Source organism: Lytechinus variegatus, chromosome 4 (genome assembly GCF_018143015.1).
Source record: "Lytechinus variegatus isolate NC3 chromosome 4, Lvar_3.0, whole genome shotgun sequence".
NCBI lineage: Eukaryota > Metazoa > Echinodermata > Echinoidea > Temnopleuroida > Toxopneustidae > Lytechinus > Lytechinus variegatus.
This window is the reverse complement of record NC_054743.1, coordinates 22,242,253-22,386,431: the sequence shown is the minus strand read 5'-3', so window position 1 is coordinate 22,386,431 and position 144,179 is coordinate 22,242,253. Positions and strand designations below refer to the sequence as shown.

Genomic DNA, 144,179 nt, shown 5'->3' with positions numbered 1-144,179 from the left:
CGAGAGATAAGTGGAATCCAATATGCATTACTTAATAATACAACCCATTCATCACAGCTTTCTGCCCGGTTGGATTACTTAATTATATTTTTCTTGGAAATGACCACCTTATACAAATGACTTAAAAATGTCATGCAATCCGGTTAATAACATGGTGATTGATCCGAGGCTGCATCATAATTATTGCATTATAATGATTTAACAAGTGGAATGCCTCTGGCCGTCTCACCTGCATCACGCAGTTCAATATAGCAGCAGTGCTGACTTTGAAAACTACTCTAACTCGCACAAGATGTTCAGTGATACATGGTTACTATTATGTCCACTTTTTATGAACTAGACCAATAAACTTACAGAGATATGATGGTTATTCAACAAAAAACCCCAACATGGCCAAAGTTCATTGACCTTACATGACCTTTGACCTTGATCATGTGACCTGAAACTCGCACAGGATGTTCAGTGATACTTGATTACTCTTATGTCCAAGTTTCATGAATCAGATCCATAAACTTTCAAAGTTATGATGGTAATTCAACAGATACACCCAATTCGGCCAATGTTCATTGACCTTTGACCTTGGTCATGTGACCTGAAACTCGCACAGGATGTTCAGTGATACTTGATTACTCTAATGTCCAAGTTTCATGAATCAGATCCATAAACTTTCAAAGTTATGATGGTAATTCAACAGATACCCCCAATTCAGCCAAAGTTCATTGACCCTAAATGACCTTTGACCTTAATCATGAGACCTGAAACTTGCACAAAATGTTCAGTGATGCTTGATTACTATTATGTCCAGTTTCATGAATCAGATCCATAAACTTTCAAAGTTATGATGGGAATTCAACAGATACCCCCAATTCGGCCAAAGTTCATTGACCCTAAATGACCTTTGACCTTGGTCATGTGACATAAAACTCATGCAGGATATTCAGTGATACTTGATTAACCTTATATCCAAGTTTCATGAACTAGGTCCATATACTTTCTAAGTTATGACGTCATTTCAAAAACTTAACCTCAGGTTAAGATTTTGATGTTGATTCCTCGAACATGGTCTAAGTTCATTGACCCTAAATGACCTTTGACCTTGGTCATGTGACATAAAACTCTAATAGGATGTTCAGTAATACTTGATTAACCTTATGGCCAAGTTTCATGAACTAGGTCCATATACTTTCTAAGTTATGATGTCATTTCAAAAACTTAACCTCAGGTTAAGATTTGATGTTGACGCCGCCGCCGCCGCCGTCGGAAAAGCGGCGCCTATAGTCTCACTCTGCTATGCAGGTGAGACAAAAATGATAAAACCCATACATGATTTCATACTTTAATAACACTGTCTTGGTTTTCTAAAGTGATCGACAGATATGCATATTATCATATCGCTATAAATTAATTGTGATTGCTCTTTGAAAATATCATTATTGATCAAAATAACAAAGTACGACCAAAAGAAAGAAATCCTAGTTCGTTGATAATAATAAATTAAGTATTTTACATTCTTTTGGCAGGACACCATTTACCACCCCAACATTGTTTATGTGAACCAGTTATCTTTTTTAAAGAGAGAGAGAGAGAGAGAGATAAGAAAGAGAGAGAGCATAATTATAATTCTACCCCTATAGGGGTAGAAAGGGACCCACTTAAGAAAAAAATGACTTGCATAAAAGGGCAATATTCGTAAACTAACAATGAACAATCATCGTGCCTGGGCTATTACGGAACCGAATTAGGCTGCTGTTGCCCCAGCCCCCGCACTTTATTCAGTATATTTTTACAATTATAAGGTGAAGATAACAATTAAAATAATTATGACTATGTCAGCCCCCACTTTGAAACTTGTTCCGTGGCCCCCATTAAATGCAATTTGTGATCTTGTCATTTGAAAAATGCAATCGACGATTAAGCGTTCCGATCCGCCCTTGACAGGACATGCCAGCATCTATATGCAAGGATCCTCTTGTCGGCGCCGGAAAAATCAATTCCACTTTCATGTGTTTTAATATTTGTGTTATAATTATCAACTTGTTATTCTGAAGGACAATGATTGATTTGAGAAAATATGAAAAATATGGTGAGTGAAGAAAAAAATGCCGATTTATCGCCCTTTACGGAGAAACATATGCTGACAAAACTTTACCGTTTTTTGGGCTGTACAAACCGTCTCAAACAGAGAGAAAGAGAAAAAAAAGTGAGAGAGGTAGAGGGGGATCCAGATTGGGAGTAGTTTATGTGTTTTGTTTGATTTTTCACTAAAATTAATATTTGAAATCATTTGAAATTTGAGATTAATTCATTTTTTCGCTCACAAAATAATTATAAATAACGAAATTTTATCAAAGTATACAGTCAGTTGTCAGTCGAAGGTTACACAGCTCAATGTCAGCCTTCAAAGGTCAAGTCCACCCCAAAGAAAAGTTGATTTGAATAAATAGAGAAAAATCAAACTAGCATAACGCTGAAAATTTCATCAAAATCGGATGTAAAATAAGAAAGTTATGGCATTTTAAAGTTTCGCTTATTTTCACAAAACAGTGATATACACAACTCAGAGTCATGCAAATGAGACTGGTGCTGTCGATGATGCCCCTCACTCACTATTTGTTTTGTTTTTTATTGTTTGAATTATACAATATTTCATTTTTTTTTACAGATATGACAATGAGGACCAAAACCATATAGTATTAAAAAAATGCTAATTCCATATGTTCAGGGAGGAATTAGTCTTCGTTTCACTTGTCAATGAGGAAAAAAATAGAATATTTCATATAATACAATACAAAATAAATAGTGAATGGATGACGTCATCGGTCTCCTCATTATATACCGACCAGGATGTGCATATAACTGTTTTGTGAAATTAAACAAAACTTTAAAATGTCATAACTTTCTTATTTTACAACCGATTTGATGAATTTTTCAGTGTTATGCTTTTTTATTCTATCTTTATTCAAATCAACTTTTTTGTTGGGATGGACTTGTCTGGAAAGAACGGTCCGATGAAAATTAATTTGACTTATGAGTCGGATGGGATTTGTGTTATTAATTTATGCTAAGCTATTTGGAGCCAGCCGTATATTCATCTTTTATTCATAAATCATTAAGCAATTACACATAATATAATGATATTATGTTTTATACAGGTATTGATAAATAATTCATTTGGTACTTTCAAATAAAAAGGGAAGTCTTATTTTCTATAACATTGTCAGTTCCTGGCATGTATCCAAGCTCGCTTGTTATAAAATTATAATACTTGTCATTTGCCCTGTTCTTATTTGTGGCATGTATAGGCCTGTCTATATTCTAAATGTTTTTTTTTCATACATTATTAATTACTCCTTTTTTCTGAAAGAGGTCTGTTCATCACGTCGGTCAATCCCCGCACAGAACATGCAGAATGAATTATCTTGAATAACATATTTTTATATAAGCCAGTTCGATAACTTGTGAAGTTTTCCATGGCGAGGAAGAATATAGTAGGTATCACGGTACACCATGTATTTTTCTTGTGCAAGATAGATGGTGTACCGTGGAACCTACTACACTATAGTTTCTTAAGAATTGAAATACTTGATTTTTAAACAGAAAATTGATTGAAGTCGGACAGTGCATGAGTTTTCTCCTTTTCATGAATAGCAAATCGTACAATATATAAAATAAAACATATATTCCAATCTGGAACGAGGAACTATAGCGCGCCTTACGACAGTCTGCCATTGCGAATTGCAGGGGTGGAGGATGACTGCACCCTTTCGAGAGTAAGAGGGACGGGGGGGGGGGTGGCTCTCGAATGGGTGTGGGTCGAGGGCACTGATCTCTCCAGTGGTTGAGCATGATAGGTCCATGGGTTGAGGGAAGCATGGGTATCAGAGCAGAGGATTATCGTTCGTGGGGGGCATCTATTGTTGTTTTCCTCTTCAAAAGATAGATCATCATCTGCGCTGATCGACGCCCCTGCATGGAGGGAGGGGAGTCAGTCACCATGCACCTTTGCACGTTAAAGGACAAGTCCATCCCAACAAAAACTTGATTTGAATAAAAAGAGAAAAATTAAAAAAGCATAACACTGAAAATTACATCAAAATCGGATGTAAAAATAAGAAAGTTATGGCATTTCAAAGTTTTGCTTATATGAACGAGCCAGTTACATGCAAATCAGAGAGTTGATGACATCACTCACTCACTATTTCTTTTGTATTTTATTATATGAAATATTGTTATTTTCTCGTCATTGTCATGTGAAATGAAGTTTCATTCCTCCCTGAACACGTGGAATTCCATTATTTTAACATTTTGTGCTTCAGGCAAGGAGGTCCTAATCGTCAAATTCGTAAAAATTGAAATATTGTATAATTCAAACAATAAAAAACAAAAGAAATAGTGAGTGAGTGACATCATCGACTCTCTCATTTGGATGTAACTGGCTCGTTCATCCATTTTGTTGAAAATAAGCGAAACTTTGAAATGTCATAACTTTCTTATTTTACATCCGATTTTGATGAAATTTTCAGCATTGTGCTTGTCTGATTTTTCTCTATTGATTCAAATCAACATTTTTCTGAGGTGGACTTGACCTTTAAGAACCCAAGAGTAGGGGAAAACCCCGGTGTAGTGGTCCACCAGTCCTGCATTCCCCTAATCAGTTATATCGGGAGGAGAGACCTGCCGGTCACAGTGATTCAGTTCGCTATGCGCCTAGCTCCCAGGCACAGGTGACGCCAAACAAAATAATAATGATGATAATAATAATAATAATCATCATCATCATCATCATAATAATAATAATAATAATAATAATAATGGTGATGATGGTGATGATAATGATGATAATAATAATAGGCGGGAGGGGGAGAAGAAAAGCTGTGTTGAGTATTTTTTTCTAAATCAGTCTTTTCCATATGTATAGGGGAAGGCGGGGTAAGTTGAGCATAGGGGCAAGTTGAGCCACCAGCCCCAGGCCAATAATGAATGAGTCAGACAATGTGGTGGTGTTATGTATTGATGACCCATAGCATAACCCCCAACCCCACCACATTGTTTTCCACTTTGAAACAAAAAGTAGTTTTTTTAGAGGGGAAATTATGAATTTCAGCCAAGAAAAGTAAAAAAGAGTGAGAAATAGATAAGTGCTTTATACACACACACACACACGTCTTTAAATATAATAAAGACATGATAACAACATTGTTAGTCTAGGCATGGATCTTCATTCTTGTCATAGTCTTTTATGATGGATGCATAATAAATGTGTGGATACAAAATTATTGCACTAAGTTCGGACCGGGTAAGTTGAGCCAAACAGCATGGGGCAAGTTGAGCCATGGTAATTCTTATGGTAATGTATCTTAAAAAACAAACAAACCATAAAAATCGATTGAAATGCAGGCTGAAAGGAGCAAATTTACATGACTGCCCTTTTCCTTTTAGAGGACGTTAGTATTTATAGAGAATTAGCAAGTGAAAAGACTTTAAACAAAAAAATTGACATGCTGGTTCTCCCCCATACATTTTGTACGTAGTTTTTGTGGCTCAACTTACCCCAGACGGTGGCACAACTTACCCCATATATGGGGCAAGTTGAGCCATTTGACATCGTTTTTTTCAAAGGTCACGATGACTTTCAGTGTGGGGGTAGAAAGTTATATGTAGGTGAAAAACATTTCACAAGAATCAAATTTAAAGGCAAGGTACTTATTTCTACAATAGTACTAGTCATATCAATAAATTCTAACATGTAAAATGCAAAAAGTGTCACAACTTACCCCGCCTTCCCCTACTGTATAATAACATTAATGATTGATTTGATAGCAGAAAGGGAAAGAGCTTGCAACTGATTTGACTTTGAATAACCTTGCATAATTGATGAAGTTCATCATTCTAGACCCCAACACACCCACACTTACAGAGACGCACAATCCCTAGGTTGTCTCAAAAGGTTGTTGGGTTGATTTTACTCCCCTCCCTGAACTCCTTCTTTCGAGAAAGCCACCCCTCGAACCCCCCCCCCCCCTCCGCGAAAGTATGCATGAAACTTTCGAAGCCATTCAGAAATATTAATCTGATAATTTCTTTCGTTTGTATGATTATTTCAAATGCCGTATTGTCCTAGATTCGTAGAATTAGCGTCTGTAACACATCTGTTCATTATTTTATCGCGGCATTTCAACAAGTTCCTGTCTTCACCAGATGTTCGTCACACTTAAAGTGTGAGATTCGAAGCCTTGTAACCTGATGGCGTCACAATCATTATCGAACCTCAATCTTCACTGATTTCTCGCTGTGGTATTTTTCATCATACCAGGGACGTGACATAAAAAAGGGCAAGGACGAGGTGGATGATATGGGTAATACAGAGAGAGGGGGAGAGAGAGAGAGAGAGAGAGGAGAGAAAGACAGAAAGAGACAGTGAGAGGAGGGGCTCATTGGAGACATACATGTGTACATGCATGCCCCCCCCCCCAAAAAAAAATATATATATATTTAATATATATATATCCAAACCCACTGCAGACAGAAACATGCCCATTATAATGGCATAGAAAAAGACTATATTTATCGCAGGATGGGTATGGGTCATTATTATTTAGGCATTGAATGTCATCACGTGTATTTATCGGGCGGTATATCATTTACACCTTAACTTGCATTTCCGTATAGCATGGATATGTGAATAAAATAATGCCACAAACTTTGATTTAAAGATATTATTTCTTCAGACAATGCACTTTGAAATCGTCACGAACTTAATTTAAAATCAAACAAACAAAAAGCGTGTCTTTGCTCATTAGAGCGACTATAATTATTTTCCTTGAATACGAGTAATGTTTGTGCCCTCCTATGAATAAAAATTTAGGTAAATCCCAAAATAATGAAATCAGCATTTATTTTTCCTTCGTTAAATATGAAACAATGCAAAGGAAATGAAAACTTACATCTTTTTTTGAAAATAAAGATGTGATTTTTCTTTGTCATTTTATAGCACGTTTTAATGGGAGTTTCAACTTTTCCTTGGTATCACATTGAGACCAAAATAAAATCTAATTTTATGAAAAAAATTGATCAACCCCCTTTTGCAAATGAGATCTTCAGGATAGTTCAGTTGCAAAAGGGGTGACATCCACTTTACACCAATCCAAGATAATCACTTTTTTTAATTTCCCCATAGGGCCTATATTGCAATATTATGCGAAAATAAGTTGTCATGATACTCTACCATGCATATGAACATAAAATTGGGCATAAAATAACTCTGTCTGTCTTCACATTTGTTTTAATTTTTTCTTCAAAATTACCTTTGTGGATCTAGCCCCTTATGCAAACAAACCATGGGCGAAAATCCCAGGGGGACAGGGGGGACGTGTCCCCCCTACTCAAAATAGTAGGGGAACACAATATCAAATGTCCCCCCTACTATTTTGGGTCTTTGGTGATGCTAACAAATATATAACTCAAACTGGGAATAAAACGTGCGTTCTGGGACGAGATGACCTTTTTTTTTTGCTTGTCAAATATATTTTCGTCGAAATGACCTTAAACTTTAGGTAATAGCCTTTCATTTTTTTTTGCTTGTCAAATTTTCCAGACCCTTGTCCCCCCTACCTTTTGGAAGAGATTTCCGCCCCTGAAACAAACTGAAATGGGATCTAACCCTTTTGAAAAGAGGTGATTTTCTTTGCCATTTTTGTTCACTTCTAAATGTGAATTTTAACTTTTCTTTGGTATCATCTTATAGAGCTACAAAAAATCTATACATTGAGACAAAAAAAATCAGATTTGATAAAAAACGGATCTAACCCCTTTTGCAATTGAGCTCTTCATATTATGTGTTGCATTCATTGCTCCAAGATGCGAAAGTATTAATTCGTGATTAGCCGTGTTCTTGTAGCTTTTAATTAATGTTTGTTTTCAGGATTTGTATACAATGTACTCATGAACATCTTCGCAAGCTAGTCAGTGCATTTAACAGTGCGATATTTTCAGAGTAGCAAGGCATATTATGGATATACCGGGGGATATACATACATACAAATATTTTCCCAATCTATTTTATATGTTGGAAAAGCGACCATGCAGGAATATGTGTGTGCCGAAACATGAAACCATGATTAAAATACATAATTATAAAAATGAACAATAACGAAAAAAACCTAATAAATATCTCACACAAAAATAATATCTTTCTCTGGAGCAGCAAATTGCGTCTAAATGTGTGGCTTGCGATTGTTAAATAGCTTAAATGTATTATGTATTACATTTCAAATACAGAAAGGCAAGAAAATAAATTAGTTAAACCAATTGCGTCGAAATGTGGTTTCTCCAATTGAGGCCCGAAATAAAGAAAACCCCAACTACAATTTTCTTTCCGTATTTCCACTCACCACGCTTTTTTTTCTTTTTTTTTTTGTACAAACCGCCTAATTTTTGAAAGATGCAATATGATGATTTTTTTCCATTATGAATGGAATTATTGCACCACGATTCTATGAATGAACGTTCTTTCAACGTGGGCGAGGCACCTGCCTTCTGATTGCCATGGGATACACACTAATCAGCCAATCAGCGCGAAGACTTTCGAAGGGGGAGGGGTGCAAAGCTGACAGTGCCGAAGCACTACTCTCGAGATAACTGGATAGTGTGGAAATCTATGCGCATCGTCGAAATATAGATCGGATAGGGTTCTTTTTACTTCTGACAAAACCAATGTTATTTACATTATTCTAGTATCTTATGACATTATCATATAGTAGAATTACTTCTTTTTCGAAAAAATGTGAAATTATGTCAAAATAATCTCCAGTTTATCGTTGCTTTTATGCGGAGGGATATTATGCTGTCACAACTGGAGAATTACGTACATGTCGCAACATCGCACCAAATACGTACAGCAGCAGTCGACGCATTCTGAACAGCTGTTTTCCAAAACCAATCTCTCTCCATTCCTCTTATGTTGCAGCTGTGAACAAGTCGAAAACCTAAACTTCGTCAAGCATATGGACTTTTTTCTCTTGAAACATACTTTAAACAGTGATTTCTAATATTCTTCGTCGCACGACCACTTCGATTCGCACAATTATCCTCAGGAAATTGTGTTTTTTTCCAGTTTATTATGGCATCCACCGAGTCTGGCGCACGATTTCAGGTGCTTAGCTACCCGCAGGTTGTGCGGTTGGACGAGGTGCTCACCACCCCGGTTGACGTGCATGGCAGGGGCAACTTCCCAACCTTGGATGTTACTCTCTTGGATTTAGTGGAAAATGTTCGTGAAAAACTTGTTGACAGCAACATTGATGTCCGATGTATTCGATTGAATGGGGGTGCAGCTAGCTATATCTTGAGTACGGATGAGAATCAATCGTACAACGACTTGGATTTGATTTTTGGAGTAGACCTGTCAAAGTTGGAAAACACAGGAATTATCCGTGATGCTGTGTTCGAATGCCTGCTCAACTTTCTCCCCAAGGAAGTTAATAAGGAACGTATGTCATCGTGCACCATGCAGGAAGCTTACACGGAGAAAATGGTGAAAATCTACAATGATAATGACCGCTGGAGCTTGATAAGTCTCCTGAACATGGCTGGCAAGAATATCGAGTTGAAGTTTGTTGATCGAATGAGAAGACAGTTTGAGTTCAGTGTGGATTCCTTCCAGATTGTTCTGGATTCTCTTCTCTTCTTCCGGAAGATATCTGAAGTGCCCATGACCAGGCATTTCTATCCTTCTGTTGTGGGAGAGAGTGTCTTTGGAAACTTTGAGGAAGCCTTGTACCACCTTCACAATAAGTTGATTGCGACGAGAAATCCGGAAGAGATCCGGGGCGGTGGGTTGCTCAAGTACTGCAACCTCTTGTCGCGGGACTACAGCCCTGCCTGCGAGGATGAGATAAAAAAGATGGAGAGGTACATGTGTTCTCGATTCTTCATCGACTTCTCAGATGTTCTTCAGCAGCATCAGAAACTTGAAAGCTATCTGAGCACGCACTTTGCGGAAGATGTGGATAAGTACGAATATTTGATCATCCTTCGGAGAGTCATAGATTCCAGCACAGTGTGCCTGATGAGCCATGAGCGTCGGCAGACTCTAAAGCTGATCACGGACTTTGCCCAGAGTGTTCAGTGGTCACTCGCGTTCCAGTCGACCTCGATGAAACCGGTCAATCTCTACTCGCAGCTTCCAGTCACATTCGCGGTGCCGCCACCACCAACATCTCCTACCACCGCCACCACCAATCACAGCAACAGCTGGCATTCTGTTGCCGTCCCTTCCCATCATCAACAGTACCACCAACCACACCATCAGCAGCAACACTACAACAGCAACAGAGGTCAAGGAAGACATCGCAACAACATTCCCTTCAAGTCCCGACAGGGAAAGAACAATGCCTACAACTCCAGCTACAATGGGAAGCCAAGATTCATTCCTCACATGAATAGCTACAGACATGACCCTAATAATAATAATAATAATTATAAAAATGGGTTGAGGAATAACAACGTTGATTGTAGGTGGACTAGTTGTTACTAATGAGTGTCCACTAGACTGACTGAAAACAGATACTGTTGTGTTTTCCTCATCACTTTTTAAGACTGTGTTGTCTCAAATATTTGGAACAGAAAGCTTTAAAAAGGTACTATGGATATTTTTATGTAAAATATCCAATGCTGTTTATTCTTGGTTATGACTCAGACTTGCCAATTTATGTTCAGACACGTTAGACAATTTTTTGTAAAAGGACAATATGAAATGTGTATTATTCTTGTGCAAACTTCGGTTCCATTCAAATGTTATTTTCCCCTCCCTGCCAACTGATATGTTTGTGGCATATCTTGGTCAGGAGAAGTATTACATTTACATCTGGATATCTTTGCTACAACATTGAAATGTGTGTGTCTCGGAGAAGAATGTTGTAATATGGAATGTGATGTCTGATAGTTGCATAGTATGTTCATGTTTATGTACACTTGTTCGAACCCCAGGTACAGACAGACAGTGCCATGATTCCTCGAAATACATGTAATGGGGGTCCAAATTTGCATTTTGACATTGGCTAAGTTTCAGGTTGATTTTGCATGAATAATGTGCAGTAAATCTTGAAATAGCGGTATTTCAAACTTTGCTGAAAGTTTACATCAGTCAAGGTGCACAAGACATTTGTGCACTTAATTGATGTCTGGCAATTGCATTAGTATTATGAACTTCTCTGTTCACAGAACTTACAATTCTGTTACCTGTAGTACATCAGTCCATTGAATGTACAAAATCTCAAAATGTAGGTACTGAACTGTCATATTTTTCAGAAAGGAAATTTGTAATTTTTGGGGACCACGAATTATATAAATAGAATATTTAGATCAGAAAAGTATCTTCAGTACATATTTGATAGTTTTGAATAGCACAGCGAGCTGTCAAAATTTTTAACAGTGACATTGCAATTTCATAGTGTGTAAGGCTTTATGGAAATTACCTTTGCACTTGTTTACATGTATGCCTGTAGGTGAAGACCCATGGAAATTCCAACAACCTTTCTTCCTCTAAAATGGGGAATTTTCTCTTCAGGTCTTGTGCAGTCTTGTTTCAACATGCATTACATGTGTCAATATCGGGATAACCATGATGATTGCAAAACAGGTCATATTGACTGACTGAGTATTTAGAAGCAGAAGGTCATTCATCAACTGCTGTGAAACAATAGGTATTCCTTCCCTTTTAATTCTGAACTGACAGTTGGTATGATTGCACAAGCCCCCCTTACACAAGCAATCCAGGAAGCTTATGTACATAATGAATGGGTTTAAAGGTCTGGATTGTGCAATGCTCCTCTTGTGCGTTCATATTGCTTTGGTTGTTGAATGGACCTTGGCCTGTGAGGGGCTTCAGACAGCCACAAACAGAACTCGGTATAGTAGACCCTCCCTTAGCCCTTGTCAAGCAAACAATAGGTACTTCTCACTCGTCCATTATGGTCTGTGATACAAAAGTGCGTGGGTGAACTGGGGACTGAAGACTGATTATTAGTGGTTTTAAGTGCCTTGTAATGTTTCTCAGAATTAGCCAAGATCTTTTGCTGTATAAGCTTCAAATCCTATTGGGCTTAATCCTGGACAGTTTTTTTTTTAATCATAAAATCCACCTCATAATTTTACATACAGTACTGATGAATGAAGTAATCATTTATTACATGTAGACCCAAATCTTCATATCTGTTGCAAACTTATGTGTTCTTTGCAAAAATAATCAGAACATTGTTGTCCTAAATTCTAAAATACAATCAGGAATGTTATCAAACTGTTTATGCATGATATATTAACATTTTACAACCATGGTATTGGAATTAAGTGGTATTCACATGTCACGAATATAGGCTTCATGTCGACCTACAGCTCTAATTAGGTTTAGAGCCCACTTTTCAAAAGATGATGGAAATGAAACATTAAGGTTTAAAAGGATTTCAAGCATTCCCTTGTAAAATTAGGCTTCTGCTGCAATGGAGGTAATTGTGTATGGCTCCAATCTAAATTTCCTAGATTCTTTTTATTTTCAAATTCATCAAACATTTTAAACGGTTATCCTATACATGTAGGCTTAGAAATAAAGAAAATCTACTTTTAGATTTTACATCCTAATGCTGCTTGTAAACAGAGCATCTTATTACAGTTTGATGGTTGATTGGATGTTGACCAATGTACCATGGACAATAAGAGGTATTAAGAGATTGACAATCAAAGGAAGAAAAGAAAATGCAGTTTCAGACATTGACAAGCAGCTTACCTTTTGATGCACTCCCAACCGTACAATACACAAACAGATAGGTTTAAGGATGGAGCTACTATGGTTTAATAGCTCCATGGTTTAAGGTATTAAGGGGTTTTGGGTTCACTCTAGTGTAAAACCAGGGGAGTTGAGAGTCCCTGGGAAAACATTTTTTTTACACCAATCAGGTTTCAAAATATCAATGACCAGTTTGCAGCTTTAATTTTAAGAGATGGGTTTTGGCTTTGAATAGTTTGTTTTCCTTGAAGAAGCTTGAACTTTCCGACAGACTTGAGGTTGACAGATGAACTCCCAGCTTTTTTTAAATGTATCACGTCACAATGTGACAGTTTCAAACAGGTGGCTTGTTGTAAACACGGCTTGCAGAATTGCAGGGGATTGAAGCATACATGAACAAGGAGTTGGAAGTAGATGAGCCAAGGTACTTACCAAGGAATGGGGGGGGGGGGGTATTAAGACCTGAACTACATTCTCTGGCTTTATACATGTAGGACATTGCTCAATGGCTTAAAGGTCAAGTCCACCTCAGTTATGCTTAACTCTGTTTCCATACAATATACTGTAGCAAATATTGTTCCCCTAAATGTATGGGCTATTTAAGACTAATCTGTGCAGTTTAGCAAGGATGATTAATTTGAAGTCTTAAAGAAGAAGCAACATATACAACTTGCAAAATGAGAATCCAGATTTTGATGTCGGTGTCACAGAAATTAGGATTCTTTTAAAAGCAATATCACTGAAACAGAGACCAATTTTATGTGCAACTGTGAAAGTTAGGTACTCGTTTGCATCTATTTAATTGCAAGGTAGTTGTTATCTTTGTATGTAGTTTTGTAGGTGGTTTTTGTAGCCTTTTTTGTGGAAAGGTTGTCTGATCAGTTAATGTTCTTGATTCACAATTTCAATTCTCCCGGAGCAGCTGTGTTTGTACATATATAAGAAAATATTGAAAATGCAGATTTGCCCTCAAAATGCCCAATCCTAGAATATGAAGTTCAGCTTCAAATTTCCATCTTATGCTTTTCATTCGAGGTCAGATCAGATTTTATATTCAGTATTTGAAAATAGATTTTCCCAGATTTTCAATTCTCTTGAAGTATGAAATTGCACATGTGGTTGGTATTTAAATCGATCATGATCAATTTTTTTGGGAAAAACCCATTTATCATTAACCTCAACCTCATTAATAATATTAGAGCACCTTTATTCTTTGCTTGTGAAATTATACAGGTGTTGTCTGGTTTTGTTATGTATATTGGTCATGGAATGATGGATATTGATAGCATTTTTCATGAATGTAAATAATTTGTCTTGGGTGTGTGATGAAAGTTTGAAAATACTTCAGGAAGGAAGGAATATGCACTGATAAAGAGGGTTACTCAAGTAGACTATTTTTCTTTCACAAATTCTGTTTATTTTTCTGATTCCACCTACTTTATTGAAAATATAGTTGTACATGTACATGCATGTCTTTGTCAGATCATTTTATAAGTTATGATATGCCCTTTTTCACCCTCTCCGTGCATTTTATTGTATTTGCTTAGCTATTTTTTAAAGAGAATTTGAAAGTATTAGTGATAGAAAAATGGTCTACATATAAAATTTGTACATTGAAAACTAATATGAGCTTCACTACTGTGAGGGCACATAGATTGTTGATATGCAAAGAGAAAGGATGTTGATACAGATTGCATTGTACATTATGGATTTTTTTCTTTCTTTTTTTTTGGTACAAGTTACCTGTCATCTTTATTTAGGATTTGCAAGAGTAAGTATTTCGATGATTTCTGGAAAGTTGCCAGTTGTGGGCAAATTTTGTATGCAAGAACATAGGGCCTACAGATATCAAGTGCTAGAATTTTACTCCAAGTGTAGCACTTTGACATTATGAGCAGTAACTGTAAATTATTTTTAATGACGGCATCTTTTTCTTTCTGGGCTTAGATATCCATCTTACAAAAAGTAGCGAGTGATCCGATCAAACGCAACTATGGACGGCCAGCAAAATCAACTTATAAAATGCATATTTGTTAAAAAATGTCTAGATATGAATGTTCATCCATAAATTCATTAATTTCTCGACAATTTGGGGAGTTCCTTGTTTTACAAAAGACATTTGCAAATCTGCAGTTGAAAAAAAATCATCTGAGGATTTCCATAGAGTTACGATTGATTGGATCAATTGTAACTCTTTGTAAGATGGGGGCCTTGAGCTTCCAAATGTTGTCTGTGTGAAGAGATGATGGTTGATGCAAGTAGGCCACCAGACAAAGATGACTTTCAGCATTTTTTTGTGTTCATGCTCCAATATTATGGGGAGAAGCCCTGGTTTCAAAAACTTGAAATCACAAAGCTATCATTATCTTTCGACAAAGAAGTTGATACTTGTGAAGTGCCCTGTACTCAGATACACATCACAGTGGCGGGTTGAGAATCAGAAATGCTCCTTTATCTAGATGATGGGAAGGACGGTCAGACTAATGATTTATTTTTGCAAACCTGAATGTTGATTTTTTTTTGTTCTGTCTTATTCATATTCTTATCAAACTACCTCAGCAATCCTACTGGATACCTATCTGCAGAACTAGGTTCTTCTCAAAGTACTTGACTCAGAAAAAGTCTGTAAATGACAGACTCTGTCACTCTGATGTACCGAAATTAATGTTTAACGACAGCATGCAAGAAAATAATAAAATATCCCACCCCTCCCCTATGACCAAAACAGGAGAGAGAAAATAAAATCAATGTATGCAGTTCTGAAGTGGCAAAGGGGGAGGGGGTTAATATTAGTCTAGTAGGTATCTACAGAGACAATCATTGTAAATTGATGAAAATTGTGTGTATTAATTGCTGTATCGGTATGCCTGAAGCAAATACATTGTACCTGACTTATTGATGGTCTAATAAATGAATAACATTTACTTGATTTTCAGAATTTTGTACGAATTGTACATGTATTTGAAAATAAAGGAAAATCAAAAAGATACATGTGTATAAAGTTACGGAGTAAGCTGGCATGTTGTGTAAGCAGTTTAATACACATGCTGTACATACACAATATACAATTTACTTTTTGTAATATACATGTAGTTTGTGGACAGGCAAAAGCTGCTTTAGAACATGAAAGTACACAAAGGTGTTTTTTCTATAATATTTTTTTTTTTGTTTTTAGAACTATAGGTACCTTTTTGGCTCTCAACACTTGAAACTTGTTGGGTTATTATGCTTTTTGCATTCCCTTTTCAGTACTATACTTTCGTGTTGCATTTTAATACTGTTTCATGTTGAAATTATAATGTGACAATTTTTAATTTTAACTGGTGTTCTCTTGATATGCAGTTATAGTGGAAACGTCAGGAATATTCTGCTTCTTTTTTGAACAGTGTAAAAGGATACAAAATGGATGATTTAAAAAAAGGATTTACAGGGCGTTGTGTTATCCCTGTGTGCTAAATATGCCTGATATCAATGGTGACTACCAGGCAACAGTAGTCAAAATCAAAGGAAATCATTACCATGCAAGTTGCTCTTGACTGCAACCTTTAATATCAATGGGAAGTTTAAATGCAACAGTCCCCGCCCTTTGATAACACGTACGAAACAATGATGTCATGATTATGGCATGATATAAGTTTGTGATTTGATTCTACTGTGAGTCATCAAAGCGGAATAATTTTTAAAGTGGAGTTCATAGTAAAGAGAACGAATAGGCAATTATGAAAAGTGTTAAACTAGTGATTCTTACATAATGGCTTTCCTTTAATGGTATGAGCACTAACATTATGTGAATGTGGAAAAGGTGTGTCAGAAATACTTGACAACAGTGCAAACAAAGCGAATCCTTGAAGGAGGCTTGAAAAACGGTGTAACACTGGGAAAAAAGGATTTAAAAAATTATTTGTTTCTAGTATAATTTTTCTCGCACTTTTGTTTCATTTGCTTTGTCATGCGGATATAAATACCCTTTTCAATTTCTTCCCATATTGTTATATACATGTAGGCCTAGTTTGTTCGTTTTAATTATGATCTACGTTTTCCATGGAACATTTTACGCTTTATCGAGTCTCTTGTATATATGGAATGTTCCTCGTGATATTCAATAATTAAGTATCATTGTTTGAAGTTCCACCCGATTGAGCGATAAGGGAGGTTGTTAACATGACAATACCGAATATAAACTATGGTGCCTTGAATTTGTTCAGAGAAAAGGAAGTGTGTCAAAAAGTCAGTGTAATAATTATGATGTATCCTTATATTGTCATGTGGGTTTGTCCATATGTGTATCATAAGCCTATAGGCCCTAAATACCAACATGAAGTATGATAACTAAATGCAGTTGAATATTTATTTCAAGATTCAAAGACAACTCTGACTTCATTGGAAGTAAGATGTTAACATCCACTTTAAAATTCGATTAAAATTGATTTAGCAGATCACATTTTGTTTCATCTAAAAAAAAACAACCTTCAGTCTGTATAAAGTATTACATTCTTTGCGAGATAATCTGTTTATATATGCCTTGTACATGATTTTTTTCTGTTTCTGTAAAGCTGTATAGTTACTGATATTCTATATTTTTGTGCATTATTTTGAACTTTACCTGTTCTCATACATGATACCTATCCAGGTTATATTTTTATTTCTGGAGAAGAAAAAAAGTTATTTTATGTTAAACTTAAAGGAGGGAGTCAATGTGGTTTCAATTCTAATTATGCTCTACATTCATTCTTCCTTGGAGAAGTTATAGAAAATAAACTAAAATGTCGAAAAAAATAATAAAAACTCCAAAAAACTTACAGATAAAAACATTGCGTCTGCATTTTTCATTTCTTGCATGTCTTGGTGGATTCTGAAAGGGGATAGAGAAAGACAGGTGGGAGAGAGGGGGAAGGAGAGAAAGAGACGGGGACGGGGGCTCGACTGCCATGCTTTGAATGAAAGTGAGAAGAGCATGAATGAGAGGCGGTATCCATGTTACATGTACATATTTTGCTGGGGATCACATAATAGTCTCCCTCAGACCTATTGAGAGGCCTATTATGCTATGTATTTATTTTTGTTTTTGGTGAAATGCAGGGTGATGATACATGTGAATCAAATTCAAACATTTTGATATTTTATTTATTTTCCACTCGTGGGCTGGATGACCCTCTTCAGCCACAGGCTTTTCTTCTGAGGGGTCTGTTTCGCATACTGTAATCGTCTGCATACTAGGTACTGGCCTGTCTACCTTGATGCATCAATAGAAATTTTGAATTTGATCACGGTAGTGTCCGTCGGATGCAGCCGGGCGGTGGGGGGGGGAGTGATGATTAGAGTGGAAAGCGGATTGTGTGTTGAAGTAGGGTCCATAATTATGTTTGTTGGAAGAATGTGCATAATGGAAAGAATTTGATCCAGCTATATGACGCCCTAACTTCTCGCACATTCTAATGATGCACCAAGTACATACCTATCCAATGTGTAAATAGAACCCACTGTACAAAGTAAATCTGTCAGGGGGCACGTCAGCAATGCACTACACGTATTTAGTTGCTCAACCCCCCACCCTAATATTTTTATCCTCGGCCCCTCGCCATCAACATACATGCATCTCTATTTACAAAACCTGATCATAGGTAGGGCAAGGAAGAAGCATGGGGGTCGATGGTTTGAATCACATGGAGAGACGCGGGGGGGGGGCAAGGCTCAATCCGGGCGACCCAAAACAGCAAGATCTGTGGGGCCACATCGCAAGATATTATATATCTGATATAATGTTGATCAATGGAGGGGGCTTCTCGCCCTTATCCTGATGATACAAAGTTACAGATCGACAGACCGGAACGGATGTGCTACCTGTTGTATGATGTGTGGGCGTGAGGATGAGGGTGTGTGTGTGTGTGTGTGAGGTGCCGTGGCCGAGTGGTCTAAAGCGCCTGGCTATACATGAAAGAGTCCGGGGTTCGATCCCCGGCCGCGGCACCTGTGCCTGCGAGCAAGTCATTTAATCTGCAATGCTCTTTTATCCTGTTTTCAAATAAATGGAAATGCTATATGCATTATTGGTAACAAGGTTTGTGTGTGTGCGTGTGTATGCGATACTTTGTTTGTGAATATCTTGTTTTGTGATTTTTGAAATTGTAAAATCATATTAAGAGGAAGAAATAAAATATTATTTAAAACAAAAAAATCTTAAGTTACTTGCCGGAGTACTCGAGAATATCATGTCCTAATTAGTTTCTTTTACGGACACCCCCCCCCCCCGACCCTGATTGAAACTTTGATCAATAAATTGGTCTTCACGAAAAAAAAAAAAGAATAGCAGTAAACTTTGTGTTTCCCTTTCCTTACAGTATACACACAGGTTGCGCATTCTGACCCACTCGAGTGAAGGATTAATTTGTACAGCAGACCTAACCCCCCCGTATGAGTCCTTTCTACTCCATAATTCCACATAAATCTGATTTCTGGACCCCCCTCACACTTTCCATGATCTTCATTGAATACTTCCATGGAAAACAAGAGATTACACCTCTCTCCAATTAAGGGGTCAGGTGGGTGAAGGATTGGCCGGGGAGGGAGGGGTCACTAGCGTACCTAGGTGGGGGGGGGGCAGACTGCCCCCCTGACGAGTCACAACTTATGCAAGGGACGTACCCCTGCCCCCCCCCCAACGAGTCATAACTGATCCCTGACGAGCCGCAAGTGGCCCCCTCTTTTGAACTTGAAGACCTTTTTTTTTGCTTGTCAATTTTTTTTTCTGGTGCGAAATGTCCTCTATTTGCGATTGAAGACCCTTTTTTGTGCTTGTCGATTTTTTTGGCGGACGAATCCCCCCCCCCAATATCGAAAGCCATTGCTAAAAAAAACCCTCCAAATAGAGCCCATGGGCCTCCTGCCCCACTGTCGCCCCCTGTCTGTCTAGAATAATTATCCTCCCTTTGGTAGTTTGTTTTATCTACCTTGAGCTTAGTATAATTTACAAATTTAAAAATCGTGCAAAGAAACTTTTAAAAGAAAAAAGGAAAAATATATAATTTTACCTATGCTATATGAGGCCAATTATGGATTTGAATTTTTATTGATTCATTATGTTTTAGGGTTAAACATGGAAAATTGTTAAGCATAATCTGTCAACTATTATTCGTAAGGGCCTCGATATTTCTATATATCTCTCAGGGGCCGCGGAAGCGGGGGGGGGGGGCTTCAGCCCCCACTTATTTTTTCCAAAACCATGTACAAAACGTAAATATGACCATATGATCATGATTTTTGCATGGTCAGCCCCCCTACTTTGAAAACCGTTCCGCGGCCCCTGTCTCTCTCTGTATGTCATATATGTATTTATTTATGTAATTGATTTGTAACATTGTGTTTCAATATAATTGTCCATAAAAGTGTTTATTTGTATTATTGAGAATGATCCAATATGTGTGGATTTTAATCAATAAATTTTGAAACTTACCAGCAAGTACAGTATAGGGAGCCGCGGAACCGGGGCGGGGGCTTTAGCCACTATACCCTTTTTCACGAAACGTGTGCAAAACCATTTCGCGACCCTTGGAGAGTACCACACGTTATTTTGCTGACGTAAAAACGCTCCAGTATTGTACCAGTTCAAGGGCAGATTAGCAACTGAGCGCATATCCCATTTTCAAATAATACAATACATTCAATAACTGATGTACGTCAACTATATATATAGCCTATATAATTCTAAGGAATAGGCCTACGTGATGTGTTACTGGGGACTCCTTTCAAGTAGGCCATATATTGTATTGGTTTATACTGTGCATTATGTCAACCAAACAACGCCACCCATGGAAATATTAAAAATTAATGTAAAAAAAGCTTATCAAAACAATATTAAATATGAAAATATGGACATAATTGAGAGGGAGAGAGAGAGAGAGATGGGGGGTATAGAGAGGGTACGGGGGAGGTAGTCTATAGTTATGAACAGAGAGGAATGGAGAGAACGAGAGAGTGGGGCAGAAAGGGGGCTAACCCGTAAATAGAGGGATGAGAGTGAAGAAAAATAACTGGGGAAGAATAGCAGTATCATGTCATTAAAAGTTGTATGAAGAGGGAGAATTACTTTCCTACGGGCTACTCTCCCCCGTTTCACATACGATTATGAAGGTAATTAAAAACTGACAGAAATATTAATATCCCATATCCCCTTGAGTGCCTTATTCTTGAACCTTTTTTCTTATCAGTCTCAGCAATACGCTCGACCTTCGCAATGTAATACTCGATGGACCTTTTTAACAGGAAGTAGAATCTTATTTAAACCCTCTTAATACGGCGGTGTACACAATTGCCCTTCTACTTCTGAAAAAAAAATAGTCAACAATTCTAGAATCTCTGTTTCAACATCCTTCTCTTATATAACTTCAGCCTGAAAGGAAAACACAACAATCAATTCTGTTCATGTTGAACATTATACAATGAAGGAGGGGGGGGGGGTGCGCTCGACCATCGATAAATGCTAAAAAGGTATCATGCGGATAATAGGAAATTGTTTTATTATGAAAGGGTATGTTTATGGTATAATGTGGCAGACAGTTTTTTACAAATCCTGATTTTCAAAGAATTATTTTTTCAAGATTTCAGTGAAAATGTATATTTGGATAGGGAAATACTTTTATGTTTAGATGGGCAACATCTCTCAGAAGTGCATTTTTTTTCTTTGCTCATTCAAAAATGTATTTTCAAATTCATTAATTTCTTTATTTGTTTTGCCTATTTTGCAACCAACTGACCAATATGTAGATTTTGGTAGCGGATTGCCAAAGCAAGTGGGTCCTATTTCAGTTTTGTCCCCAATATTTAGAACACCATATAATTCAAGGGACTGTGTGGTATTACGACCAACCGGAGACATGGGGAATACGAAAGTGGGGAGGGTGCAGAGAAGTAGGGAGGGGGGGGGGTCTGGAGGAGATTGTGTAAAACAACTTTAGGTTTCATATTACCAATTATAGAGTATTATTCATATTTCTTGAGAGTTTATTAGTGGCGACTTTAAAGGGGGAAAAAGAAAAGACTATATACCCGCTACATTTTTTCAAGTAGTGAAAAAATACGGGCAGAAAAGGAAAGAAAGAAGATTTATAAAAAAAAGAAGAAAAAAGTCCCAGTCGTGTAACTAGAGTATACCCTATTTTTTAAATTAAAAAAACATTTTGGTCGTCACCCCTCCTCTTCTCCCCTGGCACAGCCACTGGAACTGGATAATATCATTATTTTGTTCTCTATTGTAAAGCGCAAAGAGAATAATCCTGTTTAATATGCGCTATAATTATAAGGGATGTATATTTATTACCATTGCATTATTGAAAGGCGGTAAATTCCACATGAAAGGAACAAACATGAAATATGATTTAGGCGGGAAGAAAGGAGTGGCCTTTTTTTAAGTTTTCGATATGGAGGAATCCTGCTTTTTATATTTTTATTGAAAATATTAATAATGAAATAATTATTTCAGTTCTATATATATATATATATATATATATATATATATACATCTATAAATAAGGATGGTGGTTATCGTACTTTTTATACCTGAATTTGCAAATGATACAATATTCTATTTTAATCACCGAAACCATGCATGGAAACGCGGTAGAGTTTTTTTTTTTAAAACATGTAATGTGAATTTCCCTTTATTTACCATATTTAGCAATATGTCTTATCCTCCCCATTTGTTTATTATTCTTTATTATAAAATGAGTAATAAGGCAATTTATGCTTAATCATATACATCCGTAAATATTCAAATCACAAAAGATATATGTATAAAATATGAATAAATTGTCACTTCTTTTCGACTTTATCTTTATCCAAGTTCATGAAGTTCCAACAGAATGACTGCATCCTACATTATATTATTACATGAGTACATTCGATGGGGGGGGGGTATTTAAATGACCCGTATGCATGACCGCATTTTCAGTAGATAGTAGCCATGGTAGCAATAGGGCGGAAGTTACGAATATGACAATTTCGGAAAAGACCATCGACTGTCCATTATGCTAATAGTCGTGTATGATACTTCATCTTAGCAGGTTTAATATTGCATGCATTACAATTTGGCTCAGAAGAAACTTTTGTTTGGTATGTCACAAGCTATCATATGCAGTGGCGTAATGAGCAAAAAAAAATGAGGGCTAGATTTGGCATATCGGGCAAATTTTATGTATTTAAAAAAAGTTACGAGCGAGCAAAACTTAGACATTTTTATTAAAAAATCACCAAAAATTTTGTGATAATTTTTTAACATAACATTCAGAAAATAATATCACATTTCACCCTTCTCTCTATTCCTTTCTTTCCATTTCTTTCTTTTCTCGTTGGTCATGAAAAATTGTGGTGGGAGGGGCAAACCCCCAATCTGTCTGTACGCCTCTTGCCACTGAAAGCCACACGGCCATATGGTCACCTTGGCCGCTGTGTCTGTAATATCGGACCTCCTCAACCATATACCAATATCTATTATCATATGAAACTATGGTCAGAAAATAGTATTATTGTGATGAGTGATGATATTTCTCTATACGTTCTAGGTAATACTTTATCATCGTAATCGATTTTATGTTGGGAATGGGGAAAAGAAGAATTAAATTGAATAGATTTAATTTAGATGTAGACCAAAATATTATTATGATTTTCCAACAATTTTCGATTGGTCTAACTGGACTATCATTCTGGCCTACGACAAATTTAAGTGAGAAACCAGAGGACCATTGGCTTAGCCCCTTACCAAAATGGCACTATTCAAACCACACACCAAATGGGTTTCGAACCGAGGGCTCCAATCATCAAGGCGACGAGACGACTCTATCAACTGAGTCTTGAATCCCTTGTTTGTATGATGTCATCTCTGAACTCTCGCAGTTGATTTTCTTCCATTAAACCTGTTCCATCTGCCCAAGCCCTTCTTCCCAGACCATGACATTGAACACGACATTCTACACAGTAACGGATCCACCCCCCCCCCACCCTGGATGACCAACCATTGGTGCATTCATTATACCAGGGATAACACTTCCCCGATTACACCATGGACGGGCCCATTGAGTTGACCTACTACAGTGAGAGTCCCGCCGGGGTAGGGAAGGGGGTGTTTGATGACGTTTTAGTTCTTTTTGCCATTTTATTCGTGTTTACAGAACATATGGATTCAAAACTTTTCAATTGATTTTCTCACAGTTTCTTATACAATAACCTCAACGCCACCATGATAGCGTAATATTTTCATACCCCTTTACGGCGGTACAAGGATCTTTATTATTATTTCATAAATTTGGCCTTGAGGAAAAGGTTGTTTGCGTGATTCAAAATAATCCCCCCAAACATTGCAACATCGGGTTTTTTAAATATCAATAAAGCCCTATACCCTTCCTCATTCCTGACTGTATAATTATTATCATTTCCGGTGAATTTCCCTGAAAATTCCCCCTTTCCTCCTTGCGACGTACAACTTTCCATGACAACTTCAACAAATTATGATATTCATTGTTGACCTCAGACAATTTTTATCACATTATCCAGCAACGGGTATGACAGGGGGCGAACCTTTTTTCTGATAAATTCTAAATTTAACCCAGCTTCCTTTAAATTCAATAAATCAATTAGGAAAAGGAATAGTCTGGGTAAAACTTGACCTTTGTAGCGTCTGTAGTAAAAATACCCCTTCTCCAATCCTGGTTAAAAGTTATTAGAAATTGTAGATGCTATTGGAATGTGTGCAAAATTTTGTTTGGTTATAATCTTTTATTCCCTGATAATCGAAAAGGAAAAACTAAACCCTGTTCATGGAATAATGATTTTTATTTACAACCTATCGAGCCCCATGCACCAGTCTGCATTCATGACAACAATGATGATGATTAAGGTAATAATGATGGCGATGATGACGACGACGATGTTAATGATTTGACGATGATGATGATGGTGATGAAGATGATGATGATCATCATCATGAAGATAATGGCGACGACGGAGATGATGATGGTAATAATGATGACGATGATCACGACGACGACGACGATGATGATAATGACGATGATGATTACGATGACAATGATGATTACGATGACAATGATGATTACGATGACGATGATGATGATGATTATGATTATACTATTATAACAAATGATGATAACGAATATCACCAACATGCATATGATTAGGCTTTGACCACCACCTTTTTGCATATAGGCCCTTGACATAATTGAAGACTTTAAAATGGTCTTCCTTAAAATTAATTAAGGTTATGTTATCAGTTACCAGTAAGACTACTTCCTCAGGGATTGGGTGCAAGCCAACTGCCTTACTTGTAAACATAGCTGTAATCATGATGATCACACCCCCTTTTTTTCTCGAAATTTCAGTCTTTAGATAAAGAATCAGTGGCTTCATTTTTGTGGAGCAATGGACCTCAAAAAATGTCCGCGACCAAGAATTAAAAAAAAGAAAAAAAAGGGAGAAAGGTAAAGAAGAGGAAAGGGAAAGGGTGAAAGATAAAAAGATATTTTGAATATTAAAGTAAAAGGTTATTACGAGATGAGATATTTAGTTTAGAAAATGCATATATAATCGCTCGCAAGTGATTTAGTTTCTTCCATATTTTTTTATTTATTTATTTAGTTTGCTCAGTACATCACTGCATAATAATGAACACAGGCCTATCACTGGGTAGGTGGTATTTCTAATAATATATAACTAATTACTCCTAAATGAATCATTGACTTAAAATAATTAATTGTTTGCCGTTGAACAATATGCAATATACAGCATGTACAGTATGACACGATATTATATGTTGTATTTTGGAAAACCATTTCTCATGCTTTGGACTGGAGGCGGGGGAGGGGTGGGAGGAATAATATACTGCTGTTCGTATTTCCCTTTTTTTTGGGGGGGGGGGGGGGGGGTGGTGGTAACCTTTTGATCAATAGGTAGATAATGACCTTGTATTCACGAAAAAGAGACTGTATTATGCCCGCATATTTTCAATGCTGTACTTGGAATAAATCTTGTCAAGCCCCGGATTCAATAATGCTTGAATTACAGTTCTTTTTTTTTGCATGGGTGATATCTAATGCCATATTCCTTTACGATCCGCAGAGTGACACTGACATTTCGTATCACGTGTCTGTCACGCCCCTGTCACGCCCCTGGAAGACGTAAATCTACCAGTCAGTGACACCGGTGTACTACGGGGAGGTATAGGCCTAGGTGATGGGGGTGGTATATGAGAGTTGAGACACAGAATTTCAAAGGGGAGTTCTATTTCTGAAATATTTGTGTTATCATTATTTTCTTCATCGAATGTTCTATAATGTGCGAAATTGAAACTCTTCTTGTAGGCCTTCTATACACATTTTAATAACAAAAGCAATCTTGAAAATGTCGATTTTCGTACGACTCGATCCCTTCAGCCCATCGTAATAGGTTGTCAACCCCCCACAATTTTGATCAGGCTTCTTTATCTTTGTTTTAATCATTTTTTTCGGGGAGGGACCGGTCATGGGAGTCAGTGAAATGGCGGGAATATATATAAACATAACCTTTAATTAATTCATTAAAGCCACTTGACAGACACGATTGCTTGTTTGTTTGCATTTATTTCCATATAACAAGAATAAAATATATTCATGATCAAATTCAACAAATCGTCAAATCAAATGTGGAGAAAGGTGAATTTTAGCGGTATTAACAGAATACCACTGTTCTTCCATGGGGTCATTATCATATTATTCAAATCAAGTTTTTGTTGGGGTGGACTTGCCCTTTTAGCTTCCATATATTATAGCTCCATTATATGATCATGAATACCTGACAGTTTAATGGTCTATCAAACCCCGTATCATTTCCACCGATTCCACAGCCAATTTCGATGGGTTTAGGATAATGTTAACATGTGTACGTAATTAATAAGATAAGTCCTTCGTGTGATAATGGGTTAATAGCTTTCATCCCACCTGTTAACTGTTTACATTCGATTAGAAAATAGGTCATAGGAAGTTACAATTGTCTACAGTCCACAATGATTACGTTTAACGAATTATACTGTCACTGGTATAGGATTCGGAGTGGGCGGGGAGGGTTTGCGGTGGTGAGGGAGGAGGGGGGGGGGGTAATATTCGAAAATAACTGCCGCTGCTGATGTTATCATTATTTTTTTTAAATTCCTATCATCATCATCATCATCATCACCACCACCGCCGCCACCACCACCACCATCATTATCATCAGTATTCGTAGTAGTAGTAGTAGTAGTAGTAGTAGTAGAAGTAGTAGTAGTAGTAGTTAACAGTATTAGTATTAGTAATAGTAGTATATTAGTAGTACTAGTAGTAGTAGTAGTAGTAGTAGTAGTAGTAGTGGTAGTAGTACTAGTAGTAGTAGTGGTAGTAGTAGCAGCAGTAGTAGCAGTAGTAGTAGTAGTAGTAGTAGTAGTAGTAGTAGTAGTAGTAGTAGTAGTAGTAGTAGTAGTAGTAGTAGTAGTAGTAGAGTAGAAGTATACTAGTAGTATAGTAGTAGGAGTATTAGTAGTAGTTCTAGTAGTAGTGGTAGAAGTAGTAGTAGTAGTAGTAGTAGAAGTAGTAGTAGTAGTAGCAGCAGCAGCAGTGGTACTAGTAGTAATATCATTATTATATTGTTGTTTCTTTTTTTTACTGCTGTTGATAATGATAGAAATCATAATAAAATGATAGTAATGAAAATTATAATGTTGATAATGACAGTAACAATAAGACAACAATAATATTGATGGTGACAATAATGATGATAATGATAGTAAACATATTTGTGTTTAATGGACCACTTGGTTGATGAAGGGATACTTGTTGACGGTTCCTTGTCTGGCTAACTTTATCGTCACCATCATTTTACTCTTTCATTTCAATTTGAAATAAATGTCGAAAAGCATTTACACTGATATTCATTGGCGATACATGCATTTTATGTATGTTAACTGTCTAATGTATTACAAAAATACCAAACACCAGGCGGACACTAACACCTCCCACGCCATTACAATAATAGTCATGAGGCAAATGGCCAATGAAATTGGTCAACGAGGAGGGGGGGGGGGGGGGTGGGGGTGGCTATCCAATGATGGGAGGGGCAGCTACAGTTGCATTGGGGCAGGGAATTAGATTGATGTATTCTGGAAACCGTATTCAACACATTGTATTTTTTTCATGGGGGAGGGGCGACTCTATATGAAGAGCTTGATTGCAAAAGGGGCTAAATTCACTTTTGACCAAATTCTTTATATATATATATATAAATTTATGTATCTTAGAAAATGGAATCAAATGCACCATATCCCATTAAAAAATAGGAAGGTTGGTAAAAATTGGTTTGGAATTTGAGTTTTATTCAAAAAGGAGCTAAATCCACTACCGGGTCATTTAAAATTTGTTAATTTTACTACTTTTCATAAAAGTTATGCATTCAGTTTCTTTTTCAAGTTCACACCATCAGTGCAAATTTTTTTTGGGGGGAAGGGGGATTTAGCTGCTTTTTAGAATAAAACATCGGACAGTCACCGTCCGAAGAAAAAAGGATGAAAAAATATCATTTTTTTTTAAACTTCAATGGATAAACACCAGAAATGGTGTAAAATATACTCCGCTAACAATATTTATGTGTTTCGTGTTCAATTTCCAAAGATAATGTTTAAATTGGCAAAATAAGGTTTTATTCCAAAAGGAGTTAAATCCATGAAAAATAGATTTAGCTATATCTTACAAATTGATATTTATAAAAACATGATTTAATTAATCTAAGATGATAGCATATCGAAATAAAACAGTGGTAGATGATAAGGGAGCGTTGTGAATTTACAGAAAAACTCCCAAAGTGGATTTAGTTCATTTTGAAATAAAACTCTTCATATGGCATGTATGGGAGGATGGTACCAGTACTTTACATGCATGCGTAATATCACAAAATATACTCTAGTTGTGTTCAAAATTAGTGCACTTTCACTTTTCGTATAATTAACGCCTTCGTATATTTTGATTAGTTGTGAAATGTGATCTGATACAAATATAGACTACAATGTAGTTTATATAGAGCCTATATGTCACTTGCTTCTGCAGGCTTTGTGACCATAAAAGGACATCGAGTTCATTAATCAGTTTAACACCGTATCGCTTTAAGTCCTTAAGTAGTGTCATAACTGTCATTTAACCTTGATTCTGTTGGCGTGTGGGCCAAAATCAGATTAGGGCCTTAGTTCACATTAATGGTTATAACTTATATACACTGTGGTACGGGGGAGGGGGGCTTGGGGCAATGTTCCTACCCCAACAGTTTCACGACAAAGAAAAAAAAAAGAAAGGGAAAGCAAAACGGTAAGATAATATTCTAGATACTATGGCCCGTATTCAGGTTTAACTTAGACCATGCACGGTCTAACTCTATGATAAAATCATAAAGGGGAGCCAAAATAGAAAAAAAATGTTTATATTGTATATTTCTTATGATTACTATTTCGTTTAATTTTGCTTTCATAACGGAGAAAAATACGTCAGTTATCATTCCTGCACCCCCTGCACCCCTGCTTCCCAGTGCCATGAATAAAAGAAAATACTACCTCCCCACGATATCTGCCAGTTTATTTATATGTTACACTCTTAAAAATATTTGTCACTAATATTCAAATCTGTTTATGCATGTTGTGAATATGTGCATGAGTCAGACCAAAATTAAAGGTAAAAATTGTCCAACATTTTAATAAACTCTCGCCAATAACTTGGTTCACCAGTTGGAGGGATACACAGGTTATTCTGACCAAAATAATTTGTAAGAGTGGACAGGCCATAGTAAGTAGACATGCTACAGGCATAACTACTACCGATACTCGTCGACGTCTCGGACTGTTATCTGTCAAAGGCAAACTGTCTCACTTACATTCATTGCTACTGCAGTGGCGGCACCAGGGGTTTTAAAGTTGGGGGAGGGGGTTGGGTCAAGTCGAGGGAAAAAAAAGAAAATGTTGTGGTGGGGGGGGGGGGGGAAGGCAAGAACGGATTACCCAACAAAGCCCAACAAAGCTTTTCTCAATTTCACTTTTTTTAATGGGGGGGGGGCGCCCCTTCTCCCCTTGTGCATTAACTGCCCGCGCCCCGGGACTCTTTACAGGTTAATGTGTTGAGAAGGTGACCCGACCACAGGAACACACAAACCTCCCGCAGGGACAAACGTTGGTACAGAACTTTTCCGTATTAACATATGTTACTACTCCATCATAATATCATGAACCTAATACTAGTACTCGATCAAACGCGGATGACGGTTAACTGGGAGTATAGTCTGTGCAATCAGACCGTTAGACACGATTGATGTGGTGCTATGTCAGTAGATTTGACTGATAGATCGACCTGCGTGCGGAGCCTGGCTTGTGTGCATATAGTCTCGCTTATCATCTGAACATTTAAATTTAGCATATTATGAGCAGGTGATAAGAGAACCAAACAGAAAAAAATTATAACAGTCTAAAAATGAACATCTACATAAAGATGGGGGCGGGGCGGGCTCGAGTTTTATTTTAGGTTGAGTTGCATAGAAAAACAGTTTATACCCAATAGTACGGGGTTAAGGAAATTTTAGCCTGTCTAAATTAGAGTCATGAGAGTAGATTCAAAGGGAGAAAAGCAAAGATGACTGTAGTGTAAGGAAAATGAATAGATGAGGGAAGAAATAAGGAAATAAACAAATAAATAAATAATTGAATAAATGAATAAAATAATTAAACAACAAGAAAGAAAGGGTAGCTAAGCTCAGGGGCAAAGAACCACCACAAATAACAACTATAAATAAGCAATTGCATTGACCCAATGAAAAACCACTGCATAGGCGGATCCAGGGGGTCGAGGGGCCTGGGCCCTCTATTGGCGGAGAAAAAAATGAAAAAAAAGGGGAAAGAAAGAGAAAAAGAAGGGGAAATAAAGGAGGAAAACCCTTCAAACAAACAAACAAAAACTGAACAACTTTGAGCAGCCGATCTGGGAAAATATGGGTTAAAAAATCCACCCCCCCCCCTATTGGCGGAAGCTGGATCCGCCCCTGCCTGCATTGGCAGACAGACTGGCAGTCAAAATAAGGGATAAACAGATAAACGAATAAAAACAAATGAGAGAGACGGCATCAATAATGAAGTATTTGAGATAATTAACACCAGCCTTTGCTTTGGACCTCTCCTGAAATTGGAGACTATAATCTTTATCGTATACACTCCACGGTATGCTTGTATATTTTTACGTTTCATTTTACCGCCAGTCAGGTGAGAACATGCGTTCTCAATTTCATATCCAAATAGCATATCCCGTATGAATGGAAAGTATAATATTCATTGTACATGGATCCAAAACACCCTTCATCTATAACCTAACTATATCCTGTATATTTGTATCGTATGAAAAACACTATAAGGTGTTTTCCGATAATATATATATATATTTAATTATCCATCTGATGGATTTAAAATCCATTTTTTTTGGTACAAACAACACAGCAAAAACTGTGGTGTTAACCGGTGTACATAGAGGACCACACCAGTTATTTTACACCGGTGTTAAATTGGTGGTGTAAGTTTTGCACATATAGGTGTTATTACAACACCTCTGGTTGTTACATTTACACTCTTTGATGTTATGTTCAATCTCTAGGGTGTTATCTTAACACCTCATGGTGTGGTCCTCTATTAACACCAATTGGTGTCAGTTTTAACACCACAGTTTTTACAGTGAACGATTAAGTTTTCATACAGCGATCCGGAAATCTAGTTGGTGCGACAAATGTGAATATTTGTTGGAGTTGTTATTAGTTATTATCTTCATTTATTCAGTTTGAAACATTGAATTTTATTTACTAAAATCACCGTTGTCGTTACATCATTATTGCTTAATAAATATAAGCGTAATGTATAATTCATAGAAAATAGCCATAACGCATGAAACATATTTGTGAATCGGGACTTCCAACATTTTACCATTAAATCACGAACACATTTCCTATTTACTTTTGCATGCGTCGGTAGAATATAGAAATTGTTTTATTAGAAACTTATAATGAGGATTATTGGAAATATAATGCCTGTGATACAATAATATGCGAGCCAGCTGAGTCAATAGACAAATGGACCTAACCGAGGTATTATTATTGGAATTAAAGAAAAAGACAAGGAAAATACCACTGGGTTAGATAATGTATTCCCAACCTTTGAAGGGCGGCGTCAGAGTATTTTATCTGAGGGGGGGGGGGGGGATCAAAAGGTTACGTCGTACTTTTCTGAACATGGGCAAGGCCCTGGAAACGATTTTTAAAAAATAATTGAAACAGGGGGTGCCGATGTTGATTTGACAAGAAATCCAATTTGGACCCGAGAAATCTGACGAACCCCCCCCCCCCCGAAAAAAAGTTCACTACAAAATGGAGGTCATTTTGCTGCCTATGGAGAATAACACACGCATCGCCCCAGGAAAATCTGGGGGGGGGGGGTGGTGCTTCAGCACTCCAGCTTCCCAGGACCATGGACATGGGTATACCTACTATTATATAGGGATACGCAATCCAGACCTCTCTTTAAAGAAATCTGTTATATTCTTCTTCCATTAACTTCCTCCTTTCTCCCAATCACGTTTCCCCTTAATACGAGTTTAAAAGGGTAGCTCGAGTGTATTTCGATGGGGATAAGGCAGCCCAAATTTGCCATTTTCTCCTCCCTTTGTCACCCCCACAACCTATAAAATTCTTAAATTGCCCCTACCCTCCTTGTAGAGTCCCAGACTGCATAAATTCAAGGACGCGTATACAAAACTCAATTGAAAGGGTTATTTTTTAACTTCTACCCATTACATCATTAGTGCCCAGCAATGCGGCGTAACTGTAAACAGGTATCTCCATAATCGTGTCCTATGGTCAACGAATCACAAATGGTTGTGCTCTAACAGAATTACGTAATTTTCTAGCGGAGGACTGGTTTACTAACACCCAAACAAACAGGACGCGCAATAGCGGAGGTTTCGGATTCCGGTGACCCGGGTTCGATTCCCACTTGGTGCGCTATAGTGCCCTTTGGTAAGGCATTCATCCTTATTACCAAGTCCCTCGGACAGGGCCTTAAGCCATCGGTCCTCTGGTTGCCTGCTTGCAAGCATTAATTTCAGCAACCAGGTAAAAACTCGCCAACACTAACCCCGAGAAATTAATCTTTTAAACTTTTTAGTAGACCTATAAGGACCTTTTCATACGTAAATCTTGAATCATTTAATAAATGATTGTAATTCGTCTTTAGAATCATCAGACCTTTCACACGATCACTCGAAAACTGTGATTTCAATTCGAATTCCCGAGCGAAGGCGGTATGTGTCCTTGGTGACTTGTTAATCAAAGAACTGCACCACAGATACAAACTATGATGAGTACATGACAATTGTATTACATAATTACGCAATTCTGTAAATTTTTTCGCGATTAGTATTCTCACCTTTCAATCATGTGGTATGATGCGAACAAAGTTCTTGGAATTCCAAAGATTTGTCACTTCTCCAATCAACCTTTCTTTGCGTCGGTCAAGACAAGGAGACATCCCATGCGATTATACAAGGGAATTAAAAATGGGTAAAAAGAAAGATTTTTGTGGAAACTTAAAATAAGTCAAATAAATAGGACAATGGATAAGAAAGTTACATGTTCCTATAGTGCGCACACTACATTTATATCTAAGCCTGTAATATCTTGAATACAGGGGCGGCCAAGAGCTATACAGGGACGATTCTTTTTTTTTGGATAAGTTACAGACCTCTGTAATTGTATATATAAAATTTATTTCTCTTGTCATATTTTGAGGAGCCCACAATATACAAGCTTTGCTTTTTAGTGGGATCCTCTATTTTCACAAATTATAAATCACAAATCCTTTACACATGATTATTTTGTATGTAACTTTCTTATAACATGTCCTTCTCAAGTTGATTTTATGACATTGGTTTATTTTTTTTTCTATGATGTTGACTTGTTATGATTGTATTTATTTTATTTATATTTTGTTGAAAATGAAATGAAAAATGAAATGGAATGATAGTCTTACATTGTTCTATTACATTTCCTCCTCTTAAATTATCATTTTCTAAATTAACTCCTCAAATCATATTTTTTTCCTCTCCAAATCCTTTAAATGCCATAAAATTGATATAGCAATTATTACAAAAAGATAAACACACAAAATAGATAAATAAAAGCGGGGACGCACAATTTTGTATCCATCATAATTTATTCCCAAATAATTAAAAATACAGGGTAGACAGTATAGGCCTATATATTTACTCTGGCAAAATGTGAATGATGTAACAAGAATACTTATTCTGACTGCATAATAATATTAATACATTAAAATGTCTTTCAGTGGTATGACCAACACATATAATATAAATTTCTGAAACCATGTACATATTTCAACAAATTCATTGGTCAACATACATTTACCCTTTCACATGATAATGAAAATATTGAATTGAATTTGATTTCCACAATCAAAATAAAAAGTGTACAAAGTCAGCATAATATATTACAGTGGAGGGAAAACAAAAGTCAAATTACTTATCTAAGTTATCCCCTTATAAACAACAAGTACACATGCACATATAGATTTAAACATTTCAAGACCACCAAGCATTTTGTGCGTTTTTAAAATATTATATGATTATTAATATTTTAATATCCCATTCAAATCATAGTTCGAAAGGAAGATATAGAGCCACCTGAGTACAGGAAAAAAAAACAAATAACAAGAGGGTGTGTGTGTGTGGGGGGGCATGAACCCTGGTGCAGGTTTTGCAGGTGCATACATGCATATTAAAAACACTGTTTAAGATTTTATACAACGCTGTTTGCTATATGAACCTTACAGTATTTGTTTAACCGTTTAAACAATCATGTTTAATCTATTCAAGATTAGATATTGAAAATTAAACTTTGTTGCTTAAGATTTAAAACCTTGTTTAAAGGGGAATGAAACCTTTGGAACAAATAGGCTTGTGTAGAAACAGAAAAATCAAAGAATAAGAATAAAGAAAGTTTGAGAAAAATCGGACAAATAATGAGAAAGTTATGAGCATTTGAATATTGCAATCACTAATGCTATGGAGATCCTCCCATTGGCAATGCGACAAGGATGCATGATGTCACTGATGAACAACTTTCCCTTTGGTGGAATATAAAATACCCTCAAAATGTCTCTTTTTGCTTTTTCTTACGATGATACAAACTCTTTATCCATTATGTATTCTTAAAAAATATGTATTACATGCCCTCATGTAGAAAGAACACATGATCTATGGATAGATGTGATAAAAGAGGCAATTCAAGAGAAATATATACTAAAGTAATGGGGAGAGTTGTTCATCAGTGACATCACACATCTTTGTCGCATTGCCAATTTGCTATCTCCATAGCAATAGTGATCGCAATATTCAAATGCTCATAACTTTCTCATTATTTGACCGATTTTTCTCAAACTTTTGTTGATCTGTTTCTTTGATTTTTCTGTTATCACACAAGCTATCTTGTTCCAATGGTTTCATTCTCCTTTAAACTGTTCAACAATTACTGTAAGGTTCATATAGTAAACAGCATTGTATAATTTTTTTTACTGTGTGGTAGTTTAGTCATGGATGTCTTCATACAAATCAATAACAGAGGGGGGAAAACGCCTCATGTAATCACAATTTTCTTGTGAAAGCATGTAAATATCCCATTTTCCCAAATTTGTAGATTTTAAAGTAATCTTTGTCAAATTAATGGAAGCACTTCCATATATATTTCCTTGACCAATAAGCAATGTAACAAAACCATCTTTTGTTACCAGTCCAAAATTAGACCAAGAAAATGCACTTGATCATCATGATCATACTTGCACCAAGCTAAATTTGCCAACATCCTACGTCATAGTGCACTCTTACCAAACAAACCACAAATTTAAGCGTATGCATACAAACATAACAAGCCAGCTCTGGTGCCCCTGTAAGTAAATTGACATAAATCAGAATACAGTTGTATTGCAAACATATATCCTTTTCAATTCCTGTCATCTACAAGCAAACATACCTCAAGTGAATATTCATTATTATGATCGATTGACAAATGGGACTCCAACTTAAAACAAAGAAAGAAAAAACAACGAGTCAAAAACATTTCCCACTTTTAATACCCCCTCCAACATTTATTAGAGTAATTGGTTCTCATTAATCAATAATCATGTCCAGTGAATGTATCCAAGAGAGTGTTGTGATATTATATACAAAACAAGTTCACACATGATGTTATCATGGTGTGTGTGTGGGAGGGGGAACTGGGCTCAACCCCGAGATATTGAACGTTTGAACAGATTAATAATTGACGACATTGACCTTCAGGACTAGCTCACTGAAAAACATGAATACAAAAATATTATTGTCATACATGTACTCATGCAGATCATATTGACTTAAAGGCCCATAATCTGAAGTCCAATTCAACCTTCATAGACTATGGTCTAACTTTGTGCTTAAAATTACATGAAGCTGTAAATGTCAAAATTGTGTGTACAATGTATATTTCACATGTTTACAGGAATTGCAGCACTCTTTCATTATGGTTTGTGGTAAAGAAATCAATTTTTACCATTCCCTGTCAATTGTGATTATTTGATTGTCAAATGAACTGATAAGTTAATTCTACTTATGGAGATTAGTGTCAGTTGATCAGAGTTAAACACAATTCTAGAGGGTTTCAAGGAAAGATCCATGACATTTGCCCCGGCGACAATTGCTCCGCTGTAATTGCCACACACCGATCGAATGACCAACTTCAACCCTGGATTTAACACTATACCCTACGCCCAAACCTAACACGAAACCCTATAGCAACCCTAACCCTACCCCTACACCTTTGGAGAAATTAGGCCCGGAGCTATTGTCCCTGGAGCAAATGTCATGTCACCTACAGGAATTGTAGGGTTTTCAAACTAAACAGACCTCTGTTTCCCCATCAGTTGTTTAAAATTCTTTTTGAAAGTCCTGTCATAGATGAAAGGGTCACAATGTGTCAAAATTGTTTAAATGGATCTCAACCACAAAATAATTGCTTTTCATATGCTGTAAAATTACATTTGATTCCTACTAGTATGAGAAATTAGCTGTAGTTACTGAACTCGAAAATGATAACCCTTTACCAAGGCCAGAGGGCTATCAATACCAGGTTTCAATGAAATGAGAAATTGTCACTAATGATCCTATGCATAAAAGTGCAGAACCATGACAAGCTTCGTCAATCTCAGTCATTTTTGTGCCTAGATTATGGAAATGATACTTGGATATCATTCCATCGTTTTATGGTAGAGACATCTCGGTCTAGTGGAGCATATAATGTATGATTATAAACTTTACACATTAATGATTATATTATTTGTGTTGAGTTTTACCCTCACAAAATGATATTCATCAATGCATCATGAGGTTCCTATAAAAATATATATGGTATATGAAAAATTTCAAGAAAACACAAAAAGCACACAAATGCTGTAAAGAATTTGTTATTAACAACAAATGATAAAAATTTACAATAAGTTTGCCCTTAGCCAATCAAATTGAAGGATTTCAGTAGCTTATAACAATACTTATCATTCATCTTTGATGAAAAAACATGAGCAGGTTGGAATTCAGTAATTAATTCACCTAGTGAATCTCGTAAGTCATGATAAAAGATTGCTCAAATAAGTGTCTTCACACTAATTTCAGTGGAGTCAAATTTGACTAAGAATGGGATTAGCTGGGACTCCCTGGGAGTCTATTCTTCTGACTCATAATGGAGTAGAAACTAAGAATCAGGTGACTGGAAGTCAGAGTATTTGGAAAACAAGTACTCATATTCAGCTGACTACCTGCGGACACTCCATCCAAGTTTGATAAGATTGCTCAAATAAGTATCTACACACTAATTTCACTAAGAATGTGATTAGCTGGGACTCCCTGGGAGTCTATTCTTCTGACACATAATGGAGTAGAAACTAAGAATCAGGTGACTGGAAGTCAGAGTAACTGGGAAACAAGTACTCATATTCAGCTGACTACCTGCTGACACGACATCCAAGTTGACTTTGACTACTACGAAATATGACAGTAGTCCGATCTATTAAACAAGAATATCTTTGATTTCCAGCAGATCCCATTTTCAAGGTTGAACTTGGATTCAGAGGGTAGTCAGACCTGACTTGACTCTGTTAACAGAGTGTTGAGAATACAAAGAAAATATATCTTATTTACATATCAGCAGAAATAGAATGGATGCGATCCACACAAGCAGCGGTGGCACGGGCACACATCTCAGATCTGTAAATAAAGAAGAAAGAAAAGAACGTACAATCATAAGCTAAGCATGACTTGCGTACCAATGAGCTTCTTGATACTTAGAAAAATAAAATATCATGTTATCATAAATCGAAGTTGAATTTTACTTCCTCAGAAAAATTAGTGAGAAAATTACTTGCTGTACTTCAAGTTTCCATTTTTTAGGGAAGGGGGGGGGGGATGGGATGGGGAGTGTATGTATTGAAAATTGAAATGTTCCCCTTCCCCTCCCTGTCAGATACCCTCAACCCAGGAAAAAAATCAGTAAATCTTATTTCATAACATTGAAGAGAAAAAAATCAAAGAACCTGTTCACATTCATTTTCCGAACCAGTTCCCACTAAACCAATTCTGAGTGACTGTGAATGAACCATCTGCATAAGAACTAATAATCTTAATATAAATGTCATCAAATCAGTTATGAAATAAAAAAAATGAACGTAGGGGATATATAACTGTACTAAATACCCTTCTCCCACATGTTTTATTATCAGAAAAGTAAACTTAAAGTTGATTACAATAAACAACTATGGAATTATACATACATGATAGTAAAGTAGGATCTGAAGAGAGTATGAGAGGAATGATTATTATTCCTTTAGTATTAAAAGTAAAAGAATGTCGCTTCAGCAAATTTTCACTAGAAAATCTTTAAAAATCAAGGTTAATTGTTACCATAGTTTCATCTATCTAGATCTGGTACATTAATATAAATTTAATATCATTGTGAAATAACAAAATGGAGAGTTGTCCACAAAATCTGCCATTCTAAAATATGTTGGCCGATTTCAGGATCCCCATAGAAAATACAAGACATTTTAAATGTCCATAACTTGCTTAATTCATAACTGGTTTTAAAGAAATTTGTTTTAAATTTTTCCTTTCATTTTACTCTTTCCAATAAGATTGTTTCTCTTCTTGGGTGGTGGTTTCCTTTGATTCTGCACACAAGGGGCCTGTTGCATAAAACTTCTTACCTGAGAAAACTCTGGTAAAAACTGAAAACTAAGGATAGTCTGATATCTGCCATTTGATTTTAACACAGGGCAAAAACTCCAGTAAAAACAACCTGAGTTTTCTCAGGTTAAAAGTTTTATGCAATGGGCCCAAGGAGGTAATAAATTGTAACCCTCGGACTGATGGTAAAAAAAGCCAACAAATGCCTTTAAACAAAAGAGCAATTACAAAGAACAGCCAATAACAGATCAAGAAACAGTCATAACAATCAATAGAAACTGTAAAGGAGCCTTTGGCCAAAATGATTTTGATATCACATGCATATTGAAGTTGGAAATACATGGAAATGTGGTAAAAAAACCTTGTGATCAGAAAGAGATATGAACTTTGTTCTGTTAATAAAACACTCAAGTTATTGCGTCAAATAAACAAAACTATCATAATATTTGCTCTTCTTCATGTGATGTACTGCGAATTGAATAACAGATAACAGAAAGGTTACCATTTGTATCATTTAATTGAAACATTTGATATTGATGAACATGGATCAATTTTCAAGTAACTAAATACTTATTGTAATAATAAGATGCGCCCAGGCTGCCAGGCAATTCCTTGTACCATTTGAGCACTTTCACTCTATAAGAATTTTTCGTTGTTGTTGTTGACCTCTTGAAGTCAAAATAATGAAAAGAAATCATGCAAAAATACTCAGAATTGCAAAGAGTTTGGAAGGGGATATCTTTCATTTCCTTTCCATTTCTAAAAGTACAATTATCTTTCACAATATCATATTATTTACACTTCATTCTTGAAAAATAAAATAAAAACAAAGTGTTCTCTTTCCCTTGTATCCTGTACTTGCGGTTTGTAACAAGATTACTTTGAACAACAAGATATGATTCCAATTGAACACTTTATTTAATGTTCATCATTGAAGGCATCACATAAATTTTGTTTTATTTATCAAACGTGGAAAAACTTAAATATCATTTTACATGGGAGGGGGTGGGGGTTTATTACAAGAAAAGGGAAGTTAAAATGACAAGAACAAAACAAGAAGAGTTATATGGGTTTATTAGAACACGCATCTATTTTCTATTACCAATTATGCAGTTTTATTACAAAAAAGCCAGTGTGAAAGGAAATTAATCATATATCCCCAAAAGAAAATACTTGCTAGGTAATTGTCAAAATTGTGGGAGCTTTTGCTGGATTTTCCAAGGTTGTGGGTGCTCTTACAGCGTGAAAGCAAGCAAATAGGGAGAAATTTCCAGCTCAGTGTGGCTACTTCGCAGTTTGCATGCAAATAACAGTTTATTTTCAATTGGTCTAGTATAATGCCAATTCATCCAATTACCAACTCGTCTACCATCATTCCACTATCTACATGGTCTAATCGTCATTTTGGCCACTCACAATTTCATCTAACCAGTTGGTCCAATAGCCATTTTAGTCCATATACCATTTAGTATAATTGGACTAAGTGTTAATTGGACGAAATGAATGAAAATAAAATGGACATCATACCAACAGGTTACAAGACGAAATGGTCATAGACAAACAGGTGATTAGACAAAGTGATGATTGGACCAAATGGTTGTTAAACAAAATGTTGATGGACCAAATGGCATTAGACTATGAAGGTAGACTATGTGGTAAGTGGACGAGCTGGGGATGGATGAACTGGCACTTTCCCCTAATAACTTTCAGAACTTACATCGAAAGGGTCTGGTTCAGCTGGGTATCAATGCAGGGCAATAATTCTCAGAAATTCTGAGGCCTGACAAAGTTCTCATTTATGTAAAGGTATTTTGGTGATTGAGTCGGTCTGAAGACACCCACTGGTATCATCTGAGTGAAGCAAGTTGCCTACATGGTAACAAACTTTTGTTTTTTACACCACACACAGGCACTGACAATTACTAAACATACCAAATGGTATAAATGGGTCATAATCAAGCACAGTTCAAGCAACCTGCCCAAATTAAGTTTGACGTCAAAATGCAAGTGGACGGAACCAGCATGAAGGGGACGATGCAGGCAACTCATATCTGGCTGCCGTCACGGTTACGATGAGATCTGGTGGAGCGCGGTGGTATGAAGCCATCGTCTCATCTAGAGCGAACCACATCATAACACCATCTGGTCCTGGCCTGTTTGAGACTCTGTCCAGACCAGAGGAAATTCATAGGGATACAGACAAGAAATGTACTTGTCTATTGCAAAATCACTTTATACAACCTAGTTGAAGACACTAATTGATCGCTTATTACTTCAATTTCAAACAAAAATGTAAAAAAATTATACTGCAACATTTTTCTAATATTTACAGGTCATAAGTAAAACGTTGTTTTAATTTTTTTTTTAATTGTTTACTCTCAAACAATAACTGAAAGCTTATATAGAAAACCAGGTTTTAATGAAATTTATTCTTACTGAGTATGATGAAACTACACGTTTAGGTCAAGACAACTCGCCAATTAGAATCTCACAATTTTAAGCTCCAAGCTACTGACTATCATCACATCAAAGGAAGTTAAGAAGGCAACTGAAGAATATTTCTTCAATGAAAATTCTAATTTCATCCTACCAGATGAAAGGATTGAAGACACCATTTTTAGTTTTCACTGAAAACTAAAGAGAGGCATCACCAAATAGCATGATTATCTATGGCTTTGGCACTCTTGTTTCAGACCAATTTTCATGGTTAGATATTAAACAAGGACCTAATTCAACTGTAAATATTCACTTGATTTCTTCAATCAAGTTTCTTTTAGGCTTAAGCAATCAATTGCAGTCCGCACCAAACGATTTACATTTAATTGGATATTGTTGAAACTCGGTCAAATTTCTTATAAGAACTTCATCATGCTACGCAAGACCAATATGGTCCACTATATGATGAATCTGTCAGTCTGAATGGGGGTATACAGATGATACCGAGGAAGGAGATATCTGCATTAATGCACAGCAGTTCAACGTCACCTTTAATGAAGCATACGTTTTGTTTAGACCCGAAATGCAATGAATAACTAACAGATGACCCAAAAAATAAAATAAATACCCCCAAACTGGGGCCTCAGCATGTTACTGCTTTATACAGTATCGTTAATTTAGAAAACTGAAATTGCTATTATTGCGGTTAATATCTTGTCCTTTTATGATGACCTTGTGTGCGGAAAAATAAACCAACCAAATCCCAATGCCATCACCACAACCATGGCGACAACAAAATATTCCATCACCATGGTATCACAGTTTCATATTAATGACCCAAAATGACAGTTGTCTCCGTCCCCTCCACACTCCCAAAAAGTTACTTTTTCATACAGTTATAAAAATTAGAAATTATATACATGAAATATAATTCGCAAATAGGAAAGGGACTAGGGACAACTCACAGAAATTAATATTTCTTTTCAAGTTTCTCTCAAATTATGATAAATGTAGTAAGATATTGTCTGTGTAATATTTGTATACCGTCTAGAGAGAAAGCCCTGCATCCCTTATGTACAAGTACATGTGAGAATTGTCTCTACCACTAGCAAACTTCATAATAAAGTACAGGTTTACATGATCGTTTTCGCCGAAACAGCCATTATTTTCTTGTTCCTCATCAGGTTTCTTTAAAACTTCCCCAATTCAGTTTTTATTTCTTTCTGGTAGACTAGATATTTCGTTCGGGAGACCCCTACAGTACACTCACTCAACTCGTTGCACTTCATACACCGATATGCCTATTCCTTTGAATTTTTTCAAGAGGCATATTGCCGAGTGTAGAGTGCAACCAAGGAGAGGTGATGTCTCCTTGGTGCAACGAGTCGGTGCACAGGTTTTCCGAACAAAAAAAAAAAAACATTCGGATTTAGATTACTGGAGGATCACAGCTGTTTAACTTTGTGGCCCACTTAAGAGGAAAGGGTTCATCGCGTCTGTCAACGTCCAATTTCTTCTTCAAAACAACTTGTGATTTTTCAGCTTGAACTTCTTCAGAAGTTGAGTGAAAGTAACCGATGCAGAGTTGCATCTTTGACCTTTCATTCCCTTCCTCCTCTTTCACCTTCTCCTCCTCTTCTTCTTCTCAAACCTCTCCTCCTTCTCCAACCTCTCCTCCTTCTCCCTCCCTCTCTCCTCCCTCCTCCTTCTTCTTCTTCTTCTCCTTCTCCTCCTCCTCCTCCTTCTTCTTCTCCTCCTCCTTCTTCTCCTCCTTTTCCTTCTCCATCTCCTTCTCTTCCTATTCATCTAATTCCTCTTCTTCTTCCTCAACATCTTCCCCCCTTCTTCAAAGTGTAAAATGGATGAACAACAGGCTGAGAAGTTCTGTTTATTTCCATGCATTACTAGAAAGTTTCCTTCTTCTTCTCCTCCTCCTCCTTCTTCTCCTTCTTTTCCTTCTCCTTCTCTTCCTCTTCCTATTCATCTAATTCCTCTTCTTCTTCCTCATCATCTTCCCCCCTTCTTCAAAGTGTTGGAGATAATATTTGAAAGAGCAAGGACGAAAGGAAAAGACAGAGAGCGGTCCTATACGAAAACCCAGAGACACTAGTATAAAATGGAGACCCCCCCAGTAAAATGGATGAACAACAGCCTGAGAAGTTCTGTTTATTTCCATGCATTACTAGAAAGTTTCCTTATTACCAAGGCAGATGTGGATATTACTTCCAATCTCATCAAAGAATACCAAAACATATTCCTTCAAAATAGAAAATATACTTTGAAATAATGCTTGCGATGCAGCTGTCTGGGTTTAAAAATGAATGCGTTCAAATACGTTTGTCAGCTTGTCACGTAGTAGGCTTTGTTTACAAAAACATGCAGACTGCAGAGTCAACATAACAACAGTCATGAGATTCTTCAGTAAAAACTAGGTTTGGACATGTTATATCTCCTCAAGCTCAAGAATAGTGTGTATTGAAAAAAAAAAACCTCAAGAGGATGGTTAATGTTGCCTTTCCTAAAGTTTGTTGTGATTTTCAAGTGTTCATGAATATTCATTGCAAAATTACCAACACAAATCATAACAACACTGACATGTATAGTATGCTAAGACAAGAAAAGTAGAGAGTATTTTTTTTAAAAAGAATATCGTAAGTCAAGTTTTTGCATGAATTTACAAAAGATTCCAAATGACCAATTTATAAGTTAATGTTATATCAAAAAAGCCAAATGATTATGGTATATTGCTTAATAGTAAAATGAGAAAATGAGCACAAAAGGCCCATTTCCGAGTTAATTATGCCTATTTGTGTCAAAAATTTTCAGCATACATTATTTCACAAGAAAGTACCATCTAGATCTATGATAATAATGAGGAATTCACCTATACGTTCTTCCAATACGTTCTTCCAACACAGGCGCTATCCATGTTGTATTGTGCATTAATTCTACCATATCTTAATTATGGAATTCTGGCATGGGGTAATGCCTCTCTAACGAGACTAAATAAAGTCTTGCTACTTCAGAAAAAAGTACTGAGAATAATATGCAATATGTCCTTTAGAGCTCATACGGATGAATTGTTTCGTCAGAAACGTATCCTTAAAATCAATGACCTGTACCGCTTGCAACTATTCCAATTCATGTATCAGCTAGATAGAAATAGTGTACCTAATGTCCTACAAAAGAAATTTATGAGAAACAATAGTTTACATTCATATAATACGAGACAATCAAATGACTATCACTTACCTAAAAGTAAAACAGTATTTTCTAGCAAAACTGTATTTTTCACAGGACCAAAACTCTGGAATTCTCTGGACAGAGAAATGAAAGAGACAGCTAATCTTATACGATTTAAATTACTCATCAAAAAATTTCTCCTGAATTCTTATTGATTCAATCAAATATTTGTGAACTTCATACTTATCCACGGTAGTATTGATTATTTTTTTGAAGTCAATATTTAATTTTGTATATAGTGTAAATACATTTGTGTTACAGTGTTTATATCTATATAATTTTATAGAATTTTGCTGATTATTTTACTCTATTTGTGTTTTGATAGGGGGTCTACATTTTACAAGCTCTGCTTTTTAGTAGGCCCCTCCACTTTTTTTTCATTTCATTGCTACGTTTCAATCCTGCTTATTTTATGCATTTTTTTCATTGTAAACATGATTACGAAATGTACTTTGATGATTGTGGAATATGAACATATCAATATCACTAAATAAATACCCTTTTTACACAGGATTTTCTTAACCCCGGACTATCGCTAACCCCGTACTATTTTTTTTCCTTTTCACACATGCCAAATTGTTATTGCTAACCCCGGATAAGGAATGCTTGCTTTTTACACACGAAACTCGCTAACCCCGGACTAGTGGTTTTGTCGATCATTCATAGTACAAGTACTTCACTCGTACACTTTTTACACACGCTAAAATTTCCTTAACCCCGTACTATAGGTGGGGCTAAATTGCTATTTATCCCCACCTATAATACGGGGTTAAGCTTAGCCCACTTTCGTTTTACACTAGCGATCTTAACCCCGTACTATCGCTCTTAGCACCGCAATTGGTGGGATAACCCTGCTTTTTTGCAGGGCCAAATAATCCCGTACTACAGGTGGGGTTAGCCCACTTTGCAAAAATGCTGTGTAAAAAGAAAGTGGGCTAAGCTTAACCCCATACTATAGGTGGGGCTAAATAGCATTTAGCCCCACCTATAGTACGGGGTTAAGGAAATTTTAGCCTGTGTAAAAAGGGTACTAGAGACTTTCTCTCAAAATGATTGCTTACCATCAAGTACTCTAGTCTGCTTCTAGTGTTTTGTTCACAGGGCCCTGTCTACCAAAAAGTAGTGATTGACTTGATCTGATCGATCGTTACTACAGATAGCCAACAACCCTAACATCTAGAATGCATATTGCCATTCAAAAAGCACTCTAAATAGGATGTACATATAAACTCCTGCATGCATCTTCATCTGGGCAATCAGAGTGCTGCTCCTTATTTCAAAAGACCCATATGAAGAATTAATAACCTTGACAGATATCCACAATTGCCATTGATCAGATCGGTCAAAACTCCTCTTTGTGTGGAAGGCAACAGGAATCTGTCTCGGACTTCTCAGTGCATCATTTGTAAATTATAAAACCAAACTTTGAACTGGACAGTATTGGTAATTATAATAGCAAAGTGAGAAAATGGAAGAACAAAGTCAACGGCCTCTTTGCAATGGTTCCTCTTCATCATCCCAAATCACAAGCTATATCCCCTATGACCTTCGAAACGAAAATCGTTTCCCCATGCCCCTTATGGACCAAAGTAACGCACAGGGTGCATGATTAATACACAGTAAGCATGGACTATCAACTAGAAGTAATCATCACTTTTTCAGCAATGGAAATTTATGGCACTATTTGAGTTCATACCTACCAGATCACAAGAAATACATGTACCTTGAGGATATATTGCCAATACAAAAGTAAACTGCTTGTACATGTAGTATCCCAAATAAATATATAGGTACTTTTCAGAGTTCCTTAATGGTCACAGGAACAGTGTGAAAGTAAATTATGAGAAATATTAAATATAAGGAAAGAGTAATAGGTCTGAATCCTTCCTACATACAGGAATGAGAGAATTGTATTCCGAACTTGGGGTTTAATTCAAAGAGCAATGTTTTCCTGGCTTTTTTGCCCGTAACACAAAGGTCAGTGATTAATCACGAAATGAAATGGCCTATCAATTTTTAAAAAAGTATAATGAGAATGGTGTCAAAGACCACGGTCCGAGTTAAACTGAATGTCAAAATATGGTCAAGAGAGTCTCATTGCAGGCTTATAACCTTGAGAAGTTTACCACCCTTTCACACGGTAAAAAAATCGTAATTTGAATGATTATTCCAGTGAAAAATAAGGCTAATGAGGAATATATAGCACATGTGAAACCAAACAAGAACATGATTAGAATCATGAGCGCTAATCACAATCACTAAATCAAATTCAACTCTGGAGATGATTATGGTATGAATTTTGCGTGTGAGAGACTTGACCTCCAAACATTTTTTTTTTTTTTGGGGGGGAGCTTACCTGACCTTTCAAGCACTTCCGTAGATAATACAATTGTAATGCACTGATCGTAGTTTGTATTCGCGATGCAGTGCTTTGATTGACAAGTCACCAAGGACATGTAACGCCTTCGCTCGGAATTCGAGTTCAAATCACAGTTATCAAGTGAGCTTATGAAAGGGTTGATGATTCTAAAGACAAATTGCAATCATTATTATAATGATTCAAGATTCACGTGTGGAAAGGCCCTAGATCTGCTTTTGACAGGTGTGAATGCACAAAATTTAAAGAGCAGAACAATTTCTTCTAATCGAGAGGTATTCTTCATAAGTGGGCGAGTGTGAATATGCCTGCCAAGAGAAAAACTGTAATGGCCATTCCACACTGGTCCCTCTTGGAACATCTGGAAATTGCGAGAGCAAAGATGGCAGTCTGGACTGAGTGACACCTTCTTGACCTAGTCTATGCTTCTGATAACTGTAAGTTTGTTGCAAGAAAAAAGGTTGATTTCCTTTAGAATTTTCCCAATATTTTGGTGCTTTGTGGTATCCCCCCACAAATGGGGAAGAAAGGTTTTTGTACCATACAAACTCTATGGCCCGTATTCTGAAGTCAGGTTTAACTTAAACTCAGGTTTAAAGTTTTGATTTAAGTATGGATAGCCAATTGGTACATAAATTACTAACGGTAGAGATATCATATTTCAGCTCATTTGGCTCTCAAATTATTTATAATTGTCTAGGAAGTACAAATATTGTCTTCACCATCGATGAATCAGGAAAGAGCACAGTAAACATAATAAACATACAACTTCATAAAAATTTTGACACTTTTGGCTTCCCATAATTTTAGCAGAGTTAGACCAAGGTCTAAGTTAAACCTGACTTCAGAATACGGGCCTATGCGATTCTTTTAAAAGAATTTGTCCCGCCCATTCTTTTAGAGCAAATATGAACCAGCAACACAAAACACTGTCTGAAGCCTAAATCTCAACAGGATGAATTCTAAACCAAGACAAATACTCAGATGTACAGCAGAGGATTGGCCATTGTATAAACTTGGAAATGAAATGCAGAATCAGCTATACTTCCATCACAAAATATTACATGTACACTTCTACAATGAATATAGAGACGGTCAAATCACTTAAAGCCCCTCCCCCAAATATCATTACAAAAATATTAATTAAATGAAAACACCATTGTAATTGATCAATAAAAATAAGGAAAATAAAAACAAAGGTCAGTAATTTGCAGCTGTTGTGCTTGTTTGATTGATTTAAATTGTTTCTCTTGCCTTTGGCTGTAGTGCATAATCACATCATATTTAATATCCGCTAGTAATAACACCCCCCCCCCCTCTAAAATGTCTGGACTGTCTTGTGAAGTAAACTATCAGGCTTATGGCATTTATGCATTTTGGTGAACTTAAACCAAAACTGGGGAGGGGAGGGGGCTGTGATCTTTCCCACACCATTAAGACGACCCTGATTTTTCTTCAAGAATGTCTAAATATGAATACATCTGAGGATTAAAATTCATTTTTTATTATTCTCAAGGCAATTTGTCCATGAAAAAAAAGAGTCATCTGTGACATAAAAAGAAGACTCTTTTACAAGGACTGGAATTGGCCTACATTAAAAATGGCTACTTCTTGAAAAATATAACATAATAATAATAATAATAGCTGGATTTATATAGCGCTTTTTGCCTGAGGATACAAAGCGCTTACTATTATTAACCCGGCTTTAGCTCGAGCTATGATCACTGGTGCAAAGAGCATACAAGGAATTAATCCTGCCGGGTACCCATTCACCTCACCTGGGTCGAGTGCAGCACACTGTGGATAAATTTCTAGCTGAAGAAAAACACGCCATGGCAAGGATTCGAACCCATGACCCTCTGTTTGAAAGGCGAGTCAGATCCACTAGACCATGATTTGCCCACATTAATTAAACATACATTGGATCTCTTATTGCAAAATTGAATCATTTATTAAAGAAATATATACAGTGTAACAAATAATTTTCTCTTTACATGTAAATGGAGCATGCAACAACATTTCTTGTAAAAAGTAAAATACGTGTAAATATGAAATCCATACTTTCAATAAATTATTGTAATAAATCCATGCCCATTAAATAAATATTCACTTAACCTAAAAAAAGCTGTTATTCAATGAAAATGAAATTGAAGGAAGAAATATGAACTATCAAAATAGGAAGTGTGTGTACGTGCATACTAGTCACTACTTATACAAATGAAGTACTCAAAATGATATCAACTTACTTAACAAGAGTGTTAAGTATTTCCTAGAGCAACAAATACTGAAAATTCTGTTAACCCAATAGAGACTGAGCCTGCATATATGCGGGCTGGAGATTAAAGAAAATACATGTATGCATTATAGCAAGATCATAAAGATATAAAGTGACCTTGCAGACCATGAAAGCATGTTATGATATCAAAAGTATACTTTCTTCAAAAAAGGCAAATAACCCAATAAAACAATAACGAGAATTATTTTCCTCTCATAAAATACAGTGTTAATTACAAATAGTTGATAATTTAAGCTTCCACTAAATTTCCAAAAACTCTTCTATTCTACGTTCTGTTGCAATGAAGTCTTCTTGAAACAAGGAAATAATGCTGTAATTCTAGAAATATACCGGAAGAGATTCCATCTTCATCTCTTAAAATATCGCAATAGAATGATACATTTATGCCACAAACAGGATGCTTAGAGCTAATATGTGGTGACAATTCCTAGTATTTGTGTACCCAATTATAAAATAATTTCCCTCTTTTTGAAGTGTTAAAGTAGTCTGTTTTGATACTGTTTTACATTGAATACATTTCACTTTGACAAATTTGGGTTCATTTTGTATAGTGAGACTGAGAGGCATCATACTTGAGGATTGTGAACCTAATGCACTATTTGGAAACAGAATCAATGCACCAACAAGAAAAAATACAAAAATCTTTGAAAATAATAAAAAATATATATTTCTATGCAGCGTTCTCGCCAGTGTATAATACGCATGGTTCAAACACCATCCGTGCGGAAATGGAAATTTCAGCGACATGCGTGGAAAAATTAAATGGAAATATTCAGAAAAAAATAATACACTCCATGAAGTAATCTTAGTGATATCAACTTCATTTATCGGGTTGCGCCGAAGTCCCACCAACTTAAGACCACTTACAGGCCTACTACGGCTAGGAAAGTGGCAAGGCGCCCAGCTAGCTCGCGGCTGCTATTGCGGGCATATGATAATATGACGGCACGGTACGGTCATTTTGTTCCGAAGTTGAATGCATTTCGTGATTTCCCTTTTCTCGAAAATATTTACAATTCATAAGCTGGAAAGCTGCGCTTCTCTTTCTTTGGACTGAACGGCAAGTATCTGTGCATTTATGTGCATTTGTGTGGGCTTAAAAATACGCCACAATGGGGCTTCCTTAGCGTCTCTATTTGATGAAAAGGCCGTCGCTTCCGCGCTCTGCGATGGAAGGGGTGAACCCCCCTCCCGCACCCACCCCCCAGGAGTGGCAGCACAAGTCCCCGACATGGGTGAATTTTTTTCTGGCGAGAACGCTGTTTCTATGGTATTTGATTGAATTCAAATTATCGATAAAAAATCATATTTTCTATTTGCTAAATGCAGAGATATGGCAATGGATGAAGATTTTGAATTTTTCATTCCCTGACTCTTAATGCGGCCGGGGAAAAAGAAAATCAGGCAAAATGTCACATGGGTGCAAGAGGTAATTGGCCAGTGGAATGTTCAAATACATATACATGTACGTAGCCCTCATATATGGAAGTTGCAATTGAGCACCTGTAAATTTGTTACTGGATTTACATGTAACACAACATGTAGTTTGGTGCAAATTGAAGTGGGTAAAATAACCCCCACTCATTTTTTTTTTCTCTGATGAAAATACATGATCAGTAGAAGATCTAGATAAGAAACTGACTGCATTCAAAAGTGGCCTATCCATTTACATGTGCATCTAGGCAAGGATGTAGTCTGCTAGTACAGACTCACTAGGTGGTTTCAGACCGCCTCGAAGTTCGCCAGTTCCAGGTATTCTCTGATCGGGAAATTTACCCCGATCAGAAAATACCAGGTATTTTGGTAATGTGAAAGCAAACTACGCGTAATCTCCCCGAAAGAAAATACCCGCTAAATAGTAGGTACTTGGCGAAATTACGAGAACTTTCGTGGGGATTTTTCCAAGGTCGCAGGTATTTTGGCGATGTGAAAGCAAATTACGGGAACTTTTATCCCAGCGTGTCGTTGGGCGCGGCGGCGTGGGTGGCTGCTGGGCTAGAGATTTTGAATCTCCCGCCTTGCCTGCTTATCAGACCACACTGCGCATGCTCGTAACTTTGGGAACTTATCCCGAAGGATGTGTTTCGGGGCGGTGTGAATGCAGGAATAATTAACGGGTATTTTTTAGCCTTAAAAAGTTCTCGTAATTTAACGGGGATTCTTGTGATCGAGGCGGTTTGAAACCGCCTATATTTGACACTTCAACCAGTAAACAGGCCCAGAGTGAAGACCAATACATGTACTCCAAAGTCTGTGTGTGTGTAAAAACAGTGTATAGTGAATCTAGTCTCACTACTTCAGACACTCCATTATGCAGTATGCGAATGGTGAGAATCAAGGGTATGTGCCTAAAGACTAGCAAGGATGCCCCTGCCATTTCCAGCAAAGCCAACGTATGTGCTCACTGAATAATTCTTTAGTTTTTACAGTTGTCAGCATTTTGTTCGAAATCACTCAATGAATTGCTGCCCTTATTAACTGATCCTTGTTTAGGGTTTGAATATCAAAAAGTCTATGACTTTAAGTACATGTACATACATGTACTTGTACATGTGTGAATTTTCATTTTTTTTATCTGTTGGAAATGTCAAAATTAATATTTTCTATATAAAAATAGCATTCTACTGGCTACTTAAAGTGTCTTAATAAGGAAAAATAAAAAAATCAATACTGTACATTTAATAATTGCATAATTAATTACTTTAGAATATCTTTTAAAACAACTTTAAAAAGTCTTTTAGTTTACATCCAGATGTACACCAGTGCATATTTTTGTGGTGATCAGCAGCCAAGATCTAAAAGGAGGGTCAAACTGACCGCCCCCATTGAAATCCTGGTCTGATATAGCCCAGCTAAAGTAGGGTTAAAAGGGAAATTCACACTAACTTAAAGTTTGTTCTGATAAAAGCTGAATCACAAAAGAAACCTGAAGGTTGGTGAAAACCCATCAAAGAATGAACAGAGTGATGGTTTTTTATTGTGTGATTTTGTGACGTCACAAGCAAGCAGCTCTCCATTCCACAAAATGCCATTTCATTAGAAAAAATGAAAGTGATTTTATTTTTGCATTCAATTTATCAACAGATACATGATTTCTTTCCTAAGCTATATTAAAGGAACAAAATTGAAATGGAGGAAATTTATGGAATTTATATTGCATGACATATGGGACAGCTGCTCACAAATGATGTCACAAATTCAATTTTTTTTAAATGTCAAAACTCTCTTTATATGTTTTGAGGGATTTTCCGTCATCTTCACCAAAATATTCTGTTCTGCTATCATTAAAACCAACTTCCCTTTACAATATTGATTTAAAATGAGGTTGCATACTCAAATTAATTTCAGTCCATTTGACAACCAGCTGGATTGTGTCATAATCCCCCTTATAATAGGTCGGGTAATACTAGATTTGCGTTCTTCGGTCCTTGAAAATACCGTACTACTTTTGTGAGCCTATGCACAAAACCTGTTGAACATTTCTGCATATTATCACACATGCAAAAAAAAATAATTGATTACGAATATTGATTTCATTCTTCATATAATCAAATGTAGATTAAACAAGGTTATGAAATCACCTTGCAAGGATTCATATTATTGCAGTGCAGAGTTCAGAATAATGTGAAATTCTAAAGCCTGGTTTCAAGTTTTAGTAAATCCCCTCAAAGATAACTATATATCTGTAAAGCACTTTAGAGACGTCGTTCCAATGCAAGCGCTATATTAATGCAGGATATTATTTATTAAAGATGTATGTCACTATTTCAATTAAGATCATGTTGATCTTGTGACAGATACAATGCAGAATGAAAATTTGCTTTGAGTTTTATTTTACATTTAAAAATAAAATAAAATATCTGCATATTTTATTTCCTCTTTGATATAAAACCTCTTCCCATGCATTAGATGGGCTGAAAATTCCAAGATATAACCTTTGTAGTTTTCTGATATCAAATCGATGAATTGGTATTCATAAGAGCTCAAAAGTCCCTTGTTTTAATGAAGAATAAAACCATCATCAAGAGAGTGTTTGGAGAAATTTCAAATTAAATTCTGAATAAGATGAGACTAAATGGGCATAAATAATGTGTTTTACCAAGCTTCCTACCTCGCTGGATACTTTAGCATCCATAGCATATAATTTTCCAAATACTTTTAGGAGGCAGTAATACTCACCATAAATATTGCAATGTTTGTTTTTCAGTAGTTAAGCATCTTTTTGATAGAATCTAGACATCTCCATTTATCCGGGAGGTAGAAGGGTTCAAAGACGTGCGGGAACGGTGAGTCCCAGCCGCACACCCTCTGGATAGGAGCTTCAAGGTGTAGGAAACACTCCTCCTGGAAGAACAAGATATAAGAAAACTGTGAGACCAGGTGGCAAAAACCTTACGGGATTGCATTCTACATGTACAAGTACTGGGAGGGAGAATGTGAGTGGGTTGAGTCTCGGTCGCAGACCCTCTGGATAGGAGCTTCGAGGTGTAGGAAACACTTTTCCTGGATGAACAAGATAAAAGAAAATCATGAGTTCAGGATGAAACAAAACTTGAAGAGAATGAACTCTACATGTACAAGTACTGGGAGGGAGAATGGTAGTGGGGCGAGTCTCAGTCACAGACCCCCTGGATAGGAGCTTCGAGTTGTAGGAAACACTCCTCCTGGATGAACAAGATAAAAGAAAACTGTGAGTCCTGGTGGCAACAAAACTTGAAGAGAATGAACTCTACATGTACAAGTACTGGGAGGGAGAATGGTAGTGGGGTGAGTCTCATTCACAGACCCTCTGGATAGGAGCTTCCAGGTGTAGGAAGCACTCCTCCTGGATGAACAAGATAAAAGAAAACCGTGAGTCCTGGTGGCAACAAACCTTGAAATGACTGAACTCTACATAAACATGGATATCAGGAGAAATATTATAATGCACAAAAGAGCCCTGGAAACTCAAAATGAAGCCCTAGAGAACCTCCATCCATTGCAAGGTTAAAGATTATCCAATGATGCAGATTTAGGCAGTAAGTTGTCAAAAGTAGCCCCTGGAAGTAAAAAAAAAGATGTTCTTTTGTCTGATTATAAATCTTGGAGGAACAATGTGATTGAGGGTGAGTACCAGCAGCTTCTAGTGTTAGGAAAATGAGATAAAGAAAATGGTGAGTTTCACAAGATAAAAAGGACTTGCTGGATGCATCATCTGACAAAGTCTATTTCATCCAACAGATACTATAGTAGAAATCAGATACCTCTGCTTCTCAGCCAATCAAAATCAAGGAAAGTTGTCAGAATTTGATGAAACAGTCACCTGGTAATGACAAGAACTTGAAGGAAATGTACACGTCTGGGAAGACAAGAATGTGAAAAAGAATGGCAAGTCCCAGCCAATCATCACTTGGATTTGAGCGTCTTTCTACAATAGAAAGACCTACAAGAAAATAAAGTGAACATGACTTGGTGAGTTACATGAAGGGTCATGACAATAAAAGTGTATATTAGGGATATGAACCCTAATTGTATTTCTTTGGAAGAGAGAAGAGTTTGAGGGTGTAGAAGGGAAAATAGGCATGTGTGCAGGGAATATTGTTCTAGCCTGAATGAAAGTAGTACAGAAAGCAGCAAGCATGTTTCAAGGCTACTGTTGTTAACTTGTTGCAACTTCAAGCAGTTTATCCCACTAAATTGTAAGTGGGTATATAACAAAGCTTTCACTGGCTAAAGCTTCACTGGTTAACAAAAGTGCAAATAGTGATTAATAGCAGTTTTCCCCTGGATATTGATAGCCTTACTAGATGCAATAAAATGTCTATTCTATACAGGCATGTAGTCAGGCAATTTATAATTCTTTCTATTGCTAATTATGCTGTTACAGTAGAAACCCTGTGGATGTAGCCTAGTCTTCATTTCAAATTCTCATCATAATCATAATTTTTCACTCTTTCTTTTAAAAAATATGTTTTTATTCTAACATTGATATTGTACACTTTATTATACTTAAAAATGTAGCTGCTAGAGAGAAGTTTTCTCAATTACGTGTAGTTTTATTTAAGTGCCACATTTTATATTGGAAAAATTTATCTACACTACCCCACTATCAACATGCGTAACAAATGGAACTAGCGAATCATCATAGCATGGGGTCTATAGGCCTGCTCCTGGCAGAGCCTCCCTCTATCTATCCGATGCAAATGTAGTTTATTACTCTTATTACAGTATTCAGAGGTGACACCTGCCATGAAATGGTGCCCAGGCCAATGGTATTCTTTAAAGGTCAAGTCCACCTCAGAAAAATGTTGATTTGAATCAATAGAGAAAAATCAGACAGGCACAATGCTGAAAATTTCATCAAAATCGGATGTAAAATAAGAAAGTTATGAAATTTCAAAGTTTCGCTTATTTTTCATAAAATAGTTATATGCACAATTTAGTCACAAGCAAATGAGAGAAGTGATGTCCCTCACTCACTTTTTCTTTTGTTTTTTATTGTTTGAATTATACAATATTTCAATATTTACAGATTTGATAATAAAGAACAACTTGACTGATTTATGAAATGTTAAACAATGGTCATCCCACATGTTCAGGGCCAAATAAAACTTTGTTTCACATGACAATGAGGAGAAAATTAGAATACTTCATATTTCATATGATAAAAAGAAAGAGTGAGTGAGTGATGTCATCAGTTCCCTCATTTGCATACTGACCAGAATGTGAATATAACTATTTTGTGAAATTAAGCGAAACTTTCAAATGTCATAACTTTCTTATTCATCATTCATTACTTTCTCAAGGATTCCTTGGAGGTTGTTGCTACTGGATTTTAATGATTACATGGTAACCACAAGTACAGTGTGTAACATGGTGACACGACATTTGCTCTGGCGACAATTGCTCTGGGCTTTATTTCATCTCAGATACAGGGTTAGAGTTGCAATAGGTTTTTATGTTAGGTTTAGGATAGGGTATACAAGTAGTATTATGGGTAATTTGAAGTTGGTTATTCCATTAGTGTGTGGAATTTGCAGCTGAGCAATTGTCGCCAGAGCAAATGTCATGGAAGTATAACATTACCAAATTATACATGTATGCTAAAGTCGGCAAATATGCATTATCAAACATCATTATACAATACAAACATCATCTTCATCAAGTTATGAAACCAAGCTGCCACACTAACACCAAATTTGATGATAATGAGCATGGAAGCTCATTAAATTTGATAACAAGGTGTGCTCGTGACACTGATATGCTATTATACTGTACAACAGCCGCATCTGTACACAAAGAACAAAAAAAGTATATATAAACTTCACCCAATGTCAACCTGCTTAGCCCTCCTATGTAACATTAGCGGTATGCAAGATAGGGTATACAAATATATTTAGTATGTTTCCCTGACAAACAGATGCAATGTTGGGTAGGTGACCCCCAAAATATGATAACATTGTGTTCAATTCCAGATTAAACGGGTATGACGCAGTTCAACCAAGTGATCGATAGGGTATTTCATGTACCGTATCAATTTTATCATGCATTTGTTTTGGATTATAAGTACAGAGTAAATGGAGGTGAACTTTGTATGGAGTTCCTAGTAAGACAAATACAGAGAAAATGAGAAGGAAAAGTGGAAAAGAAAGGTCCAAGGCAAGTAAAGATGAGACCCAAACATGAAGTACAATGAGTGGAGACTGCAAATAAATCTTCAAACGAAAATGCAATATCATAAAAAATAATTTCTTTCCATAGAAAAAGCATTTACCGTAATTCATAATTTTAATTGTCAGAACCTATTCAGTAGTCCACCACAGAACATACATGTGGTAGACTTTCCTAGAACCAGCCCTGATGTGAAAAAAAAAACTCCAGTAATTTTATTGATTTGACCTACATGTAATATGCAGTCCTCACTCTTCATAAAATTGTACAAAGATGAAAAAAAAGATCAAGCAAGCATTCAAATATGGCTCTAATTCCATTCAGGTACAGGGTTGCTTAAGTGATGCACAGGTGTTGTGGCCTAGTGGATATGTTATTGGACTTTAAAGGGGAATGAAACCTTTGGAACAAATAGGCTTGTGAAGAAACAGAAAAATCAAAGAATAAGAATAAAGAAAGTTTGAGAAAAATCGGACTATAAATGAGAAAGTTATGAGCATTTAAATATTGCAATCACTAATGCTATGGAGATCCTCCCATTGGCAATGCGACAAGAATGTGTGATGTCACTGATGAACAACTTTCCCTTTGGTGGACTATAAAATACCCTTAAAATGTCTCTTTTTGCTTTTTCTTATGATGATACAAACTCTTTATCCATGATGTATTGTTAAAAAATATGTATTATATGTACATGCCCTCATGTAGAAAGAACACATGATCTATGGATAGATGTGATAAAAGAGGCAATTCAAGTGAAATATATACTAAAGTAATGGGGAGAGTTGTTCATCAGTGACATCACACATCCTTGTCGCATTGCCAATGGGAGGATCTCCATAGCATTAGTGATTGCAATATTTAAATGCTCATAACTTTCTCATTTATTGTCCGATATTTCTCAAACTTTTGTTGATCTGTTTCTTTGATTTTTCCGTTTTCACACAAGCTATATTGTTCCAATGGTTTCATTCTCCTTTAAGATATAATGCTCGAGTTCAAATAACTTTGCTATTTGTTGTCCGATTTTGACGAAATTTTCGGCATTTTGCTCAGTGAATTCTACTCTATTTATTAAGCTATAAGTATTTTCAGCCTGGACCACCCCTTAAAAAATTTCCAAATTCTGTGTAGAAGTCTTGAATGCCCCACCTAGTGCTATCATAAAGCAAACAGAATTGAAATTGGACTTGAAATGGCGAAGTAGTAGCATTTTGAAATTGTGGACGGACGACAGACGACGGACGCCACGCCACGGCATAAGCTCATCTTGCCCTTCGGGCCAGATGAGCTAAAAATGCACGAATTTCATTTTTTCAATGGTTCCTGGCGATTTATTTTTGTTTTCTTTTCATGATTGGGTGTGAAATGATTTGTATATTGATATACAAAAGGTACAGAAAAAACATTTTCAATTTTCAGAGAAAGTGGCATTTCACTGATTTTTTTTACTATTTGCTATGTACATGTAGGAATGCTGCTCGCATATGACATCACAAATCAAATAATTTAGGCCTATATTCTAGTAACTTTTTAATTCTTGGATGGATTTTTCTCAACCTTCGGCAACATTTTTTATTACTTTCTCTGCTACTTTTCAAATTAACTTTTGTCAGTGTGATCTTCCCCTTTAATTCCTGGCAAAAAAAAACAATTGGGATTTAAATTCATCAAGAAAACAATTTCTAAAATGTCAGAAGCCCTTCCGCTTCTACATGTATGTTTGCAAACTTCTGAAAAGTGCAATACACTTTGTCATTCTACTGCTTATTTCGCTTCAACTTACAAGGAAACATTCAAGTACTGGAATACGTGACAAGGGAACTGACCACTCTACTAAAGATAATTGTCAGAGCTAGATAAGCATTGGATGGTAGCCATTAATTAGTCTGAGGGCACATAACTTCTTTTTTTGCACAATGCATAATACAGAGTCTGAAGCAGAAGACTAAATTCACTCATACTGTTGCTTTGATCTTATTAGACCCAGACAGAGGGTTTGGAATCTAGTCTCCATCTTAGACCTTTTTTTCAGAGTCAAACTTGGGTCTGTGCTTACAGACTAGTCATCGATGCCTTGTTAACATCCTTGTGTCTCTCAGAAGTTCATTTCATCCAAGTGTTTGCAGGGGGAAACATTGCACAACATCAAGTGTGATCATGAGTGTTGATGCTGAAAGGGGGAAAAAACAGTTTCCTTCTTTTTAAAGAGCACTTTAAATACTGTAGGATGCATGAAAAGGAAATATACACTTCTTTAGCTAAATATTGTTCATTTTGATCTGCCAAACAGCTCAAAACAAAAACCTACTATTTTCTGGAATAATACATGTGTAGATTTCTGACAGTTTGAAGAACAGTAATTTCTGAAAATGACCTCAATGTTACGATACAGGGGTGGATATCCAATTTTTTTAAAAAATAGGAATAACTTGGATAAGATGACAAAGAAAACCAAAGAATGTAATTCTTTGAGACTTCAAAATTAAATTTCATGTACATGGACGATTCAAGAGCATCAATATCACTATTATTGATATTGAATTTATGTATGCTTTTTGGCTCCTTTTCTTGATGCAGGTCAATGAACTTTTGCCCTTCCAACAATTCCCTATGAATCAGGGGTATGAGAGCAGAGCTACAAACCTTAACAAGAACATTTCAGTATTTTTCAAGCTGAAAATCAGTATTTTGGTGAGGAAATCAGTATTTTCAAAGAAACACCATAGGACAACACATAAAAATGAAACTTGAGAAATCAGCATTTTAGAAGAAACCATCAGTATTCTTCTCATTTTTCAGTACTAAATACGGAAAATCCATACTACTTGGCAGCTCTGTGAGAGTCAGGGTTGAAAACAGATGGTAGTGACGAGCAATTACGCCCTAGTGTGCTTTGGAATCTCTCTCGCAACTGCCTAAAACTGCCAAGTACTGAGTGACTCCCAACATGAAAATCGCTCCTGTAGTCAGACAGCCAGGCCAGCACAGCTATAGTTTTTACTACTTTTTTTTGGAGGGGTGGGGGTAGATTTCAAGCTTAATTTTAGTTTATCTCAATAGTTTTCCTCTGTACAAACAAAAGTATGGGAGCTCTTTCAATTTGTTTCAACCCTTCAGCTTTTTTTTAATCACTCACAGCCCTGTTGAATCCAACTCAGACCTCATCAAAAAAGAAATATAAAATAGTCCAATCCTTCTGGCTTACAGAAGAAAACAACTTCCTCCAATGCATACATGTAGAGATGCTGACAATGTAGCTTGAGTGTAAGTTCATAAAGTACTGTCAAACTTTGGATGGATTTCAGGAGTAGGTAGAGATACTTATGTACATAAAGTTTTTTTTCGTTCACACATTTAGCAAAAAGAATCTTTGCTGATTTAGACTAAAGTGACAATTTACTATTGCCACCTTTATCTTAATAAATTAAAAACATTTGGGGGAATTTAACTCTTGGTTGTTGCACTATCATATCATCCCAACCATTTTATGATTATTGTAATCACACACAGTGGGAGAGAAGAGAGAGAAAGAGGAAGAAAGACAGAGGGACACAGAGAAGGGGGATAGATAATTAAGGAATTACTAGGGATGAAGGGGGCATTTTGGAGGGGGAGGAGAATCAAAACCTCTCGCAACAAACACTGTACAAAAGCAACCCTTGAACTTGCTACTCTTTTCAAACAATGTTATCAGTCCTCTGCGGTGGCTTCAAATATTACAAAATGAGAGACAAAAAATAAAACAAACTGAAGCACTTATTATTGAAGGGTTATCTTGTTAAAGTGACCTTCCAATAATATTTGTTCAAGAGTGGTTCATTACCAAACAATGATCTGGTAGCTACCAGCAATTCCCAAATATCAATCATAGACATACCGGCAAAACCAATCTGGTATGTTATATATCTTGTAATGATAGGTGTGAATGTGTTTTTTATTACCAAGGTCAGTGGCAGTGAACGGAGCATGAATACATATGGTATGGAAAAAAATGAATACATTTTGACACAAACGGAAATACGTTTCAAAATATGAAAGTGATTATCTTTAACGATGACAGCGGCACTGAACTCTTTTCTATCTAATGCTAGCATTCCTATCAGACCATAAAATATTCACATAAATTTGCTATTCTGGACCAATGTAAGGGGGGGTTAAGTGGATTGACATGCATAGGCATGACCAGAAACTTGTCGAAATGGGTAGCCTTTTCTAATAAAGAACTAAGATGCGAAATGGGTGTTATGCATTAACTTCTTACAATATTAAAGCACAGAATACATGTACGTTGAGTGAACCTAATCTATTGTTCTGTGCTTTTTATATAGTGTAATATTGGCTTTAAATAGTGTGAAGGGTAGTGTAGCGTTTAAACTTTCAGAGAACTTTAGTACTTTAAAGAACTTAAGTCACTCTATCATGGGCGTAAATCCATGACATTAAAAGTGGGGGGGGGGGGGGAGGGACAGAACTTTAGTCTCTCTTTCATGGGCATAAATCCATGACATCATAAGGGGGGGGGGGTGAAAGAAACAATAGTTCATCCCCCTTCCCTTGAACAATAGGTTCACCACTTGGAGTTACGCCATGGCTCCTTTTCCTCAACATCTCTTTTTTTTGTATTTCTTCTTTCTGACATTCCACTTACTTTTGTACCATTTTGTACTACAACTGTACCATTCATTCACTTTCCGTATTTCCCTATTTCTCTATGTGAGTATTAATCATCATCATTGCCATCATTACTTGGATGTGTATTGAAAGTTTACTCTGTACAAGTCATGTAATTCAGCCTTTGACTGCTAATTGCATCTAGATACCCTACACCTCTCTATCTAAGGGGTATTTTTGCGCTCTAAAATTTCTTACACTTACAGAATTAGATTTTACAGGGTCTACATCTATTGGAAGTACTGTAGGGAAAGTGTTTCTTAAATGTTTGTTCAATTCAATGTTTGAACTATGTAGCATGTTTAGAAGATAATTAGATTGTGATCATTTCTCACCTGTACGCTGGAAGAAATCTCTGATGCAAATCCACCTGTGATGGGTGCTTCATGGGCTACCAGTAATCTACCAGTCTTCTGTACTGACTGTAATGCAAGATAAAGGATGAATTATTCAATGATTTGTAGCGTTTATGATAAGGAGTTCACTTAAAAAGGTTCCAACACCTCCCCACCCCAACCCCAACTCCCCCCCAAAAAATGAATTAATTATTGAAAAAAAATATAAAACAAATAAACAAACAAAGAAGTAAAAAAAAATAATAAAAAAGGAATAAAAATATAAATATATAAATAAACAAATACATACATACATAAATAAATAAACAAATGAATAAATAAAAATAAAAGAAATAAATATTACTTAGAAGAAAAGTTAAAGATGAATCTGAAATAGGATGGGGCACTTTTACCTCTGGATTGCCAAGATACCATCCCATTTCTCTTACATATTAATAAACAAGCCTCAAATGTACACAGATCTACAAATAACACAAAATGACACTGCATTTGCTGGAATAAATTTTTCTTACATCACTCATCAGAATTCATGGCTGATATCCTGGTGGGGCTTGGTGCCCTCCTGCTTGCTGGTTCATTCACCAACAAGACAAGGGACAAGCCCTGTCAGCTCAGTACACACAGGAACTCTAGCAATGAGAACATCGGTCCCCACAGGAAGCCAATCAGTGACAACAACCAAAATTAAAATGTGCCCTATGTACAAAAATATCTTTATTTCTACATGTAATAATCACATTTAATATAATTTCAATCCATTGAGAACATATTGCTACATACAGACATGGCTGTTTTTCCTTGAAAAACATCTTAGATCTACGTAATTGTGTTTCAACACTTTTCTGGGTCAACAGCGTGTGATATACAGTTTCAAAATCACTGGGGTCTTTTGTTTCGGTAAATAGAGCATACACCTTCATGTACATGGGGATATCTACTACAGGGCCCTGTTTACATGTGCGTTGGCTTTGAAGCTGGCCAGATTTGGAGCTGCCTTTAAGCCTGACATCTGAAGTGCCTCAAGATCATCATACCCCTGTTACACATGGTCTTGGGCCTGCAGTTGCATGTCTACACTTATGCCAGCTTCACATCCCCTATTGGTGACATTAGTCACCTGACATTTCGGGAAAACATCATGCATTGTTTTTGCATGGTTCGTAGCTATGACCTTTATCCTTTAAGCCAGCCCATGTCCAATTTGGTGCTATATATACACCAAATGTGCGACTGAGGCCGGACTCATGCCTGGTTGAAACCACATCCAGAGGGGACTCAGTCCGAGCTGGCATCAGTCCGACTTTTTAAAAAAGGGGGGGGGGAGTACATGTGATGAGCCGCCTTGGGGGCCGGCCTCAATCCACTTTTGAGGCATGTGCAACAGGGGTCTACATATATGTATACAGGTTGGATTGTAATAAGGTCGCATAGAGGTCTTCAGCTGGCAATCAATAACATTTCTGACAATCATTTGTTTGAGAAGAAATCAATAAAATTCAATTAATCTTGGAAGGATGGAGACACATGTGATTATAAAATTGATATGTTATGATAGGAAGGATAGCTGCTCAGATACTTATGTAAAGAGTGTCACAGTGTCAAGGATTTCTTTTACTGAAGGATTATTTCTCATTTAGAGAAATAATACTTTTACTGTTCATTTCTTAATTTCTATATAAATATGAATAAACGTATTACTCATATTTTTTACCTTTTCATCCATCCATACATTCATCATTCATTCATTCAACTATATCTTTACTATATTTATTACATTCCTTCTGCAATTCATACAGCTTTCATCTTATTCATTCACTCAACTTTATTGGTGAGTTACAAAACTTTCCATTTCAAATCATATCTGTATCTATACTACAAAATAATATCAATTATCAGATGAAATCAGACATATAATAACTCCCAATTCCTGCAAATAAATTTGAAATCCAATGCACATCATCACAGAAGTTCAGTAATTGTAGAATAATTCTGGCCATGAGCTATCTTGTCTTCCAAACTTTTCTAAAGATTTGACAATTGACAGAATTGAGTCAAGTTTGCCTGTTCCCATAGACACATAATAAAAAAGTATATAAAAAAAATCATATTGCATTCGGAAGAATACTGATGGTTCCTTTAGTACCATACTAAAGGCCAGTCTTTTCCCATGTACATGTAGGCTTCATATTAAACTAAAATCCTGCAAGATTTGTGAATGAAGGCCAGCATAATAATAGTGATGATATGTATCCAAACACTCCACACTTATATGAGAGCTTTGTTTATGTGGGTGTCTGAATGTAGACTAACTGTATATTTTGTTTTTTTATCATATTTTACATTTTTTTGTATAATAAAAAAGACCCATCCCCCCCTAACGTGCGAGGCGAGGTCATATTTTATATGATCTGGGCTTCATAACAAAGCTTTGAGATCAATCGCTAAATTCATGCCAATGACCAATCAAAATCATTGTTGCATGCGCACTTTGATCAAGACAAATGACCAATCAGAGTGGTTCTTCATATTTGTAAATTCTTGCTAACCAATATGTTCATAATTGGACCTGTGGATGAAGGCGAAAAAGGACTGTAATAAACAGTTTTACTTGAACTTTTCTAATTGCTAAAGATTTGTGTCTGAATGCTCCACAGGGCACAGAATATGCAAATAATATTTTACACAAAACTAAGTTCAAGTATCTGTATGACTTTGCCTGAATAGGGGATTGTCCTAAATGTTGATCCTTCACATTCTTGGGCTCGATGCCAAGTACATGATATGTTCACCTTTATAAAACAATTATCTATTTAATACTGTTATCCAGAGATTAGACCCACATTGTTTTGTAATACTTGTTTATAGACTTGAAAGGCCCTACAAACTCCTGTGAATGGTTGACATGAATATTGCTTATCGGTCAAAAATTTACAATCTATAATTATAAAGAAAGAACACACTATCTGTTACGATATATATATTTGTACATATTTATGGACAAAAGAATAATCAAGTTTTTAGATGTTTTGATTCTAAATTGATTCTGAACAAAAGGAATCAAATAATACATGATCTGCTGATATTTAAAGTGGCAGTAACTAAATATGGATCACAGACAGTGCAATGCACAATATGAATTTGACCAGTACAGGACAGGGACTTTTTGTAACATACAGTGTGGGGTGTTGTGGTCTAGTGGTCCTCACTCTCGTCTTTCAATAAGAGGGTCGTGGGTTCCAATCTCAGCCATAGCGGGTTTTCCTTCCCTTCAGTGAGAAATTTACCAACACTGTGCTGCACTCAACCAAGTTGAGGTGAATGGGTACACGACAGGATTAATTCCTTGAATGCACTAAGCGCTGGAAGATGGCTTGAGCTAAAGCCGAGATTACTCTTCGGAATAGATTATTTCAAGATAGATGTAATCATGTAGCTTTGTGTACAAAGCTGATGGACTGAAGCACTGCAAGAAAAAAGTGACCAAACTATCATACATGTATGCCTATCACATGAACTGAGAATAAAAAAAGTGGATTTCTCCAAATATCTTCCACTAGATGGACGAGCAGTGTTCTGGCAATACATGTAGGTGCTTGCGCACGTTTTGTGCATTGCAGTGCTTCACTCCTCCTTTCATTTATGTAAGACATGTTCAAAATGCAGGTACACTAGTCAATGAACAATGAAAGAACTCAAACAAAAATCAAACAATCAATTTCCATTCCCTAAAAACCCCCCCACAATTATACGAATAAAAACAAGGAAACCTGGGGCAACCACAAAAGACAATAGAGAATCTACTTTGAGAAACGTAAACAATGTCAAAATCACATTGAGGAATGCCGTAAGGATATCACCTGACCTGACCTCAATCTGATCTCATTATATGAGTCATGTTCACATGACTCCCTGGATATGGTATACCTTGTAGATTATCACTGAATAATTAGGGTTATCTTTGTGGAAAGACAGCCTTAATTTAATTGAACTCGTGCTAGTTATTGAAAAAGTCAATTAGGGTAATTTGAAATCTTGTATGTGGTAAGGACAATGTCATGACATTTGTTCAGGTTCCTTACAAGCTTGCTAGGATTGGGTGACAGATACATGTACATGTAGATGAGAGCGGTGTTGGCTCAGTCGGTAATGCGTCTGCCCGTCGAACCAAAGATCGTGAGTTCGAGTCCACCCCGGGCAGATGACTGAAGCCAGTGCGTTGTGTGTGAACGTCTCTCCCATGTTTCATAGATGCAGGCTATGTTACAATGGAAAACACTCCGTCCCTCGGATAGGACATTAAATGGAGGCCCCGTGTAGAGAAGAGTCACCACCTTTGCACGTTAAGAATCCACTGCACTATTCGTATAAGAGTAGGGGAAACCCTGGTGTAGTGGCCCACCTGTATTCCCCCCAATCAGTTATATCGGGAGGAGAGACCCACGGGTCATAGTGATTCAGTTCGCTTTTCGCCTCCCAGGCACAGGTGACGCCAAACAAATAAAAATAATAATGAATATGGTAGAGACTCAAACCTTTTAAGCAAGACACTGCCACGGATACCCCAAGCATATGGGAGACTGTGGCAAAAAGATCAGATAATGTTTTATCTGTATTGACTCATGGTAGTCACTTCATTTAGAAAACGGCTCTGCCAGGAGGCCCTGCATAAAATATCACTCTTCTCCAATCTGAATGCTGAGCGATAATCAAGAAGGCAGAAGGTCGCATTTCATACTGTAAAAGTGGAAATTTTTGCAGATTTCACAAGATCTACGAGCGTAAATATAAAAACATGTGAATCTATGACCATCTATTTTAATGCAAGATTTGAAATGCGGTTCAATTGCTTGTATCGTTTGGGCAAAGAAATTGGATAATTTGACCTATAGAGGGCGACATTTAAGTAAGCAAGCTTGAGCTCCAAAATCATATGCATCGCAAGAATTTGGTCTAAAGCAATGCGATCATTTTTTTAGTGGCAGATCAGTATTTAAATTATGATTTTGGTTGAAACATAAATTGCTTTTGCTGTTTCATTGGTGAGTGTTAAGATCTGTTTGGTTTTTAAGAAGACATTGGGTTGATTGCCAAGGTTTGTTGATCGATCCCATGCATTTTGACAGAGATTCCCAGGTCCTTACCCGGTGCTCGGCCGTCAATACCAGACCAGTTGGAGCGCCTCCGTTCTGCCTTCCCAGATGTCTGCCCGCAAAGATAAGTTGCTCTTAATGTCAAAAAAGCTCATGATTGGATCAAAACAATGCTGAATTACACCACTTAAGAGTTGAATTTTGATCAGAAAATGCAATTTCGTCACTGAAATGTTAATTAAAACCATTTACAGATTGGGAAGAAGGAAGTGACTTTGTGATTATGGAGTGTGCAGCACGAATTCAAGAACCCGCGAATATGTTTTGAAGCCGCCAAATGCGAAACATTAATCCCGCGAAAATAACAGCATTTACAGTAAAGTCTTTAGTATAACTCGGTCAGGAATTGAACCCATGACCTTCTGTTCATGAGGCGAGCGTTCTACCATTAAAGTCACCATGCCCGGTTGGAGAGAACACATCGGAAAGACAACATCACCAGCACAAACCACAACAATGCTTGTGACCTGACCAGAGACTACTCTCAGGGTTATAAGAGCTATCTTTGAACATTAGTTACAATTAATCAGGTGAAATCAGCTGATGCAGATACAGTTTTGAAAGGGTACTGTAGGATAAGAGAGGAGAAACAGCTAGAGTTGGAGAAATTCAAAGTCAAGCAGGAAAATTGAAGCCTCTTGGATGGATTTGGAAGAAGGGAGCGAGACGAAACAAATTCATATTGGAAACGGGAAGGCCATATTCACCTTAAATATAGTTTCCCTGTCCCATGGTAAGATGGTAACCAGGTCAATAAGCTCACAGCTGACTCCTAGCTTCTCTTGGGCTAGTTGGGCAACCTCCCTCAGAACGTGGATTTGGGTTCCCCATCCTACCAGTGTCACATCACTGCCTGCAAATACAAATAAAAAATAAAAATAAAATAAACTGCAAACTAAAGAATTAAGACTAAAGATAGATAAATGAAATCTTAACAGGAGAGCATTTCATGAATAGACTTGGTGGATGCTTCTCTTAGGCTCGTTGGGCAACATCCCCTACAAAAACTAAAGTGGGACACGCTGAAAGCCTTCAGAAGTAAGGCTAGACTGACAACCTTGTACCAATAGACACATGGATTTGTACCCTCCAACATATCAGCCCACCTTCAATCTCAAAACCCAACTAGTTGTAGATATCGAACTAGACAAAAGGGGACTCTCAAATACATTATAAGATCAAATAAAGACTGCTACCAACACTCCCTGTATCCCAAGACCATCCAAATATGGAACCTTCTTGGTGAGGATGTCAGAAATTCCAAAGACATGGGAGTACTCAAACTAAAACTTGAAAGTTTGGATATCAACACCCTTGTCTCAAAAGCACATTACCAAAATTAACTGTGTTTAGTGCTTGACCCCTATACCCAAATGTACGCGACAACCAGATGCCAGTGATTGTACGTCAACGGACAGATACAGATCTTTGTTTGTACCACTCCCTACCAGTGTTTTTCAGGGGTTTTATCCAGTTTTTGTTTTCAGGACCTTAATCTAGGCATTGTACCAAATTGGACTGACATGTAACTGACACGATACATATCTACATGTAGTTTGCTGTTTATGGGAGAATCATTGCTTGAAGTCATTGCAATGAATGATAGAATAAGATGATGACTTGAGCTATTGATCAGTAATTCAAATCTTTATGTAATAAAAACAAAACATTCAAAAGCATACATTTATGTAACTTCCGCCTACAGTACAGGAAAAAAAAAATCATTTAAAAAATAGATGTGATCCAAATGGCTAGTTAAATGAAAGGCACTTGTGATATATAGTTAAGCAGTACAACGATTTTTTTTTTGTATACAAAAAAACAAATTTAACAATTTGGGGACTGGCAAATGTATGTTGAGCATTTGCCATGAGGTTTCATTTTTTTTCAAACTGTTTCTAACTCTTCCTAAAATTTCCTTAAAAAAACACAGTATTTTTGGTGGGAATAATATGAAAAAACAGAAAGTATAGAGGTCTACTGTAAAAGTGTCAAAAACATTGAAAACCAATCACTTTTTGTAAACATATGCCATATGCATTTATTAAAATTCCTACCAGCTGACTATAGTTTAATGAAATAAATGTGTAACTAATCCATAAGGTAAATGTCATGTGAAACAGCCATATGTCTAGCACATGTATAATCTATACTGAATGACAGGATGTTGTCTTAGCTATATCTATTTTGAAATCTCCTTCACATACAAATTAAGATAATACTACATGTAGTTCCTGAATCAACTATAATTAACTGAACCTACTTCATTAAAATTTTCCAACTATTTGCATGTAATGAAATTCCAGATTCATCTACAGTATATTCATGTATAAATCTGTGCAGTTGAAATGTGGTTTCAGTCAGTAGTTTAGAATTAATAAGAAACTGTTTGATTAACCCTAAAAGGACTGGGGTGTTTGAGAGGTATCGAGGACTAAGTGGGGGGGGGGGGCATGATGGCTTCCCTTATGATCTCGGCTGCTGTTTGCACGATCGCGCCAAAATTTGGCAGGCACATTCTTTATCACATAAACTACAAGCCAGTATAAAAGAAAACTTATGAAAATAATCATTCTTTTATCTACATGTATTATAAACAAAATATGCAAATTAATTCATGAAAAACACTGGGGTGTTGGCTCAGCTAGTAGAGCATCTGTTTCCCAACCAGGAGGTTGGGGGTTCACCATGGCCCTCTATCCTTTTAGCGTTAAAGAATCACATATCCACGAAAAATGAATAAACATTTTGTACCACCTGAAAGTTAGACAATTCAATACTACATGTGTAGTGTTTAACATTTCAGAAGACACCAGTGGTGGATGAATGTAATATATATTCAATTGTAATGAAAAGTGATCATTATATCATTGTCGAAAATGTAATATCTTCAAGAAAATGTGATTTCTGCCCTCCCCTCAAAATAATCAATTAATTAGACAAATACATGTATATAAGCCGTGGCTTAGTGGTTCTGACTCTCGCCTTGTAAACAGAGGGTCGTGTGTTCGAATCCCACCGCGGTCTAGCGTCCTTTGGCAAGGCGTTAATCCACACTTTGCCACTCTCGACCCAGGTGCTAAATGGGTACCCGGTAGGATGCGAAAGATATTGTATGTTTGATTTTGCCAGCGCCATAATGTGGCTGCGATGAATGCAAGGAATGCTCCCCAGGGAGTGGAAATTGTGCACTTTTCCTGCTTGATTGAAATGAATCCAATGACCGGGGTAATAATATGCTGTAACGCGCTTTGGGCCATTCTGGGAAAAGCGCTTTATAAAAATTGGCTATTATTATTATTATTATTATTAAAGGAAAATATAAGATTGGGTTTCAATAATCCTTTTGATTATTAAAGTGTGTGATTAATACATGTTATTCACATGCACCATGCCATGTGAACGGAATCATGCTAATTTTGTTATGTTGTTTCTTGAGCATAGATATCAAATTCATTTCCATGTCATTCCTACAACCCACCCTCACCCCTCAATAAGACAGTATTTGGCATTTACATGTATGTAGTGCCATCTATCTAGAATTTTTTTTTAATTCCGAGGCATGGTGTTATTAATATTATCCCGGCTATAGCTTCAGCTGCCTTTCAGCGCTCAGGAATTAATCCTGCCAGGTAGCCATTCACTTCACCTGGGTTGAGTGCAGCACAATGTGGATAAATATAGCATATATGCAGCTCTTGCTGGAATATTTCACTGCGAGTAAATAAAAGCATATATTAGATAGCCAAGACAGATAGCCAAGCGCGATTGGTCAATTGCACATCACGTGATATGATCGAAATCCGTGTATTTTCCCAGCCGGTCCACCTTCGATGAATATATTGACCAACCGGTCCGTGAATATATTTTTCTACGTGTATGGCGCCCTCTTGTGGATTAGATGTTACCAACTACACGGAAATAAAATATGTGGGACTAAAGTATCTGGACTGGACTCTAACTTAGATTTATGGCTAGGCCTAAAACAAACTTGATTTGATTAGAAAAGGGCCATTCACTGCATTAGAGTAGTAGTAGACTAAAGTTACATCTAGATCTATACCAGTTCCATCAATCACTGTGACTATCGTAAACAACAGGCTGCACGCATCGTTGGGCCATTTTTATCTACATCATTAAAGGCTATCTAATATAACAGATATTGACTGATGGGATGTGCAAAAAAAAAATTCTTTGGACCGCCTAAAGGATTAATATTTTCCCTCGTGATCATATTTTCCCTCAGCGCTGCGCGCTTCGGGAAAATATAAATCCGACGGTCCAAAGAATGTTTATATTACACACCCCATTAGTCAATATCTGTATATTATCATTCCGCTGAGTGAAAAAGCCCAATGAATTTGGCAACATTATTGTGCATTAAAGGCATACAAAAGTGAAACATTATCATTGCTATTATAATCATACGATCAAACCGGCATGACGCCTACACAAAACACAGCTTTGGAACCACAGAGATAAACATGTACTGTGTATTCAATATCATTTTCTGTACAATATGTAAACAACTATCCTATTTTGAACAGCTGGTAAAATATTAGAGGTAATTGATATAACCGTTATAAAAATGATAATGATGGTTTAATTTACAATACATTTTCTTTTGCCTTTTTGCTTCATGTATCTTGATTATGTTTATAAATAAACAAAGTAATGAGATGTAGATATGTATTTTCTATCAAAGGAAAATATCAATGTGCCATTAGCATCTGTAAAGGGGTAACATGTAGCATACAGGGTAGCATTAAAAAAACTGTGATACCTACATGTATGAAAAGATGAGGATTGGTTTTTGATATTCAAAATTCCATGATGTTCAAACTTTCAAGAAGTGATAGTCATAATAAAGCTTCCATAACTTACCTTCTTGCAGTACTTCTGCTTTTGACAAGGGAATCATATAATCTTTGACTGGCACTTGCTCAACTGTAGCAGAATAATAAACAGGAAGACAGAGAGGAAAGAAGAAGAAAGAAAAGGGAGAAGAAGACATTTCAATGAATCAAAATATATCAACATTACATGACGTAAAATAGAATACCACAGCATGACAGAGCTATGTTTAAAAAGCTACCAGCATAGCAAATACATGATGATGACGGGCGCTTTTTGCCCTCATGATAGCCCAAATAGCCCCTAAAATTCCCCCAAAGGGCATGCTTTTGGGCAACCATTGTTTCTAGAATCGCCCCCAAGATCTGTCACAAAAAATATTCAAGATTGATAAAAATCAATATTCTAATTACGGCAGAATAATCATATTTGCTTTTGTTGTATAATTGCTTGTTACCCTTAAAATGAAAGAAATAGCCCCCAAAATTCCACAAGCCTCCAATGTGGAGTGGAAAAAAAAAATTTATTACCCTAAAAGCTACGTATACCACAAGCACTTTCTGTAATTGTTTGTTCACACATATATTCAACTCCTTGAATTACATATAAGTGACAAACACCCCCAAAAACACGACTTTCAATATATCTGCTTCAAATATAAAGCCCAGAGTGACATGTGATCTGTACTCCGTACAGTCCCAAAATGTCCCCTATAATCATCAATCATCATTGGTCCAGGCATTTTAATCAATCATCCCTTAAATACTATTACTTTGTCATCAAATACATGTGAGGAGATTAATAGCTTGCCTTTTCAGCTTTTATTCACAATAGTAAATATGTAATTGCTGGTATACTCATTATATTTACTGAGCATCTTTGTTCATGATTTCCTTGGCATATGAATGATGCAAACTTCCACACTTTCACTATGCAATTAGAATTCAAAAACGGTATAATTAATTTCTTTCACTTTTGTACAGAAAATAAAAATACCAGTGAAAGTTATTTAATGAACATCTATCTTGGATAATCACCTGCATTGATTGTGCAATGAGAAGGGTAGAAAATATCAAATGAAAACTAGCATATAATTTTCTCATATAAATTCAATACACAAATGAATACTGGTTGAGAATACATTTCAATTTCCTTTCCCACACAGTTTGATAGCTTGGAACCCCCCCCAAAAAAAAAAAATAGAAAAGCTGATGAAATTATTCACTGCTGTTTCCAATTTGGCTCCTCTAACAGTTGAATTTGAATTCAGACCCTTGTAGGAATTGATTAACATTAATTTGTCTTTACAAATCTGAGCAGCACGAAAGGGGTCCCTTTGTCACCTATGTCTGCAATTTATTATAAAAATAAAGCCCTGAAATAATTACTCTTGTAAATCATAATTCAGTGCTTCAAAAAAGTGAAATTTAAAGTATCATAGGAACACTGTCCCCATTTTATTCCATATACAACCTGTGTTACAATCAGAGTCCCTAGGAGATAAATTCACTCCTGATTTTTCATTCACAGTAATCTGGAAAGTGTCTGCATATTTTTGTTTCTTCCCGTATGTTTTCAGATCCATATAAACAATATTTAATAAAAGAGCATGAGAGTTCTAGAATTCTAAGATAAGGTCTTTGTACTGTTATAGCCTTTTTACACAGGATTTTCTTAGCCCCGGACTATCGCTAACCCCGTACTATCCTTAACCCCGTACTATTTTTTTTCCTTTTCACACATGCCAAATTGTTATTGCTAACCCCGGATAAGGAATGCTTGCTTTTCACACACGAAACTCGCTAACCCCGGACTAATGTTTTTTTTTTATCATTCGTAGTACAAGTACTTCACTCGTACACTTTTTACACACGCTAAAATTTCCTTAACCCCGTACTATAGGTGGGGCTAAATTGCCATTTAGCCCCACCTATAGTACAGGGTTAAGCTTAGCCCACTTTCGTTTTACACGAGCGATCTTAACCCCGTACTATCGCTCTTAGCACCGCAATTGCTGGGATAACCCTGCTTTTTTGCAGGGACAAATAATCCCGTACTAAAGGTGGGTTAGCCCACTTTGCAAAAATGCTGCTAAAAAAGAAAGTGGGCTAAGCTTAACCCTGTACTATAGGTGGGGCTAAATGGCAATTTAGCCCCACCTATAGTACGGGGTTAAGGAAATTTTAGTCTGTGTAAAAAGGGTATTAGCCTATTTGTTTTTAACTTGCATACAACCTTGAGTATTCAAAGTAAATATCTTTACTCCCTGATTTAATTAAAATCTTATAAATAGCTCTTTAAGTATAACTTCTCAGCTTCCCTATTGAAACCTGACCAAATAAAGAACAGGATATGCTGAATTGAAAGGAGGATTGAAACCAATATGACCCCCTTTCCAAGAATTCTATAGAAATATAACTATTGTTATATTGCAGATTATGAAAGGATAATCCCCAAACATATACTTGCATGTCATCTTTTAATCCTCTTTAATGTCTGACATGAAAAGACACTAATAACCTTAGAGATTACAATCTCTGTTTGACTTTATAAGGCTTTTTTTGTCCATTTAATTCTTTTAGGGCACGAACATTGTTACCTTTTTTGATTGGGATTATAGCAAAGTCTAATTACTTTTGTTCATCTTTTTATATCTAATGCAGAACATTTTTATTTCAGAAAATTTTTGGCAACTTTAGGTTTACTTCAAGTTAGGGCTGCTATTAATAACGTCTTTATCGCTAGTCTTGTCGATAATCACTTGTTTTTGGCCACATAGCGACATCAATAACCTTTCTCTTGTTGTTGATAATACCTGTTATTATGTAGGGACACAGTGATTGATTTTCTGCGATTTCATGGAATTCACAGAAACAGCCTTTTGAAAGTGACTTTTCAAATGGAAAATCATGGAAAACGTATTTCTCCCTCAAACTGCACAACATGCAAGAGAAATTACTCCAAAATCTGAACAAAATGCGAATACTTCAAAGCCACAAAACACGATTTCACCCAAACTTTGCTAAATCTAAAACAATCCAAACATGATTGACTGCACTTTACTCCATTCGATAGAATAAAAAACATCACAAGCGCGAGCTCAATTTTAGCGAAATACAAACTATCGTAGAAGGCAGCACAGGGCCGTGTGTTGCTGCCCTCTACATTAGAAGATGTTCAGCACGATATCAAAATGGCGGATAGGCGAAAGACACGACTGCTCAGAACGATGTCCAAAAAGCCCTAAAATTATTGATAAAACTTCATCCAACTCTAAAATAATGCTAACATGAAAGATGAGGATATAACCATGCTAAATGTTTTTGTTAAAACACGTTATGTAATCATTTACATCCGATTGAACACAGATTTTAAAGCGTTCTTGGTACAGTGGCAGATACAAATTTTGACCAACGTGACATTGCTATAATAAAAAATGTGTATTGTTTATGTTCTTTTGTTGATAGTTTTTTTGTGATATATCGATAGAGAATTTTCCTAATGATAACAGTCCTACTTCAAGTATATTTTTATTACAACATACATTTTATCAATGGTGACTGTAATGTGCAGTGGCGGACCGTGACCAGAGGAGACAAAGCATTGGAGGGGCACAGCATTGTTCACTATAACAATACAGTGCCCCTCCAATCAACTGTCTCCTCCGGTCATAGTCTGTCACTGGTAATGTGGAAATCCTGTTGGTAGGAAGTTAAATTTGCTTTTCAAGAATTTCAGTAGCTAGCTTCTCTCATGCAAAATTGCCCAAGATAATGTGTAAGATACACACGGTTTTACACACAGTTTAATGCATTTGTGATCTTTTCTTGCGATAAATGAGATACTCCCATTCTTTTTCCATTGGAGTGAATTCTCTAAAAATCTCATCTGATTTTGTATATGTTACACTTAGAAACAAGAAAATTAAATCTTTGCATGCTGAATTAATTTTAAAGGGATTAATAAAATCTAATGTTCTTTTGAGTAATTCCATTGGTTATCTCAAAAGTTGCCCGAGACTTAAAATTAAAAATATTCAGAGAGCAACGCGGTCAAAAAATTTTGCAAGGTGGATTTTACGTGAAATATATCGAAGGGGGCTGATTCAGTCTCATTAGGGTTAAGCTTTCAACTTAAAGGTACATTGTGCAACCAGTGGCGGACCGTGACCCCGAGGAGACAAAGCATTGTTCACAAACAATGCAGTGCCCCCCCCAATGCTTTGTCTCCTCCGGGTCACTGTCCGCTACTGTGTGCAACATCCGAGTGCAAAAGGTTAACTGTCATTCATTTGACTTTAATTTTGCTGATGGCATTACAATGAGTCACCAGTCATGGGCATATAGATGTCTTTATGAACAGCTTCATGAATTGGCTCCAAGGGCCCTATAACATACAGCTTAATAGTTGATCATAGAGCTGATTTTTATAATCGATCAAATACAATATCCAATGCAATCGATCAAATAAATTAGCCATATTATCAATCGCTATACTTTATGAAGTAGTTCTTAGGTCTTGTTTACATATAGCTCAAGGCCCTGTCACATTGCAAGCCTTGCGGGCGAGTTGCGGGCAATCATCCGCAACAAATTTCTCAGCACGTTCAAAACCTTTCTGTGTGAAAACTCAGACTTGCATGCACTTCTGAGGGCAACTGCGTGTGAGATACTGTCAATGCGGGCGACCTGCGGGTAGCAATAATGGTCATCTGCAAGTCGCACGCAGGGCTTTCGCGGAACGATATGACAGGGCCTATAGTGATTGATCGCGGAGCTGATTTTTGCGATTGATCATACATAATGATCACTGCGATTAATCATAGAAATCAGCCCAAGGATCAATTGCTAAGCTTTATGAAGTAGATCCCAGGGCCCCGTCTTACAAAGAGTTACAACTGATCTGATCGATCGTAACTCTATGGAAATCCATCAGTGTCATAATTTTTTTTTTCTAAGAAAAATTTGCACAATGTCCTTTGTATGCAAAGAGAAGCGCAGTGAATTTTCAAGAAAACAATGAATGCATGAATATACATCACAGCTAGAAAATATTTTGAACAAGCATGCATAATAGATGTTGACGTTGCTGGCCGTCCATAGTTGCGATCGATCGGATCTTTGCAACTCTTTGTAAGCAGATCCCAGGGCCCTGTTGTACAAAGAGTTATGATTGATCCAATCAATCGCAACTATGGAAAGTCAGCAAAGTCAACATATGAAATGCATGTTTGTTCAAAAAAATTCTAGATATGAATCCATATCCATAAATTCATTGATTTCTTGACAATTTGAAGTGTTCTCCTTTGATTACAAAGGACATTTTGCAAATTTCCTGTAGAAAAAAATATGACACTGATGGATTTCTATAGAGTTGGATCACTTGGATCAATCGTAACTCTTTGTACAACAGGGCCCAGGTCTAATATACTTACCAGCTGCACGGTAGAGTACCTTGGGTTCAAAGAAGACACACGGGTTGGGATCTCGTATACAGGATAATAATAGACCCTTGGCTTGGATGGGACTACGTGGAACTACAACCTGAATGAAAGAATTATACAGAGAGATAGGATGGCATAAGGGAGAGAAAGATGAATATGGAACAGGAGGTAAGGGAAAGAGAAGAGATAAGAGGGAGTGAAAGGACAAAACGGAATTAAATTTATAGGAGTAAAAGCAAAAAAAAATCGAGAAAAAGAAGTGAAAAAGAGAGCAATACAGTAAGAGATGGAGAGAGAAGATATATGGTGAAATATATACATGTATCAGACCTTCATTTTTGAAGAGCACAATTGCGCCGGCGCTACCACGCTCCTAGAGAAAAATAAGGAGAACAAAAATCACGCTCCTAAAAAAAAAAATTACTAAATTTTCACATTTTACATCTTTAAATCCATGAAATGGCCATTTATTTTCCATAATTCCTTGAAATTATTTTGATTTTGTTGAAAACTATCAGAAAAATGAAGAATATTCACCTCTTTCCCAACACTGTTTGAATTTGAACTCGGTAAATATTGTAGTCCCATATGTAGATTTTCATAGCAACACGAGTTACGATTGATCTGATCAACCTCAAGTATATATGGAAATCCATAAGTGTCTTATTTTTTTCATTAGGAAATTTGCGAGAAGTCCTTTGACAACAGAGAAGCATATACTGAATTGTCAAGAAAACAATGCATAAATTTCTTGAAAATATTTTGAACAAACATGTATGTTAGATGTTGACATTGCTGGGTTTCCATAGTTGTGGTTGATTGGATCAAACGTAACTCTTTGTAAGACAGGGGCCCTGATTTGCATTCACGAAAGGAGTATCAGTAGCAAAGTCCATGCTTACTTTGATTCCTGGAATATGTGCAAAGAAGGCTTCTGGACTCTGTGAGTGATAGAGGGCGCCGTGACCAACCGCTCCCCATGGTGCTCGGATGGTGAGAGCACCGACGTCAAACATATTGCCTGACCTATACCGGAACTTTGCAGCTTCGTTAACAATCTGAACAAAAATGTCAATGAGTTTGGAAAGTATTAGAAAAGTTTGTTTAATGACTGAGGCACAAGTGCAAGTTGAGTTTTAGTATTGCAAACACTGACATCAACTATATTTTGCCTGGGGTAATATTCTGAGGTCATTTCATCTTCAAAATATTTTATTTTATCTCTTAAAATGAAATTGGTATTCTGAGATGACATTTTATCTCCGAGATAAAATTTGAAATTTTATATGCGATAAATTTTATCTTGCATATCTTAAGATGATACGCGACAGAGTAGTGCCTGCGTAGACATCCATTGCGTATCTAATGATTGCAATGCGATGATGTGTTTGCGCTCATGTTTACTTTGAAGAAAATCAAAATAAACTTAAAATAGAGTTGGGGTTATTTAATCTCTGAGACTTTCATTTCAGCAATGTTGCTAGGAGAATAAGCTCTAAATAGTGAAATGATAAGTAAATTTGTATAGTTATTGCCACACTTCTTGGCAAAATAGATTTCCTTTGGTTGAATAAGATGAGAGATCTATAAAATAGCAATTCTCATTGGATATTGCTTCAAATATAGGAGTGTCTTATAATGAAGATAAAATGGTTCTCAGAACATCATTTCGGAGAGATTTTCAAGGTATTTCATCTCAATTTAACAGAGATAAATATTTTATTTCATCTGAGATAGAATGGATCTCAGAATACCACCCCAGACCTTCTTCAGAACTTTAGTGCTTTTCTTACAATTTCACATAAATAAGTAAACAATGAATATTACAATGAAACTCGGTGCCGTTTTCATAAATCTTGTCTCAATAGAAAATGACTGAATAATAGAAATATGATTGGATAAGAGCTAAATTGCCATTTACTTTTATAACAAGTCTTACGAAACAGGCCCCAGTAGGTAATAACAAGCCAAAACCTACACGGAGACAAGGTGATCAAGTTACTTTCAACAGCATAAAAGAAACAGAAAATAAACCTATGATGATTTGATAAACACTTTGAATGCAATAATGCATTTGAATTACAGGTGATGAAAATGGAACATAAAAAATGAAAGTTTTAAGTGTTACTTCAAAGGATTTACTAGGTGTTTTGTTTGATTAATTCCAACATTCATAAAAACTTTCTTCTATTTGAAGCCAGATTTTTCTAGACCATTCATAGCAATCACATTCGGAAAATTGTAGTTGTTTATCTCTGGAATCATCAAATTGTTCAGAAGTTTCCATGTCAAACGATAAATAAGACTTTGTAGTCTATGCTTTGGTCACATTTCTATGCTTCATTGCTTTTTTTTATAAACAGAGAATAGATGTCATGGGTTGAATTTGCCTGGCAGCTGTCAGTTGGATAAATTCACTTACTTGATCAAAGGCTGGGAAGATATAATCAGCAAACTGTATTTCAGCGATAGCGGTTGCTCCCACCGAGGCCATACCAATGCCAAAACCGACAATACCTTGTTCACAGAGCGGTGTGTTGAATACCCTGTCTTTACCTGTTAGAATTTAGAAATGGCATGTAAAAATAAATCCACATTCATTAACAGGGTAAGAATATTGTTCCATAGGGTTTTCTGAATTTTCCTTGTTTTCTGTTAAAATGCAAAAGCAGACATATTATTTATATATTACTTGTGAGAATTGGCAATTGCTGTAAATGAAAAGAATATATCATTAAAAGTGTATATATATAGATTTGAATTAGTCACTGGTAAAAAAAATCGAGTAGTTCTATTAAAGCACACAATTGTGTATACACATTTTGTTTGCATGATGTACATGTTAGCTATGTTTTCTATCAAAGGTAAAAGAAAGAAGTTGCATCAAACAATTATTTCAATTGAAAGTCTTTAAAATCAAGTTTAATTTCCACCATATCATCATAGATCTAGATCTGGTACAATGAAATAAACTTATCTTTGTGAAATTAGAAATCTAAACTCAAACCAATAATTCTGATGATCACTAACACAAATAGGCATATGTGGTAGTGTCTTAATATCGCTTGGAAAATACCTGACACTTTGCAAAATTATTTTGTGAATTTCTCAGCAATTACACAGTATTTCCCAGAGCCATTTGGCACATATTTCATACATACAAACGCTTGGGTGGTCATTTTATTGGAGTCTGTTCTAACTCATTTTGAGATCGCTACCACAAATAGCATTTATTTCTAACACATGAAAATGCATCACAGCTACAGCAAGCAATGCAAGTTTATCTTTTTAATAGGAGAGCTAAATGACCCACACTTGTACGGTCTCTCATCGACTCATGTAAGGTTGTGCTATTAAAGTTGCTGGTTCGTTTACCCTTTCATGCACAGCAGACCTGTGGTGGCGATTATACATATACTGCAAAATGCATAAATGGATTTGCCTTTCTGTTTAATACATAAATGTGACATTTCATCTCCTCTATGAAGCTATTATTTTCCCTCCAGACTATATTTTCCATTAAAGAGAAATTCTAGTACATGTAGTTGCAGTTAACACTGATTTCATGAGAAAGTCTGTAAAACAAGGCTTAATTGTCAGTATATCATCGAGGATCTAGATATGGTACAGTTAAATTAACTAAAATTTGTGAAATCTTGAAATCTACGCTGAAAAATGTTCACAACGAAGATCCCCAACACAGATAAGCGCACGTGGGACAATGTATAATTATTGCTTAGGGCGTAGGGCCCGACGCTCTACCCAAATCCTGTGCTTATTTGCTGATTTCTCAGCAATTACGCAATTTCTTCCAGACTCCTTTGGCACATGCGTTTTATTTATACAAACAGACACTTTGGTGGTCATTTCTTTGGATTCTGTACAAACTCATTTTGATATCGTTACCAAAACTAGCATTTACCTTTAACACTATGCAGTTCTGGCAAAATATAATCTCTATGGAAAAAAAAATTATATAACTTAATTGAGGGAAACAAAATGTTGCATTCAACCTCTTGGTAGGCAATAATATGGGAAATAATATCTCTATAATATCTACATCTAAAAATCTCAATCAATATTATATCCTTTGAAAACTGACATGATACTCACCATGTTTATCTGCCAACCCAACAGTACATCTGAAAACACCACCAAAAGCAACATCTTCACCAAATACAACTGGATAAAAAGAACAGAAATATGCAATTTGTTTGTCAAGTAAAGCTCATTTCCCCCAATACAAAATCTTTAATACACAAGAATCCTTCTTGAATACTAAATAATTGCAAAAACATTGACAATAGCATGTCTAATTGTTTGTTTGTTTTTCAGAGAAAATGACTTACATTGTGAAAATTAAGAGGGTGATTTTTAGTATGGTGCCATTCAAAGGCATTGGCTCCTAAATATTAGTGCTTAAATACCTGGGGAAATAAAAAAAAAGTTTACAGTTAGTGGAAGATGTTTGAAAGGCAGTCTTGAATATTAGCTGTAGTATTTCATGTAACTAATTAATTAATCTTTGAAGGAATGCTACTATCTCTTAATATTCTCGAAAATATATGAAAGCAAAATCTCTCTTTTTTTAATGGGTGGAAAATACACTGAAAATGTAAAAAAAAAAAACAATGTAGTACACATAGGTACAGATAAATTGAGGGGGGGGGGGGGGAGTGCGGCAAAATGAAGAGATATGGTCAATTTAAATATAAACTCACCTGCAGTAGGGTCTGTTGCCAAGGCTACATCCATAGCATTATTGAGAGCCTGAAATAGATTCATCTTTGTGGTTTCCCCTGCAATTAAAAGAGAATAAACAGATATAAAAGAACAAGAAGTGACTGCAAACCACAAAGGCAAGATAAAGCATTCTCAAAGGCATAGTCTTCTGCGTGGTTGTTTCTCCAATGAAAATGTAATATTCTGTCTTACTGGTAGTTTCTACATTTTTGTCACTCATAATCTGGCATTGTAAAATGATTGAATGAAATAGGACATGATGTCTGTAAAGATTATTCTATGAACTGAAACATACTTTTGAAAACATTTGTATTCTTTGAATGTTGTATTGTAACATTTGTTTAATGCTTTCAAACAGGGTTGGCGGATTTAAATCACGTTGATTTAAATCGTGATTTAAATCGCGATTTAAATCACCATGATTTTTTTTAAAAAATCATTGATTTAAATCACTTCCATTGAAACATGTACAAATCATGGACAAAGTATTTGTTCAAAGCAGTTTTAATTCTTCAAGTCAACTGAAAAACTTTGAATTAACTTTATAGCAACAAAAGATCAACAAAGTCTTCATATCTACTTAAAACAAATTAAAATCAAATTAATAAAATCAGGTAATTCCTTAACAAGTGGAATGCCTCTGGCCGTCTCACCTGCATCACGCGGTTCAATATAGCAGCAGTGCTGACTTTGAATACTACTCTAACTCGCACAAGATGTTCAGTGATACATGGTTACTCTTATGTCCACTTTTTATGAACTAGACCAATAAACTTACAGAGATATGATGGTTATTCAACAAAAAACCCCAACATGGCCAAAGTTCATTGACCTTACATGACCTTTGACCTTGATCATGTGACCTGAAACTCGCACAGGATGTTCAGTGATACTTGATTACTCTTATGTACAAGTTTCATGAATCAGATCCATAAACTTTCAAAGTTTTGATGGTAATTCAACTAATACACCCACTTCGGCCAAAGTTCATTGACCTTTGACCTTGGTCATGTGACCTGAAACGCGCACAGGATGTTCAGTGATATTTGATTACTCATATGTCCAAGTTTAATGAACTAGACTAATAAACTTTCAAAGTTATGATGGTAATTCAACAGAAACCCCCGATTTGGCCAAAGTTCATTGACCCTAAATGACCTTTGACCTTAATCATGAGACCTGAAACTTGCACAAAATATTCAGTGATGCTTGATTACTATTATGTTCAAGTTTCATGAATCAGATCCATAAACTTTCAAAGTTATGATGGGAATTCAACAGATATCCCCAATTCGGCCAAAGTTCATTGACCCTAAATGACCTTTGACCTTGGTCATGTGATGCGAAACTCATGCAGGATGTTCAGTGATACTTGATTAACCTTATGTCCAAGTTTCATGAACTAGGTCCATATATTTTCTAAGTTATGATGACATTTCTAAAACTTAACCTCAGGTTAAGATTTCAATGTTGATTCCTCCAACATGGTCTAAGTTCATTGACCCTAAATGACCTTTGACCTTGGTCATGTGACATGAAACTTTAATAGGATGTTCAGTAATACTTGATTAACCTTATGGCCAAGTTTCATGAACTAGGTCCATATACTTTCTAAGTTATGATGTCATTTCAAAAACTTAACCTCAGGTTAAGATTTGATGTTGACGCCGCCGCCGCCGTCGGAAAAGCGGCGCCTATTAGCCCAGTCATTTTAGCCCAAATTTTGACCAAACTTGGAACAAATTGCAACAGAATTTTTTTTATCACAATGCATTTCTGTAAGGTCCCTAGTACAACATACTAAAAGTCCCAAACTTTCCGAATAGGGGAAAGGCATCTAATTTGCATAAATCCAAGATGGCTGCCAAAATTAATTGATATGCCTTATCCTTAATATTTTTTGTACAGATAATGGAAAAATCTTGAAATGAATACGCAATTCACTATGATTAAGATATCATAAATCGGTTGCAATCGTTTCCGGGACTGTCCGGTTCATATTTTTCGAAAAATGTGAGAAATTATGCCAAAATTTTTGTGTTTTCGGTCAAAAATTTGCATGTGCATTGAAATCTTTCTGTTTTAACAATAGCATCAACAACTAATGTAAAATATCAGCATTCGACAAGAAAGGGGATATATCAACGAAAAAATTGATATGCTTCATAACAGTATTAATGTCTTAACTTGCTTAGATTAAGGGCAAATACATTCGAATGTATTATGCGATATTGCGATAAAGTGACACCAAAAACCAACCTCCGTGTCCAGTCACTCTTTTATATCGACTACAACGCGATCGCTTGGATGCCTTTGAAGATAGTACAATATACTAAATCGGTCTTGCTTCGCCTTTGCTGGTGTGACTAACACGCGTAAATACAATGACGTCTAGCGATACAAAGGTGTATATTACTTAAATTGATATGTGGGCAAAGGGCTTTTTCTTCATTTGAAAGTAACTTTTATGTTAATGAAATTTCTTAGAAAAAGTTAGAGGATGCATAATTGATCTGCATGCTGTATGCAATTACGTTCAAGAACATCACAGCATAGTCCCGCAATAGCTTGTCAAAGTTACCCCCTTATCCGTAGCTCAACTATTAAAAATATCGTGCTTTTTGGAGCCCCCAATGTGACAACGCGGTGTTTTGCTACAAAGAAAAAAACTTTTATTGTCTAGAAATCACTTGGAGGCAAAAGAGCAGGCTTTTCTCTTTGAGTTACATATAAAGAAGTAATGGCACATCAAAGCCTACCCTTTCAGGGGTCTTCTGAAGTCACCAACCCCTTTTTGTATTTTGCTCATTTCTTGAAAAATTCGCACAATTTTTAGCTCCATTGAGGCAATAGGCGTTTCCCCTTTGCAGTAAACCGATTTAATTGTTTTGTAAGCACTTGGGGATGAAAAAATAGATTTTCTTCTATCAGCTAAATTTAAAGAAGTGCTGGCACAGCAAAGTCTATCCCCTACGGGGTTCGCTAAAGTCAATCGCCCCTTTTCCATATTTTGCCAATTTATGGAAAAATCTATAAATCCGGAGCCCTCATTGAGGTCAAAAGATGTTTCTGCTACAGTATAAGCCACTTTTATTGTTTTAAAACCACTTGGAAACAAAAGAGTAGACTTTCGTCTATGTGCTACGTATAAAGAAGTGCTGTCACATCAAAGCCTACATCCTTTAAGGAGCTGCTGAAATCACCCCACCCCTTAAGCGTATTTTACCCATTTCTTGTAAAATTTTGGAGCCCCAATGAGGTAAAAGGCGTTTCCCCCTTTGCAGTAGACCACTTTTATTCTTTGGATCCACTTGGAGATAACAAAATTAGATTTTCCTCCATCAGCTACATACGAAGAAGTGCTGGCACAGCAAACCCTACCTCTCAGGGGTTTGCCAAAGTCAACCATCCCTTTTCCATATTTTGCATATTTATGGAAAAATCTATCAATTCGGAGCCCTCATTGATGCAAAATTGTTTTTTATATTTATATATAGCAAACCACTTTCATTATTTCGTAACCACTTGGAGATAAAAAAGTAGATTTTCCTCTATCAACTACAATAAAGAAGTGCTGGCTCAGCAAAGCCTACCTCCCTTAGGGGTTCCCGAAGTCTCAAAATTGCAGTTTTTGACCCCCCCCCCATTCGGGCAAAAGGCATTTCTGCTATATGGTTAAGTCACTTTTATTATTTGAAACTTAAAGATGAGTAGGTTTAGTCTATCAGCGCATCGACCCTTCCCTCTTCAGGGACTCCAAATTGACAGATTTTCCCATGGCAAAATACGGCGCATCGACCCCTTCCCTCTTCAGGGGCTCCAAATTGACAGATTTTTCCCATAAATTGGCAAAATACGGAAAAAGTGCTACTTTGGTATACAGTTAAATAGCAGTATAATAGGATGTGGCAGGTCTAATAGCTACATCTTATTTTTCTCTTGAACTTTGAGATCGAGCAAGCAGAAACTGTCATTATTTTGGTGTACAATGTCACGTGACTAGCATATGATAGTTTCCGTGCCTAGACCCTTTCATGTTAAACAATTAATACAGTCCAAACAGAATCGAATTTATGTATTTAATGTTAATAGTAACAATGTTCTTGTAGTATAAATCTTTGCTTACTGATATTTATGATACAGCGATAGTTTGAGGAAGTCAATGTTTATAGTATATCGAGGCCGGAATTGATATGATTTGTAATCGGGTCTGAGTACATAGTATACACTGGCGTCGTCTTCTACGTAAACTTAATGAGCGAATATGACCGAAATTAACCATTATGTTTATGCAAATTAGAACACTTTCCCCTATTCGGATTTTCTGGGACTTTTAGTATGGTCTTCTATGGACCTCAAAGAAACGTTCTGCATTGGAATAAATTCTGTTGCAATTTGTTCCAAGTGAAAATTTAAAATGACTGGACTATATAGTCTCACTCTGCTTCGCAGGTGAGACAAAAAACTACAGATGCATGTTGTCAATAGGTACTAATTTTTTGTAAATTATGTCGAGTTTTTCTTCTGAAATTTTACATTCTTTGTCAGTTATTATTAGTCAATTTCTTTCTTAACATAAAGTTTTCACATAATCCAAAGACTTTTCAGAGAGCAGTTTGTAAAAAAATATATTTAAAAGTCAATGAGAAAAGGTTTGTTGGCAGTTTTCCAATTTTGATCCTTCGCCTACACATAACTACTTCTGTCATGTAAAATAAAAACATGATACCTGCATGTAATCAACATATTTAACATGCCTCTTATTTCGTATTGTTACATTTATCATACATTTGATGTTTTAAATAACATAATTATAAAAATCACATTAACATAATGTAGTACAGTCATAATTTGACTGTTGAGAAAAGCTTTCTCTTATAAACCTTTTAAGTCACTGCAGCCCATTTTATGTTCAGTGCCTCAAATAATGGAAGTTTTGTATCTGCATGTAATAATGGAAAGAGCTCTATAACAACGATTTGCAAAACTCAGAATAAACATTTAACACTGCATTTAAATGTTAAGATGCAGGTACATGTACTTCAGTTACAATCATTGGCAGTTGTAAGCTGTGTCTCATTTAAAATAAAATACTTCTTTTTGTAATACATATGTTGTAATTTAAGCAGTTTTGCAGTTTTTATCCTTTAAGTTAAAAGTAAGTAGATTTTTTTTCATACTTCATGGATCAAACAGATTTTTTTGTAGAGAATATGGGAATAAAAATTGTACATTAATGTAAAAAATCACCCATTTGACTAAGCTATCTCTTATATTGTTCTCCAAAACTGAGAGTTTTGCATCTATATCTGTAGCAAAAGAAGAGCTTTTTACAAACTAAAAAGATCCTAAACATATACAGTTGTAGTCTCTCTTTAGCTATTGTAAAGCTGTGACTAATTGAAAAAAAAATCATTGATTTGAATTATTTCTCTTACAATATCCATGAATACTAAGCCTGAGTCGAATCGATTTTAAAATCGGTGTTCGATCGATGTCATCGAACACCGGTGCAGATTTTGCAAAATCGGTGCATCGAAAAAAAAAAAAAATACGTCGGCCGGCCGATTTGTTTGGTTTACACAATCAATCATCAAAATATCAGTAATGTCCAACTTTACTACTACTTACTTGATTTCTATTGCCCCCAAAATGAAACCGAATGAGTAATTATGATGCTATTCACCATTAATTTGAAGTTTATTTCGATCATAGTTCGAGTCTTACTCGTCTGCTCGTGCCGAGATAATTTATGCACGATGAATTCATGAATGGAAGTCATGGCCATCGATCGTGCATGCGCAGTACTGTTCTTTAATCAAACCAGAAAATGGCCGGAAATTTGACGCGATCAACGTAAAATAAATCTTGCTTTCATGAACAATATTAAAATCATGACCATAGAACATTATTTAATCGTAATATTTAACAATAATTTGCATATGATAATCATTAATATGAATTTAGAGCTTGATGTGAAACGTTTGTATTTCGTTTCAATTTTCAATGGCGGACATCTCATGACGATCGACTTGACTTGAGTCGAGCTAGTGCACTTGTCTAAAAAAAATAATCATCACGTCAGGATTGATTCTCGAACATTGTCTACATGCAAAAACTCTGTTCAAGTTCGTAATATCACCATATAATAACATTTAACATGACGAAACAGAGAAAATTGCGTTTGATATTTTTTCCAATCAATTTGAAGCTAGTTTGTGCCCAACTTTGGGCTCTGATTTCATGAATGGGAAAATATGTCATACGTCATCAAACACGCATGCGCATTGTGCTTATTTTCTCGGAGCTTGGAGGAGACGTCCAGAGATGGAATAACAATAGAAATAATCCCAGTATTATTTCTTCCATATGAACATAACATACTTTGCTGACATCGTCAATATTCTTAGTATGACCATAAAATCTTGTTAAATCGTAATAATTTAGATGAATTTAGGGCTCGATTCGAACCATTCGTATTTATTTTGATCGCATGCTCAATTGCGTCTAAAAAACTGGATTGTCATTATCAGGATTAATTCTCGAACATCGTCATAACTCATATTCCACAATCTTTCCTCACAATCGTTATATCAGCATTGAATAGCAATTCAAATGACTATCTAGTGAAAATTACGTATTTATTCCCATAAATTTATTTGGAGCTCATTTTGGATCCAACTACACAATCTCAGGCAAGTTACAGCACTCTCCGTTGATTGCACTTGTTTGCTGGCGCTGACGCCAAGCACGCCTGTCGTTTCGGGAGAGTGAGTGTACGGAGCTAGCTGCGGACGGGGCTGGTGAATGGACTGCGAATGCTAGTCGACCGAAAATCATTCGGATCGACTCTGCGTGATTCATGTCTTTATTGTTTCATTTTGAACTTATATGTTGTCATCTGCAAATATCATTGTTGAAGATATTTTGGGAAGAATTCTGCTTTGGTCCCCGGCCTTTTTTGTGTGTTTTGTGATCATGGAAAATACAAACGAACTTTGCTCTGTCATCTGCTTGTGCAACGCTCACCCGGCCAACGCCAGCGCATACCGTCAGTGCGTAGTGCATATGCAAAGCGCATCGACGCAAAAACAAAAGACTAAATTTTCCCCGCCTTCAATATTCGATGCATCGATGTTCGATCGAATTAGAGCTGTCGAACACCGGTTTTCAAAATAATCGATATGACTCAGGCTTAATGAGTACTAGTAATTGGCAAAGGGTTTGTTGGCAGTTTTGATAAGGGATTTTTTCTCTTGGATTTTTTTAAATATTTGAATGAAAAATCCCAGAGGGGAATTTTCTCTACTCACTGGGAATTCCCTATGGAATATTCCTTCATAGGCCTATGTATGATAGAATTAAGTTCAGATACATGATTCCTCAAATTTATTTTTAATTGTCCATTTTTACTGAATTTTAATTACAAAATATGTGGTTAAGAACAATATTAGGGTGAAATGTATAACATCAATATTGATGTCATTGTAAGAGTAAGGGGGGGGGGATAATTACCCTTTTTTTCGAAGGAACTTTTAAAAAATAAAAAAAATCTGATTTAAATAAAAAAAATCAGATTTTTTTTATTTTAAAAAAAAAATCAAAAAAATCGCCAACCCTGCTTTCAAATTGTGTTGTATAATTGTAACAAGATAAGTAACAGCCACATTTCATGTATCTAAATTGCATTTAAACGGGAAGTTAACCCTGATAAAAAGTTTGTTGCAAACATACAAAAAAAAATATTTTTAAAAATTAGAAAAGATTTGAAAAAAATCCACCATAGATTAAGTTATTAGAATCTCGATTTTTTAATTAGTGACAGCACATAAGAGCAGCTGTCCCATTTGTTATGTCATATAAAATGCATTTATATATACACAACAAAAAAGTCCCCCCTTAAACAAACATCAATAATTTCCAAACCAGAGCGAGTTTTTAGTATATTTTTACATGAACGTGTACATGTAGGTAATTTTATAGGCAATCCTCTGAGTAAATATCATGGATATATTTTACGTCATGCTTCAGTGAGCACCGTCAGAAGGCAAAAATGTCACTTTTCAATAGTCACAAGCCAAATATCATGACTTTGATTCCATTTTATTGGAACTAATTCCATATTCTCATCGTAAAAAAAATAGTCAGAAGGCTTGTAAAAGATTTTTTTGGCTAAATTTCACAGTTGAATAAACACAAGTCCAAATTTGCTATAATTACACATTTCTATCAATAAAAATGATAGAATATGATGACAGTTATTTTTGGGAAGAGTTTCTTCAACAGTATTCATCGTTTCACGCTTCAATGAACATTTATTTAAAACAAAAATTACAATTTTCAAATATCATAGGCAAGTATTGTTTCATTTTGGGAACTGAAAATGATATTTTCTCAACTTTTTCGTTGTGTTCATGACCAATTAACATGTTTCAATGATTCAAAGGCGTTTAATGAAACATTGACGCTTGAATGAACATGTGGAATGTGATTAGCTCTTTTTTTTACGTTATTGGAAAAAATGCAAATTGTAACTATAGATAACTGTCACAAACCACCTTGCATAGTTCATTTGATTTGATTTTTGTGAAAATCCCGATGTTTAATGCATCAGTGAGCACACAATACTAAAAAATTATGCAAATGAGAAGAAAGTTCAAGGCCTTGGCCCCACTTTGTGCCGTATCGAATGGTTATTTTGGTGTGTGCGCCTTTTAGATAGTGCTACTCTGAAGTCATGTGCGAAGTTTCATGAAATAACTACTAGCAGAAGTAACAAAAAACGTCCATGAAACAAACCCTAATTTCATATTTGTTAAAACTTTGACTTCCTCTCTCATAGACTTGTGTTCATTATGGGTGCATATGTTTAAGAATAATTATCGCCTTATTCAATATGGTGGAACTTTTTTCAAGGCTGTCTTTGGCAATGTCGTTTGGCAGTAATGTTAATCAATCTATGGGCAAAATTCTGTGCAAAAATGAAATCGATTTGTTTATTTATGGATGAGTGAACACGCATCAAAGTGGGAAAATTGGTATTTTCAATGCCAGAGACGCATTTTAAAGGGTAATAAAGTGAATATTGGGGGCAAATTCGGCTTCAAATGTGACTTTAAATGCTGTTGTTTTTATCATCCATCATTTCTATCACCACACACTTTCCGAACTTTAAAAATTTTCATGGTTGAGCGAGCACATTCAAAAACTTAGGAATGAATACTCTATACTTCATAAATGTATTCTTTTCCTAACAATTTCTCAGGATCAGTTGAATTTATGGACAAATCAGTGGTGGATCCAGAATTTTAAAATGGGGGAGGGGCCTATAATGGGGGGAGCCACCTACATTTTCAAATTTTTAACATGATCTAAGTTGTAGAGGATACTACCATAAACCCCTATGATGATATGTCACAATTCAGGGGCCACGGAACAGTTTTCAAAGTGGGCGTGGAGAGGACTGAGCCAAAAGTGAGGGGGGCTGACCATGCAAAAAAAAAAATCAAAATTGTATGGTCATTTTTACATTTTTTTTACATGCTTTTTGAAAAAAGAGGGAGGCTGAAGCAACCCCCCCCCCCTCGCTTCTGCAGTCCCTGCAATACATTGTGCTCACTCAACCATGAACATACGATATCAAAATCTGGTCTGAAGTGGTTGAATGATGGATAGTAAAACAGCATAACACCATAAAATTCACCTACATACAACTTTTGCCCAACTTTGTATTTGAACAAACTGAAAGAACGACTCTTGCAACTTTTAAAAATGGTCATTTTTAATTCAATCTTTAATCACTCATGCATGACTCAACTGATCGATCTCATTTTCCCCAGGGGTTGCTTGATGAGTGTAGGAAACCACCTTTGAAATATCATATCTCAAACTAATTCGGTTCAAAAGTTACAGCAATTTGATTTAGGGGGACTTACTTTTTTGTGTATATATATAATGACTAAAAACTTGTTTCTTCCTGGAGAGAGTGTAACATGATTTGTCTGAGTTTTTTTTTAAGGATTGTTATAATTTATAAACCATTTTCATTTTTTTTTAGAAACCGACACTTGATTTGATTTTCTTTACTTCATAATATATAGGAAGCTGCTCACATATGATGTCAGTCATGTCACTAATAAAAAATTCTTCTTTGATAGATTTTCCTCAATCTTCAATGATGATATTTTAGTCCTATCATTTTTCTGCCATTTTTACAATATATTTTTGATCAGGGCAAACTTCCCCTCTGACTACATGAACTTTAACTCACAGAATTTTTGCCACTTGTCCACGGGGTAAATTTTTTCAGCATGTGAATACTTCCTGCCTTCAAGGACGCTTTTTCTTCACAATTTGTCCGTACAAATTTCTATACCATATTGTCATATCTGCAGAACCTTCTTTTTGTACAATTGTAGAATAACAGAAAAAAATGAAATTACGAATGACTCGTGCAAGCAGCCGAAATGTGCAAAGCTCACAGAAAAGTGTAGTGTATCGTATCGTATTATTGTATTCGTATATTGCCTTGTAGGAGTGCTGATGGAATGCAATATCGATATCACATTCGTAAATTGTTGACGCCCTCGCCGTTCGTTTGTAAATATTTCATAGTTTGGCTGCCATTTTGATCGATTTTGCTGTGTTCTTCCCAACTAAACATCGGTAAAGTATAATTTTCATGCATTTTCATCTATATCGTTTAAAGTATTTTAAAATTGAATAATTAAATATTTTTAGTTTGTAGTTTATATATCCTTAGAGTGGATGTGAAATATTACACCAAAGTTTGGACTCTGGATTGACAAAAGTGCGGGTGTTATAACAAATGCGAGCCCACACGGACACTTTACCGTCGGTGAATGGGGATTACAGTAAAATGTCAGAAATTGTTGAATAAATCCCCATACAGGACGGTTATTCGAGGAGAAATTTTTTTTTAAAAAGTTTAAAAACTCCTCGAAACAGACGGCTGCCAGCTGTCTAGATTAGATGGTCAGCCGCTGTGATGTGAAGCTGCATTACCATGACGTTTGCAGGCATCAAGCAAATTTTTCCGCCAGTGGTGGCCATGGTGGCAGTCATGGCAGTAGTACTGATGGAAAAATTTGCTAGATGTCAGCCGGTGCGAAACTGCATTAGCGCCGATCTATTTAGCTTCGCCTTCGCGATCACATCATCGGCCCCGTCCGCGCGTTTCCGTTTTACACCCTGGCGAAGGCATTTTCCGGAAAAGTAGCCAAAAAGCGACTAGTGAAGAGTCTACGTCTACGTCTGTTTACATTATCAGCTGGGCGCGCGATCCAAAGTCCGCACCGAAGTTATGATACCGTACTTGTGAAGCTGAGCTTATACTTTCCAGGTTCAATACGAATGTTTGCCTTGATCATTTGCCTTGCCGATTTGCTGATGTCTGTCTTTCTCTCTATCTGTCTATATATCTATCTCTGAAATTCTATCACTATCTATCTATCTATGTAACTGCAGTATCTATCTACCTAATAATCTTCTCTGTCTCTCTCATTCTTTATCTAACATCTATCTATCTCAAATTCTCTATCTCTCTCTGATCTATCTATCCAACTGTGACGGTCTTTCTCTTATTCTCACTATTTATCTATCTATTTTTTTAACTTATCTATCTGTTAATTTGTTAATATTCTTTGTCTCTCTCCCTCTTTATTTATCTAACATCTATCCGGCTCTCATCTATCTATCTCATCCATCTGTCTGTCTTTCTCTATTTTCTCTATCTATCTTTCTATCTATCTGTTAATTTGTCTATCTTCTCTGTCTCTCTCATTCTTTATCTTTCTATCTATCTAACATCTATCTATCTGTCTCTCAAATTCTCTATCTCTCTCCTTCTCTAGCATCTGTCTGTCTTTTTCTCTTTGTCCGTCCATATTTCTATCTACAACATCTCTCTCTCTCCCTCTATCTATCTATCTATCCTTCTCTCTCTCTCTCCCCCCTCCCTCTATATATCGACCTCTCTGTCTCTCTCTCTCTATTTATCTATCTATCCATCCATCTCTCCCTCTTTCTCTCTCTTTCTATCTATCTATCCACCTCTCTCTCTCTCTCTATTTCTATCTATCTATCTGTCTAACTTGTCTCTATCTATTTATCAGTCTTCTATATCTATCTTTCGGCAGCTTCTAAGTGTATCAATCCATCAAACTTCAATTTGTCTTTCTATTATAAGTATCTGTTTATTTTGATTTTGTCTGTCATTCTATTCATTTAGTTAATAATTTACTTTTAGAAAAAAACAACTATCATAAACAACGCGACTGTAAAAGCATGTTCGGATTTCGCTCCTGACTGCCGCTCTCTCTGTACATGAAGTGCCGAGGAACTTTGTGCTCTGATCAGTAACCTGAGAGATTGTAGGTATGTGACAAAAAAAATGAAAATCCTCAAATCTCAATGAATTTGGTATCATTTGAAAGCCCTTAAAAAGACCTTTCAAATGATACCAAGAACTCAAATTTTCATCAAGAAATTATAAAGTTATTCCAGTTTAAGTCGCGCATATTTATCCAAATTTGTGGTCATTGTCTTAATGTAAAGTCAATGGAGTGCATAACCGATTTTTGTGACCATTTTGAACCCAAGTCTTCAACGGGCTCTAACTTCTTTGTTTTTGAGCCCTTTGAAGTAATTTAGGTATCAATGGAAAGGTGAAAGAAAACTCAATTGATGTGTAATCATTTCACTTGGTAATTTTTCTTCTTATTATGTGTAAAATAATTTCTTTTAATTAATTCTAATTAATTATGCAAATTACAATTACTCGCCTCTTTTTTTTGCCAAATGAAGGTGATAATGAGAGATAATTTGTATATAATTTAGTTGGCATCAAAACAGCATCATGTAGATAATTTCCTAAATGAATTTGTTTAAAGTATTGTTTTTGTAATTTCTAATGTATTTCTTTGTTTTTCTGATATAAATTACAATTAGCTCTTTTTCAACTTTAGTATTGTGTACATGTATGTATGGGGTCTTTTTTTTACAAATGAAAAATATCATTCCTTTTGTACATGTACTTTGTATGCTATAAAAATACAAGTGTGCTTTTCTGATGTATTTGATTGTTTCACCAATTCTTTATGTATTTTATTGTTTCAACAATTTGTTTATAGATGGATAATGTAGCTTTCATTTTGGAGACCGTGGGCATTCGATTACAATTTTTTTTAGGAAGGATGAGCAGCAGAGTCTGAGGGTGTAAAGATGTAGCATTGCATGTAATTCAAGTATCAAGAAGGAAACATAAAAATTAAGCTTTACTATATGCATTTCTTGGATATGTATGATTACAACAAAGGCCATGTTCGAGCACTCCTTTTTTAATGAAAAATAAGTTCATATTCTAGCGTGAAATCACTGCACATAAATAAAGCTCTGAACAGCAACAAAAACAGGCATCAAAGCTCCAACACTCAAAACAAGAGAACAAAAGTGACACAAAAACTTATACAAATCCCATCCCCATTTCAACTTATGAACACAACCCTCCCCCCCTGCACCCTTCTTGAAAAAAAAATAATTATAATAAAATAGAAAAAAAATGAATAACATAGAAAAAAAATAGACAATTTAGAGCCATGTGGAAGTGAAATATTTCCTCTGAGAGTGAAAAATTAAACAACAAATTTTTTGCATTTTAATCATGGGCAGAAATTGGCCCTAAAGGTAGGGGGACGCTGGCATCGGCGGCGAAAGCCAACAGTTTTAGGGGGGACCACCAAATTATTTTGATAATCAAAAAAATACACCAAAGGTTATCAACCAAAAATTATAGGGGGACGCAGAAAACTAAATTTAACAAGCAAAAAAAAAAGAAAAGAAAAAAAAAGGTTATCAAAAAAAAAAATTGAGGTGGGGGGGATCGTCCCCCACGTCAAATTAAGGGCGGGGGGGGGGGGGGTACACCTCCCCCAGCTTTCGCCGCCTATGGATGCTGGCAACTCTGACAAGTTAAAAAAAAAAGTTTATCCCCTAACTGTTGTAAGGTCATTTTCACCCCAAAAAGTTTGACCAAAAAACTGAAAAAAAGAAAGAAAAAAAAATGTATTGTTACATGTCCCCCTATTATTTTGGGTAGGGGGACGTGTCCCCCTGGGATTTCCACCCATGAATTTAATTTTAGAAAAGTCAACATTGATATTCCACTGTCAAAAGCAAATCCAGTTTCCAAATGAAACGATAATCAACCACCTAGACTCTTGAGTCACATAACCTTGGGATGATAAAATCTTTCTGTGACAAATGTATGTATTAAAATCAATATCAGAATAATTATCTACGGTATAATGACAGAGATTTCCCAAAAAAGGCACAACATAATCATCAGGTAAGCAATTTACGATCTAGTTCAATCCAGCATGAACGACTCACTATCGACCGCTCCCATCACCCTGCAAACCGCAGGCACATCGGGCAGCTCGCCTGCGAGAGACCGGCTGTGACAAGGGTAGCATCGCCCTGCCAACCGCAGGCGCATCGGGCAGCTCGACTGCCGAGAGACCGGCTGTGACAAGGGTAGCTGGCATCTCTTATATCTGGACTGCGCAACGTCAGAATCGCGTAAGTTTGGATTTTTTGATAATTCAAATATATTTCCAGTCAAATTGTATACCTAATCGGATTCTTGTTTTACTTACCATAAAAAAATTTCGAACATTTCCGCGTCCAAAAATTTGATGAACTTTCAAGCTCCGATATTCACACTTTAAAGGCGAGTATCCACATTGAAACTTATATGTACAGAAAGAGCACATCTTCAGCTGTCTGTTAAAAGGCACGAGATTGCACCTACTATGCGCGCATGCGCATTAAACCCCATTTTCAATGAGCCGCCCAGACAGAGGCGATGCCACTCGTAGCAAAACCCGCGCGAAAACCGTGCCACCAAAACCAGCGCTCGCGATGCGCCGTATTCGCACATAGCTAGTAACTGTGCAAATTGCATGCGGTGGTGGACTCGCCTGTGTCGCACGCTGCATGCAACTAGCGTAGACTTTTCACTAGTCGCTTTTTGGCTACTTTTCCGGAAAATGCCTTCGCCAGGGTGTAAAACGGAAACGCGCGCCCCGTCCAACGGCCAACGTCCAGCACCAGAGGCAGAGCGGCGCGGGAGCTATGCTAGTAGCCTATGCCCAGTGCCTGCTGTGACGTTCATCTCGGTCCCACCTATTGAAAACAATGACAAGTTTGTTACTTATAGATCGAGACTGTTCCTTCCAGTTCCCTTACAATTCCCTTACCATCCGATGGAGAGGCTGCATCAGGGACAAATGTAAATGCAGAAGCCAACCTTCTCGATCCATTAGTTATTACAGGTGTTTTCTTGGCAGACAATTCCTGCATTGACTTGGAAGTCACCCTTCCGAAAATTTGCCTGAGTAGCGCCATCGTGAACACCTACACAAGTCGGCCCAATTATGTGAAACGCGCTCGCTCTGCTTTGGTATTTCGAGTTCGCCCAGACACATCCAGCCACTCGACTCGTCTAGTCGTTCTGGATGTTATCGACTCGGTGCCCCGGGGGGGGGGGGGGGGGGGGGGGGGGGCACTCAGTATATAATGCATAGTGGGTATGTGCCGCGGAGGGGACCCCCATTTTCACACTCAAATTTCCGTTCCAAGGCATAGCATTTTTGCCTTGTTGAGAAAAAGAACAAAGAAAGCCGCTCCAAGGCATAGCATTTTCTTCTTATCGAGAAAAAAGAAGAGAGAAATCCGCTCCAAAGCTTCGCATATTTTTCGTTACGCCGCTCAGATCGCATTGAACGAGCCGCAGTTTTGGTGAAAAGCGGCCGCAGAGCTCCCCCGGCGGAGGCCGCGCTAGCTGCATCATGCACACATGACCGTTCCATAGGGATGCATACGCACTCACACGCTGGCGATCCGTTCCAAGGACCCCCGTTTTCACAAACATTTGTCGTTCCAAAGCCCGTTCCGAGGACCCTCCTTTTTACAATAAGCCCGCTCCAAGGCCCCCGTTTTTTGTCTCGCCCGCGGCACACCCCCACCACTTTTTTGGTCGAGTGCCCCCCCCCCCCCGGGCTCGGTGCTCTCTCTGACTGCATGCTCATGATTTTTCAAGCGAAAAAAATAAAGAAAATGTTTGAAGAAAATAAAAAGAGACACATTATGAAAGATTTCTGCCTAAATGAGACAGAAAATCGTGTACAACTCTTGAACGCACACACAGGTCACGGAGTGACCCTGAGTGCAAACAGCTGACTGTGTTACAACGTAGGGGTGATACATTTTCACAATAGGGGTGATCAAACTCACTGGAGGGACTTTAATTCACTTATAACAAAGAAATGTGTACTACAGTACTCCTGTTGAATGCTCTGATGAAAATTATATGAGTTTCACATTCATTTGAACGGGAGGACAAGATTATTGTATATATCGAGTGCATTATGCATAAATCATATACCATTGCGACCCCTGCCCGGCCGATGGTTCAGGCATGACGATCCTGAGTGACGTCACCGATAGAGACCTCAAATGCCAGGAGAGCCTATTCGACAACTAACTTCATCTAAAAAACACGTATTAAAGATAACATCCAATGGGGAAATGGCTTTCATTTTCATGAAATATACATTCCGTTCCTCAATAAATCTTTAACCCCGTCGTTAACTGCCCATTCATTCTCGAGCAATGGGGGAATGAATACAGAGTGTCTCAAAGTTTGTGTGAAAAAAGGTGCATTTTCCATAGAACTTCTGCCAAAAAGCAATGCGTAAGGGAAAGATTAGCCCCAAACACGAATAGATGAGTTAATCAAATGGAATGAATCATGAAAATCAGTGAAATATACTTTCTCCTGTACTCATTACTGAATACCCCGACTTGATACGATTAATTTTTCCCCCTCTCCATCAACTTTTAAGAAAAAGGGTGCATATTTTCATAAAAATATCATGTGTTATATCGACGGACGCCCGTGCGTACGAGCAGGAGGAAGCCAAATGTCTCGTATTTTTCATAATGATCACGGTGTGTAACTAATACCCAGGCTTCCTAATCTATCACAAAAAACCCACTTTAAATCAAGGTGTCCGATGCCCCGTCCCTGCATAGTGATGGAAAGTGACAGAGTATGTGAAAAAAAAGAGAGGGAAAATGAGAAGAAAGAATGGGAAATATAAGTAAGAAATAAAAGTGACAGGAAGAATTAAAGTACCGTTTAGCCGAAATTTGAACAAAGTTTTAAAAAGTTGTCGAATTGCTTAAAGTGATGCCCCCCCCGGGGGGGGGGGCACCGTTCATTCACGAGTGGATACCATGCGCGACCATGGGGTCTCGAAAAGCACCCTATATTCTATTAGCGTGTGAAACCCTTCTCTTAACAAGTATTGGAAACAAAACGATACTCTTGGCAAATATTCACTGAAATGAACCCTAAACAAGCAGGAATGTTATATTGTTACGGGTCCTTCGGTCGTCGGCTTTACCTTAAGTTTGGTTTAGTACACCACCGTCTACACCCCGCGCAAATCGGACTCTAAACACGAAGTGTTGGGGCGAAAAGGACATCCTTTATAAATCATTTTAATTTTGTTATATCATCCCCGCAAATTCGACCCTAAACAGATAATTTTCCTAGCGAAATAGATACCCTTTTTTCATTATTTTTGTGTTTTTGACACCGTTATCACGTTACGTACGTAACGTGCCCTATCGTGAAAAAGACATCCTTTTTACGTGTTTTGGGGGTCGCGCATGGTATCCACTTGTCAATGTAAGTGCCCCCCCCCCCCGGGAGTGATGCATTGTTGCCTGAAGTTGTCAGGGAAACTTACAGATGATGAAATAATAATTTTCAAGTTTAAAAAGTCACTTTCAATCAGGGGCAGGGGAATTTTGATTGGGGCAGGACAATGGGAAGTGGTGTACTGTACAGTTATACAACTCAAATGTATCTCTTTTATATGATCTCATTTCTCCTCTTTTCTTCTTTTTCTCTTTCACCACTTGGAAAATTATGCAAGGGTCACCTCCCATTCCCTGATGCACCAGCTGTGCTGTAAAAACTATCAAGATGTAAAAATTATCCAGTTTAAAAAGAAGCAAAATAATAAACACAGTAAATTCTAAAAGAAACAGTAAATTAAAAGTATGCATGTACCATGTTTCATTGTAAAAGTAATTTATTCATACAGGCATGTGTAATACAAGCGACGTTTTATCAATTTAATACATGATCGATTAGAGGAAGAATCCATTTTACATTGCAAGAAAATCTATCTTTTATTGCAATATCTGCATGTCCCTTGGTGTCAATTTACACAATTATAGTGATTAAAAAATGAAAAAACGTTGTTCATCTATTTCATTCATGAAGCTCCATATATTGCATATATATGTGACAAAATTATTCAAATTATCAATGCCGATTCGTAAGCAATGAGTGCTAAGTTATGAGAATTATTTCACTGACTTCATCCATTGGTATATTGTTATGACAGATAAAAATGACATGATTTCTTATAAAGGAAATCCTATTTATACAAACACCCTGTTCTAAATTCAGCCATAAAAAATAAAAGACCATTTTGACTTGGTTTATCATTGGGTGATTTCAAGTTCAGTGTTGACCTCTAGGGTGTTGGTGTTAGGTCAATTTTTAACACCAAACATAACATGAAGATGGTCCTGAAAAGTCACCTATGTGCTGAGCTGTCAATATTGTGATCTGGATTATTTGTTTTAACTAAAAATAGGTTTTAGAACTAGGAAACACAATCCAAAATGTGCCTCCAATACCAACACCAAACACCAACACTGAACTTGAAACCACCCACTGTGAATCATATAAACACTTATATTAAAGATTGAGGAATTACTCTCTTTCCTTCACCCATCCTCAGTACAGAACCTAGAAGTTAACAGAAAACATTCCACGTAGAACATGAATGATTAATTCACAACATGACAAACAAAATACAGAATCTATCTTAGAAAAATCAACACAAACATTTTCATAATACAAATTGTGATGCCCATTTACATTAATCACAAAACAATGTACTAGTTTTCAATGTTTCAATTTTTGCTTTGATACCCCAACAAATGATTATTAAATTCATATACTTGAAAAGTCAAAAGTAACTGTCATATTTAAATTTGAGAGAGAAAAGAAAATGTGTATCTTTTTATTTACATAATTACTCAATTCTGTGCAGCATTTTGATCACAACAAAAGTGATTACACATCAATTTCCCAAAATGTGATTCTCTTATTGCAAATAAAAAAAAATTAAATCAAGTAAATTTGAAAATTACAATGATTCACTTCCTTATATAATAATTTTTACATTATCCTCATGATTGAAAACAAAGCTAAGCATTCATTTCAATATTGCATATCAAAAGTATAGTTTTCTGTCAACAATGATATCCTACATGTGCTCTATAATTTATCTACATGTATGTTCATTTGCATTCTAACACAGTTGCCAGAGTAATTAACATTTGATTCTTGAGCACAGTTACATATACTGTATAAGCTCCCATGTTATTAAATAAAGCAACCATTGGGGATACTTGAAATAATAATAAAAAAGGCCTAGTATAAATACAAAAATATTGTATAGATTTGATGTGGAAAATCAATAATACAATTCATTAATTTCTGGCATATCACATAGCTATCTATTCCTAAAACTTAATACAGTTATGACATCAATATCATTAAAAATCATACAAGGATATAAATAGTTGATTACTTATTGCATAGAATGATTAATACAATTGTAATAAATATTTGCTTTTGATGACAAAATAATATCTTGGAAGATATTTCAAAACATGATTACAACATGTACTTGTTCAATTTATCTCAAAATCAAAGCAACAGCAAAGAATATTTGTTGGCATTGTTTACACAGAGAGAGAGATATCATTCATCTTCAAATTGTTCATAAGCATTATGTATCATCATTGAGCTACGTGTATTAATTAAATAATATTTAAACATGATTATATTTATCCAATGATCCTGAGGCAATTTAAAATAAAAACTGCATATTTAGCATGTTAAAAAAATAATTTGTGTGAAAAAGTCTACAAAAATGAATGCATGTATTGATATTAATCTTTACAAATAGAAACTGGAAAACAGCGTATCAGATACATATTTTAGTCAGAGCAATACTAAAAGATCTTTTTTTTATATTGCTGTAAACAACATTAATATCTCATCCTCATTTTCATGTGATCCTACAAGCAAATATCAATGTTTATTATTTACATTACTTTGGACTAGATTGTTTCATGTCTATTATCTTAAGAAACTTCAGTCTATAATATTCATTAGATATTGTAAAACATGGTATAAAAAAATAATTGCATAATTTTAGCTCTCTAAAATAGCCACAAAACCAAATCTTGAAGTATTCTCTCCAGGGTTGGCGGATTTAAATCACGTTGATTTAAATCGTGATTTAAATCGCGATTTAAATCACCATGATTTTTTAAAAAAAATCATTGATTTAAATCACTTCCATTGAAAAATGTACAAATCATGGACAAAGTATTTGTTCAATGCAGTTTTAATTCTTCAAGTCAACTGAAAAACTTTGAATTAACTTTATATCAATAAAAGATCAACAAAGTCTTCATATCTACTTAAAACAAATTAAAATCAAATTAATAAAATCAGGTAATTCCTTAAAAACTACAGATGTATGTTGTCAATAGGTACTCATTTTTTGTAAATTATGTCGAGTTTTTCTTCTGAAATTTTACATTCTTTGTCAGTTATTATTAGTCAATTTCTTTCTTAACGTAAAGTTTTCACATAATCCAAAGACTTTTCAGAGAGCAGTTTGTAAAAAAAAAAAATAATATATAAAAGTCGATGAGAAAAGGTTTGTTGGCAGTTTTCCAGTTTTGATCCTTCGCCTACACATAACTACTTCTGTCATGTAAAATAAACAAGTGGAATGCCTCTGGCCGTCTCACCTGCATCACGCAGTTCAATATAGCAGCAGTGCTGACTTTGAAAACTACTCTAACTCGCACAAGATGTTTAGTGATACATGGTTACTCTTATGTCCACTTTTTATGAACTAGACCAATAAACTTACAGAGATATGATGGTTATTCAACAAAAAAACCCAACATGGCCAAAGTTCATTGACCTTTGACCTTGATCATGTGACCTGAAACTCGCACAGGATGTTCGGTGATACTTGATTACTCTTATGTACAAGTTTCATGAATCAGATCCATAAACTTTCAAAGTTATGATGGTAATTCAACAGATAACCCAATTCGGCCAAAGTTCATTGACCTTTGACCTTGGTCATGTGACCTAAAACGTGCACAGGATGTTCAGTGATACTTGATTACTTTAATGTCCAAGTTTAATGAACTAGATCAATAAACTTTCAAAGTTATGATGGTAATTCAACAGATACCCACAATTCGGCCAAAGTTCATTGACCCTAAATGACCTTTGACCTTAATCATGAGACCTGAAACTTGCACAAAATGTTCAGTGATGCTTGGTTACTATTATGTCCAAGTTTCATGAATCAGATCCATAAACTTTCAAAGTTATGATGGGAATTCAACAGATATCCCCAATTCGGCCAAAGTTCATTGACCCTAAATGACCTTTGACCTTGGTCATGTGATGTGAAACTCATGCAGGATGTTCAGTGATACTTGATTAACCTTATGTCCAAGTTTCATGAACTAGGTCCATATATTTTCTAAGTTATGATGACATTTCAAAAACTTAACCTCAGGTTAAGATTTCGATGTTGATTCCTCCAACATGGTCTAAGTTCATTGACCCTAAATGACCTTTGACCTTGGTCATGTGACATGAAACTCTAATAGGATGTTCAGTAATACTTGATTAACCTTATGGCCAAGTTTCATGAACTAGGTCCATATACTTTCTAAGTTATGATGTCATTTCAAAAACTTAACCTCAGGTTAAGATTTGATGTTGACGCCGCCGCCGTCGCCGTCGGAAAAGCGGCGCCTATAGTCTCACTCTGCTACGCAGGTGAGACAAAAATGATACCTGCATGTAATCAACATATTTAACATGCCTCTTATTTCGTATTGTTACATTTATCATACATTTGATGTTTTGAATAACATAATTATAAAAATCACATTAACATAATGTAGTACAGTCATAATTTGACTGTTGAGAAAAGCTTTCTCTTATAAACCGTTTAAGTCACTGCAGCCCATTTTATGTTCAGTGCTACAAATAATGGAAGTTTTGTATCTGCATGTAATAATGGAAAGAGCTCTATAACAACAATTTGCAAAACTCAGAATAAACATTTAACACTGTATTTTAACGTTAAGATGCAGGTACTTCAGTTACAATCATTGGCAGTTGTAAGCTGTGTCTCATTTAAAATAAAATACTTATGTTGTAATTTAAGCAGTTTTGCAGTTTTTATCCTTTAAGTTAAAAGTAAGTAGATTTTTTTTCATACTTCATGGATCAAACAGATTTTTTTGTAGAGAATATGGGAATAAAAATTGTAGATTAATGTAAAAAAATCACAGTAACAGAATGTAGTATAGTCACCCTTTGACTAAGCTATCTCCTATATTGTTCTCCAAAACTGAGAGTTTTGCATCTATATCTGTAGCAAGACGGAGAAGAGCTTTTTATCAAAAAGATCCTTAACATATACAGTTGTAGTCTCTCTTTGACTATTGTAAAGCTGTGACTAATTGAAAAAAATCATTGATGAGAAATATTTCTCTTACAATATACATGAATACTAGTAATTGGCAAAGGGTTTGTTGGCAGTTTTGATAAGGGATTTTTTCTCTTGGATTTTTTTTAATATTTGAATGAAAAATCCCAGAGGGGAATTTTCTCTACTCACTGGGAATTCCCTATGGAATATTCCTTCATAGGCCTATGTATGATAGAATTAAGTTCAGATACATGATTCCTCAAATTTATTTTTAATTGTCCTTTTTTACTGGATTTTAATTACAAAATATGTGGTTAAGAACAATATCAGGGGTGAAATGTATAACATCAATATTGATGTCATTGTAAGAGTAAGGGGGGGGGGGATAATTACCCTTTTTTTCGAAGGAACTTTAAAAAAATAAAAAAAATCTGATTTAAATCAAATAAATCCGATTTTTTTGATTTTTTAAAAAAAATCAAAAAAATCGCCAACCCTGATCCTCAGTACAATCTTGTTCTTGCACTCTTATGACAATTCTTGAAACAGCAACAATTTTTACTGCTTGTTATCAACTTAACATAGCCATTATAATAACAAATAGACAATGTGCTCATGGCTTACAAAAACATGACAAATCACTAATACATTGCCCTTGTTTGGCAATGTCTGTCAATAAATTTGTCAAATAAAATATGTTTGGTCCTGCAATACCAAGGAAATATTTCGACATGAAGGCCTATGTATAAAACACACATTTCATATAACATTGGAAGGCATGGTAAGATTCATATAAAACAAAATTTCAAGGTGTTGATCACTGCAAAATTGTATTTGTGATTAATAGAAAAGCGTTAAAAAATGTTCATTGGTCTACACGCAGCAAATTTTGTTCATTTTTTTTACAATAGTATTGAAAGAAAGCAGAAAGCTAAAGCTAGATAAAATATCTTAGAAATAGAAGCCAAGATACATAAGCACATTTCTGTACATTCTGTTACTCCATATTATGGTAAGTAAGTACATTTTATTTTGCAAAGTTTTATATTCAGCATAAACCCTGTTGCTTGGAAACAAAGTACAAAGAAAACTGGCTTAATGATAAGTTTTTATACAAACAGACTCTTATGATGCACTCTTTAACTTAGCACATGTTTTTAAATTGGGATACATGTAAAAAGTCTGTTCAGAGGAACTATCACATAAGGTGACAACAACAACTTTCCTTTAAACAAAATTTGATGGAAAAGAAACATGAAATTATTGGACACTACAACCCTTTCTTGCATCTAGTTACAAAAAAAACAAACAAAAAAGGAACTTTCTTCACACAGCAGTTGCTGTCTTCCCCCTGTGGTATTGTTGGAGAAAAATGAATTTATTACTTCTCTTTATCTCCCAACAAATTAATTATTCATTTGAAAGGAACATTCTTATTACTTTAGATAGAGCAAAAGTACTAAAATATGATTTTTGTACATCAACTTTAAGTAAGATACCCTGTTAAGAATTCAGCATGAGTATTTATCAAGATATCTCTGGTAAATAACTTATTTAAAAATATATCACATTTAAATAGTATCTGGAACATAAGTTGAGTCATTTAATAGCAATATCTGCTTCTGTTTATAGTAACTCCCGTAGGAACTCGACAGGACAGCATTTTGCTGGTAAACGCCAAGCTGGTATGTAACCAATTACCTAGGAAACATTGTATGTCAAGGTTAATCGGTCATAATGGCTGACCTTATAGATGACAGATATTACTCTTGGGCCTTTTTATCACAGCGGAGACAATGGCAGAGTGGGGATTCAAACTCACAACCTTGCGATTATGAGTCCAATGCTCTAACCACTGGACCAAACGACCTAAATATGTATATCTTGTATTATAAAATTACAAAGATGCTCTCTCTACCTCTATTGTATAGGTTGCAAGTTAAAGTTTGATTGCAATTCGCATTGTTGCACAATTTCTTTAAAATTAGCAAATTTCAGGTTCTGATTTTCAGTTGCATAATATAATACTGTAATCATAACTTTAATCTGTATTCTGAAGTAAATTAAATTAGAAAGAGAAATTACAACCCACTTTTACATTTGCAGATTGCATATCATAATTTCATACAAATATAATTATGTATCAAATATTAGGAAGTACAATCAACATCAATGATCAACATCATCGTTTGACAACACATGATTCAATAAATGAACTTTACACTACATATATCACATATACATGCGCACACATACTGAATTCTGACACATAAACGAGACCTTAAAACAACTTATTGGTCATCGCATTAATAATTGCACAGTAGAAAAAAAACTACAGTAATCTTTTAAAAAACAAATGACCAGAATAATAATAGGAAGGCATTTGATTAAAAAAGGATATTTTCATTCTTTAATAATCTATGTTGGTAGTAATGGATTCAAAATAACTAAATGTCTTTTTTCTGAAAATCTAATTTTGCTACTTATCTACTGGAAGCTAGGAAAATACTGAGAACTTCTACTCATACATCTCTGACAGAATACTATTGACTGGTTGGTGACACAGGATCCCCTAATGTACTAGTGGAAAATAGTGGAACCTGCTGACAATTCTAGAGGGTAAGCAGGCTCGTTTAAACAATCAGGGCCCTGTAACACAAAGAGTTACAATTGATCCGTTCTATCGTAACTACAGAAAGCCAGCAATGTCAACATCTAAAATATACTTTTGGTCAAAGTATGTTCTAGAAATTATGTATATTCATATATTCACAGTTTTTTGACAATCCTGTTTGCTTCCCTTTGTTCACAAAAGACATTGAGCAAATTTCCTGAAGAGAAAATTATGACATTGATGGATTTCCATATACTTGAGGCCCTGGGGTATGTTTCATAAGATGCATCTATTGTAGATTTGCCATCATTGTAACTTCCATTAAAACCTTGATTATGATTAAGTGCTGAACCTTAATTACTTTAATAGTTGCCATAATGGCAAAGTTACAACAATTGCAACTCCTTATAAAATGGACCCCTGGTGACCATATACTACTAACTTGGTAAAGGCTTGTATGTCAATGCCAAGTTGGCTTGGTGCTCTTGCCCGTAACCTATCAAGTCTTGTCTACCGGTTTCACATGGCCCCGTAACACAAAACTTTGATTTGATCACACGGCTGATTTTTAGGGGCTAATCACATTGATCGTTACGTGCTATCAATCACCTCAGTCATAAGATCGATTGCTAAGCTTTAGTTACAGGCCTTAGAGTGAACTACCCTCAACATAAACCATGAAGTGGCATATCCCAAAATCTCCTGATTCCATACCAAATCTCATGAGTACAACCTTAATACTCAGAATTGATCTGCTGCTAAAGGGGTGCAAATCTTTACCCCTCTGCCGACGATGGGATCATGACGTGGTAGCCGGTGGTGCACTCTTGGATCTTGCAATGTTGGGCATTTCTGCTTGGTACCATGCCTCAAATTCCTCCACTGCCATCCCGACAACCTTCTCTCGAACAAACTGTGAAAGATATAAGAGATAATTATGTTACCATTTAGATTGCCAAGAGAAAGGGACCAAACACTTTATAGAGGTAAATGCAGCAAAGCATCAGACACAGGATTTATATTTTAAAAAGGCTATCTTCCATTACCGTGCATGTATAGTCAAACCCCATAAAGAGAGCGCTTTGTGTGGAAAGAGAACCATCTCTCGCATTCAATATACACAAATGACACGTTACGCCAGCTTGTGAATATTCTCTCTTGTGGACTTACAGGACTGTGTTATTTCTACACTATACGTATCTCCTTAATTATAGAGAATGGAATTCTTGATTTTTTTCTTTTATGAAAGACAACGCTAATGAGAGATAAAATTGAAAATGACTCTTTTTGAAAGCAACACTTCACAAATGGTTCTATGGTTATTTCAAGAAAAAAATGGGAGGGATGAACAATATGCATGAATATTGGGTAAGGCATCAACAATCACAATTGAGAATGTCTTGCAGAAACGTGAATCTACATGTATATAGGCAGTTCCAATTTCATGTAAGGTTAAATTATGTAAGGCAAACAGCAATCTCACCTCTATGGCAGCACTAATGTCCGGTGAGCAGATCTCCCAATGCCTCAGACCAGCTAAGACATTGAGAAACTTCTGTGGCGTGGCTTTCCTACTCTCAATCTTTCCAAGACTCTGTAGTTTGTCCAAGATGGCCATGCAAGGTCTGTCGTTGTTGATGTCTGCAGGAAGGTTCCGCACCAACTCTTGATACCTGTGGGCAGGGATAAATGGAGAGTTTACATTACTCTATTCCGTTCATAATTTAAAACAAGTGGAATGCCTCTGGCCGTCTCACCTGCATCACGCAGTTCAATATAGCAGCAGTGCTGACTTTGAAAACTACTCTAACTCGCACAAGATGTTTAGTGATACATGGTTACTCTTATGTCCACTTTTTATGAACTAGACCAATAAACTTACAGAGATATGATGGTTATTCAACAAAAAAACCCAACATGGCCAAAGTTCATTGACCTTACATGACCTTTGACCTTGATCATGTGACCTGAAACTCGCACAGGATGTTCAGTGATACTTGATTACTCTTATGTACAAGTTTCATGAATCAGATCCATAAACTTTCAAAGTTATGATGGTAATTCAACAGATAACCCAATTCGGCCAAAGTTCATTGACCTTTGACCTTGGTCATGTGACCTGAAACGCGCACAGGATGTTCAGTGATACTTGATTACTTTAATGTCCAAGTTTAATGAACTAGATCAATAAACTTTCAAAGTTATGATGGTAATTCAACAGATACCCACAATTCGGCCAAAGTTCATTGACCCTAAATGACCTTTGACCTTAATCATGAGACCTGAAACTTGCACAAAATGTTCAGTGATGCTTGGTTACTATTATTTACAAGTTTCATGAATCAGATCCATAAACTTTCAAAGTTATGATGGGAATTCTACAGATACCCCCAATTCGGCCAAAGTTCATTGACCCTAAATGACCTTTGACCTTGGTCATGTGACGTGAAACTCATGCAGGATGTTCAGTGATACTTGATTAACGTTATGTCCAAGTTTCATGAACTAGGTCCATATATTTTCTAAGTTATGATGACATTTCAAAAACTTAACCTCAGGTTAAGATTTCGATGTTGATTCCTCCAACATGGTCTAAGTTCATTGACCCTAAATGACCTTTGACCTTGGTCATGTGACATGAAACTCTAATAGGATGTTCAGTAATACTTGATTAACCTTATGGCCAAGTTTCATGAACTAGGTCCATATACTTTCTAAGTTATGATGTCATTTCAAAAACTTAACCTCAGGTTAAGATTTGATGTTGACGCCGCCGCCGCCGCCGTCGGAAAAGCGGCGCCTATAGTCTCACTCTGCTATGCAGGTGAGACAAAAATGACAATTTTTCTAGTTTTACTCAATCTACACTACCAAAAGAATAATGCAGTCACTCAAGATAAGACCAATATTTAAATAATTCAACACAATCTCTTTACATTTCTTTTTAAACAACAAAGATTTTCATAAGATGGAGGGGGGGTCGTTATAACAAACCAAGGTAAAGAATGGTTATAGGGGCGTTTTTCTTGCTTCTGTTCATTCCAGATAACTTTTCATATTCAAACCAGTGGTAATTTCATGGGGGCTTTATCAGAGGCTAAACTTCCCTTAAATCATTTGATTTTTTTTTTGCTATACAGCAACAATCCCCCTGCATCAACCTCTGGTAGTACTACCCTGCCGTAATATCAGCCATGTAAATGATAGGACATATTCAAGTCTCAGTGTTATCCCTTTCCAGGTAGGAAGTTATTCTTTGAATACTTAGTGCCAGATCAGAATAGCTAAGCTAAAGTCATAGTAATAGTATGCAGCGCTAAGAAACATTGTAAAGCACTATACAAGTGATATAATTACAACCAGTACTGATCCACAGACTCACCATTTACTTTCATCTTCCAGTTTTTTCTTTCGTTTATTTTCTTCCGCTAGCAGTTCATCTTTATCCTGCCCAGCCTCTTTGAGCAGGGCCAGTTGGGAGCTGATGTGGACATTGGTTCGGATCGACTGGAACTTATTCTCACTCCTTTCAAGTCGTTTCCTGGAAAGGTAGAAATAGTAAAAGTTTGTAAAGTAAAGTCACAAAAATTCAGAAACCTATGGTAAGTGGCTTTATTAGTAATAATGAACTGTTAAAACCACCTAATAGAGATGAAATGTGACAAACCTGGCAGGTGTTTCGTAAAGTTATAAAATTACCTAATGCACGACTGGTGACCAATTATTGTGCTCAATATTCCCTAGTTAGCTGACTTAGCAACTAAGAACATGGTCCAATTGTGCATAAAATATTGCGTAACTGATTTCTGACTGTTTACATGGTTACTGTCCAAAGAATGAAAACTTCACATCAATTCATGAAACAGAACGTGAGAGAGCATTCGTCAGACATCATTATTGACAGCAACCTCTTGAACTCATTACAAGCAGTCAAATGGGGCAATCCCCCCCCAAAAAAAAAAAGAATTGGACAAGATTTTGTTAATTTCACTCACTTTTCCATAGCTTCTAGCTTGTCATGAAGCATGAGAGCCTGATCTTCAGTGACGTCAGCAAACTGGGTTCTGAGTTCCTTGGCTAGATAGAGATGCTTTCGGCTTGGAAAGATGGGCTTGAACTCTTGGTTTCTTATTGGAGCACTGAAAAATACAATCATTAAAGGTAAATTGGAAGAGGGGAATTAAATTGAAAGAATTTCACTGCTTAAATTCACACTTGCATATTATGCCTTCTTTTAGGAAAATTTCTTGGTTCTCCCTTCCTTCCAATAACATGTGAAAGGTGGAATACTTGTCAGAAAAATATGGTATATGTTTGTTGAAATTGACACACTTTTTAAAATGGGAGCCTTGGTTCTTTTTTTCTAATGGAATGCATTACAATAATTGCATTGCATTTTGAAGTGGCACTCATTTATCCTCATCAGTGTTTCTCAACATGTTGAATTTTTTTAAATTTGTGTCCCTCCTTTTATGATATCAAAAAATACTGCATCTACAGAATTTTCTATATGCCTGTAAGAAAATTTTCACAATAGAATCCTACATAAAATTGTTTTATCTTATCTCCTTTAAATAGTTTCCAATATAGCCAACCATGGTTAGAATAAGACTTTTCATACCTTTGTGATCTATGTAGTTTCCTATTAGTAGAAGCCACCCATGTGCTAACTTGTCTCTCCCTTGGTCTTTCCTGCTTGTCTTTCTCCTCTAGGTCTTGTTTCTATGAAGAAGAAGAAGAAAAAAGAATAACAACGATGACCGAGGATGTCCCATTGATAGGCCTCATAGCCCATTTCACTGGCCTTAGATGTTTTTTGTACCATTTTTAATATTCCCATCTGTGCTATAATACATTATGTGACACCTCGATAGATCCTTAGCATTTGATTGGTTGTTTGATATCGATCATTCAGACCATTTTACAATGATGTCATCGACCATGCAATTTAGGATCCATTCATTGTTCAATTTTGAAACCATACGATTTTATCCAATGTACGTGACACAAGCAACAATCAACAGACCTAGCTTGCCCGGCATAATATTGTGCATCGAAATTGATAATTTTCCTATGAAAAATAATCTAGTTTAAAGTGTCATAACCAAAGAATGAATGTTCCTTCATTCATGCAATAGACAGAATACTTCATTCAGTAAAAGATGAAATGAAAAGATCCATTCAACTCAGCTACGCATCGTTGAATGAATCTTTTCATCTTTCACCTCATGAAGTATTCTGTCTATTGCACTCATAAACATTCATTATTTGCATATTATTGGGCCTCTTTTAAAAGTGGCCTTACCCTAGAAATGTCAAAATTCAAAGCCTACATTTGTAAATGTCACACAAAATAAGTTTGCAGCATGCAATAAATCTGCATTGCACGATAATGTCACTTTATGATTTCAAAAGTTTACCCCGAGTAATCTTGTCTCCCAGTTTGAAACCTGTCTGTTTCATGCAGCTCCAAAAGCAGTCTTCATTATTGTGATATAAATAGATCCAAGATTGTTCAAAAAAACTTTACAAATCTGGGATTGAACCAGTTTTTAATTACTATACTTTTTTCCCTTTCAAATAACGGGACTACCCCCCCCCCCTTACGAAATAATTTATAGTTTTCTTTCCTTGGTCTATTCTTTGCTATTTTGAACATTATTGTGTTTCTTTGCAAAATGCTATCTGACAATCATTATTTACCATCTAATGATATTTACTATCTCTTTTATATGTATATTGGTACAATTCATCAACATTGAAGAATTTGAGAGTATTCATTCCTTTATCATGAAATGGCACTTACAGATGAAAAAATAAATAAAACATCCCCGAATTGCAAAAACAGCAAACAATGTCATTAATCCAATTGAACTTATCGGTTTCAATGACCATGCATTCTCATTCACTTCAGACACAGGAAACTACATGAAATAATAATTTTGTCCAAGGCAGATTAAATACTCACAGATAACTTATTGACAACTGATCCACTTCTCTTTGACGAAGGGGTCGCTGTTCTTTCACTCAACACAGAGGGAGATCTGTAAGGTATTGAAATATAATGGCAAATAATAAACAAGAGATACTCATAGAGTAATCATGTATCAAATTCTCTCAAAATACAAAATAAGTGTAACAGTTGTCCACTGCAAAAGCAGTCTTGGTTGTGAGAATGAAACATATTATTAGTATGAGGTTTGGTGTCAGGTTTGTAACATTTGTAAACATGTGTATGTCATCTTTCACTTTACATGTATATACAGCTTTCCATGGGAGCATATTGACAAAGACCTTAAGCAAAATATACATGTGATGGAATCATCCATCAAAGTAGTATAAATGCCATAAATATGACCAATTCATTAATGAGATTTAGAAGATAAAACTTGAAATTCTAAAAGCTGAATACCTCACCTGTGTAATTTCCCTGGTGTATCCCCTCCCTGTATTGAAACACTGTCGGGAATTTCAGCCACTGTATAAAAAGAGAAATTTCTCAACATGAGTGCATCACAAAACAATTGAATAAGGCTGCACTTACAACAGTAATGTTTTTCAAAAGAAATATATTGTATCATACTGTCAAATTTACTCATTTCACCATCAGAGCATAATTATAACCTATTACCAAAAGCCCTGAAATACCCTTTTCTACATTACTCTAAAAATCAAACGCACCTCAGTTTTTAACCAATCAGAAGCCTGCATTTAAGACTTACGTACGATACATGTTATCTATGAGTTGGGTTTAAACACAGCATTTTGTCTGCAACAATTTCCAGATCCATACTGCCATTCTCTGACAAAAGGAAGCAACTCTGATTTTTTTCAAAATTATGTTTTTCTTGATTTGGGATTTTTTCTGTATGCTTTACAGGATGCTATAAAGGAATTGCAGCTGCATATCCCTCAACTTCTGAAATAAGCAAATATCTATATATATTTCAAAAAATGACAATGACACTCATTCCACAGATTTGCTTCCTGTTAGTGAATGTTAGCATATACCCTGCATTCAAAAGTTTACTGACCCTTCTTCTAAGTCAATACATCTATATTTCGGTTACACTTCGTAATTCCGAAGGTCCTTTATTCCGAAGGTTCTTAATTCCCAAACACATAAATTGCCTATACCTCGATGTTCATAAATCCGAAAACGAAAAAGGGTTCGTTAATCCGAACATTTGTGGCGTAATTCCGAAGGTTCGTTAATCCGAAAAGGAAATGAGAGTCATAATTCCGAAGGTTCGTTAGTCCGAAAACGAAATGAGGTTCGTCATTCCGAAGGTTCGGTAATCCGAAAACGAAATGAGGTTCGTAATTCCAAAGGTTCGTTTGTCCGAAAACGAAATGAACAGCGAACCTCATTTCGTTTTCGGATTAACGAACATTTGGAACAACGAACCTCATTTCGTTTCGGATTGTCGAACCTTCGGTACAACGAACCTTATTTCGCTTTCGGATTAACGAACCTTCGGAATATCCGAACCTTCGGAATAACGAAGCTTCGGAATTACGAATGTTTACGCTACATTTCTATAATATATGGCAGAATATCATAGATATCTGATATAATTTATGAATCATTCTTACATTTATCTGCAGCCTCTAAGAATGAACTCGCCGTATCTTCAGCCTTTGGCGAGAGAGGGCTTTGGTCAACTGAACTTTGACCCATCGCTGATGCCGCTCGGTTAGCCGTACTATTTGCGGAGAGACGACGCAACGTCCGTGAGAAACCTGAATTTTGAGTGGAAAGCAAGCCTCTTGCCGGGGAACGTGATTTCTGTTTTAAAAGTGAAAAAATTATGAAATGGATTGAAAAATTATTAAAAGTTTCTTGATATATTGAGTGTACAACTACTTTTAGAGATATCAAGAATATTGTTTTACACTGATAGAAAAAAATGTGTTTTCTCTCAAACTGATATCAAAACATAACCAAAAGACCTTTACAGAGTTTTTAAAGAGGTGTTTATTGAATTCACCAGTCAAATTTAATTTTAAATGCCAAAAACTTTAAAAGTTATGATTGACAATAGTGGCAAAAATTATTTTACAAATATGCAGCAATAAGGATTTAATCTCTTTGTGGAAAATATGCATATGACAAAGAAATATTTACATTCCATCACAAATGAATCAAATGTAAATGGTAATAATCAACAACAGCAAAAATCAAATGAGGACTCCAAGGAAGATAGAAAAAAAAACATCCAAACAAAACCAAAAGTTTGTCACACCTCTCAAGAAGAGTATAAGATTGTCATAAGAATAAAAACAAATCAATATTAGTGATTGATTTGACAAACACATAAAAGAGGTGCATGCAAGCAAATAAACTGAGACGATTCAAGCATACATCAAATACTTAAACATCAAAGGTAAACAAAAGATGCCATAAACAAACCCATTAACACATTTGAAATATTAAGTTCATGCACTAGAAAATAATAGAAAAATAAGAGTAAAAATAATGTATTCCCCAGCTAAAAGTACAGGTAAACACAATCAAACATTTTTTTTTTTACTAAACTTCAGTGTACATTCAGTGCCCAAAGTCCTTGATTTATGACTCTAATGGACCATTGTAGACCTTAATAGGGTCAAAAGTAAATTTGATTATACCATTTACAAAGATGTTTCTGAAGATATAACATACTGTACAATAATAATTGATGTTCATGCAATGTGACAAACAAAACTAAACATCAACCGAATGGTGTGCAAAGCTAATAGTTCATTTAAACATTTTAAGCTACATGTATCAGTATCAATGTGCATGCACATCTATATCACTTGATTTAATAATGAAATGACCAATTTTTCCCAAATCTTGCCCCAATTCCATCATATTTCCCAACAAGTGAAATGATGATTTATTGCAATGTTTTATTCAGATTTTGAAAATAATATTTGTGCAAAAAAAGTACACATAGATTCATTCATACAGGTAGAAATAAATCCCACACACAAGAAAATTGAGAAAACAAAGTTGAGAGAATGAAAATTACCTAAATATTCAGCATCAGAAGTATGATTTTTTTTGTATAAATAACTCAAAATAGAGTTTGGGAATCTGGGGCCTGTTTCATACAAAAATGTAATTTAACAAATTTGCAATAACATGAAATCCTACAATCTGATTAGCTGATCGTATAAAACATGTTTTTTTTTGTATTTTGTTTTCATTTTATCAATAATTGATCATAGTCACTCACAATAATCAATGCAATCATTTCTACAAATCAGCCCTACAATTGCCAACTTTATATTTATGTTACAGGACCCAGTCTTAATCAATTGCTCTTTTTTCACCATCTCAATCCTTGGTACCAAACGATTTGAGAAGGAAAAGAAAATGCAACTTGGATGTAAAAACTCTTTTGGGAAAGAAGTTCAAACTAAATTAGGAGAATACCATCACAAAGCAAAACAGATATTATAATTGAAAGTTATCAATCGTTGAAGTAATTGTTAGTATCGTGCAAAGAAAACCAAGTCTTGACACATTCACAGAAGAGCACAAAACTCATTTTACCTGAAATAAATTAGGCAAGCCAGCCTGTTTGGGGGGGGGGGTGGGTTCAAAGAGAGGAAAGCAGTGGAGAATGGAATGATACATGAATATACAATGGGAAAACAACATGCAACATGTATGTAACACTGAAAGATAATGACACTTAAAATTACTATAAACTTATTCGGGGGGGGGGGGGGGGGAGGGGGATATGCGAGACAAAGACACATACATACTAAACAATTCTCACATATATACTAAATGATATTCAGTACAAATAAATATGGAGCATAGCAAAATGAGCTATGGATTAAAAATTAAAATATTTCATGCAGTAATCACATAACAAATATCATTACTAGCATTTTGTTTTAATTCATGCAATATGTACTTCAGGGTAATCTGTAAAATTTACTATTGAGTAGCATAAAAATAAAGAGATTGAAATGTTATGAACTCATCCATTTCTATGAGGAAAACAAAGGCATGGAACAGAAAAACACAATCATTCAAGCACAAAATAAACTTGTAATAGAAAAGAGTATTTATAAACATCTCTACATTAATGAAAGGGAAAAGGGTATGAGTGGAAGAAAGAAAATGACCCTTACCAGATGACCAGCACCCTCGGCCGATATGAAAGCATTCCATCTCGTGTCTAAAGCCTTCTCTTTTCTTAATCTCTGGACAGTGGTTTTACAATATGATCGGTTTTCCATATCCCTGCAAACAAAAACAATGATGCAAAGATAAAAGTACATGTAAGATGTACTGTACAGTATGTATGTTAAGCAAATGTTGACTGAAAAGTATTATTATACATGTACTAAAATAAATTAATGTAAAACAAGGTGGAGTTGCACTGCCTTTCAAATTTTTGGCAATCGATGTTCCAGATTCGTATCATTCTCTTAAAATTAGTTTTTAACAGGCCAATACAAGGAATTGCTTTTATCCAGCACAATGTCTTTTGGCAGGAGGCTACTTTTCAACTTCTCTTCATTTAAAACTGAATTTCGGATTGTGCCCAACCATAATTTACTTGGGCGTTTTTGGAAAAACATTACAAAGGTAAGGGTAAATTGAACAGAACAGAGTGTGCTTAGCAACACCAGTCCCAGTCGTAAGTGCCTTATAAATGTTATGTATTATTATTAAATTGCCCTCAAAATGTTAAAAAATATATATATATTAAAAAAATAACCCATGTACAATGTGTGAACAACCAAAGATCTTAACTGCTTTGGCTTTCAATGAAGTATAAACTGTCAAGAACAACGATAGGATAAATTTGAACTATACAGAAATATCAAATTATATTTTTAAACCACATTTTTTCACTTTTTTACAAGGGGGGCTGCTCCTTACCTATATTTAATTTTCCAGCATTTACTGATGGGCTCCATAGCAGCAGGAGGCTCTATCATCATAGCTTCTAAGATCCAATTCACTGAACACATTTGACGAAATATGGCTTTCCTGGATAAATAATAATAAAAATTATTGTTCAGGTATAACATTAGGAAATGTGAAAGAAAATCAATGTTTCTTATGTTATCTTTCATATACATGGATGAAGATCTTTTTGATGAGAGGTATAGATGAAAGTATCTTTAAATGCTCTTATACTTCAACTATAAGAGAAAACAATGAAGATATATCACTAAAATCTTCAAATTGAACAGTCATATAATAGTTATACATACATTTCTACTTGCAAATATTTGTTTCCATCAAAATATTAATGGATTGTTATGGAATGCTTTCACCTTCCTCAAATAGCTTTTTTGTAGGCAATACTTGAATTAAAATGAATCATGGGGCCAAGGGCGAACTAATGAAGAATTGTGGCTGATTCAAGTTGATCTTAAATTGTGAATGCAGGAGTCCTGGAGGGCCATTCACAAATTAGATGAAAAACAAAAATATTATACTTATTTCATCTCACTTAAAATTCATTTCGATTTCAGTGAATCATACCCCAGGTTACTTTCAAATTGACGACATTGAATTGAGTCAATTCTTTTTCCCATAATCTGGAAACATACTTACTTGTCTGTTTCATCCCCGTCTGGATCAATATTGATGTTCGTATGACAGGGAGTGTAGGGGCGTGGCGGTTCCACCAGTCGCTTATTCCGCCTCCTCTTGGTGGGTGACGACGCCCCACTCAGGATGGATTTAGATGGGGTCGTTGCCATGGCAGTGGTCATCATGGCGGTGGTAGAGAGGCGAGTTGTATCCCCCTGCTCTGTTTGGTTGTCGGGGACCGTACTAGCTGCATCACTGTATAGAAATAATAATGATGATAATTATATGTATGACAATCACAAATTTCATGATTACTAACAGCAAAAAAAAGAAGGCTGTACTTGCAAATAGAAGTATAGAAAAGAATCTTGATATTGTTAAAGGAATTGCATCAAAATGATAGCCAACTAAATGTTTCACATATTTCATGACGGATAACTTGACCAAAATATTTATTATTCTTAGAGCATGAATTTTGTTTCTTACACTGTCATCAATGCTATCCTTTTTTTAACCCTAAATAGACTGGGCTATTTCGACGCCTAAGAAGACTGGGGGGGGGGGGGCTGATTCAGCCCCCCCTTATGATCTCGGCCGTCGATCGCGCGATCGCGACGAAAATTGGCACACGCGTTACCCATGGCATTATCTACAAAACTATAACATCAAATTCTGCAAAATATCTCATGTCTCATTAATTATGCTAATTTATGCGTAAAATCATAAGTTTGCTCTAATTAATAAAATAATGCCCCTGAAATGCTAATTTTTGTTTCACATACTCTAGATAGGCATTTGATCAAATTGATTTTAAAAAAAATCAAAATCACATTTATTTTCTTATGTATTCTATTGTTTTCTAAATTTCTTATGTATTTCTTTGTTTTTCGACTTTTTGTTTTTTATTGTTTTTTCAATGGAAATTGTCGGGGACTTTATTTTGACCATAAAAGAGATAAAATTAATTGATTTTAGGCAGTAAAAGGAAAAATAATGATACATTTATGAATTTTGGCTAAGAACACTATTTGCATTGGATTTGTACACAAATTCACGTTTTTGAGTAATTTTGGGTCTGCATGCACTTACGAAATGTTGCGTAATTTTGGAACCGCGTACCCGGGGGTCACAATTTTGGTCTCAAAAGTTGCGCGAAACTTGAAAGTAAAAAGTCAGTGAGCGACGCGGTCAAAAAAATTTGCGCTGCAGATTTATCGCGAAAAATGTCAAGGGGGGGCTGAATCAGCCCCCCCCCAGTCTTTTTAGGGTTAAACTGATGTCAATTTCTTTCAAAAAAAAATATCTCACTGCTTCACATCTATTCATGTTTTCCTCTTCCTTTTTTTTCATTCTTTTCATTTTTTCCTTTTCTTCTTCCTCATCATTCTTTCTTCTCTTCTGTCACTTTTTTATGATAGATTTCTTGAACCTTTACTTAATACACATGATATACTTATGAACTAAATTATATTTCAATTTGAAATCAATGGAATGGAGGGAAAAGGGAGCTTCACAATAACCTTCCAATGTAAGACCCTTTGTACTTACAATGCAAAAGACACCTCTTTTCTGCTCTCTGCACCTTGATTCATATAAACACTGAAAAATAAACACAGAAACACATTAAACAGGATGTTAATGACTTTATCTTTAAACCCATGGAGAACCAAAAGAAAACTGCAATAAATTAAAACACATCTACTGCATAATCTAATACCCATAAGCTGAAAAGCAAACATGAATTTTCAGATGATAATGATGCAAGGTTATTGTGCAACAAAGGCCGTGTTTGCAGTACACAGTAGCTCATTTAAATGTCGTTCAAGTCACTGGTGGATGCAGGGAGGGGGGGGGGTGGCAAAGCCAGCCCACCCCCCCCCCCCCCTTGAGAGGCACAATTAAAATTTTTAATATAAAAATGCTGTTTAAACAGAAGTGTGTGCCCTCCCTTTTGAAAGTGAAGACCTTTTTTTATGTCAAATTTTTCCTCAGGGAAAATGTGTCCCCCCCCTTTGGAAAGTCCTAAGTATGCCCCTGGTTAATATGTCAATAGTGAGTTAGTAACTCAACACAAATTCACTAATTTTTGGCATTGCTTTATATGTTTTTAACCAGTGCTGCGTGATATCACATTTCAAGTTACTCCCAGTATTGTCACCACTGGTATAGTCAGCCCTAAGGAAAGAAATTACAAGGGGCCTGGGGTAATTTCGCCCCCAAAATACTTAAGAGCCCTGAAATTCCCCATTCTCTGCAATGTTGAATCTTATCTAACATTGGGGGATTAGACAATCCACAGTGAAAAGTAGCCCCTGAAAAAAAAAATAATTGTCAGGTCAGCCCTTGAAATAGTTCATGATCAGTAATTTCATAGTATTTCCTCCTTTTTTGTGTAGGCCTATGTTTCGGGGTAGATTTTTTTATTTTTAATGATAGCAGCAGCTGCAATGAACAGTAAGGACAGTCATTTTATACACTTTACTATCAATTGTATTTGTACCGTCTGCGCTACCCTTACATGTAGTTGACAAAACTCAATATCAAGCGCATATTTTTTTTCATATTGTGATATTTTCATATAGCTGTAATATGAATCTTTGGCCTACCTAAGACTTTCTTCCTTTTCTAACTCTTCATCTGTCTCTCCTTCATCTGATACTTCCACAACAGCTGGTTGCCATTCCTTCTTCCTTTGTTCTTCTTTTCTTCTTCTTTCATTATGTTCTGCATTCACCTGCATTGTGAATAACAAAACAAATAACATTGATGAAAATAAAGATGGCCTCTACAAAAATGGATTGCATTGCAATTTTCTTTTCTCCACCTATATGCATCCATATTGGAAATCACAAGAAAAATTGATTTCTAAATGGATCATCATAGAAGATTAATAGCTTTTGAAGTACACACACAAACATATGTTTTAAGCAATTTGGTGAAAGATCCTACTTGGAAATGGGAATTTTTTTCCTTCTTCTACTCCTGCAAATTACACTTTTTATTGAACCAAATAGAAAATTAACTGATGTTTCATTACAACCACCATAGATTATATACATGGGGCATGGCACTTCAACTTCTTTAGATTTTTCACCACAGACAAGGTGGGGCAAGATGACCCTCTCCTACAGGCTACTACCCCCCCCCTCAAAAAAAAGTCATAAAAGACATGGCACCCCCCCATCTTTATTGCCACAAAATATGTTTTTAATTCTAAAAACAGAAAAACAATAGAATAATGAGAAGGGAGACTCACCCTCAGTTCTTCTTGTTCTCTGATCATAGTAAAGACCCCATGTCCGAGCTTAGCCCATTTCACCATTACTCTGAAAAAAAATAAGAAGAAAATGCACAAAAAAAATATCAGCATCAATATTCCCTTGTCCTCTAGCAAACCAAAAGATTCTTTAATCATAGGCAAATTTGCTCTCTTGCAATCAGATGGAAAAATTTAGGAGCTAATAACAGTTGTCATTGAAAATCACTTATAAATCACTGCCCTGGTGGGCATTTAACAAAGCATCGTCAGAGATTTTCAATGAAAAATTTGGTTTCAGTCAATCAGTTAGGGCTCTTGAGGAGATGAAAAAAATTGCTGGAATCATAAATTGAAAAAATTGAAGAGTTTCAATGGCAGTCTGTAATAACCCCTGATTACAAAAGTATTTTCAACTTCAAGTATGGGTACTGGTAGTCACCCAAAATTACTATATGAAATGGTGTTCAAGTGAGTATTTCATTCAATATCTTTACAATATAAGTCAGAAGGAGAAATATCCCCACATAACAAGCCTTTTATCAGGCATCTTAGCACCATTCTCCTTCACAAATTTCCTTTTTTTTTAAATCAGACAGATCTATGCGAGTCTTTCTGCAGATTTGAATGGCCATCATTGATTAAAACTGCCAAATCATTTCATGAAGCACTACCCAGTAGTCTTATGGGGTGTCGCTGCTGTCGCAAGAAACTTGCGATCAATTGCAAGTCAATTTTTGGTCCCTAAATCAATCATATGTCCTGCAGTTAATTGCAAATTAGTGATTGATTTCTAATTTGCTCCTTGAAACAAGAAGTTTAATCTGATTTGCTACAGCTAACGTTGATCTATCAGTTGTAAATTGCAACAGAATATTTGCAATTGGTCGCAAATATTTTCTTGCAACACAACCTAAATCACATACCTGCCAGTAGAAACTTCCTTATGAAGTGATTTATGGTTCTTGTTGTTCCGCCTGACGACAAATTTGTATGGTTTGACTGCATCCGCGCTCTCCTCCTCCCCGTTTCCACCTTTACCATCTTTTTTCCTGTCATCCTGCTTCTCACTGGAAACTCCCTTTGACTCAGATGTTGAACAGTTCTAGAAAAAGGGAAATTCATACAAAAAATACAAAATGTGATAATATGAACAGGTTTTTAACTTGCTGTGCATTACTTATCTGGGCACCTCATATTACAACTGGCACATACATGTAGGCCTATTGGCCCGAATTCACAAAGGTAGTTTTGAAAACCCACGATTGAGTCCATGGTTTATGCAGATTTCCTGTATAAATTACGCTTCATTTACCGCCTATCGGGCGCGTGTATAAAACATGGGCAATGCTGATGCGCGCATTTGTCACAGTGCGCCAAATTGACGCCTGTTACCATGGTTAGATACGCTATTTTATTCATGAGTCCACTGTTTGAAGAGTGGACTCATGAATAAAAACAGAGGACTCATTCATAATGAATGTGCCAATTTTCATGCCAAAGCAGCTCTCAATAAACCCATTGAAATAACAAATTACTTATGTACGTCCGAAGTGAATAACATTTCAAAGATAATTTCTTTTAATCAATGGCAGTCTAGATGGCAAAACTCCCCTTACACCCGCTATAAAGTAATCCAAAAGTCGGTCTTACAAACACCGACTTGCTCATTAGACCGAGCAAGAGAAAAGATATTCAGTCAACTCCGATAAGGTCATATAGGACTAAATGAAGATCTCTGACGAATGAAAATACACCCAACGGGACAGTGCAATTCATGTCCGGAGAAAGAAACAATTGAACACTATATTGTGAAATGCCATAAGTATTTAATTGAAAGATCTATGCTTCATGTCGAGGCAGACATCGCCGATCCCGAGGAAATTCCCAGGCTCCTGAATTCTTGGGACCCTGGTCCAAAATACACTGGTCCGTTTCGTTTAAAAGAACGAAACGCTTCCAAAAAGAATAATTCGATAGCAGGATTTTTTTTTTCTGTGACGGAAAGAGAGAAATATACATGTATATATTTGATTAGTATATTTGTTCATGTAGATACATATGTGTGCATATAATTATATATCATTTATATGAGTATGATGACCATATAAGATGATGGTCCTTGTTCAGCTTAGTTTTAGATACATGTATATCTCTCTTCTCTCTAGGTTATATGCCTTATATTCAGTAGAGCTTATTATCCATTTTGAGAAAAAAAAAGACAAAGGAAAGAAAGAGTTAACAAAAAAGGAAAAGAAAGGGAAAGGAGAGGAAGGAGGAAAAGGGAAAAGAAAAAAGAAGAATGGAAGGAATGGAAGGAAAGGAAAATGAATATGTATATGCATGTGTGTATATATATGTAGGTTATTTACTAATTCCATGTTCACCTAACTTACAACCTTCATTTAACAATGCACCATTCCATTTATTAAAGCCCTCATTTTGGATGCCCCCATAAATTTCGAATCATCCGAACCTCCCCATATAAAATTTTATCATTTTTTATACAAAACAAAACAGACATACATGTATTTGATTGGTATATGCGAGATCATTTCACGGGAAAAGACTCTATATAACATTTTATTTTTCTATTTCTTTTTCGAGTTTCAAGACTATAGAGTATCCCAAAGGGAGCCCCCTGTCTACACCGGAGAGACAGGACGATGTCTGGACGGTGTCGTTAGAAAGGACGGGATCATGCGGTAACCTGTAAGATACGATGGTCTTTATAATAATAATAATTTTAAAAAAAAGAAAAAAAAAATGGAGAGGAACGATTTTTTTAAAGACGCGTTGAAAAAAGAAAAGAAAATAATACATGTAGTTGGCCTAACGAGTTGGCGGTAATAGTTACATATGAATGGTCGCCATTAATTTTCAACAAAGAACATAAAATAGCGTATCTAACCATGGTAACAGGCGTCAATTTGGCGCACTGTAACAAAAGCGCGCATTAGAATTGGACATTTTTATGCACGCACCTGATACGCGCTAAATTAAGCATAATTTATACAGGAAATTTGCATAAACCATGGACTTAACCGTGGGTTTCAAAACCACCATTGTGAATTTGGGCCTTTAAGTCTTTCCTTTGTGGCAAGTACAACACAGATTCCTTCAGGAATCTTCAATATAGAAGGAAGCAGACTTAAAAGAAAAAGGCAAAATTTTTCATTAATATAATTTCAAAAGAATAGGCCAAAAAGTGTGCTACACATTCTCTGAAGATTTGTTTCAGCCTGAATCTCTATAGGGCCGATAGAAGCTCATGTCAGGTCAATTATATTACTGAAGCAGTTGCTTAAAAAAATATATGAAAATTATTCTTTTTTGTTGATATCAAAACTTTATCTTGAACGATCCGGAGAGGGTTTTACGTGTATGTAGGCCAACACAATTTCATTCATTTTACAATTAAAGGCCCCAAAGAATCTGCTATGGTCCATGAAAATGCATAATCTAACATGCAAATAAAAACATTAAAAGCAGAAACATGGTTAATAATAATAATTGAAAGGCATCAATTATATAAACAGAACATTGGATTAGCTTAAGCTTTAGGGCTATAGACTACTTACGTCATGTTTACTTTGACCAAGCGCAGAGAGAATTAGCTGTTTTTCGTCCAATACTACCGGCCCTCCTAAAAGTTGATAGGGTTTATAATTTACAGAATTATAACCTTGTTCATTCAGCTGTTTTGTCCTTCGTGCATAGTTATCAAGAAAAACATCCTCTCTTGATGGCGAGGCACAATTATAATGGGTACTTGATCGAGCAAGAATTTGAAGACCTTGATGCGACTTCAGCGGCAATGGCTTGGTTTGCAGGACGCCATCCTCTTTCACCGCCAGAACTCCGGGGAAGTATCCGCCAGCCGCGGCGGTGCGGTAAATGTCGTTGACGGCTTCATGCGATTTGACAGGAGCGGTTTTCGACTGGCCATAGTGCCCCTTTACAGGCATTGTTTTCGCGAAAACCATTAATTCTTGACAATTATATTTCTTCAAATATAATACATAGCATTTTTATCCTTTGAAACATAAAACTAAGTGCATGTTTCAATACATCGTAACAAATTTCAGAAGACGTCTCAAGCTCCAAGAGTCCAATCTTGGCACACGGACCGAAAATCCTTTCACTCCACTCTCAACTTTGAAGCGATTTTCTACGTTTTCGTTATTCCTCGATCTTGAAGAAATAACGAGAATGAGAATCAAAGATTCCTTCCTAATTCCTGTATATTCCTGCTAACTCCAAATTAAAATTGTCGGAAATTTAGGGATGAACTACACATATTCTCCAACTTGTAGTTGTACACAACGGGTGGCCTAAGATCTTTTTGACTGGGTAGGGGTAATGATTTTTCACGCTTGCTTACACACCGCAGTGTACATGGTAGAGGGTCGATTCCCTGTCTGTGTATTGTGATCTCTCGTATCTTTCCGCCTCCCTCACCGGACAGAAATAAGTTAAAAAATAAAGCAATAATTTACACTTAAAACATTACATTTACGAAAGAAAGGGCTTAGAATTTATATAAAATTTAATTTTGTAATATAAAGAAATTATATATATTTTAGATATATCATTTTGCAGGATTTCCTTGACTTTAATGGATATAAGTAAAGGGAGGGTACACTATAAAAATAACAGCCAATTACCTGTCCGCTCCGTAGTTGCTATGTAACGCGAGTAAACTATTGTGCCGCTAACGTGTCCCGCACTGGTAATTTTTGGTGCTACACACAATTGCTTCTGTGCAGAACCTTGGTTAATTGTTTACCGCGGTTAACAAAAAAAGGGGGGGGGGGGATGTGATAGAAGAATTAAAAGAGGGAACTTGCTTTCTGTTTGACCATTTGTGGCCATTGATTGCATTGTATGAAGTGTATAATGACTCTGAACTGTTTCTATAAATAGCAGCAATTAAGGATGAGATTTTGCGGCCCATGATTTCTTTCTTTCTTTCTTTCATTCACCCCCTCCCCCAGAGAAGTTTTCGACTCTTCTTTTCTTCCGTAATTTTCGCTTTCTTTTCCCCCTTCTAATTCTCCCTTTTCTTCTTTTCATAATTTCTCTTTTGTTTGTTTTATTTTTTCTTCTCCTCCAAATTGATTGAGGACCCACAATCATTAATGATAATATTTCATGGGGTGGTTGTGAGGTTATAAAACATATTACTGGACCTATATTTCTGCGTGCCCTTTCTCTAAAAAAATATTTTAAAAAGCAGATAATAACAAAACAAACAAACCTAAGAACGATGAAAATAATTGTTAAAGGTTTAAATTCAATTATTTGGTTTTCATCTCCAAAAACAAATACCCCCCCTCCACCTCTCTCTCTCTTTCTCGTTTCGGCACTCACTCGAGATTTCGTTCCTAGCACGGGACCTGTCCATCTTTTCTTCCCTCTGAACTTCATTTCTTCTAAAAAGAGAAAAGGAATTCTGCCACCAACGTTGATATGACGCTGTATACAAGGCCATGGGAAGCGGGGGTGCAGGGATGCTTCAGCACCCACAAGATTTCCTCAGGAGGTGCTGTTATTATTATTTTCCATAGACAGCACCCCTGGAATTCTGGTAGGTGTATCGAATTATAGAAATGTAAAATGTAGTTGAAATTACCACCTTTTTGTGTTGAAACCCTGAAAACTATTTATTTTTTTCTTCTCAAATTTCTTGGGACCAAAATCTACCTTTTTTTGCTTGTAATAGTTCATGGGACCCAAACGATCTTTATTTTGTAGTGAAAACCTTTTTTTGTCAAATTTACTTCAGCATCCCAGCACAAAAGTTCGTCCCTAGGGTTCTGGCTGTATAGACTCGACAGGGGTCTCTAGAGAAATGAACATTCGATGAACCCGTTCTCTGTCCCCTCTTTTCTGGTCCCCTCAGTTTGTCTCTATCGCTCACTTTCCCTCGCTCCCTTTTATCTGACAGGATTGAACACAGAACATACCCCGCCCCTCCATCCGACTGAATGAAACACCTACAAAATTACACCCCCCCCCCCTCCCAGTATTGGACGTGGAAGTAGTCCCAAAGACCCAAACGTGGTAATCATTGTGAAATCGCCAAAAGAGACGAGGTATGTGCCATGGGTGCCATGTACGCCATTGCTCTCACGCTTTCTTGTAAATGTAATCATTACCATTCAAAATCCTGTAGCGGACGTCCTAATTCAAGGCTACATCAAATGCATCATTAGTTGTCATGTGTATACTTTTTCCTTGTCTCCATGCAAACTACCACCACCATCATCATCATGACAAAAACATCTGCTCATTTCTTTCCCACACCACACCATCAGCATGATCAGAACACTGGGAGCTTTGTTTCTGTCCACATATACATACACGAAAATTAGATCAACAGACGGTAAACATTAACTGAGAGATTGTCGGTAACAAGGTTTCCCGCCAAAATAATCACAAATGAGCAAGAGGAAACAGGTAGGTTTCCTTACAGAATGTGACAGCGTGAGGACACGGGGTTATCGGTTACATCGTGGATGATCCTAAATGACTATGGCATTCGTTGTCACAAATTTTGAAAATGTTCCCAAGCGGGTATGAGCCAACATTTGGAGGGTGACATCACTCCAGCCCCCCCCCCATTACCTAGAAGTCCATGGCCGTTTTGTTGTTGTTGTTGCTAGGGGATGGAGGGCAAAATTTGAGAAATGTTCGAGTACGTGATTAAACTAGTGAGCGAAGCGACAGAACTTACTACGGAGGAGGTGTTTTTATTCAAATTTTCAAACGATAGCTAGCATAACTATGGCAACGTTCTCATTTATGATATTTGATAACCTATAGGCCCTTGATTCTTAAATGCTCTGACATTAGTATTTGTTCGCTGGATGCGTGAAACGTTACCCTAAAATTGAATGATTTCTGACACTTCCAAAACCAAAAGTTTTTTTAAATATTAAAGGCTGATGTATGATTCTGTCATATTTCGACATCCTCATCCTACGCAAAAATGTTTTAATAAAGGGTGGAGGAAGACCGTTAATATTGATTTTAAACATTATTTCAAAGTGTGAAATGAAAAGAAAAAAGGGGAGGGAGGGAAAACTGGCCAAACAAACAAAGAGGTTAGTGTTGCTTTCGGAGTATAAAGCCTATATTGCTCACTTCTCTTACCCCCCCCCAAAAAAAAAAATCCTTTCAGAACGTCTGCTCCCTCTATCAATCTTTCCGCCATGTACCCTGCTCAATAACATAATTCAAATTAAAAAGATACTAATAATTTGATTAATTTTCACATTTTCTTTTTCTCTTCATAAAATGTTTGCCCCTCGTGATGGCTTGAACATGTTGAACCATTTAGTATAGGTCGATGGTTGAACAGGTATATACATCATGGCAATTCCCTCATTTCGATGAAATATGGAAGTATCAAGAATAGGACCAAAAAATATGGACAAAGGTTGATATATCATACAGTCTTGAGATGGTTTCACATGTTAAAAAAGATATATACTGTACAGTGGGAAATATAATATTCTTACTTCATCCAATTCACAAGTGTCATGTTCGATGACAGTTGTGTTTATTACAGTCTTTGGTCCTAATCATTGCAAGTTGTCATTATAAAATTCCCTTTTTATACATTCAACCATTGATGTTTGGTGAAAAACATGTTGGGTTTTTTTTTACGAAGAGAACAGTAGATTATATGTTGCAAGGGCCATATTGCACATTCTCTATACTCTAAAAAATATTGGGTAAAACTCTTCCATGAGCATGATGAGGGTAATTATGTGTCCAACCAACATTGGGCTTTTTTTATTTATTCAGCGTGAAAATTTTGCTCATTCTACGTAATTGCTGCTTATTTTTTTAAACCTTACTGGACAATATGCTTCCGGCATTGGGTTAAATACTGCCCCAAATAGGTCGCACACATAATTACCCTCGTGCTGGTTAAAATTTTACCCAATATTTTTTACAGTGCATAGGAAGCCATATTGTAACATATTCTTTCTATTTCTTCGTTTTAATCTGTTAATTCTTATTTCAATTATATATTTATCTATGTAAATGATTGGACTAAACCTTGATCCAGTCGTTGGGATCTTATTAATTTCAATGGATATATTCATTTCTGTGATACCGTTCTTAACACTGATTAGATAATTAGAAAAAAAAACATTTGAATTCATTTTATTCCACATGTTCATCAATAATAAAATGATAAAGGCAATCAAATAACATCAAATTTAATTACAGAGTTCTAATTTCCTCAATTCGAATTTCACAATGCCCATGCACTCACCCATCTCTCCTCCCCCCCCTCTCTGCATATCTCTCTCTCTCCCTCCCTCTCTTTCCATTTTTCTTTCTCTCTCTCTCTGTGCCTTTCTAGCCCTACTAGCTCACATACACTCACATCTCAATTGTCTTCATTTTCTCTTTATTATTTCGGCTAAATTTTCCTCTTGACATATGTGTCAAGATAATAATCAACATAGTATTTGAACATTCTAATTTAAATTTCAATATTCTAATTCGAATTAAAATATTCCAATATGAATATTCTAATTTTAACTAAGATTGCTTCAAATTATGGGAGAAAACAAAACAGATTATCGTAATCTAAACATTCTCTGTCTTCTATTTAGAACGTTTTCTGCAAAAAGTAATATAAAACAAGAACCAATGTACTATAAAAAAAAAATAACGAGACTCACTAAGTCGCGTATAAAAACATTTTATTCATTTATTCAGCAATATAATAAGAATATTATCTCTCCATTATCAGTCATCTTCCGCATAATATTAACATATTTTAATAACAACAAATCCCCATTTTCAATGGATAGAGCACCATATTGAAAAAATAATACAATCAAACATGTCGTTGAGTTATTTAGTATAAAAATGATAATGAAATTCAATATAGACATGACATATAGGGATGATCATATTAAATAAAAATCCATTCACTTAAAAATACCAATTGCAAAAAATGATAATCTGAGCAAATTAGTATTCTATCATTTAAAAAAGTTCCGATATCATTTCGTCTCATTGAATGCTTATAATTCAGAACATGTTAATGCGTGGAAAAAACTTCAGATTTTAAAATGCATCTTAGGTCATTGTACATGTTGTATGTAATCCGACACACGATATATTGTCTGAAAACAAAATGCAAAATGTATTCAACGTACATTTCTTATATGACGGGTGACTTACTCCGAGTTATTGCACCTTAAACTTCTGAAAATAGTGGTAAATACACATCCATCATTACTGCATTTTTCCCAATATATCAGGTAAACCTTTTTAGAGTGTAAACCACCGGCCAAGCAAGCCAGGGTACCAGTTTAAAATGTATTCTTATATGACGGGTGACTTGCTCCAAGTAATTGCATTTTAAACTTCTGAAAAATGGTGGTAACTGGTAAGTACCCATCCATTATTACTGCAAATAATCTGATATTTAGAGAGTGTGATGATAAATTACAATAAAAAGCACCGGTCAGTCAAACAAGCCAGGGTAACAGTAAAAAATTTCGGTATGGGCGACGTAATTTTCTTACATTTGTCTATCCTTTTTAAAACATTAAGTATTATCATGGTAATATTCCCTGCGAAGATGTGTATCATTATTTTTATGATAGAAAAGACTGCCGAGTATGAGAATATATTGATTGTTCATCGCCCTGAAGGAAACACGAAAATACCGACATCCGTTTACCTTTGGCGATGATTCAACAGACAATCTCTAGGCCTAGTGTTGTGTTCAGGGACATTAACTGTTTTAAAATGTCGTGGAAGGGGGAGGGGGCGTCTCCCGATCATGTGATTTCATGAAGTAAACATTTATACCCAGGAGACGCTTCGACAAGGGGAGTGACAAAACTAAGCTTTGATGCCCCTTAATTCTTGCTCTAAAAATAACGAAGAATTGGACAATGGAGTTTACCCTGTAATAATCTAAAATACATCCATGGCTGTTGTTGTTTTTTTTGCCCCGAATCGAAAGAAAATAATCTAAATTGTGGAAGGTATTGACCAAAATCGAAATTGAAAAATATTCAAGGCTTACTAATGCAGTATAAGGGAGAACTGTCTGCACCCCCTCCTGCGCCGAACATCAAAAGCCTAGAGAGAGAGGGGGGGGGGGGTAGATAGAGAGGGGAGAGATGGGGGTGATCGGACCCCTCCCGACAACTAGAAACGCGATTTCATAGGTAGCCGCAGGAAGAGTTACCTCAATTTTCATAATTTCTCCTTAACCACTCTATGAATATGTCTACCCACCCCCATTCCCCCCACTCCCAACGGTCCTCCCTGTCATCACAAAACGATATGCCATACTGCTCGTGCCTACCGACGTTACGTGACACCAGACAATTAATCTTAGTATGTGCATCATTCTTTGAAAGATTTGCGTAATACAAAGTCTAGACTAACCGACATGACCGATGCTTATCATATAAAAACTCCTTATTTCTATTTTCATCATGGTAGGTGATAAGAACATAGGATGCGTCATTTACGTTTCACACCAGGACAACGCGTCCTTCTATTGCCAATTTTGGAAGATATAGCCGAATAATCAAGTCTCAAAAGATTTCACTGTGCATTACCGAATGAATCACAAGAGTTGCTGTCCAACGCAAAATTTCCCAAACTCTTTATACATGTTAGATATGCGTAACTTGACCTACAACCAACTAAGAAGATAGAGTGAGAAATGCGAAACGAAATTTTAATGCGATCGCGTCAAAGACTCTGCCATGATTTATGCACATCTTTGTCTCATAATTATCAATATCTAATAAAAAAAACACTGATAATCCGAAACTCATAATTTTGAATGAAAAAATCAAACCAGGTCCATACTAACACAATGCATGCAACAATGCCACTGTCATTTATAAATGCAGCAAAACATAGGGTCTCAAGCCCCTCAACCAGTTATTATAAATGATTTTTTTTAAGTATTATGTAATGCAATATCCAACTGAACAGATGTTTGATGTACGTGATCTCATTATGATACACCACCGAGGACACAAAGATTAAAACTATGTCTAACAAATTAATATAGAGTTCTAATTGATAGAGATAAGTGAAAGCCCATAAATAGATTCACAGAATCAAATAGTTTAATATCCCAACATGCAGGACGAATTTGCACACGATTTGTGAAAGAAAACTTATTTCTTTTACGCTACAGGACGTCTCAACAATTATTTGATCGCTTTGATCTTTCGGTTGCTCTCTTTTCGTAAAGTATTAATATTTACCAAATAACAATTTCGAATTGATTTTACAAAGTCTGAATAGCCCTAGCAACATCGTACACGTTAAATAGTATCATCTTTACAGAAAGTTGCCGTAACGAAGCGACCCCTATCCGTTATCAATTACTACGGCCATGCCATACATAAGAGGAATGATGGAAGATATTCGATAAGGACTCCAACTTCGTATCTTATTATTGATTGATACTCACAAAAGTTGATCTAACAAACACGTAAAAAACTCAAAATATACAATCATTACACAAAGTACCGTGTTAACTGCTAGTCTTTTCCGATACGTCTTTACCAGACGGTTCATGGATTCCGAATCCATCCAAAAGCAGGCCGCTATTGGATATTCGTTGACGAACTTCACCATCATCTTGTACCGATCATCGTCTGTAATTCAATCTCGAAGTATGTAATTACGTTTTATTATACTTTGCGTAAGCGCTATATATATATATAGTTTCAGCAAACGACCTCACTTAACAAATCATTGTCATCATCAATATTTTTATCTTCCACCTGCGTCCCGCGTGTTCTCTTAATTTTGGCATAAACTGGCATCTTTTTAGGTTCAGCTTCCTTGCCCAAATTTGATTCCGCGATAGTTTGCTCTGGTAACGTTGACTGATCCTTCTGCTCAAGGACGTCTATGGTCGCGTACGGTGATGACATGTCGCAATCCATGACATCATCACTGCTTGCGGCATCGTAACCACTCTCGTAACTACTGGCTAGAGACAGGGCAAAGTCTTTGACAGATTGGAGGCCATTCTCCTGCAAGGTGTCCGGTGAGTTCGGGCGAGAATGGGTGAAGAAGTTAATGGGTGAAGAAGCTCTTGGTGGAGTATCAATCTCGGCGTATTCATCACCTGCGGGTGAGAAGGCTGTAGCTACTTGAGATCTCCTGTACGCACCAGGTATCGTATCCGACATGACACGTCGTACAACTGACATTGTCACACTGTCCCCACTACTTTCAGTTGCGCTTGACCCCTTCGCGAACGCGTCTCTGGGAATGTTGTAATGACTTCTGTTCATAATTGCCTCGATAGGCGCAGCGGGTAACGGTCTTAAGCAGCTCTTGCTCCTTCGCAAAGATGACGTTCCGCCTCCTAGGGTTACATCTGTTATGGCATAAGCTGCGACTGTACTCATGTCTCCATCACCTGTGGAGATTTGCGAATCCGGCCGCACATAGTCATTCATTTGAACTCCTGCTGGTGTCCTCAGGCTTGCATCCCTGCGCAGAACGTTGTACTCTGACGCAGAGTCGTTCATGATCATGTGACTACATGTGCGTTCAAGACGACGTACTTTTCGTTTCCCCGGTTCCAATGTAAAATACTTTGGTCCTAAACACTCTGCATCATCGCATTCCATCTCGGTACTCTCGCTATTTAACGTTCTGTTGGCAGGTGACACATCAGGATGTCGAAGTTCATCCATGTGAATGTCACTTTTACGAGAGTCGTCTTTGTCGGCCGTACTGCCATGGGCGACACGATTTTGACGAACAAGAAAGAGCAAGAGAACAACGATGACGCACACAAGGAGGACTGCGATGACCGATCCAATGGCTATTACGGGAACCATCATATTTGACCACTTGTTCTCACTAGTGCTTCCAAGGCCAGATGGAAGGTCATCACGAGCAACATTGGATGGGGGTATTGGAGATCTTAGAATTGCATTATTGACAGTTGTATTCACCGAGGGTTCCTTCGTCACAGGTTTTACAGTATCTTGTATTTCAGGCGATGTGGCTGCTTGTGAATCGCTTGTCACTTTATCTGCGGTAGATTGCGTCGTCTTGCCTTGTGGAACGCCAATAAAGTGGGTATCCAGTGTCACACTGGATGAATCTTGCGATCTTTCAACAACCGCTTCTGTGGTCACAGATGGAATATTCTTAGGGTAGACGTACAGAATTGAACTGGCGTTTCCGGTCATTTGTGCGATATCATCACGGGTTCTACATTCCACTCTGGTGTTGTTGTGATCCAAAGTGACGGGAGAGAAGAGATACTTGTCCTTTCTGGCATTATAATCTCTCAATCCATTGATATACCATTCGTAGGTAAGAGGGTTCTTACTAGCTATGATGCATCTGAATGAAACATCCTGACCCTGCACTGCTTGCATCTGCTTTGGAAAAAGAATCACAGGAACATTTGTCTCGAGAGGGGTAATGGTACACGCCTTGCTGAAGGTAGGTTCTATCAATGATGCCTCTTTGCACATATAACTTTCTCCGAAGTCAGTTGGTCTAAGTGTGATGTTAAGTTGACTGTATCGAGTATTGCCTGTTTGATTGACGTTTGTAGACCCGAAGATTACTTGTTCAGGTTCTGCAGGTCTGTGCCACGACAAGCTCACATCAAGGCCCGGATTATGGGAAGCACAGGAAAGGGTGACAGTCACTCCTGGTGCAAGTGACTCTGAGGACGATAGGCTACACGTTGGTTGCTCAACGACTATCAAAGACACCGGAGGAGACATTATCGTTTGCCTGGTTTCAGTTGAATACACACCACAGGCATATGTACCGTTATCGCTGCGAGTCACCTGTCGAAAGACAAGATGGTACTCTCCTAATAACGTGTTGCCTTCGATCCTCAGTCTTCTCCGAAGGGCACGCTTGATGATCTTGCTGTCGGTACTGATGATGCTTTTGTTGTCAATCCGAAACCATCGGACGGGCTCGCTTCCTTGATCTGCTACTCGACATGTTAGTCTAGCATATGTACCTAGGTCACTTGCAGTGTTGGTTGGACCCTCTAAGATTGTTATTGAAGATACAGTGCATACCCAGACGGAAATGAAGAGAAGGGAAATCAAAGACATCTGAATTTCGGGCATCATGACTGGAATCTGACGAAAGAAAATAGAAAAAGGAAATATTTCATTATTAATTAACGAAGAAGAAAACTGTATACTTTCATTTGAATCTGTAGGAAGAAATAGATGGATTTTAAATATCAATTGATGGACAAAAGGGTAAAAGAAAGAATAAAGGAAAGAGAGGTAAAAGAGAGGTACATTGTAGGATATAAACTTTCGATTGTTACGAACCATTATGCACTCGAACTTTGATAACGACTTTGAAAAAGTTAAAAAGAAGTTGTATCTCCATGCATTATTAGAGTCTCGAAACCTGATGAACCTTGTAGTTTCGACAACCGACATGGTTTGCCTATCTTCATGTGAAAATTTCCAAACATTTCTCCATTGGCAACAAGGTCATGTCTGGGTAAGCTTTATAGCATTGACTGTCCGGCCCATTCTGATTTACTTTCATAACAAATGTATCTTACGCAGATTTTTTTTTTATATGTGGGTAAAGTTTTACTGAGAGCGGAATTGAAGTTCATTGGCACGTTTTGGTCTGACTCACGGGAGGGTGCGAAATATAGTCTTTAATGACAGACGCTAGTCCATGTAGTCCATGTAGTCTGATGTACTGTTGCTTCCAGTGTTACGCACATGTTCCCTCTCTCTTTAGTCGCAGTCAGGCCAACGAAGCTGACTCCAGAACGATTACAACTATTGACTTAGTTTCAATGACATACCATTTGTCGACTTCTAGTCGGTTTCGTTGGTGTAACTGTCACATTTCTGGTGAGGCAGGATGCTCACGGGAAGCCTTGGTGGTTTTAAACTGGCTCAACAACTTAATTAATGAGAATACTGGCCGAAGTCCAGGTGAGTTGAACGTCACATGAAAAGGAAATTTAACCTTAACCACAACCAACTTCTCTTATATAGATAAGATGATCCAAAGAAGCAGAAATGCTGTTGCTTTTGATTCAAATTATCAGGGAAAAAAGATTACTTCATCAATAAGCAATGGTGTACAATTTATCTTAGGATCTGCTGATCTCCCCAGTTTTGTTTAACTCTATTTATCATATTCCGCTGTAAAACATTAAATCGGAATATATTTATAAAAATATAATTTCTGCGGTTGAAAAATGAGTTGACAGAGGGATTTCGTGTAGAATCGTAACTATGGAAGCGGGGAGATCTCTACATATGAGTTTTCTTCATAACCATGATAACGCTTTCATATTGGATCCATTCGATTTACAAAGACTGTAATATCACAACTGTTACTTAATGCCGTTAATCCTCTGTCTTCATGGCCTTAGAAGAAGTCATAATCATTTCTGTGAGACATTTGGAGCTTGGCGTGTTTCATGCAGCTGCATATCCATGCCAAGTCACAAACTATCGTGATAAGCTAATGAAATTCTGGAACCCGATTGGTCAAGAACAATTTTGCAACAAAATGCAAAGCACTAGTTATTGAAAAGTAGTGTTGTGAAACATGGATTGGTCAGGGGACCCCCTCTCCAGGATGCTGGGGAGGGCGGCAAACCCGGAGCGGTCGTTACGGCTTCCTTTCATAATATTGAATCAGTGTATAGCTATACAGTACAGCGAGACTTCGGTAGCCGATCCAGCCAACTTGGGCAGAAGTTGTGGCCATGTCGACATGATGCCTTCAATAGATAATGCACTTTTTTCAAAATATATAAATGCGGATACTATTGATTTTGTAGAAGATCCAAGACCAGACTCTTATCTTAAAATCTTTGATCATCATCCTGATGCGTTGTTCTATGAAGTCAGTATTTATGACGTATCAAAACCTAAAGTTTCATTAACAGTCTGGTGACCTTTTCTCTGAAAAGTTTTAACGGTAAAGGATTTTCGAAAAGGGTATCACTTGAATTTATTTCACAATACTTGATCGAATTTCCCGTCCTGCTCGTAGGCGATACCTCGGTAACTCGGTAACGTGTTTTCGTGCATTTTCATGTATTGTGCATAAGTAAGGTACACTCTAAAAAGATAACAGTTTATATAATTTATTTATTGTTTAATATGCATCTCAAAACGAATAAAGATAACACAGTCATACTTCTATTTGCGTACAAAATAAACATAGAATATATTTAAATGGAATTTTAGCAGCAGTTTCAATAGGCTACCAGGTATGAGGAGAGCAAACTTAATCACATAAGTATAATAAAATAGAAATACCGAGGAGCTATCAATGATCAGAGACCATTTCATAAAGAATTACAAATATTGTAAATTTGCCATTCGGGCAAATACTATGGTAACATTGATCAGCAGTCAATCACATTCAGGGTTTTCCTGGAAGTTATGATAAATGCACCTCTTTATGAAACGGACCCTGGACACCTTAAAACCACTACACTTTGATACACTCGGTTGATATTTATTCCTACTTGTATTATGATGTTATATTTGGGAGGAAAATATGAAATTGATATAGTCATTAGTATCGGTCAATTACCCCGACACCCCAGCCACGAAGCAACCACGAGCCCATGACCCGAATAAGCTTAACATCTGTTTTTACAATGCCAACGTCAATACTAAAAAACTAAAGTGTCTTGATAGTAGGGTATTTTAGCAAGTTTCGCAGACGTTTTCTGAAACGTTCAGAATCTATTGGAAATGCCCGTCAAATCACAATGGACAGATTAGAGGCCTTCGTCGAAAGTAGGTGGACCGGGACAGCACATGATCTTAAGATTCGGACAGGACATTAAAATGCAAATATGTTGTTTTTCGAGAGTCAAGGATGACACCGCTGTTTTAACTCACCGATTTTCGACAAATCCTGCACTGTGAAAACTGTGGTGTTAAAACTGACACCAATTGGTGTTAATAGAGGACCACACCCTGAGTTGTTAAAATTACACCCTCGAGATTAAACATAACACCAAAGAGTGTAAATGTAATAACAAAATGTGTTGCAATAACACCTATATGTGTAAAACTAACACCACCAATTTAACACCGGTGTAAAATAATTGGTGTGATCCTCTATGTACACCGGTTAACACCACAGTTTATGCTGTGTGTTTGGTTATGAAGGGCTTTTGACAAAAGAATCTCTGCGTTACAGAAAGTGTCTGTGAAGTATTGCTGAAATCCCCAGTTCCTCCTCAAAACGGGACATTAGCCCTATTTAGGAATAAAAAACCAGTCTCATCAAAGAGAGCTCGATTCTTTATCAAGACCGATAACGAATTGAACAAAGAGACAATTACCACTACCACTACCAGAAGGAGATAGGAACCGGTGTCCGTTTTATACGTATCCTTTTAGTCAATGCAGTCGGTGTGACTAGGTTTCTGTCGAGGTGGATGGGATGACAGGTTGGAGACAACCGCAACACAGAATACATATGAACCGCATAAGTAATAACCACACATCAGTCACCATAATCATGAGGTATAGAATACACGAATTTAGTCGCAGGTTTTTTTTTATGAAATGAAATATGATTATTACGCCTACAGGGGGCTATTTGTGCCGCTTTGGGTCGTGATTCGGAGAAAAGATCGTACCACAGTCATACCAATGAAATCAACAAATAGAAGGTTATTAAAAACAATGCAAAACAAAACAAACAAAATGCATAAGCTTTGATCTGTCATGAGGTCTGGAGTTGGTTTCTTTTATGGGAATGTGCTTCTCGGTCTGGTGTCAGAACAAAGGAATTCAGTCCGTTTCCTTTCGAGATCGTGATCGACACGAAAGGAAGGAAAATTTCCTTGAGAAGAGATCAACTGGTCAATATCATATTATTTTACGCAAATCAACATTTCATAATAATAGCTGTTTATAATATGAATTTTGTTGTTCAGCTGATATTCTGCATTTGCATCACACACACCATAGATCATCATAGATGATGGGAGTACGCACCCTCCACTATGTCATGTGGTGGTGGTGGTGATATTTTACCTGATTGCTAAGAAAGCATGAATGCTTGTAAGCAAGCGACTAGAGGACCGATGGCTTAAGGTCCTCTCCGAAGGACTTGGTACTCGAAGATAAATGCCTTACCAAAGGGCACTAGCGCACCAAGTGGGAATCGAACCCGGGTCACCGGAATACGAATCCCCCGCTCTACCGACTGAGCTATCGCGCCTCCTTAGGTATGTTGGCTATACCAAGATTTTAATTAGAATCATATCAATCAATTATTGATAGCATCGTAATACTTTCAATCTCGTAAAAGCATAATATCCCTTTCTCCCACACTGCACCTCTGTGGTATGATTCCTATCTCTCACACCACCATATCTGAGCCTTGCGAGCTACGAGTTCAGTCCATACTAATTGCTGACGACAGGGTACACTTATTTATCTTAACGCGGACATAATGACGAGAAGCACTTTTTAATCAATTTCTTATCACAAGAAATACTTAACATGCTAAAGGGGATCATATTTCAAAGTTGTGTAAAACCACTTTAACTATCAAGCATATTCTACGAACGTGTTTTCGATGTCATATCCCTCTCAAATGCTGCAAGATGAAATAATTTATTACATTTTATGCGCAATGCAATATACTGTATTATCTGTATACTAAGAAGTAGGTCACTAATCACATGACACAGATATATCAAATGTTGGTTGTAATGATTCATATCGTCTGTCACTTTCTCTTCCTCACAGCTCGGAAAACAATTTTTCATAATTCTCAGAGAAGGGCGTTTCATGCAATATGATCGCCCCCTTCCCTCTCAATACAAATGTCATAATATTACACGGATTAGGCCTACGGCTGGCAGTGAATTCATTAACACGATGATTGAATCAAGATTACTCATATGATTTATATATATTTCTTCAATATGATCGAATTTTGGGAGAACACTTATGATGTTCACATTATTTCTGATTTTCTTCTGTCAGTCCCAAAACGTACGTTCAGTATGTTTGGGACAATTTCGTGTGTTCTCATTCCTGTTATACCCTGATTCATGTGTAGTTTCCCCTCCGTAATTATGTTATATTATGATTTATGAGAAATATAAAAACAAAACATGAGTCTGGAAAATTTGATGCTGTTTCTCGTACCGTCACGACAATTTTCGTTTAAACCATGATTACAAAATACTTACGAATTTGAAAATAAAACGGCCATTGTAAGGCATGCTAATTCCGATTAAATCAGTTGGGCCATGCACGCGCGTATCAAATAAGGGTGCATATATAGGGGAAAGTGTCCTGCTTGGGGGACCTTTTGTTTTCTTCCATTTCAATTGTCACATATGTGATTCAGTTAGTGCCCTGTGACCTCTACCAGAATCGTTGTGCCCCCTGGTAAATCCTGCACCCCCTATATAGGGATGATACTTTTTTGAAAATAAAACTCAGATTAAAAAAAAGTATACAACCTCATGTAATTCTTAGAATGAAGGGTAATCAATAGATATTATATTAATGAACGCGATGATAATAAATGAAAAAAAATAGTTACCGGCAAATCTTCTTTTTAAATAATCAAATTTTATGACTACCCCGGTAGGCCCTGTAGAGAAGGAACGATAATTAATCATTTCACTATTTTAATGGCAACTGAAAGATGATATTTGATACAGGCTTGAATGTATCATGCTACCTTAATTTCTGTAACGGGTCCAAAAATACTAAAATATGAAAATGAATTGAATTCTGGGCCTGTTACCTATAAGCTTAGACCGCGGAAATGTACTTATTTTGAGAAGGGCAAATCTTCCGGACAGTAATGAGTCATCCAACGATCGCACACTCAACGGATTCCCACGTCCAAGGCTCAGTCACATTCGCAAAAACAGATTCGATCACGATCAAAATGTGACAGATCAGGGTATTAGGTCTATATATCTCTGATCGTTCATTTTAGTCTGTTATCGGTCTTGATGTGACAATCATACCCTTATTATTAGCATATAGTGCATCCGAGGGGTCGTTTCTGATCCCAACATTCGCGAGAACAAAAGAAAATAGGAAAGAAAGAAAGAACAAAATGATTCAAAATAAAGATGAATAGAATAAAAAAAATAAAATGTAAAGGTTAAAAAATTAGAAAAAGGGGTAAAAGTGAAGGAAGGGAAGAAAGAAACACACTCAGAAAAAAGGGTTAGGGAAGAAGAGGCCAAGAAATGGAAAAGGATCGGCGAGGGAGGAAAGACAAGAGACTGGGGATGGAAGTGGTCTCAGAGAGATTTTGAGATAGATACATACAATGAAAGGTAACTAGATAAATAAATAGATAGATAGATAGAGAAAAAGAGGGGGTGAAAAAGACGTATCATCATGTGCATGGTCATGATGGTAGGTGCATGGAGATGGAGAGACTTGCACGGAAGCACATATAGTGATTTTAAGGAATATTTTGTACATTTTGACTTATTTTCAGGGTTTAATATAAACCGGATTCGCTGTGAAAAGTGACCAGCCGAACATTTTTTCAGAACTGAACCGTGCAGATTTGAATTTGATGCATGAAGACTTTTAATCAAAATCTTTTGATATTAAAAACTAGATCCTAAGGAGTAAGAAGTAAATTCAATGTTCTATTGCATGGTCACCATTCATAGGCAATCTTGATTCACTGTAACTTCTTGAAATTCATAGCGTACGTGCTGTAGAAGAAGGGAAACAGAAGTGGAGAACACCCTTACATACACACTCACACCTTTACACACACACACACCCTCACACACATATTGTCAAACATCCAAACATAGTCCGAAAGTATCATCACCTCCAGCTTAATATAGGGAAAATTCCTTCCCTTTAAAGAAGTCTGCATCACAAGGCAAGTCCAGTATCATTCGACAGATGGTAGAGTAATCTATCGAAACCCATGAGCCGACCGGTTATGACCGGTTATGGATTTCATAGTTATACCCGAATTGAAATCCGATAGAAAAGCAATTTTTCAAAAATTCAGTCGACCGGTTATCAATGCCAAATGTATATAAGGTCCGAAGGTCTTTGAAATGCTAAGAATCAATTTAGTGTCTTTTCGATTCCATCAATTTCCCCCCAAAGTCCAATTCATTTCAGGGAATGGTGCATATTTAATAAAAGCCCGGGATTTAAAGATGAAATAAGCTGTCAAACCAAATCATCCTACTGTGAAATAGAACTATAATACCGTCGGCCTTATGCCAAAAGGGCCTTAACCCGATTTTAGGGGTTCTGAATATTTTATAATAAATTTAACACATTTCATGTAAAACTTAATAACTTAACACGTTTATCGAAATTGGCTTCAAAAGCAAAAAAAACGACCACAAACTTTTTAGGTGGTCTGTCTACGACAGATCACCTCTTGATTTCGTCAGAATTTTCTTTATTAGGTGGTCTGTCTATGACAGATCACCTATTGATTTCGTCAGAATTTTCTTTCTTTATTATTTATTTTTAGCACCTATGTTTGTCGCCAACTTTTCTCGGAATTGGCTGAATCAATTTTGCTGATTTTTTCGTCATACATAGAATCTATCATAGAGACGGCATACTAAGCTTTTGAAGGTCATATGGTTATGATGACGTCATCTACGCGCCATTTTG

At 36.2% G+C, this 144,179-nt stretch overlaps 4 protein-coding genes across 4 annotated transcripts; 1 reads left to right on the top strand and 3 right to left on the bottom strand.

Annotated features, from left to right (window-relative positions):
* The first annotated feature begins 8,883 nt into the window (after positions 1 to 8,883).
* Positions 8,884 to 13,926, top strand: LOC121413634 (terminal nucleotidyltransferase 5C-like). The gene has a single exon (XM_041606541.1). It carries the CDS (start codon positions 9,119 to 9,121, stop codon positions 10,532 to 10,534), a length of 1,416 nt encoding a protein of 471 aa, XP_041462475.1. The 5' UTR covers positions 8,884 to 9,118; the 3' UTR covers positions 10,535 to 13,926.
* Positions 13,927 to 37,731: 23,805 nt separating this feature from the next.
* Positions 37,732 to 97,828, bottom strand: LOC121413633 (2-oxoisovalerate dehydrogenase subunit beta, mitochondrial-like). Its single transcript, XM_041606540.1, has 11 exons — positions 97,630 to 97,828; positions 82,330 to 82,407; positions 81,722 to 81,790; positions 80,031 to 80,164; positions 78,511 to 78,666; positions 77,600 to 77,708; positions 72,196 to 72,258; positions 68,019 to 68,164; positions 62,141 to 62,227; positions 53,661 to 53,825; positions 37,732 to 38,154 (listed from the first exon to the last, which is right to left on the bottom strand). The coding sequence occupies exons 1-10, from the start codon at positions 97,775 to 97,777 to the stop codon at positions 53,685 to 53,687; spliced, it is 1,131 nt and encodes a 376-aa protein (XP_041462474.1). The 5' UTR covers positions 97,778 to 97,828; the 3' UTR covers positions 37,732 to 38,154; positions 53,661 to 53,684.
* Positions 97,829 to 108,434: 10,606 nt separating this feature from the next.
* LOC121413632 (coiled-coil domain-containing protein 60-like) lies at positions 108,435 to 123,571 on the bottom strand. Its single transcript, XM_041606539.1, has 15 exons — positions 123,420 to 123,571; positions 122,494 to 122,563; positions 121,844 to 121,971; positions 120,786 to 120,836; positions 119,259 to 119,492; positions 118,575 to 118,685; positions 117,818 to 117,929; positions 115,280 to 115,472; positions 114,101 to 114,161; positions 113,652 to 113,727; positions 112,305 to 112,405; positions 111,679 to 111,822; positions 111,066 to 111,224; positions 109,167 to 109,356; positions 108,435 to 108,596 (listed from the first exon to the last, which is right to left on the bottom strand). Exons 2-15 carry the CDS (start codon positions 122,557 to 122,559, stop codon positions 108,483 to 108,485), a joined length of 1,740 nt encoding a protein of 579 aa, XP_041462473.1. The 5' UTR covers positions 122,560 to 122,563; positions 123,420 to 123,571; the 3' UTR covers positions 108,435 to 108,482.
* Positions 123,572 to 133,508: 9,937 nt separating this feature from the next.
* On the bottom strand, positions 133,509 to 137,049 carry LOC121413631. Its single transcript, XM_041606538.1, has 2 exons — positions 136,851 to 137,049; positions 133,509 to 136,649 (listed from the first exon to the last, which is right to left on the bottom strand). Exons 1-2 carry the CDS (start codon positions 136,962 to 136,964, stop codon positions 134,241 to 134,243), a joined length of 2,523 nt encoding a protein of 840 aa, XP_041462472.1. The 5' UTR covers positions 136,965 to 137,049; the 3' UTR covers positions 133,509 to 134,240.
* Between the last annotated feature and the right edge of the window lie 7,130 nt (positions 137,050 to 144,179).

Coding starts and splice junctions, on each gene's coding strand:
- LOC121413634 (XM_041606541.1), top strand. CDS start 9,119: ATGGCATCCACCGAGTCTGGCGCACGATTTCAGGTGCTTAGCTACCCG.
- LOC121413633 (XM_041606540.1), bottom strand. CDS start 97,777: ATGGCGCTACTCAGGCAAATTTTCGGAAGGGTGACTTCCAAGTCAATG. Junction 77,709..78,510: donor CACATATTCCAGGAATCAAA/GTAAGCATGGAC, acceptor TCTTTCATTCAG/GTTGTAGTTCCACGTAGTCC. Junction 68,165..72,195: donor AGCAGAAGTACTGCAAGAAG/GTAAGTTATGGA, acceptor TTGTATTTGCAG/GCAGTGATGTGACACTGGTA.
- LOC121413632 (XM_041606539.1), bottom strand. CDS start 122,559: ATGGTGAAATGGGCTAAGCTCGGACATGGGGTCTTTACTATGATCAGA. Junction 113,728..114,100: donor ACACCAGGGAAATTACACAG/GTGAGGTATTCA, acceptor AATACCTTACAG/ATCTCCCTCTGTGTTGAGTG. Junction 111,225..111,678: donor AAGCTAGAAGCTATGGAAAA/GTGAGTGAAATT, acceptor CTACCTTTCCAG/GAAACGACTTGAAAGGAGTG.
- LOC121413631 (XM_041606538.1), bottom strand. CDS start 136,964: ATGTCGGTTGTCGAAACTACAAGGTTCATCAGGTTTCGAGACTCTAAT. Junction 136,650..136,850: donor CAAAGTTCGAGTGCATAATG/GTTCGTAACAAT, acceptor TTCTTTCGTCAG/ATTCCAGTCATGATGCCCGA.